Source organism: Lynx canadensis, chromosome X (genome assembly GCF_007474595.2).
Source record: "Lynx canadensis isolate LIC74 chromosome X, mLynCan4.pri.v2, whole genome shotgun sequence".
NCBI lineage: Eukaryota > Metazoa > Chordata > Mammalia > Carnivora > Felidae > Lynx > Lynx canadensis.
The window spans coordinates 87,184,631-87,328,809 of record NC_044321.2 but is presented as its reverse complement, the minus strand read 5'-3'; the positions used below and the strand labels follow the sequence as shown (position 1 = coordinate 87,328,809).

Here is a 144,179-nt window from a genome sequence, read left to right as displayed (position 1 = left end):
AGCGCAAAGGCCTTGGGGCAAGACAGTGCTTGGGTTACTCAAGGAATGGCAAAGAAGTCTTCGCTAAAGGGCTAAAACAGAGTGAGGGAAGGGGGATGTGGCACAAGAGGAGGTCAAAGAGATAGGAACTAGATAATGTAAGGTCTAGTGGGCTAAGTCAAGGCCTTTGAACTCACCTTATGATCAAAATGAGCGTTGGGTTTTACATTTCATTTTGTTTTTAAAGGAGTTTCCATTTGCAACCTGGAATATCGATTAACGTAACAATGTCTTATTTAGATATTTTGGTATTTAGTCGTAGCGGTACAAGCAGCTAGCATATATCTCAATAGCTCAGAAGTCCTGTTTTCAAAAGAAACATGATTTGGACAGAAGACAGTTAGAACAGGAATTGATACATGCATGGTGTAACAAAATTGTGTCTTACTCAAGGCTTAGTCTGGGGGTTGATGGCTTAGTTTTTTGGTGTGATAACGTTTGACATTTTCAAAATGCTTTCACATCTGTGATTTCATCAGACTCTAATAACCACCCCAAGAGATAGGAAGAACAGGCGGTATAACTGATAAGGAACTTGAAGGAATTGATATGGTTTACCCCATGATCATCCAGCATATGAGTCAGTAGCACAGCCACAGACTCCTGACTCTGAAGGCCCCACCCCCTCATCCACCACTGTAAGGATTATTGAGTAACTTTTTTGACTCAGAGGTCAGAATGTTAAATCGACCGAGTTATTAACTTGTTCCTCCCGCTTGGTTCCCAAGGGCATAAAAATATGAACTACAGAATTTAGTAAGGTCTTGAGGGGGTAGGCCTTGTTTTCTCTCTCTTTCAATCTGTCTCTCAGAGCAGAGACATTGACCAGAAACCTCTAAAATTTAATTTTTTTTTCAGTTTACTTATTTAGAGAGTGTGAGTTGGGGGGAGGGCCAGAGAGAGAGGGGAGAGAGAGAGAATCCCAAGTAGGCTCCACACTGTCAGCCCAGAGTCAGACACAGGGCTCAAACTCACGAACCGTGACATCATGACCTGAGCTGAAATCAAGAGTCAGATGCTTAACTGACTGAGCCATGCAGGTGCCCCTGAGAAGCCTGTAAACTTTGATGGTGTAGCTCCACTCTCAGAAAATGGCTAGGCATGTAGGACCCCACCACCTTGAAGATCACAATAGTACGGTGGCTCTCCCTTTTCCACCCTTCCCCACCAGGACAGAAACCAGTCTGGAAGAGTATAGTAGCTCTCTCTCTCTTTTTAAAAACATTTATTTATTTTTGAGAGGTAGAGAGAGAGAGAGAGAGACAGACTGAGCGGGGGAGGGGCAGAAAGAGAGGGAGACACAGCATCTGAAGCAGGCTCCAGGCTCTGAGCTGTCAGCACAGAGCCCGACGCGGGGCTCAAACTCATGAGTGGTGAGATCATGACCTGAGCTGAAATCAGACACTTGACCAACTGAACCACCCAGGTGCCCCACTCTGGGTCCCTTCTAATTTGTTCTTTGGTTTCAGAGAATGGTCTTGGCATGAGGAATACCATATCATCCTCATGCTTAATAGCTTTATGGCTTCCTATCACTCTTATGATAAACACAAAACTTCTCAAGGTAGCCTGCAAGGCCGCACAACCGGGCACACACTCATTTCTCCAGGCTCATCTGGAACTCCCTCACTCTCTGCACTATAGCCACATCTGTCTTTACATTCTCCCCGTCACCCTTCCTGCTCCTTCTTGCTGTGGGGCCTTTGCAAACTTTAATTTATTTGATTTCTTTGTTGTTCCTTTCTTTCTCACCTCTTATTCATCCTTCAGTTTCATTTTGAGTAAGTCCCTTGGGGTAGCCTTCCCTGATTGCCCTGACTAGGTCAACTCCAACTGTGAAAAGGCATCACAGCAGTGCGCCTGGATGGCTCAATACGTTAAGCATCTGACCAGCTCAGGTCTTTATCTCTCAGGTTGGTGAATGAAGCCCTGCATCAGGCTCTGCAATGGTGGTGTGGAGCCTGCTTGGGATTCCCTCTCTCCCTTTCTCTCTCTCTCTCTCTGCCCCTTCCCCACTTGCGTGAAAGCTGTCTCTCTCTCAAAATAAATAAATAAACTTAAAAAGAATAAATAAAAGGTGTCACACCACTGTGTACTAGCTTTCGTTGTATTTCTCAGAGTTCCTTTTGAGGTTTGGTAGTGTGGTTACCTGATTCTCGTCTGTCTCACCACTAGGTTGTCAGTTCCCCGAGAGCAAGATACAAAGTGAATGCTTAGTAAATCCATGTCGAATGAGTAACTAAGTAGATTTAAGTACATTGGATCAGTACTTCTTTTCCCTGGAGAAAACATACTGGACGTTTTCAGTTTTTTTTCCATGCTTCAAGCTATTGACTAGTTTCCATAGCCATGCCCAGTTGCAAATAGTCACTTACGTTTTGTTAGCAGAACATTCAAGGGTGGCAAAAAATAGACGGAGTTATGGTCCCCATAAAGATAAATGCCAGCGAAATGAAAGGGAGGGAATTTTGCAACTGGAATTTCTGATGTTAAACTATTGGAAAGAATGCCACCTTGTTAGTGTTATTAAATAATTTAATTTTAACACTGGGTCCATTGTGATTTTCTCCCCTTTTAAATAGACTATTTCTTTAGAGCAATTTTTGGTTCATAGCCAAATTGAGTTCCCATGTACTCCCTGCCCCCATGCATGCACTGCCTTCACCCCCCCCCCCCCCACAATTAGCATCTGGAACCAGAGTGGGACATTTGATGAACTTACACTGTCACACTATGATCATCATTTTCACTGTCCTAAAAAGCCTCTGTGTTCTGCCTATACATCCCTCCACCCTCTGCTACTCCTGGAAATGACTGGCATTTTACTATGTCTACAGATCTGCCTTTTCCAGAACACGATAGAGTTTGAAATCATACACTGTGTAGTCTTTTCAGATGGGCTTCTTGCACTTTGTAATATGCATTTAAATTTCCTCCATATGTTCTCACGGCTTGATAGCTCTTTTCTTTTTAGCCTTGGACAATGTTGCATTATCTGGATGTACCACAGTTTATTTATCCATTCACCTGCCGACAAACATCTTGATTGTTTTCAGGTTTTGGCAATCATGAATACAGCTGCTATAAACATTCATGTGCAGTTTTTCTGTGGATGCAAGTTTTCAACTCATCCGAATATATACCAAGGAGTGCAAACACTCGATCATATGTTAAGAATAAGTTTGGTTTTGTAAGAAGCTACCAAACTGCCTTCCAAAGTGGCTGCATCATTTTGCATTTCCACTCGGAAAAATGAGAATTCCAGTTGCTACACATGCTCACCAGCATCTGGTGTTATCAAGGTTCTGAATTTTAGTCATTCTAACAGGTGTGTGTGATAACTCATTGTTGTTTTACTTTTCATTTCCTTAATGATAAATAATATGGAGCATCTTTTCTTTTTTATTAAAAAATTTTTTAATTTTATTTATTTATTTTGAGAGATAAAGATAGTGTGAGTGGGGTATGGGCAGAGACAGAGGGAACGAAAGAATCCCAAACAGGCTCCATACAATGCCAGTGCAGAGCCCAACATGGGGCTTGAACTCACAAAATCATGAGATCATGACCTGAGCTGAAACCAAGAGTTGGCTGCTTAACTGACCGAGCCACCCAGACACTCTGCATCTTTTCTATTTTTACAAAATGTTTACTTACTTACTTATTTATTTATTTATTTATTTATAGTAATCTCTACACCCAGTGTGAGGCTTGAACTCATGACCCCAAGATTAAGAGTTGCATTCTCAGGGCGCCTGGGTGGCTCAGTTGGTTAAGCGTCTGACTCGATCTCGGCTCAGGTCATGATCTCACAATTCTGAAAGCACAGAACCTGCTTGGGATTCTTTCTCTCTCTATCTCTGTGCTCCTCCTTCCTTCTCTCTCTCTCTCTCTCTCACTCTCTCTCTCTCTCTCTGTCTCTGTCTCAAAATAAATAAATAAACATTAAAAAATAAAAATTCTTGGGGTGCTTGGGTGGCTCAGTCTGTTGGGTGTCTGACTTCGGCTCAGGTCATGATCTCATGCTCCACGAGTTCAAGCCCCCTGTTGGGCTCTGTGCTGACAGCTCAGAGCTTGGAACCTGCTTCTAATTCTGTGTCTCCCTCTCTCTCTGCCCCTCTCCCGCTCACGCTCTGTCTCTGTCTCTCTCAAAAATAAACATTTTTAAAAAACCTTTAAAAAAATAAAAAATATTTTGGGATGAGCACTGGGTGTTGTATGGAAACCAATTTGTCAATAAATTTCATATATATAAAAAAAATAAAAAATAAATAAAAATGCTTGTAGTTTTAAAGTAAGTCTTGAAGTTTGATAGTGTCAGTTCTCCAGCTTTGTTTTTCCTTAGTATTCTGTTAGCTATTCTGGGTCTTCTGCCTTTCCTTATAAACTTTAGAATCAGTTTGTTGATAGCCATAAAATAGCTTGCTGGGATTTTGATTGGTTCTGTGTTGAATCTATAGATCAAATTGGGAATAACTGACATTTTGACACTATTGAATCTTCCTATCCATGAGCATGGAATAACTCCATTTATTTAATTCTTCCTTGATTTCTTTATCAGTTTTATAGTTTTTCTCAAAGAGGCTTTGTACATATTTGATTAGATTTAAACTTAATTATCTTGTATGTGCTAATGTACATGGTGTTATGTTTTTAATTTCAATTTCCACTTATTCATTTTTGGTGTATAAGAAAGTGATTGAGTTTTTTATATTAATCTAGTATCCTGCAACTAATAAAGATATAGGATAATTGCTTATAATTGCTTATTAGTTCCAGAAGGTTTTCTTGTTGACTCGAATTTTCTACATAGACACTCATGTCATCTTTAAACAAAGACAGTTTTATGCCTCTTTTCCCAATCTGTACACATTTTCTTTACGTTTTTTTTATCTTATTGCATTAGCTAGGATTTCCAATGTGATGTTGAAAAGGAGTGGTGAGAGTGGACATCCTTGCCTTGCCCCTGATCATAGTGAGAAAGTTTCTAGTTTCTCAACATTAAGGATGATGCTAGTTGTAGTGTTTTTGCAGACGTTCTTTATCAACTTGAGGAAGTTCCTCTCTATTCCTAATTTGCTGAGAGTATTTGCCATGAATGGATATTGGATTTTGTCATACGCTTTTATTTGCATCTATTGATATGATCATGTTATTTTTCTTCGTTAGTCTGTCGATATGATAGATTCCATTAATTTATTGTGAAATGTTGAACCAGCCTTCCATATCTGGGATGAACATCACTTGGTCATGCTGTAGAATTCTTTTTATATATTGTTGGATTCAATTTGCCAATATTTTGTTGAGTATTTTTGCTTATATGTTCCTGAGAGATATTGATCCATATTTTTCTTTTCTAATAATATATATGCCTGGTTTGGAGTATCAAAGTAATGCTGGCCTCATAGGATGAGTTAGGAAAATTCTCTCTGTTTCTATCTTCTGAAAGAGATTGTAGAGAATTACTATAATTTCTTCCTTACATGCTTGGTAGAATTCATCGGTGAATCTATCTGACCCTGATGCTTTCTGTTTTAGAAGGTTATTAATTATTGGTTCAATGTTTTAAATAGATATCGCCCTATTCAGATTGTTAATTTTTCTTGTGTCAGTTTTGGCAGATTGTATCTTTCAAGGAATTGGTCCATTTCATCTACCTTATGAAATTTATGGGCATGGCATTGTTCATACTATTCCTTTATTATCCTTTTAATGTTCATAAGATCTGTAATGATACCCTTTATTTCATTTTTAACATTAGTATTGTAATTTGTGTCATATCTCTTTTTTCCTTAGCTTAGCAAGAGGCTTACTGATTTTACTGATCTTTATGAAGAACTAACTTATGATTTTATTGACTTTCCTTATTGGTTTCCCATTTTTAAATTCATTGATTTTTGCTCTATTACTAATTGTTTTCTTCCTTATGCTTGCTTTGAGATTATTTTGCTTTTCAGTTTTGGATGTTTCTATTGTAATGTCCTCAATTTCAGAGATTCTTTCCTCAGCCATGTCCAGTCTACTCATGAGCCCATCAATGGCATTCTTCATTTCTGTTACAGTATTTTTGATGTCTAGTATTTCGTTTTAATTCTTTTTTCAAATTTCCATCTTTCTGCTTAACATTATCTGTCCTAGCATGTTGTTCACTTTGTCATTAGAGCCTTTAGCATATTAATCCCAGTTGCTTTTATTTTTTTAAATGTAATGTTTATTTATTTTTGAGAGAAAGAGACAGAGACAGAGTGTGAGCAGAGGAAGGACAGAGAGAGAGGGAGACACAGAATCCTAAGCAGGCTCCAAGCTCTGAGCTGTCAGCACAGAGCCCGATGCGTGGCTCAAACCCACGAACTGTGAGATCATAATCTGACCCAAAGTTCGATGCTTAACCGACTGAGCCACCCAAGGCACACCACGCTCAGTTGTTTTTAATTAATAGTCTGATAATTCCAACATCCCTACCATATCTGAATCTGATTCTGATGCTTACTTTGTGTCTTCAAACTGTATTTTTGCCATTTAGTATGTCTCAATTTTTTGTTGAAAGCCAAACATGATGTACTGAATGAAAAGATTTCCAGCAAATAAGTCTTCAGGGATGTGCTTGTAAGGTGTGGGGGCAGGGGAAGTGTTTCATAGTCCAATGATCAGGTTTCAGTCTTTTAATAAGCCTGTGCCAGTGGACCATAAACTTTACCAGTGTTTCTCGGTCCTCCTCCCTCATCTTAGCTATGACAGGGTGGCCAGAAGGGGCTGGAGTTGGATACGTCCCTTCCCTTTCATGGAAGGCTAGAGCAAACTGAAATGGAGTTACTACCTTTCCCCCAGGTCAGTTAGGCTCTGCTAAAGCCCCAGTAGGTTAGGCTCTGGTAAAAGAAATTCTCTAGAGGTCAGGTCTTGTTAAGAAGAACAGAATGCTCTGGTCTATTTAGAAATAGTTCCTTTTGTCCTCCCTCTACCAGAAGCTTAAGGGGATTTTCCTCTTTTCTTCACTTTAAGAACCTGGTAGAGCTCCAGGTGGTGAAAGTGACAAAAGTGTAGGGTTCCCTCCCCCCCCCCCGCCCCTGGAATTTTTAACCCTTAGACCTGTCCACACTAAGCCTCCCATAATTCATTAATTATAAATCAGGACTTTCTACCCCAGTACTGGTTCCTGTGGAGATTTCTGCCCTGAATTTCTGCTTAGGTAAGTTGTGAGTCTCTGTATCTGCCTGTTTCTCCACTTTCAAGGGCAATGTTTTGCCTTATGATCTCACTTCTTTTGTGGATCTAAGAAGAGTTGTGGGTTTTTCAGTTTGCTCAGCTTTTTTACTTTTTGTTAGGATATCTTTTGCGTGTCATCTTGTGAATATTTTCCATTTTATACATAGACTGCAGGAGCACTTGGATCTTGGATGAATTATGTGTTACTTGAGAAGCAGATTAGAAGCTTACTGGAAAGACTAGTATCCAAATTCCTTGTTGGGTTGTTAGTATTGGCTTCATCAAAAATAAAAATGAACCTATTGCATGACCTTCTTTCATATCCTTAGTGATAGAAGGGACTGGTCAGGATACCAATATCTACAGTACAACCAACCATATTATTCTGAAACCTTAAGTGGATCTTATATGAATCAGCAACATGACATGTGGCTAGGGTCCAGAAAATGTGTGACAAATCTTTTGTCAGTTGATAATATAGTCGAGAAATCTTGATGTTCGCTTAATTGTTTTCTGTATCCGCCACAATGCAAAGAGTGTGAATACCTGCTTTCCATGTTGATAAACAGTACCAAAAAAATGCGACAAAGAACAAAATAATGTTATATTCCCCTCAGAATTACAAAAGTCTACATTTTCAATAAAGTAATGATGTGAAGAGACTCACTTTCATAACAAGAATCATTGGTCAGGGGTGCCTGGGTGGCTCAGTCGGTTAAGCACCAGACTCTCGATCTCAACTCAGGTCTTGATCTCAGGGTCGTGAGTTCAAGCCCTATGTTGGGCTCCATGCTGGGTGTTGAGCCTACTTAAGAAGAAGAAGAAGAAGAAGAAGAAGAAGAAGAAGAAGAAGAAGAAGAAGAAATCATTGGTCATTGAAAGAAGCAAGTGGCTCCCTCTGGGAAGTGTTTATAAAAGGATATTTCGTTTTTTTGTTTTTTTTTTTAAAAGGATATTTCGAGCTTACCAAGGTGGATAAAGTTAAATGACTCTTATGGAGGAGGATTGTCCTTGTTGACTTAAGAGACTAAGGAAGAGTAACTCTAGGGAATTTATACAGGATGAGAGCAGTAGCCAGTGACTATGATGTTAGATAAGACAGCTCAAAGGATTCAGTGAAAACTGCAGTAGAATTCCCTTAGTTCTAGGAGGGGAATGATGGCTTAGGCTTGGCGCAGTATTAGTCTATAATGGAGGTAAGCTTAAGAACTCCCAGTTCCTATTAACAGCAAGCCCTAGAAAACAAGAATTATGTAACACAACTATCTCAGACTTTTCCAGCTGGTGAAATGAGATCACATGAACCTTACTATCCAAATTTCATCAGCTGCAAGGCCCCACCTGCTCACAGAGGAATTTAACCCCATTCCAAAGACTCTCCAGTTATTTCTGATGACTCTCAGTGGGGAGGTGGGGGGGGGGACTGTTACCACATGTGCCTGTGAATATCTCACTCACATTCTTATAGTCTGGACTACTGGTTAAGGCACCTCATCACTGCCTCCATTGCTGATGCCCTTTGTGCAAACAGCACAGAACTTCCAGTCCTTGAAGTATTAAGAGCTGGGCCTGTCACCCAACTTTATATAGATTTTGTCACTTTGGCTCTAAACAGCATAATTTGAGCCTGGAATCATAGAAGGGACTTCAGGAAAACAGTGCCTTCAGCTTTTGGCTCTATCTTCCCCACTGGGCCTTGAACCCAAAGGGCTAGCCAAAGCATCAAACACTCTACTTGCCCTGTATTCTTTCCAGATCTCTCTCTCTTCTGTGTGCCCCAGAAAAACCGCACCAACTTATCACTCTTCCTTCAGCCCCAATTCCAAAGTCTCCATGCCTATAGACTTATGCCAATACGTAAAGGAAGGAGTAAGGGAAACTATCACCTGACCTCTTTCCGATGAAGTTCTAGCACTAGCTTGAGCCCAGCCAAGACACTCTGTTGTGTGTATGATAAAAACACAGGCTATGTTTCTATCAGGGCCTGAGTGGGAAGAGGAAGAGCATATCAGAGGAAGGAAACAGTGATACGAAAGGAACTACCATCTCGGAAAGAGAATTAAACCTTGAAAGAGTCACTGACTCCCTTTGTCTCTCTCACTGATCTTTTTTCATTTTCTCAGGCTTAATTTCAATATTAAGTCAAAGCCTTTTATTCCTTCATCTTTAGATCCAGAAGAGGACAGACATTAATTAGCACTCATAGCCGAAACAACCACTAATTAAGGTGGGCTTGCATCATGAAATGCTATGGAAAGTGATTGATGACATTGAGTTTGGCAGACCCCTTTGCCTTAAATTAATTCTATTTCATGTCCAAAGCTGAAGCCTTCTGTTCCATAAATCAGTAGAATATCTCTACAGGCAAAGCGACCTTAATATGAACACAGTATTGCTTTCAAAGTACAGTTACTGCAGCAGTGAAGTTCAAGTAGCCCTTTTTAGCTAGTCATTTCATCATGAAGATTTTCAAATCCTGAAAACCACGCAAAAGAAACAAATCAGCGAACTATGGAAGTAGAAGTATAGACCCGATTTATTAGATACTGTTACCCTTGAGGGATATGACAATGAACCCCCACTTCAATTGGCACGTTGTGAATTGCCAGACAAAACTAGAGAGGAGGAAATTTGGGGCAGCTGTGGGTGACGATTCAGGAGATCTTGAAGTCATAAGAAAAATTCTTGCCCATCAAGGGTTGCTGCCAGCATGGATAAAAACTTGGGAGTTGGTAAAATATGAAGGCTGAAAAATGTTGTAATTAAAAACAAATGGTTACGTGGACCTAGAGCAGTCACTCTCAACCAGGAGAGATTTTGCCTCCTAGGGGATATTTGGCAATGTCTGCAGGCATTTTTAAATTTTTTTTTTCAACGTTTATTTATTTTTGGGACAGAGAGAGACAGAGCATGAACGGGGGAGGGGCAGAGAGAGAGGGAGACACAGAATCGGAAACAGGCTCCAGGCTCTGAGCCATCAGCCCAGAGCCTGACGCGGGGCTCGAACTCCCGGACCGCGAGATGGTGACCTGGCTGAAGTCGGACGCTTAACCGACTGCGCCACCCAGGCGCCCCAAGCAGGCATTTTTAAAAAATAAACTTGTTTATTTGAGTACAGTTTTAGAACTGCAAAAAGTTGCAAACCCACTTGTTAACATCTCACGTCAGAAGGGTGTATTGTTACAACTAAAGAAACAATATCGACACATTATTACTAGCTGAACTTTATACTTTCTTCAAATTCCCCTAGTTGTTACCTAATATTCTTTTCTGTTTCAGGAGCCCATCAAAGAAACCACGTTGTATTTAGCTGCCCTGACTCATTAGGCTCCTCTTGCCTATGCAGTTTCTCAGACTTTCCTCACTTTTGATGACCTTGAGAGTTTGCAGGAATATAGGTCAGAACTTGTGTAGAATGTCCATCTTTCTGATGTTATTCTAATGATTAGACTGTGGTTATGGGTTTTTATTTTTATTTATTTATTTTTTAATGTAATTTGTTGACAAATTGGGTTTTCATACAACACCCAATGCTTGGTTATGGCTTTTTAACGGTTTTTTTTTTTTTTTTTATTTTTGGGACAGAGAGAGACAGAGCATGAACGGGGGAGGGGCAGAGAGAGAGGGAGACACAGACTCGGAAACAGGCTCCAGGCTCCGAGCCATCAGCCCAAAGCCTGACGCGGGGCTCGAACTCACGGACCGCGAGATCGTGACCTGGCTGAAATCGGACGCTTAACCGACTGCGCCACCCAGGCGCCCCTGTCCTTCCCTTTAAAAAGCCATAACCTGGGGCGCCTGGGTGGCGCCCCTGTCCTTCCCTTTAAAAAGCCATAACCTGGGGCGCCTGGGTGGCGCCCCTGTCCTTCCCTTTAAAAAGCCATAACCTGGGGCGCCTGGGTGGCGCCCCTGTCCTTCCCTTTAAAAAGCCATAACCTGGGGCGCCTGGGTGGCGCAGTCGGTTAAGCGTCCGACTTCAGCCAGGTCACGATCTCGCGGTCCGTGAGTTCGAGCCCCGCGTCGGGCTCTGGGCTGATGGCTCGGAGCCTGGAGCCTGTTTCCGAGTCTGTGTCTCCCTCTCTCTCTGCCCCTCCCTCGTTCATGCTCTGTCTCTCTCTGTCCCAAAAATAAATAAACGTTGAAAAAAAAAATTAAAAAAAAATAAATAAAGGGAAGGACAATAGAGGTCAGGTGCAAGTGTCATCACATCATATCTAGGGCTATCAGAATGACTTATCATTGATGGTGTTAACGTTGACCACCTGTCCAAGATAGTGTTTATGAGGTTTGTCTGCTCTAATGTTATTGCCACTGCCTTTGATGGCATGTGCAGCCTTGACTTGCCATGTGAGTAGTTATGCTCCATGTCATTGAGGGGGGAATATCTACATAAATTATTTGGAATTCCTCATGGGAGATTTGTCTCTTCTCCCATATTGATTTATTCATCACTCATTCACACCAGTATGGATGCCTGGATACATATTTCAGACACTTTAATTCTGTTTGAACATTTACTTTTTAAGGGGGCTCTACACCCGATGTGGGGCTCAAACTCAGAACCCTGAGACTGAGACTTGCACGCTCCACTGACGGAGCCAACCAGGCTCACTGAAGTCAGTGAATAAAAGTTGTGTTTTTAGAGAACTTTGTTGTAATGCATAAAATGAGTAATTCTTTTGGTGTCATATGAACACAAAGTAAGAGATGTAGTCTCTCTAAGGTTCTGTATAAACAGAATGAGTTGGAAAGTTGAGGCGGCTGCCCAGACGATTCAAATGCAGTGGTATCCTGCACCCACCACCCTGCTGTCAAAGAAAAATTTTGGCTCAATGTGTACAGGTTGGTAGTCTGCATTGAATGAATTTACTGAATATTTACTTAACACCACTGCATGAGTTCTGGGAATCAAGAGAGGCTTTGGAATGAGTCTGGATGTAGGAAAGGTGAAATTAAAAAGAAAATGCCATTTTCTTCAAAGTCTGCCTTCTGTACATGGCACCTTTTCACTCCCTTGCTCCACACTAGAGCGATAGTACTAACCAAGGTCAATATTTAAAAAAAATTTTTTTTATGTTTTATTTATTCTTGAGAGAGAGAGAGAGAGAGAAAGAGAGAGAGAGAGAGAGAATGTGGGGGGGGGGAGGGGAGCAGAGCAAGAGAAGGACACAGAATCAGAAGCAGGCTCCAGGCTCCGAGCTGTCAGCACAGAGCCCCATGTGGGGCTGGAACTCACGGACCATGAGATCATGACCTGAGCCGAAGTCAGACGCTCCACCGACTGAGCCACCCAGGCGCCCCAACCAAGGTCAATATTGCACCACCCACCCCAAGACATTTGTCGATATCTGAAGATGTTTAAGAGGGGTCACAACCTTGGGGGACGGGTATACTGGCATCTAATGGATAAAGACCAGGGATGCTGCTAAACATGGTACCATACACAGGACAGCTCCCCAGATAAAGAATTCTCAGGGACGCCTGGGTGGCTCTGTCGGTTGAGCGTCCGACATCAGCTCAGGTCATGATCTCAGGGTTTGTGGGTTTGAGCCCCACAACAGCTCTGTGCTGACAGCTCAGAGCCTGGAGCCTGCTTTGGATTCTGTGTCTCCCTCTCTCTCTCTGCCCTCCCCTGCTCATGCTCTGTCTCTGTCTCTGTCTGTCTCTCTCTCTCTCAAAAAAGAAATAAACATTGAAAAATTTTTAAGGAAAAAATTATCTACACCAAATGCCAATATTGCCAAGATTCAGAAACCCTGGACTAGTGGGCAAGAAAGAAATCTTCCAGGTTGATCACATTAATTTCTCACAACCAGAGAGAGGCGTAGTTGTCTTGGTATATCCCCTTTTAAGCATGCATCTCTGTGTGTGTGTGTGTGTGTGTGTGTGTGTGTGTGTGTGTTTCACCACTAGCTACTGCGTTTGTAACCAGGTTACCACTGGTATTGAAAGACATTTCAGAGCACAGATATACCCTAGTAAAACCAAACTTTTAACCCTAGCCTATACAACTCTGAAAAACCAGGCCTTCTCTACATTTATGTCTTCTTCCCATGACCCTGTGCCCTCAATTCCCTTGACCCATCCAAGCAGTACAAGGCCCAAGGCCAGACTGGCTTTATGACCTTTGCACTTGATGATCCATCCCGTCTATCTGGACTATTCTTCCTCCAGACCTGGGTGGCCATGGCTGGCTCCTTTTCATGACTATCATCTCAGCTCAGACATCACCTTCTCGGCAAAGCTAATCATGCTATCTAAAGTATACCCTCCATGCACACACAAACATGCTCTTGATTTCATAGTTTCATGTTGCCTGTAGAAGTTACCACTTTCTGGAATTACCTTGTTCATCTTCTACATTACTATGTAAGCTTCCTAGGGGCAGGGAGTTTGTCTTTTTATTTCAGCTTGAATGTGTGTGCCCACACCCAGTATGGCACAGAGTCCGAATTAAATAAATATTTGTTGAATGACTGAATGGATGAATGAAGGATTTTGGAGTAAATATTTAACATTTCTGCAAATTCTGAATTCATAGGGAATGTGTTTCACTTCATTAATCTCTTAAGAAAAAAAGGCAAGGGGCATCTGGGTGGTTCGGTCGGTTAAGCGTCTGACTCTTGATTTTGGCTCAGGTCATGATTTCATGGTTTTGTGAGTTCCAGCCCCACGTTGGACTCTGTGCTGACTCTGCAGAGCCTGTTTGGATTCTCTCTCTCTCTCTCTCTCTCTCTAGCCCTCCCCAGCTTGTGCTTTATCTCTCTCAAAATAAATATAATTAAAACAATTATTAAAAAGAAGAAAGAAAAAAATGGGAATTAGGGACTTAATTCCACTACACAGTGTGTTAATTTTATTAAATCATAAAATCATTATAACTTATATTGTATGTCAGTGAAGAATTTATTCAGGTAATTTTGGATATGGTATTGAATTAAAAAGTAATTGGGGCATCTGGGTGTCTCAGTTGGTTGAGTGTCTGACTTCTGCTCAGGTCATGATCTTGAGGTTTGTGAGTTTGAATCCCATATCAGGCTCTCTGTTGTCAGCACATAGCCCATATGAGATCCTCTGTCCCCTTCTCTCTCTGCCCCTCGCCCACTCATGCTCCCTCTCTCTCTCTCTCTCACAAATAAACATTAAAAATTTTTAAAATTAATATTTTATCCCTAGATATTTTTTCCCATTTAAGAGAAATAAAAAAAATCCATGAGAACAGATTAAACTCTCAGTGCTGAAGCTGTTAGTTTTCAGGACTTAGACTATCACGCAGATATAGAAAACATTAAGTCTTAGAAAATGAGCCAAGACAAGTGAGCAAGAAAAACACCCCCACAACTCACTGAACATAAATTTTACCCCCATGGAACTTTGTCACTCAGTGTTATTTTCTGAGATATTACTATCAGCAGCATCTCCTCTGATGCTTCACCCCATGAACTCTTGAAAACAGAAAGTTTATAATCTTTAGCAGTGTTCTTTCAGTGCAGATTTTTAATGATTTTTTGAGGTGAAATTTACATACCTGTTATTCACATAACCATTTTGAAGTATACAACCCCGTGGCATTTAGTACATTCACAATATTGTGCAACCATTGCCCCTGTCTGGTTTCAAAACATTTCCATGACTTCAAAGTAAAATCCTGTACCTGTTAAGCTGTGTCCTCTCCCTCAGCCTCTGGCATCCAGTATTGTGTATCCTGTCCCTATGGGTTTATCTATTCTGGATATTTTGTATAAATGGAATCGTACAATATGTGATCTTTTGTTCTTGCCCTTTTCACTTGGCAAGTTTTTTTTTCCAAAAAAAATTTAAGTTTATTTTTGAGAAAGAGGCAGAGAGAATGAGATGGGGAGGGGTAGAGAGAGAGAGAGAGGGAGAGAGAGAGTGTCAAGCAGGTCCCGCACAGTCAGCATGGAGCCCCATGTGGGGCTCGAACTCACAAACCATGGGATCATGACCTGAGCTGAAACAAAGAGTCGGACGCTAAACTGACTGAGCAGATAATGTTCTATTGTATGGATATACCACATTTTTTTTTATCTGTTCATAAATTGATGGGCATTTGGGTTTTTTCCACTTTTTACAAATTATAAATAGTGTTACTATGAACATGGGTGTGCATGTGTTTCTTTCAGTGTCTGTCTTCAGTTGTTTTAGACATATACTTAGGAGGAGAATTGTTGGATTAAATGATAACTCCATGTTTCACTTTTTGAGGAACTTCTGAACTGGTTTCCATAGCACCTGTACCATTTTACACCCCTGCTAGCAATATAGGCGGTTTCCATTTTCTCCATATCCTTGTCAACACTTGTTATTTTCCCAAAAAAGTGTTTGAAAAAATGTTTATTTATTTATTTTGAGAGAGACAGAGAGCAAGCTGGGTGTGGGGCAGAGAGAGAGGGAGAGAGAGAGAATCCCAAGCAGAGAATCCTTGCTGTCAGCATGCAGCCCGATATGGGGCCCGATCCCACAAACCACAAGATCATGACCTGAGCTGAAATCAAGAGTCGGACGCTAAACCGACTGAGCCACCCAGGCGCCCCTTTCCTTTTTTGTAAAACAGCCCTTCTAGTGGATGGGAAGTGTTACCTCATTGTGGCTTTGATTTACATTTTATATTACCCGAAAGACTAATGATGCTGAGCATCTTTCCCTGTATTTATTGGTCATTTTCAATGTAGACTATTGGTGACTTTAGGATATTTCTGAATGTTTATAGTTTCTGTCATATGTATATGGTATAGAAGATAGAAAGATCAAAGGCAAACAGGAATGAGACAGCTAGTGTTACCGAATTATATTTGGCAGATGCCCCAAATGTCTTCCTGGCCCCAGCCTCTGAGAATGTCACATTTTCCACAACAATGGAAAGTTCCTTTCTGATATCAAGTCGTAGAGACCGTGAATACTTGCTGACACAGTTAAACAAAATAGGAGGAATGTCGTAAAAGTGGCAGACAGGGAATAAGGAAAGCAGTGCTACACAGGACAAGTTGACAACTGACTTCCTATGCCTGTTGGGTAAGAAGGAGGTTGCACCCTGGATTGGGTCTTTTGCAGAGTCAACTGGGCACACGCAAATAATTGACAAGTGTATTGGAAATGTCTGTGGGCTTGTTTCCCGAACAAGACAGGAAAATGAGAAAAAAAAAATCTTTCCCATTAAAACTTGTGCTTGTTGGGGCGCCTGGGTGGCGCAGTCGGTTAAGCGTCCGACTTTAGCCAGGTCACGATCTCGCGGTCCGTGAGTTCGAGCCCCGCGTCGGGCTCTGGGCTGATGGCTCAGAGCCTGGAGCCTGCTTCCGATTCTGTGTCTCCCTCTCTCTCTGCCCCTCCCCCGTTCATGCTCTGTCTCTCTCTGTCCCCAAAATAAATAAACGTTAAAAAAAAAATTTTTAAAAAAAAAAAAAAAAAAAAAAAAAAAAAAAAAACAAAAAAAAAACTTGTGCTTGCTTTCTCGGACACGGTCTACGTAAATTGAACAGACCCTATCTATGTTCCTGCTTTCCTCAGATATTCTTCATTTTTTTTTGTTTCATCAAAATCAAAATCAAATTCAATCCAGAGCACCTTTATAAGTGCGATTATAGTAACTGTGCTTATGGTTAGGTCATCAAACCTCTGGAAAATGGAGGTGGGGCAGGCAATGTGGCAAAGTAGGGTGAGATCTGAGCTGATGGTCAGGAGACCTGTGTTCCAGCCCTCATTTCTAAAATAACTAGTTTTGTAACCTTGAATAAATGACTTAACCTCTTGGAGCCCCAGTTTCCTCATTTGTAAATAAATGAACGATAGGACTCTCGATTATCTTTAAAAGTCCTTTGCAGCTCTGAAATTCTATTTGCGAAGTTCATGTGTTATGGACTTTAAAGTTCAAAGGCAAATGCATACTCTTTCTTTGTATGTATAGAAATTAAAACTGTCGCCTCAGTTCAAACCTGCATCAACAGAATAAGTTGAAAAAGGAAAAGACAAGGCCCAGGGTCATAGACTTCCAAGTTCTGAAGCCAGGCTCCTATGTGTGTGTTGGCTGAGTGCCTCGGTACACTTGTATGTGTGATGATCTGCCCTCTGCCCTAAGGTTTCTTAATCTTCATTTTGCAATGTGTGTCCTAGATGTTTGTTTATCAAACAGTGTAACTGACTCAGACAGGACATTGCACTATTTCCTAGTGAGTGGCTAAAACATTTCTCATCTGAACTTTTCCAGTCTTTCATTCTAGAACTTTTGTGACCTCAAATGAGGTACCTTGACTTTCACTTCACCTGATGATGCATTTTATTTTCCATGGGGAGACACTGGGTTTTGAAACATTTCACCCCCTTCACTTGTAGGGGAAGTTACAATAGATGATAAGGGGATTCTGCCCTGCCACCACAAGGGCCTTCCTCCAGCTGGTTTTTTTTTTTTCTTAATTTTTTAATTTTTTTTTTAATTTTTATTTCTGAGAGGGGCAGGGGAGAGACAGAGAGAGGGAGATACAGAATCCAAAGCAGGCTCCAGGCTCTGAGCTGTCAGCACAGAGCCCAACTTGGGGCTAGAACCCACAAACCGTGAGTGAGATCATGACCTGAGCTGAAGTCGGATGCCCAACCGACTAAGCCACCCAGGCACCCCTCCCTCCAGCCAGTCTAACACAGGTTCAAGGCTGCTCTGGATCATCTCATTGTCAGGAGTACAATTAACTTTAGTCCTTGATGAGGAGTCAAGAGTTTAAGATCTATCTGGGAAGGGTTATGTTCCATTTCAGCTACAACACAGTACAAGCTGGTTCATAATCTTAGAATTAAAATACAGAGCCAATGGGTGCACTTGTGATGAGCACCAGGCGTTTATGCCAGAGGCTAATATTACACTGTTAGCTGGAATTTAAATTTTAAAAAAAGCTTAAAAAGTAAATAAAATACAGAGCCAATGAAAACAGTAAAGCTCTAGTCTTTGCATTAGTATTTATTTCCAATTTTGGAGGTTTTCTCAAGTTAAAAACAGTAGTAGATTAGATAAAGGCTGTATCAAAATTTACAATCACATAACCTGAGCAGGGAACTGATATGATCTCCATTCTCTGAAGACCTGTTTTTGATGTTTTAATTACCCCTTGGCTATTTCTTTTTTTGTTAATTTGCAAGCCTATTTTGCATTTGTGCCTTCCTTGGTTTTCTGTATTTAGTCTTTCTTTCAGCCCTAGGTCAGCTTGTTTATTTCCAAAAAAGCAGTCACTTCTGTTAAAGGCTGGGAACAGGATAGAGTATGAGGTCTGGGGGGAGGGAGGTGTAATTGAAGCTGAAAGGCTTTTAAGGTGAGTGTGTTCTGTTCAATTAAACTATTTCTCCCCACCTTTTTTCTCCAGTAGAATGTTAAAATAGTGTACACCTGCCAAAAAACTGCCCAAACTCAAATCCTAAACAAAAGAAACAATCTCTCCACCCCAAATCAGGCACTATTTTGTGCCAGTGACTCATTTCAAGAATCATTATATTTAATTTAATTTAATTTAATTTAATTTAATTTAAAATTGCTTTTATGGTTTTACAGAAGATCAGTGCATGTGTTTGTTTTCTTATTGGGGTCTATTTATCAATGGGACTATTACTACAAATTATTGTTTTCAATTGCTTTTGAAAATCACAGGAAAAGTGTTTTAGGGATTCTAGTCAATTACCTTGAAATGTATCATTTGATTCAGCAAGTTTGTATCTAAGAGTTATTTCAAAAAACATTACAGAGACATGCAAATTTGTATTCAAGGATGTTCAGAACAGGATCAGTTACAGTACTAGAAAAATTTGAAGACCAACCTAAATGCCCCACAAACAATAGGGGACTGGTTAAATAAATTAGGTAACATCCATATGCTAAAATATTATGCAGCCTTCAACATGATTTTTAAATACTTTTTAATAACATGGGAGAGGGCTCACATTAAAGGTCAAGTGAAGAAAAGCACACAATACTATACAGTTAATCCTTGAACAACATATATATGGAATTTTTTTGATGCGGTATAGTACTATAAATGGATTTTCTCTTCCCTATGATTTTTTCCTTATGATTTTCTTTTTTTTTTTTTAAATTTTTTTTTTCAACGTTTATTTATTTTTGGGACAGAGAGAGACAGAGCATGAACGGGGGAGGGGCAGAGAGAGAGGGAGACACAGAATCGGAAACAGGCTCCAGGCTCCGAGCCATCAGCCCAGAGCCTGACGCGGGGCTCGAACTCCCGGACCGCGAGATCGTGACCTGGCTGAAGTCGGACGCTTAACCGACTGCGCCACCCAGGCGCCCCTCCTTATGATTTTCTTAATAACACTTTCTTTTTTTATAGCTTACTTTCTAAGAATACAGTGCATAATACACGTAACATACAAAATATGTGCTCATCGGCTGTGTTATCTGTAAGGCTTCCAGTCAACAATAGCCTATTAGCAGTTAAGTTTGTGGGGAATCAAAAGTTATATGTGGATTTTCCACTGCACAGGGGATCAGCACCCCTACCCTCCCACCACACTGTTCAAGGGTCAACTGAATGTATAGAATGGTTCCAATTTTGGAAAAAAATATGCATAAGAAGAAACTGGTAAAAATACACCAAAATATTCCTAGTGGCTCGCTCAGGGAAGCAGAATTGTGGATGTAAAGAGCATTCTTTATATATTTTTGGTGTTTTCTATATTTTCTGTAATGAATAGTTATTACTTTTAGAAAAATATATATGATTATCAAACTTTTTTAAAAGTTTATTTATGAGAGAGAGAGCAAATGGGGGGAGGGGCAGAGAGAGAGGGAGACTGAAGATCTAAAGTGGGCTGACAGCAGAGAGACAGACTCAGGGCTCGAACTCATGAACCATGAAATCATGACCTGAGCCAAAATCAGATGCTTAACTGGCTGAGCCACCCAAGCAGCCCTCAAACACTTTAATGAATGGAAATTAAACAATAATGAGATAGCATTGTTTGCCTGTGGGATTGGCAAGATTTTTATTTTTTATTTATTTTATTTATTTATTTTTTAAAGTTTATTTATTTTGAGAGAGAGTGCACACACGTGCACACACACATGAGTGGTGAAGGGGCCGAAAGAGAGGGAGAGAGAATCCCAAGCAGGCTCCTCACTATTCATGCTGGGCTATCAGTGCAGAGACTGACATAAGGCAGAGCTCGAACACATGAACCATGAGATCATGACCTGAGCCGAAATCAAGAGTCAGATATTTAACTGACTGAGCCACTTAGGTGCACCTGGATTGGCAAGATTTTTAAAGATTGATACTATTCAAAGCTTTCAAGGATATGACGAAAATGGCACTCTTACATACTCTAAGTAGGAATGTAAGTTGGTTTGGTCTTCAAAAATTTTTTGTAATGTTTATTTATTTTTGAGAGAGAGGGAGCGAGCGCAAGCAGGGGAAGGACAGAGAGAGAAGGAGACACAGAATCCAAAGCAGGGCCGGGCCCTGAGCTGTTAGCACAGAGCCCGACACAGGGCTTGAACACAAACTGTGAGATCATGACCTGAGCCGAAGTTGGACACTTAATCGACTGAGCCCCCAGGTGCCCCAGGTTTGGTCCTTTTAAAAGACAACTTGACAGTATCTTTTAAAATTTAAAATGCACAGGGGCACCTGGGTGGCGCAGTCGGTTAAGCGTCCGACTTCGGCCAGGTCACGATCTCGCGGTCCGTGAGTTCGAGCCCCGCGTCAGGCTCTGGGCTGATGGCTCAGAGCCTGGAGTCTGTTTCCGATTCTGTGTCTCCCTCTCTCTCTGCCCCTCCCCTGTTCATGCTCTGTCTCTCTCTGTCCCAAAAATAAATAAATAATAAAACGAAAAAAAATTAAAAAAAATAAATAAAATTTAAAATGCACATACTTGGGCCACTTGGGTGGCTCAGTCGGTTAAGCGACTGACTCCAGATTTCCTCTTAGGTCATGATCTCAAGGTTCCTGAGTTCAAGCCCTGAGGCGGACTCCAAGCTGACAGCACTGAGCCTGCTTGGGATTCTCTGTCTCCCTCTCTGCCTCTTCCCTGCTTTATCTCTCTCTCTCAAAATAAATAAATAAACTTAAACAAAATAAAATACACATATTCTTTGACCCAACATCATTACCACTTACCAGGCTCAACTATATAGAGATGCTTGAACAAATACACAAAGACCCATGCATGGGGATATTAATTGGAGTATTGTGAAGAATTAGGGAAAGATCCTGAATGTTCATCAATAGGGATATGGCTAATACATTATGGTACACCTGAACTATGGAATACTGGGTAGCAGTAAAAAAAAAAAGGGGGGCCTAATTATTTAGATATCTACATACAAATATAATAACATGGAATGATGTTTGTGATATATACTAAGTGGATGAAAGCAATTTGTAGAGCAATGTGTATAATATATTCTTATTTTGAAAAAAATAAGTATTTGTGACCATATATGTGCATTTGGGAAGATATGTATCAGATTGCTCACAGTTGTCATTATCTCCATAGAGCAGGATCAGAGATTCTTTTACTTTGTAAACTTCTATTTGAACAAAAGAAGCAAACATGTACTTCTTTTATAAGCAAAATAATAATAAAGAGACAATCAGTGGATAACTGGGGCTTACTGTGTGAAAGTTTGCTTTGGTGTTTTATTTATTTTTTAGAGAGAGAGAGAGAGAGAGAGAGAGAGAGAAATAGAGCATGAGTGGGGGAGGGGCAGAGAGCGAGGGAGACAGATTCTGAATCAGGCTCCAGGCTCTGAGCTGTCAGCACAGAGCCTGATGCAGGGCTCAAACTCATCACCTGTGAGATCATGACCTGAGCTGAAGTCAGCTTCTTAATCGACTGAGCCACCCGGGTGCCCCGAAATTTGCTTTAAAAGAGTCTTTCAAGGGTGCCTGGGTGGCTCAGGCAGTTAAGTGTTTGACTCTTGATGTTGGCTCAGGTAATGATCTGAAGGTTCGTGAGTTCAAGCCCCATATCAGGCTCTTCCCTGACAGTGCAGAGCCTGTTCAAGATTCTCTCTCTCTCTCCCTCTCTCTGTGCCCCTCCCCCTCTGGTGCACACATGCTCTCTCTGTCTCTCAAAACAAATAAATAAACTTAAAAAAATAAAAATAGCCTTTCAGGAATGTATTAGTCTGTGGACAGCAATTTATTGCTACAAACAGTTCATACAATTTTACGTAAGGCCTAATTTGCTTCATGGCTCAACAAAGAGAGAACTAATTCATATGCTGATCTAGATTACCATACCTAATATTTTCCCCAGTGGCAACAAAATCGGATTTGTTGAATTCTTTTATAAATACTATTGAAATGAGATTGCAGAAAGTTGAGGTTAGACCCTGATTCTCAAAGCTGTCTGTATAGATAGTCTGGATTAGATACATAACCTAGCTAAAAGTGACTCTTAAAATCTATGAGTTCACCTTCAAGGTATTTGCTTTAAGTGTCTTTTTATAGGAGGGGTTCCCCCTGTGCCTAATATAGAAGTAGAACGCTCCCACATGAGAACTTGCTTCTCTTTTAGACGGGTTTATGTGATAATGAGCTGGGTATGTGAAATATTCCTTATTCAGTGATATGCACATGTTCCCCTGAAATAGTAATATATCTACCTCATAAGCTTATTGTGAGGGTAAAATGAAATAATAAGTGCAAAGTGTTTGGGGCAGTGTCTGGCACATAGTATTTAATACCTGGTGGCCATTGTTATTTAAAAGCATTGCTAAAGATGTTTCATTTTAATAACAATAACTTGGCCTGTACTGGGTTCCACATGAAGGAGACAGTGTTTTTGTTGTTTTTTAAGTTTTTTCTAAATGTTTGTTTATTTTTGGGGGGGGAGGGAAGAGGGGCAGAGAGGGAGAGGGAGGAACAGAATCCAAAGCAGGCCCCAGGCTCCAAGCTGTCAGCACAGAGCCTGACACAGGGCTCCAACTCACGAAACTCGAGATCATGGCCTGAGCTGAAGTGGCACACTTAATTGACTGAGCTACCCAGGCGCTCAAATGAGACAGTTTTATTATAGCATTTTAGTTTGGAGAAGGACTGCTTTGAGTAAGTGTTCAAGGTTTAAGCAGAATGAATATCTAGGTATATCTAGGTATAATGAAGGGGCTTGTCCATTTCATAGAAGGCACTAGCAAAGGGCATATTTAGAGGATTGAAGCCTGGAGGTCAGAGGGTGATTTAGTAAATGAAAGTGAAGGTGGTGGTTGTAGAAACTTAAGGAATTTCGCCCTTGGCTTTAAAGAAAGTCAGTCAGTAAATAGGAGAATCTGGAGAAAGACTGGTGTGGTCTAATGGAGAGATGTGAGTTTTGGTACCAGCTTCCTTTCTTTCTCACGTGTAAAATGAAGAGGTCAAACTTGGTAATTAATAGCCACCATTTTCTCAACACTTGCCATAAACCAGGCTTTTTATGGGCATGGTTTCATTTAACCTCCCTCAGAAGAGTCCTATGAATGAGGGACCATTATTATCCCCAATTTACAGATGAGGAGGCTCTGAAGAGATTATGTAACTTGGTCTAGTTTGGTCCATGTCCAAAGCCCATATGGTTTTCAGTCCTGTTAGTCTGACTCTCAGTGGCCTCCTGGCTCTAGTAGTCAATGATTCTGAGTAAGGGACATTAAAAAATGTTGTTGTGATTTGACTTGTCTTTTAAGAATGGGAGATGAAATCTAATCTTCTTGTATGTGAAAGGGAAAGGAAAATGAAGACAGATTGAATGTGAGTTATGATACTGATGACCTATCTTTCCCCCTAACCTTATCGGGCTAGAATCACTACAGAAAGTGGGCAAAAATATACTAAAGGTAATTTCCATGCAGATCTGATGACAACCACAGCCCATTTCATTTGCCTCTGGCCTTACAGATAATCTGAATATTGTGTTCTTTTTTTCCACCCACTTTTGGGAAGGAATTGCTAAAGCAATTTGCAAGGACACTGTGGAGGCTTTTATTTAGAGGGGATAGGAATTCACTTAAAAAATTTTTTAATGTTTATTTTTTTATTTTTTCAGTTCATATAAAAACCTGTACAATATGCCAGGATGAAAAGAAATCATTTGAAAAAGATGAAAGAATCCTTTCTCGAAAGATAACATTTAGATCTAGCTACTACACTGCTGACCATTTTTGAATGCAGTAGCTTGGGATATTCCCAGTAAGATCATCTCTTGTCTAGGTTTCTGATTTTACCAGTTGTTAAAGACATACCTTTGAAGACAGTATTTGGCCTCGTTAGGGGCCTGAAAAAAACAAGGCCTCGCTAATGACAAAACATAACATGTCTATGCAAATATTATGATAAAGTCCTGCTGCGTGTAGTTGGGCCACAGGAGGAAGTTATTATTTTTTTTTTTTTTAATTTTTTTTTTCAACGTTTATTTATTTTTGGGACAGAGAGAGACAGAGCATGAACGGGGGAGGGGCAGAGAGAGAGGGAGACACAGAATCGGAAACAGGCTCCAGGCTCTGAGCCATCAGCCCAGAGCCCGACGCGGGGCTCGAACTCACGGACCGCGAGATCGTGACCTGGCTGAAGTCGGACGCTTAACCGACTGCGCCACCCAGGCGCCCCGAGGAAGTTATTATTTTACAAACCTGTGAAGTATGTTTAACACGCAAAGGCTTGTTGCACAGTCCATGAAGAATGTTGTTTTCTGCCCTTCCATAAATAACCAATGCCAGGAGCGGCTTGGCTATCTCTTTCAGCTTCTTGTTACAGGAGAGTAAAATGAGCAAGGCCTAAATATCGGTACCTGCTAAGAGAGCTGCTGTGTTAAATTCCATTTGGCTTCAGTCTAATTCTCATGCTTTTAAGTGCTTTTGATGTTGTATTTTGAATCTGTCAGTTGCACTGTGTTTTCCATTTCCATATGTTTATCTCTTCTGTTTCTAATTTGATTGGTAGTTCTGGGGAGGACTTACTACCCAGGAAACCTCATGTAGTCACAAAGGCAGTAGTCTAGGAGATGTGAGAACCATGGTTAGGAAATGCAGGCTCTGTTACTAGTTACTTATGTGACTGGACAAGTTATTTAACCTGCATCTATTTCTCCACGTGTAAAATAGGGGTAATAATCCCATGTCTTCCTAGCTAGTAAACAATCGTGCAAATGTTCTCTCTAAAATGTCAGGCAGCTGGCAGTGGCGGGGGGGGGGGGGGGGGGGGGGGGGGAATGTTTTGTTCCTGGGTATGAATGCTTGAGGGTTTCCGATGACAAGAAATTAAACAAGGTTTTGTTCGGACCTTGAAGGAGTGAGAAAGGAAAGCTAGAAATAGTATGGATACACTTGATTTCCTTTTTGGAGTTGTAGCTCTTCTTCCGGCTTCATCCTGGGTGTGGTTAACTGTAGAAGGGGAGATCTGGTATGTGATAAAGGTAGCCAGGACTGTCTGCATTAATGAATAACCTAAGTGATGAAGATCTTGAAACATTCAAGTAGTTTCTTGGTCTGATAAATATATCTATATCCATATATACACACATGCATATGCACAGGTATGTATGTATACAAATTCATACATACCAACAAAACCTGATAGCTTCAGGGTTTCCTTTTTACCTTGTAACACTGGAGGAACTTCAGTAAACTGAGGACTCAGTGTTCAGAGGAGATTACCTAGTTGAAGAGGTCTGAGCTAAATGATAGGTGTGAAGGAAATAGACCAAAGTATTCTTTAATTATAAGTTTTTTTTCTTCTTGGTCCAATAGATTGACTTACGTGCTATACTGGGTCTGTCCTGTGTCTGTGTTTTAATTTCATGACTAGACACTAAATTTGTTGAGGGCAGGGATGATCATTCCTTATATTTCATTTGTGTTAACCCTGCTATGGATGACAGGGCTCCGTATACCGCAGACACCCAGTGAATTATATAGCTGGCAAATTATTACTTATTTCTGTTATTACAACAAGATCTCATAAAATAAACATGAGAAATTCGTTTGAAGTCCAGAACTTTCTAGGTCAATCTCAAAAAAGGAAGTTCATGATTGCTGTAGTAATATTTGTAGGCATATTAAATGTAAGTGGGTGGGCCTGTTGGAAATTGGCTGAGTAATCCCAGTTCAGAATAAGTATGTTGGCCTCCAACCACCATGGTGTGACCTGGGATGCTTATTAAAAAATAAAATTTCTCAGTCCCCCTCAGATCCTAAACAGAGTATCCAGAGGTTGTAGCTATAGGCACCCATACTTTAACAAGCACCCAAGATGATCTGGATGCATGGTAAAGTTTAACAATGACTCTAGCCTTTAGGGTGACAAGTAATTCTATGGGAAGATGGGAAATAGCAAGTGAAATGAAATGTCCATTGCTAGCAGGAAGAGGAAGTTAGTCCTCCATTATGCATCAGGGAGCTTGGAAGAATATTGGTGCTTTTTACTTCTTCTGGTGATATATTCTTGCAGTTTGTCATGGCTCATTTACAATTATGGTCTGTCCCTTTTGCAGTCTTGAGGCAGTTCACCAGAATTCTATTTTTAACAGCAATTTCTTGAATCTCTTGGGAACGGTCTTTGTAGGACTGGCTCATGAGCTACGATCATGGCCAGTAACATGTCAAAATGCCGCGGTGACCCTTATCAGCTGTCGGCTCTTTTGCCATTACACCACGGTGGAAAGGAAAGACATAAAGTGAGCCCCCCTCCTCCCCCATCCTTTTGGTATTTCATAAGCGAGAGGGAGCTGGGGTCTTAACGCAGTGAGAGGCGAGGTGAAAGGAACAAGGGCATTGGCTCAGGCTTGGAGGAGCAGGATGCCTTTAATCAAAGAATAGGATCTCCCTCAGAAGAAAGAGAGGCTAGGTCCAAAGATGAGTATCTGTAAAGGGCAGCTGGAAGATGACCCGAGGGGAACTTTCATCCTGGGGCTGAGTCCTAGGAAGCGAGCACAGGTGCGGACGATGGGCGAGTCCCAGACCTCGCTGAAATCGGATAGGCTCCAGGCCCTTCCGAAAACACACTTGATAACGCGGCCAGCCAGCCCGCCCTCCCGGCGACTCGGAAGCCAGAGCGAAAGGCTGCGGCGAGCCAGCGAGGAGCCGTTAGTCGACTCGGCTCGCCCGCAACACCCTCCCTCGCCTCGGGAAGCGCTCTCGGCCCCGCCTCCTCGGCTGACGTCCGGGGCGAGCGGAGGCGGGAGCGTGGGTGGGCCGAGACGTCGGCCGCCCGCGATTCGGCCGGCTCAGCCACACCACCGCGCGCCCCCGCTCCGCCCGCCCCTCCGGGCGCGTCTTTTCCGGGCTCGCGCCGCGCCGCGCCGCGCCGCGCCGCGCCTGGTCCCGCCTCCGCCGGCCGTCCGGGTGCGCGCGGGCCGCTGCGGCTTTTTCTCCGGCCTCCGTGGCGCGCCCCTCCTCGCCCCAGCGCTAGCGGGCACGCGGTTTTTCCGCGGGCTTCCCGGGTGCCAGGCGCGGGCCGGCTGCGAAGACGCCTTGTGGACCGCGTCTCCGGTAAGTATAGCCCCGGCTGCTGACCCTTGTCGCGGTAGGGGCCCCAGCTCCGGCGGCGCCGCCGTCCCGCACCTGAGCCCCGCGGAGGTGGAGGGGACGTCCCAGTTCCCGGAATGGGCTCTCTTTCTTTGGGAGCCCGGCCGATCTACCCGCCCGCCTCCCTCCCGGTGCTGGGAAGATTCCCGGGGGTCTCTGTGTCTTCTCCTCTGAAGTCCAGGGTCCTCGAGAGCCCTGCCTCCTTCTCTTCCTGCCACCCACCGTCCTCCATCCCCCGAGGACCAGAAGCATCTTCCCGACCGGGCTTACTGTGCGTTGCCTTTACCCTTTCCGAAGGAGCACATCAAGTGCTTGCCAGACCTCCAGACGACCTTTAGGGCGCCCCTAGACCTCAACTCCATCTTGTCCCTTAGGGGTCGCTCTGTCTCCCAGTGCTCTGTGGTCCCTATGGCCCTAGCAGCATCCGCCCTTCGGATTTGAGGGATGCCCTGGCTTCCCAGCTCTTCTTAGCTTCCGTATCTTCAGGTACGTTAGAAAACGGCTGAATTCTAGCAGAAGCGTGCTCTCCCCCCCACCCCTTCTGTCTACATCCCTGTCCTCATGAATGCCTTATATTTAGCATCAGCTTCATTCACTTCCTCTTCCTCTCATTTGAGGACCCTACAGAAAGAATTGCGGCTGATGTCTATAGCACATAGAAAAATCGAGGAGAATATGATTCATTGCCTAACCCCCATCAAGGGGTTACATATTTTAAAAAGGACGTCATATTTTCTCTGCACTCCAGCATGTCCTCCTTGAAAGGCATTTCCCCACCCTCTTGAAATTAATTTTGCTATAGTCTCTCACCTTAAAAAAAAAAAAAATCAGCCATGGCTCCAAGAAACGACGGTGAGTTGCTGAATAAGTAAGTAGGCTGCTTTACTGGTTAAGTCCTTAATCAATGCCTCAGTTTCTACATCTGCAAAAATGAGGATGTTGAACTAGAGCACAAATAGGGTTCCTCTAGTGTTTTGATTCTAGGACCTCTAAATTCATGCTTAGTTACATGTTGCTGCGTAACAGAGATTTAACCTAATTAAAGTCCCATTTCCTGGGAGTTGCTCGTCACTTTAGTTTTTCTTTTATTCTGCCTCTAATACTTTTAACTGTTCTTGATACCTAAGGCAGCATGCAATGGAAGATTCAATTACAGGACTGTCAATGAGGGTATCAGTCAAGCTTTTTATAGCATAAGGCCTCTTGAATTTTTTCGATTGAAGCTACTAACGTGTGAGACATGTAAGACTCCTGTTGGAGTTAACACCCTCTCCACCCTTTCTTTAGGTGGAGGATGAAACATTACACCGTTAGTATGCTTGCACCATAGAATAAAGTACCATATTGTTCTGATACTAGAAGGAATTTGACACTTAAACATCCATGGGAAGGTGCACTGCAACAATTAAAAGCTTTTCCCCTAAAAACCCTATTAAAAAATTAGTGATTCAGATTAACATTTTTGTTTGTGTTTTGGGTAGGTGTGGGATGGGTGGAGATAAGAGAGTCTTGCCCAATTCAATTTAAGAGGAGAAATGAATTGGGACTCTGGAGAGGCTCTGAATCCAGCCCTAGCCAATTGTATAACCTTGAGCAAGTCACCTAACCTCTCTTGGTTTTTGCATCTGTAAAAGCCTGTTGATGGTTGGCAGAGTGAGCCATAAGTCTCCCAATTTGAATTCTTTGTTCTTATACTGATAGATATATGATTATATGATGTAAGCAGCACTAACGTTGTGGCCTAAGTCCTTAGTTATAACAGTTGTTGAGAATGTTTTTCTCAAACATCTGTATATGCTTGCTCCAATTTATGTGTGCATAATTCATAACCTATCTTATCAAATGAGTATATGTGGAACTCTATAAATTGGGAGGCATTTTACAAAAGTTGGGTGTTGTTAACTTCTGCTTGCAAGTGAAACATGTGCATAGAACACTTTTTAAAAAACATTCATGTCTTTAAATTTTTTTTTTCAACGTTTTTTATTTATTTTTGGGACAGAGAGAGACAGAGCATGAACGGGGGAGGGGCAGAGAGAGAGAGGGAGACACAGAATTGGAAACAGGCTCCAGGCTCCGAGCCATCAGCCCAGAGCCTGACGCGGGGCTCGAACTCCCGGACCGCGAGATCGTGACCTGGCTGAAGTCGGACGCTTAACCGACTGCGCCACCCAGGCGCCCCAACATTCATGTCTTTTAGAAATTTGAAAGTGAATATATACATACTGCCTTGTAACTGTAATTGACTAGGAACTTTAAAGAATATGCTGGCATCTCATTCATTCATTTATCACTCATTGAACTTATCTCATTCCTTCAGCTGTCCCTGGTTTTGGTGCCAGGCCACCAGGATATGATGGTTAAGAAAACCCTCTTCGTGAGTTTATAGTCTGGGGTGGTTGTGGTGGGGCTGTGAATAGATAGATGTATATACAGTTTATATTTATTAACAACAACAACATTCAAATCAGGGACATAAACAAAATCCTGGGGGAACTTAAACCCCCATAGTGGAGGAGGAGATGATTGTATTATAGATTCCCTTCTTGGCGTTCCTTCCCTCCCCCCTTCCTTTACTTTCAATTCTTGAGATGTTAGCAAAAATAAAAGCTTTATTTTTCCACTCCTATCACTGGCTGGCCTTATATATTCTTTTTCTTTCTTTGTCTTTTAACTGGTCATTTTGAGGTAGCTGTAGATTCCCATGCAGTTGTAAGAAATAATACCCTTTTTCTAATTTTCCCCAGTGGTAACATCTGCAGGACTGTAGTATAATATCATGACAAAGAAATCGAAATAGATACAATTCTGGGTGCCTGGGTGGCTCAGTCAGTTAAGCGTCCGACTTTGGCTCAGGTCATGGTCTCACCGTTGGTGGGTTCAAGCCCTGCGTCAGGCTCTCTGCTAATAGCTTGGAGCCTAGAGCCCACTTCGGATTCTGTGTCTTCCTCTGTCTCTGCCCCTCCCCTGCTCACTCTCTCTCTCAAAATAAATAAACATTAAAAAATTAAAAAAAAAAAAGAAATAGATACAATTCATCCACCTGAATCAGAGATCACCGGTTTTACATGCAGTCATTTGGGTGTGTGTATTTAGTTTTGTGCAATGTTATCGCATGGGTAAATTAACGTAACCACCTCCACAGTAAAGATACAGAACAGTTCCATCACCACAAGGATGCCTGGTGTTGCCCTTTTATAGCCACAGCAGTCCCCCTCCCTTGCTGGCCCCAAGCAGCCACAAATCTGTTTTCCATGCCTATAATTTTGTCATTTCAAGAATGGTATATAAATGGAATCAGACAGTATGTAACTTTCTGAGATGGGCTTTTTTTCTACTCAGAGTAATTCCCTGGAGATTCACGTAGGGACTCTAGTATCCAGTTCCTTTTCATTGCTGAGTCCTATTCCATGGTGTAGATGTGCCCCAGTTTCACCATTCACCAGTTGAAGGACATCTGGTTGGTTCATGGTTTTTTGTTTTTATTTTTTTCCTTTTTAACCTATCATAAATAAAGCTTCTATGAACAATTGTGTCCTGCTTTTTGTGTGAACATAAATTTTCATTTCTTTGGGATACATGCCCAAGAGTGCAGTTGCTGGTTGTAAGGTCATTGCATGTTTCATTTTATTTATTTGTTTATTTTTATTTATATTTAGAGAGAGAGAGAGAGAGAGAGAAAGAGAGAGAGAGAGAATGCACAAGCATGAGCAGGAGAGGGGGAGAGGGAGAGGGAGAGAGAGAATCCCAAGCAGGCTCCATGCCAAGCACAGAACCTGACACAGGGTTCGATCCCACTACCATGAGATCATGAGTTGAGCCGATCAAGAGTCGGACACTTAACCAACTGAGCCACCCGGGCACCCGTATGTTTCATTTTAAAAGCAACTACCAAATTGTTTTCCAGAGTGGCACTTTACATTACCACCAGCAACGTATGAATGAATGCTTTTCATCCTTGCCAGCTGCTGTGGTTACTAGTTTATATTTTAGCCACTGTGATTGCTGTCTAGTGATATCTTGTCATAGTTTAATTTGCATTTCCCGAATAGCTAATGATGTTGGACATCTTTTCATGTGCTGAGTTGCCATCTCTGTATCCTCTTTGGTGAAATGTATGTTCACATATTTTGTCCATTTTCTAGTTGGATTTATTTTTTTTGTTTTTGTTTTTTTTTGTATTTGGTTTTACTGTTGAGTTCTGAAAGTTCTTTATATATTGTAAATACTAGTCCTTTGTTAGGTACATGGCTTGCAAATATGTTCTCCCAGTCTATATAGCTTGTCTTTCATCTGCTTCACAGGGAGTTTCAAAGAACAAAAGCCTTTCATTTTGATGAGGTCCAGTTTATCAATTTTTCCTTTTGTGGATGGTGCCTTGGGTGTCCAGGGGTCTGGTGTGCCTTTGTCCCTTAATTTTATTCCTTGCTGGTCTGCATAACATTCAGTATTTCTGTAAGCAGTGTAAACAGTTTTCCTTTTCAGCAATCCTGGAGCTCAAATGCATTCTGTGAATAAGTTGCCTTGAGGGCTTCGAGTGTGAATACATACTCACACATGCTCTTGCCATATTAAAATGGCTGCCATCTTTTGTGCCCTGAAAATATAATTTCTGCCTCAACCAGGCTGTGAAGTGTTAAAATTAATCTTTTAAAATTAAAGAGATGCTGATGTGCCAAGGCGATTTTTGGTTTCACTTTCTAAATTAAAACTGGGTAAAAGAGTATGTATGGTTTTTAAATCAAGGTTTCTGTTAAGTGATCCAAAGAACAAATTTGGGCTCTCATTTAAACATACTTTAAAAGTTCACTTCTATGTTCTCAGTAGTGAGGTCACAAAACATGACCATATTCTTAAGAGGCTTTTTATACTCACTATTGATTCTCAGAATAATGAATAGCAGACTTTTGAATGTGTATGTCTAGACTGTTGCTTTCCTTGTATAGTAGCCACTTAGTGTTCGTTTTGTTTAAAAATAAGCATTAGCTTTGAGGTGACTTATAATTTGATACTTTGAAAAATGGATGTGCTCAAATTATGAGAAGAAGTTACAGGAAAAGGCTAGTGATTAATTTTGAGAGTATTCATTTCTGTAAGGTGGTACTGAAATTATTACTTGTCTCTTCAGTGTCACCATATTTGCTCAGAAGAGTAGACAGCTAGGGTAGTGGATTCCTACTTGATAAAGGTCAATCATTGGTATAAGGCAAAGGCTGGCAAAACAGTGCTGGTGTCCAAATCCTACCCTATTTTTATAAATGAACTTCTGTTGGAACACATTCACATCCATTCATTTATGTATTGTCTGGCTGCATTCAAAATGCAACATCAGAGTCAAAACAGAGAATGTATGGCTCTGAAAGCCTATTTACTCTCTGGTCCTTTCCAGAAAAAGTTTGCCCAGAGATAAAACAGCCTTCTAAATTATCACATCTCTGAGTTATAAAGGAAATTTAACAAACTTCACCTTGTCTTTTAGTACTTTTTAGTTACACTTCTATGGGAAATTGTGGTTCAGAAGAGTGTATTCATTTTCTTTCCTATGTCTACAAGGCTTTTGGGTCCAGGAGCAGCATTAAGGAATGGACAGAGGGTTGGGAAAGTTGATTTTGTTGTTCTTGTTAAGTGGGCTATTTCGTTGTGATGTAAATTTTCAGGTAGGGCAACCCGTGAGATTCAGAGAGATGTCCATCCCTTTTGTGATGTCCTTTGGTGATCCTAACTGTAAGCCAGAGTGGTAATGACAGAGCCTGGTACAGCAGTGCTGTTGCTCTGGCTCCCAAACCTTTAAATACATAGGAGTTTGATCTTATCAAGCTCAACTTAGACTGTTGGTTTACTGTTTTGTTTGCATAGCTTTCTTTTGTCCGTTAGAAATTGACACTTTAGGGGCGCCTGGGTGGCGCAGTCGGTTAAGCGTCCGACTTCAGCCAGGTCACGATCTCGCGGTCCGTGAGTTCGAGCCCCGCGTTGGGCTCTGGGCTGATGGCTCAGAGCCTGGAGCCTGTTTCCGATTCTGTGTCTCCCTCTCTCTCTGCTCCTCCCCCATTCATGCTCTGTCTCTCTCTGTCCCAAAAATAAATAAACGTTGAAAAAAAAAAAAAAAAAAAGAAATTGACACTTTAGTTTTGTTTTTTTTTAAACACCCTGTGGGTGATGTTGAAAATGGAAATTGAGTTAGGACAGTTGGCCGTATATTTGGAAAGAAATGGATCCCTACCTCACATCATATACAGAAAGAAATTAAGGGTGTAGTTTAAAATTTTAACTGTATATTTAATGCTTTTCTGGAAAGCATAAGACAACTGTAACAAAGTTAAAATGTAAGAGACAGACTAGGGGAAAATACCATTTACATATGCGATAGAAGCTTTAATTGACTTCTTAACTGACCTACCACATTACATGATGCTCTTCATTTCCTTTGTAAAATACACTGCACTGAACACTTGGGATTTAGTAGGTTGGTCTCTAGTGTGCCAGTATGCTTGAGGACCTACCATTAGAACAAATGCTATTGATACTTAACCTGTGAAAATTCACAGATGAAATGATATGATGTCTGGGGGGATGGGGTGGAAGTATGGAGTGCATCCAGTGGTAAAGGAAAGAAAAGTCAGCACATGTGGATAATTGTTGAAGTTGGATGATAGTTACATTCAAGTCATTATAACAAAACAAATCCAGTGTTTTGGAGACTTGATGAAAGCAAGTTACTACCATTCAGTTAAGTGTGGGTAAGATTGGATAAAAGATTTATATAAAATAATTATAAAATCTAAGTGTTTCTTCACTCATTGTGCTTTGTAAGTGTCTTTTAAATTCTTTGAAGTTCTACCTTTTCTAAGAATTTAGTTTAAAAATGTTCACAATCAGTGGGCCTGGAGTTAAAGAAAAAAACATCTTGGCCTCCTGGCCCTGTATCAAAAGTTTGATGAGTTGGGGGTGCCTGGATGGCTCAGTCGGTTGAGCGTCTGACTTTGGCTCAGGTCATGATTTCACAGCTCGTGAGTTCGAGGCCCGCGTGGGGCTCTGCTCTGTGCTGACAGCTCAGACGTTAGAGCCTACTTCAGATTCTGTGTCTCCCTCTCAGTCTGCCGTCCCCAGCTTGTGCTCTCTCTCTCTCTCTCTCAAAATATAAATAAACATAGAAAAAATTTTTTAAAAAAGTTTGATGGGTGTACATTTACTACTGATGAAGATGAAATGTTTGTCATGTGCATATTTTTATGATTGTTTATTTTAATTGACACTTTCGATTAACTAATCAACTGTTTTGATTAACTAACTAAATAACATTAGATTAAAAGGATTCTGCTGTATACTCTGTTTTCTTCTCTTCAGATCACATAAATCTTTCACCTATTATGAAAAATACTTTTACTATGTAATATCCATTATATATAAAGAGCTCCTACAAGTCAATAAGAAAAAGGCACACATTAGAGAAAGTAGCAGAGGGTTATGAATTGGCATTTCTGAGAAAAAGAAATAAAAATGATGAATAAGAAAAAGGATGCTCAAATTCCCTCTGGTAATTAAGGAAATGAAAACCGCTTTTCACCAAATACATTTTCAAAACTAAATATAATATCCACTTTTAGCAAAGACATGGGCACTGTCATACACTGTTACTTAGAGTACAAATTGTATGGCTTCTTGATAAAAAAAAATACCCAAATCCTCTCATTTTAAAATGTACATTTATTTATTTATTTATTTATTTATTTTTTATATATGAAATTTATTGACAAATTGGTTTCCATACAACACCCAGTGCTCATCCCAAAAGGTGCCCTCCTCAATACCCATCACCCACCCTCCCCTCCCTCCCACCCCCCATCAACCCTCAGTTTGTTCTCAGTTTTTAACAGTCTCTTATGCTTTGGCTCTCTCCCACTCTAATCTCTTTTTTTTTTTTTCCTTCCCCTCCCCCATGGGTTCCTGTTAAGTTTCTCAGGATCCACATAAGAGTGAAACCATATGGTATCTGTCCTTCTCTGTATGGCTTATTTCACTTAGCATAACACTCTCCAGTTCCATCCACGTTGCGACCCAGCAATAGCACTGCTAGGAATTTATCCAAGGGATAAAGGAGTACTGATGCATAGGGGCACTTGTACCCCAATGTTCATAGCAGCACTGTCAACAATAGCCAAATTATGTACATATATTTTTTTAAAAAATGTACGGTATATTTTGATGCAGCAATACTGTTCGGAAACTAGGTATGTATAAGGTTTCACTGAAACTGGTCATAACAGTGAAAACTTAACAGCAACCTGAATATCCGTCAATAGAGGAATGATTTAAATAATGTGCTGTTTGGGGCGCCTGGGTGGCTCAGTCGGTTAAGCGTCTGACTTCAGCCCAGGTCACGATCTCACGGTCTGTGAGTTCGAGCCCCGCGTCGGGCTCTGGGCTGATGGCTCAGAGCCTGGAGCCTGCTTCCGATTCTGTGTCTCCCTTTCTCTCTGACCCTCCCCCGTTCATGCTCTGTCTCTGTCTCAAAAGTAAAATAAACGTTAAAAAAATGTGCTGTTCTATGGAATACCATAGGGTGTTTGAAGGAAAGAAACCCCTTCAAACCTATGTAAACTGACACAGGAGTTCCAAAGTACGTTGTTAAAGGAGAGAGGGGAAGGAGGGAGTCTGCACCCTTCATATACCATGATTCCACTTTTCTAAAAGCAAACAGAACCTTCCTTATGTGTATGGATAATACAAAAAGGTCTGATTGATACATACCATGAGTAGTTACCTCTGGGGGAAAAGGCAGTGTTGCTAACGAAAGGCAGTATAAGGGATACGTTTATTTTTCACCCTGTACAATTCTCTAGTGAATTTCTAACTTTGTGATTACTATTTTGATAGTAATTATACAGATAATAGTATGGAACATTTACCCACTAGAGGATACTTATGATCCCGTTATTATGCATTATACGATGACACTGTACTAGAAATGTAGTGCCTTGTGTTTAGTGAGCACAGAGGGTTTTTTTTTTTTAGGGTAACTTCTTGCTTTGTTAAAGTACTATTTGTATTTTCTAACTTTCTGCACTGAAAGTGTACGTATAAAGAATAAAATCACTGTGATTCCATACCCAGAGAGAGATCTATTATCAACTTTTGGGTATATATGCTTGTGCACACAAAACTGTGTACACACATGTATGGGCACTTGCACACACACGTGCACATGTGTATGGTCATGTGCAACCATGTCTTTCTACAAGAATGGGTTCTTGCTGTATATACCAATTTGTAATTTGCCTTCTTCAACTTGGCATTATTGTGTGAGCATCTTTCATGATTGGTAGTTATGAATAAGTGAAAAAGACATTTTGTTGGGAAAAGAAAAACACTGCCATGTAAATAGTGTTCCAGTTAAAATAACTGGTTTCTAGGGCAAACTATAATCTTACCAAAAAAAAAAAAAAAAAAAGCCGTGGTCACCAAAAGTAAATAACCAAGGAATTTTAGAGCGCCTGGGTGGCTCAATCGGTTAAGCGTTCAACTTTGGCTTGGGTCATGATCTCATGGTTTGTGGGTTTGAGCCCTGCGTCAGGTTCTATGCTGGAAGCTCAGAGCCTGGAGCCTGCTTCAGATTCTGTGTCTCCCTCTCTCTGCCCCTCCCCCGCTTACTCTCTGTCTCCCTCTCTCTTTCTCTCTCAAAAATAAATAAACATTAAAAAAATTAAAAAAAATAACCAAGGGGCGCCTGGGTGGCTCAGTCAGTTAAGTGTCCGACTTCAGCTCAGGTCATGATCTCAGTTTTTGAGTTTGAGCCCTGCATCAAGCTCTGTGCTGATATCTCAGAATCTGGAGACTACTTTGGGTTCTGTGTCTCCCTCTATGCCCCTCCCCCGCTCACACTCTGTCTCTCTCTCTCTTAAAAATAAACATTAAAAAATTTTTAAAAAAACAAATAACCAAGGAATTTTAAAATTCTCAATGTTGGGGCACCTGGGTGGCTCAATCAGTTAAGCGTCTAACTTTGGCTCAGGTCATGATCTCACTGTTCATGAGTTCAATCCCTGCATCAGGCTCTGTGCTGACAGCTTGGAACCTGGAGCCTGCCTCGGATTCTGTGTCTCCCTCTCTCTGCCCCTCTCCCACTCACGCTCTGTCTCTCTCTCTCTCTCAAAAATAAATAAACATTAAAAAACACTTAAATTCTCGATGTTGAACCAGTTCAGTTCTGTTTTGAATTTAACCATGAACATGTTCTTTAAATTGTAGTTACTAACAATGATGTGTAAGTGTGTGATATATCAAAATGTCATTAGCAATCTCTCTTTGGTGGAGTTTGGTTTTAATAAGGATTTTAAAATTGAGCTTGAACAGTTGCTTTGACTCAGAGAACACCCAGCTGCTCTAATTTTTGGCAAAGGTGTGGGCATACTTGTATTCTTTTACAATCTATAAAAGTGAAGAAAGTCTAGGTTATCTGTAGCAGCATGAATCTTTGTGGCATCTCAGTCTGTGGTATATAAAATTGCATATTATGAGAACCGTATTGGAGGATCAAGTTTGATTTGGGCAAGTATGTCATGTATTCTCTCTCATGTCCTCCTGAAGCACTTATTAAGCACATCCATCGAAGGTTCCTTTATAACCTCTTCCGGATTTGTGCTGTGGATTTAGAGGTGGAAATACCTTAGTTTATATTACACTGAATACTTTTTGATAACTTTAGCCATATTTAATGAATGCAGTAGAGTACCAGAAGAAGAGTCTACCCCATAGACAATAGCATGAATGTCAAGACCAACGGCGTACCTGCTTGTGTTTTTGTTATGGCGATCGGAACAGCGTCACTGTTCTTGAAAGCTGCGCATCTTGGCTTTTTGGAAACTGATTTTGCATTACCAGGATTTTTTCTCTCATCGGGGTTGTCAGGGTAGCAGATTTTACAGAGGAGTCAGGATAGACATTCTGTATTACTTGATTAACGAGAGGGGAGCTTGCAAGATTCGGCTATTACAGAGGGTGTTGGAAACATTACTGTTTTCTCTTAGGTATTCTGTTTATTACCTTTAATATGTGGTTAACGTATTTTAATGCCATAAAAAAGTAATGACAGGGTTTTGAAGGACCACTCCCCTTGGGGTACCTGAGTGATGAGTCATAAAAGAAAATCTGGAGAAATGAGCAGAGCTCTTACTGTTGAGATGGTGATCATCACTATGCCCGGAATATGTTAGTTGTTTCTGCTTCTCAAATGAACTGAAAACTGCAAACTTCCCTCACACAGGAAACAGCAACTTGGTCAACGAGCTTAAAATTCAGTTGTGGCTTTGAACACAGAAGAGAAGACAGGACCCTCACCAATATCTCATGGGGTGAATCCAAGTAAAAGATTCTATGTTCCACATGACCACTGAAGATAACTAAGTTGAGAAGTAGCTTAAAAGAAGAGTTGAAAAATCACAACTGGACCAAGGGGTCAAACTGGGCAGAACTAGCTGAATGTGTTTCAGACAAGTAGAGCAGAAAAGAGAAAAGCAGACCAGGGAAATCAGTATTCTCATACCTGGAGCCACAGAAACCTTCAGCATTTGGTCAATTGCAGGGTTGGTCTAAGATGTTTTAAAGTATTTGGGAAAATATTTGGGATTCCCTTGGTGCCCAGGCAGTTCCTTCCCAGGAGTCCATTAGAATTTCTGTGAAGCAAGTAGTTTTATGGAAATTAGAAAAGGCGCAGGGTTCAGGCTCACTGTTGGTGAATTATAGCAACCCGCAGATGGGAAGCGATGTGGTGTTTATTTCCCCAAATAGAAATGTAAGCATTGGCATATCCATTCAAATACAGTTACGTTACACATTTTTAAGCAAAATGATTGAACTCATAAGGATGTTGTACAACTCTAAATTTTCCCCCAGAAATTTTTGTATTCCTAGAGTTTGTTTTTAGTGCCAAGTATAGAGGCCAGGATTTTTATGTGGAAGCAGATTTTTAATTTATATACGTATTTATATACCTATATAAAATAATTAATTTTAATATTCTCTTGACCACCAAGAGATTGTTGAGTATTTGCAGGGCAGTAGCTTTCTTTAGGAAATATCCCCCAAATAATTTATTCTTTACAAGTGGTATCCCTTAAAGGAGTTTTATTTTTAAGTTTGTTTGTTTTGAGAGAGAGAGGGAGGGAGGGAGGGAGAGAGAGACACACACACCCAAGACTAACAGCGTGGAGCCTGACAATGTGGGGCTCGAACTCCAGAACCGTGAGATCATGACTTGAGCTGAAATCAGGAGTCAGACACTTAACCAACTGAGCCACCCAGGTGCCCTCCTTTAAGGTAGTTTTAGAAGAGACAGCTGCAAAATGGAAATTTTCATGAAACCTCTGCCTCGTTTTTTTAATTTCTGTTTTGAAATAGAATTCCCCCACCTCACTTTCACAGCATTTCTTTGGGGACTGGGTGGGTAGAAGTGAATGAGGGATGATTCTTGACCCCAGGAATACAGATTATTCAGTGGGCTTAAAACGACACAGCCCTGCTGGCTGTCTCGAATCCTAGCTCAGTGAGCTCACCCTGGAGACTGCCATAACCATAAGCCTTGGGCTCACCCTGGAGACTGCCATAACCATGGCACCCTGGCCCTTGGAGGAAGACATACCAGTGCCCAGATAGCCACCCACTCCCTTTCTCATCTCTGTGGTAGCCTGCATTTATGTCCTTGTTCTTTGGTTACGTGAAATGTTTGTGTGGAGTGATTGGCCTATTCTTGCAATGATAACATTTAGTGAAATGGGAGAGCTGTCCCTAACACTAACACAACTTTCAGACAGCTGATCTTTTTCTCAACAAGCCCCTAACCCTGAAGATGGCAGTTTTTTAAACCTCTTAGGGAGAAAGTGCTTATGTACAATCTTGTTTCCAGTTGTCCTCAACTGGGGAAGATTGGCCATCTGCCTCCCCGTCTTTGAGTGAAGGGACCTGTTACTTAGACAGGAAAGAGGAGGTGGATGCTATACTAGGACATTGCCAAAGGAGTGGGAGGAGGCAGTGAATATATGATATATACCCAGAGTGTACCTTAAGGTTTGAAAACCAGGGATCTCAACTTCAGTTGGTGCTGCAAAGACATATTTTATTTTATTTTTTAAGTTTTTTTAAATTAACATTTATTGTTGGGAGAGACAGGGCGAGCAAGCAGGGGAGGGGCAGAGAGAGAGGGAGACATGCGATCCGAAGCAGGCTCCAGGCTCCGAGCTGTCAGCAGAGAGCCTGACCTGGGGCTCGAACCCATGAACTGTGAGGTCATGATCTGAGCCAAAGTCAGATGCTTAACCAACTGAGCCACCCAGATGCCCCTAAAGACATATTTTAATATATATATTTTAACATTTATTCATTTTTTGAGAGACAGAGACAGAGTGTGAGCAGGGCAGGGGCAAAGAGAGGGGGAGACACAGAATCCGAAGCAGGCTCCAGGCTCTGAGCTGTCAGCACAGAGCTGGATGTGGGGCTTGAACCCACGAACCGTGAGATCATGACCTGAGCCGAAGTTGGATGCTTAACCGACTGAATCACCCAGGCGCCCCCTCTAAAAACATATTTTAAAAACAAGTTGTAACCTATAGGGTTCTTTAAGCTAAGAGTATATTGAGAAGCCCTGCTGTGTTTATTTTGGTGATACCACAGTCTCCAGTGGAAATCTGCACAATTGAGACAAAAGTCTTGTCTTTTTTCAAAGGTGTGATTATTGTTTCATTGAGTAGGTAATCAAAGATGTATCCTTTATTTTGTTATTTTTAGAGTTGCACACAATATTGTATTAGTTTCAGGTGTACAACATAGTGATTTGACATTTGTATACACTGCAAAATGATCACCACAATGTCTAGTTACCATCTGTCAGCCATACACAAGCGATTCCTTTTGAAGCAGCTAATTTTGGCTGAAAGAACTGTTTCTCAACCTGGACTTGATTTCTTCTTTTCTAATGTACCACTAAGGTAATTTTCTGTGTCCATTCTCCTCTAGACGTTACAACATTTTGTGATGAAATCATGAGAAAAAGTTTCTTCTGCTTTGCGGAGAGTGATTCAGACTTTGTTTAGGATGCAAAATCAGTTCTTAAGATTTGTTGCTGCCTCTGCTGCCGACCTCTTCCCTCCTGTGTGAAAGAAAATCAGTGACATTTCAGAGTGGCATAGTTACATATTTGGGTTGCATAAAATTGTTCTGTGGAATGATGTTCTGAACTTTTAGAATTTGTGTTGAATTTGGTACTTGGCCAGGTCTGGGGCCACATTCTGCTATTGCTAGACCTTAAAAAAATTTTTTTTTTCTGCTTTTACCAGCACTGCCCCATCGCTGTTGAAAGAGCAGGATGTTGCCTGGGCTTGGCACCAGGCACTGAACCTCATTGCCTTCCTCTTCTACTTACAGGCACGGCAACCCTGGAAACCCGAAGATAGAGGTGTTGGAAGTGCTTGGATAATCCCTTTTCTTATTCTTTAAAAATCTGGCCTGTAAGCCACTGTCACATAAGTATCAGACCCGAAGATGTATAGTAACAGAGAGCTATTGCTTTCAGACCTTCCTCTGGGTTGACCTTGGTTTTGCTTTTGAGGAAGAGTAAGCAGCAGATTGGCCCATGTACATACAAAAGCAAACTGCCTTCTTACGTTTTACTGCTGCTCAGATTGGTTACAGATGCTTAAAGGAGGATTGAATTATAACCTAGTTTAAAGCTGATATATCTTAAACATCAAAACAAAACAAAACAAAAAAGCGGGGCACCTGGGTGACTCAGTCGGTTAAGCGTCCAACTTCAGCTCAGGTCATGATCTCGTGGTTTGTAAGCTCAAGCCCCGCATTGGACTCTGGGCTGACAGTTCAGAGCCTGGCACCTGCTTCAGATTCTGTCTCCATCTTTCTCTGCCCCTCCCCCACTCATGCTCGGTCTCTCTCTGTCTCTCTCTCTCAAAAATAAACATTAAAAAATGATGACATATTTTATTTTATTTTTTTTTCAACGTTTATTTATTTTTGGGACAGAGAGAGACAGAGCATGAACGGGGGAGGGGCAGAGAGAGAGGGAGACACAGAATCGGAAACAGGCTCCAGGCTCTGAGCCATCAGCCCAGAGCCTGACGCGGGGCTCGAACTCACGGACTGCGAGATCGTGACCTGGCTGAAGTCGGACGCTTAACTGACTGCGCCACCCAGGCGCCCCAATGATGACATATTTTAGATTAAATGTTTCAAAAGTAATTGCAACAGGGTGTCTTATAGGCACATTATATTGCAGATGCAGCGCAAGTTAAATGCTTCAGGGATAAACGGCAGTACCTGTTAGTAGGAAATATCAGCGCTGTTGACCTTGTAGCAAGTTTCTTAGCTGACGTTTATATGACACATAGTCCCCCTCCTTAAGCAGTAGTGTTTCACAGAGATAGAAGAAAGACTCCTGCTCTCCTTGGGAGTTTTTAGTGCTCTGCTGCTTCTCTTTAAATCTGTTTTATTTCATTTTTAAAAAATGTTTATTTTTGAGAGACACAGACGGAGCGCGAGTGGGGGAGGGGCAGAGAGCGAGGGAGACACAGAATCCCAAGCAGGCTCCAGGCTTTGAGCTGTCGCGGCACTGAGCCTGACGCGGGGCTCAAACTTACAGACTGTGAGATCATGACCTGAAGTCGGATGCTTCACCACCTGAGCCACCCAGGTGCCCCTTTAAATCTGTTTTTGAGATGCTTTTTGCAGATCTCATCCTGTGCATAATTTCCTTACTTTGAGGCGTTTTAAATTCTTAAGTAATGAAACCTCCCAAGTAATAAAACCTCTGTTAGATATGTTCCACAGTGGAACTAGCCTATTCCAAATTTTATGTTTGCCAGAGTAGTGGTGTAGCCAAAAGGCAGTGTCATTTGTAAAAGCCTCCTTCCTCTGGAGGTGAAATTGATCTGGAGTTTCAGTTTCTGGTTTGTGTTTTCCAGCTCTGCATTTTTCTTGATTGTTTTTCAGAACCTTGTGTTCATGTTTTGGCTTTGCAGACTTTTCCTTGCCCCAGTATTTGGAAGAAGTTTTTAAAAAGTACATTTTAGGCAAGCCAATTAATACCTAAGCAGTAATATGTACATAACTGGACAGAGGGTAGCTATTATTATTAGCTTTTAAAAAAGTATGTAATTGTCTGGTTGGGCCATTATTATAGGGTCAAGGGTTGCCTCATAGGTGACCCTCCTTTCCGATTCTACCTATATGTCTGCTCTCAGTGTTAGTCTAATGTCCACTTACAATATTATCTATTGAATAGTAAGCTCCATGAGGACAGGGCATAGTATATGCTCATGGAATACTTTTTGAACAGATGTTTGAACAGATCTGTTTTTGAACAGATGAATGTGCATGCACCTGTGACTACCCAGGATTTAAGAAACTAGGTTTTAAAAAATATTACAGGGGCGCCTGGGTGGCTTAGTCGGTTAAGCGGCCGACTTCGGCTCAGGTCATGATCTCACGGTCTGTGAGTTCGAGCCCCGCGTCGGGCTCTGTGCTGACCGCTCAGAGCCTGGAGCCTGTTTCCGATTCTGTGTCTCCCTCTCTCTCTGACCCTCCCCCGTTCATGCTCTGTCTCTCTCTGTCTCAAAAATAAATAAACGTTAAAAAAAATTTTTAAAAAATTACAAAGGAAATTGGTTGTTACTGGCTATATGTATTTTTAATTACTTTCCTCAAATAGAAATGTTATTATGGTGGTAAGTTTTCAGCAATGATGATTATAAAATCAAAGAAAGGAGAGACTGAACCATTTGTTTCCTGCATCAGTGAGTCTGTGCACAATAGGGTGACATCATTATCATATTCAGGAGAGGCCATGTGGTGTAATAATCTTCACACCTTTCTGTTGTCATGCTAGAGGGCATAGGGACTTACTGTCAAAGAAGTTTTATTACAACATATTCTTGTTTATATGTCAGGATCTTTTAACCAAATGCATTTTTTCTTCTAGATTTTTCAAATGTGATCTTACTAGATGGCTTATTTTTAAAAAATAACAGTGCTTCATTTTGGAACAATTTTAGATTTACAGCAGATTTGTAAACATAGTTCACTGGTTCTGTATATCTTTACCTGGCTTCCCCTTAATGTTAACATTTAATGTAACATTGGTATAGTACCCATAACTAAACTATGCAGTTTGTTTGGATTTCTCTAGTTTTTCTGCCAGTCTTTTTTTTTTCTGTTCCAGGATCTGAAATTGTTACACATGTTTATTGTAAAAAACCTGTTTAGATAAAAAGACAAAATATGGGTAATCCCCCTACAAGGAGACAACTACTGATATTTTTTTTTTAATTTTTTTTCAACGTTTTTTATTTATTTTTGGGACAGAGAGAGACAGAGCATGAACGGGGGAGGGTCAGAGAGAGAGGGAGACACAGAATCGGAAACAGGCTCCAGGCTCCGAGCCATCAGCCCAGAGCCTGACGCGGGGCTCGAACTCACGGACCGCGAGATCGTGACCTGGCTGAAGTCGGACGCTTAACCGACTGCGCCACCCAGGCGCCCCACTACTGATATTTTTAATACACATCCTTCCATATTTTTTTCTATAGAGAAGATATTCCCTATAGAACATTCCCCCCTACAAAAAAAAAAAAAAAAACTATTCATCTTTCCCTAAGAGACAAGTTACAAACTGTGTTGTAATTTGCTTTTTTACACTTAATATAGCATTTTTTGTGTTTACATTTTTCCTCATCTAATGCTTTTAACATAGTTTCATTTATTCCCTACCCTTAAGACATTTTGTCGTTTCCATTTCTGAGCCTAGTTAATTCTTCATGCCTTAAGGCCAAACTATGCATGTGTTCTTAATGCCCTGCCCATAAACCTGAGAAATAGGACACTAGTCTCAGTAACAATGGCTCATTAAGCGAGTGATTCTAAATATCTGTGTATTAGGTTGAATCATTTGAAACTGCTGTTTTTTTTAATGTAACAGGTTTTTTGACTATTGGCAGTTTTATATGGGTCAGCCTAATAGTTGGAAAAGCTTTCTAAAAAAAAAAAAAAAAAAAAAAAGAAATGGGTGGGCAGGTGGCACCTGGGTGGCTCAGTTGATTGAGCGTCTGACTCCTGATTTCAGCTCAGGTCATGATCCCAGGCTCATGGGATCAAGCCCTGCATTGGGCTCTGTGCTGAGCATGAAGCCTGCTTAAGAGTCTCTCCCCCTCTGCCCCTCTCCCCTGCTCGTGCATGCTGTTTCTCTCCAAAATAAAAAAAGAAAAAGAAAAAGAAAAAGCTTTCTGGGTTATTCTGATCCCTTCCTGCTCTCCTCCTCCATTCTCATTCATCTGAGAATCCCTGTCCTCTAACTCTACTGAGTATGCCTGCATTTAGAATGGTGAGCAGACACATTTTGTCAGGCAAGAGTGTTCGCACACTCCCCCTTCAAAATTGACTGCTGAACATTCAACCTAAGCTCTCTGCAAGATAGCCCGACAGCTTGGTCTCCTAGTTGCAGATCTGTATTGGATGGCCAGGGACACAGGTGCCACCCAGTGGTGCCTTATAGAGGAATGGCTCATGTTTCTCTACCACCCTCCAACATATCAAATATTTTCATTCTTTCCCCTTTCTTTTATGCACTTCCATGTTCATGGTCTCCCCTTCCTTTTCTTCTCCCAACCTATGCCAATGGCACTTCTGGGTTTCATTATACTAGCTGGGTTTCATATACTAGCTATATAATTTTGCAGTGATAATCCTTATTTAAATATAGGCTTTGGAACATGAGTCAAGAAGTAATAAGTAAACACACCGAATAGACTGTTATTTGGTCTGCTTATGAAGTCCTGATTCCTACCCAAAATGGGCATTAAGTGTGTATTCTGTCAGAATATGGCACTTCTTGTGTTTAATTTCAAGCTTCTTAGTTGTATGGGGGGAAGCGCTTTTATATAGGTCAGATTTGAAGAGACATACACATCTACCTAAGAGTGAAAGATTTAACTTGGAAGTCATTCTTTAGTTTCCCTTCTGTGTAGCAGGACTTGTTAATTCATCCCGTGTTCATCCAGAAACTATTTGGTAAGCATTTACAGTGTACCTGTACTGTGCTAGGTCCTGTGGATTATAGTGGGGATCAGGACAGGCATGACCTCTGCCTTTAAGGAGCTTACAGCCCAGCAAGGGAACAGAAACTTGAACAAGTTTAAGTACTGTGCTGTATGGGTGCCCGCAGAGCAAATAGCAGAGACACCTGACGTAACGTGGGGAGGTAAGGAAGGCTTTTTAAAAGTGCTATTTAAACTAAGACCTAAAGGAAGCCAGGAAAAGGGAGAAGAGAATGTCCTTGGCAGAAGGAAAAGCATGTGTTAGACTCCAAGGTGAGAGATTAAGCTTGGTTCTTTTGAAAAACTAAAGTTTATAATGGCCAGAGATTGTGAGATCAGCTTGATTTGAGCCTCACACAAGTCCTCACAACAGGTAGTAATAGTACTTCCTCCATTTTAGAATTGTGGCAAATGAGGTAAAGAGGCTAAACAACTTGCCCCAGGTCACCCAGTGCTAGAAAGGGGCACAGCCAGGAGCTGGACCCAGGCCATCTGGCTCCAGCATTTTGGCTCCTAACTACCATGGTAGACTGCCTCTCAGCAGGGCATTGTGTTACATTGGAGCTTCATGGTCTATTTCTTTAGCCTTCAATGAAGCATAGGACCTTGTCCTGTTAATCTGTAGTCTTTTTTTTTCAGATTAGCCAGGTGAAATACAGTTTTTCTTACTAAGCTGAATATGAGGTTGTACTAGGCACAGACTATTCCAAGAGCCAGAACTTATAAACATGTGAAAAATTCTTTAAGCTTACAGCATCTGGGTTAGCCCAGAAACTCTCCAGCTTGCTTTGGTCTTTTACCATTGATTGGGAACCAAGTACTTCATTTGATATGCAGCTCTAAGGTTGCTAACCTGTATTTTCCAGAGAATCATTGATGGGAAGTTATAATTACTTTTTTTTTTTTTTTGTAAAAAAGAATGAGTAATAAAATATGTATCCCTGCAAGGCTGGAATTTTTGCTTGATTGCTACAGTTAATTTGGCAATATCCTTTCCTCTGACTTTTAAAGTTAGTTAAAGGGTAAACACAACTTCTTAAATAGGACTATAGTCTTTAAAAGTCATAAATTAAGAACCTATAAATGGAGAGATCTTATAGTGGATGTGATTTATCCTTTTATGTACTTAAAATATAAGCATGTATTTTGTAAGATGAGGAATTGAATACTTCAGTTTGAATTTATCAATTAAGGTTTAAAAAAATTTTTTTTAATGTCTATTTTTGAGAGAGAGAGAGACTGAGCAGAGAAGGGGCAGAGAGAGGGAGACACAGAATCTGAAGCAGGCTTCAGGCTCTGAGCTGTCAGCACAGAGTCCAACGTGGGGCTCGAACTCACGAACCATGAGATCATGACCTGAGTCCAAGTTGGATGCTAAACCAACTGACTGAGCCACCTAGGCGCCCCTATCAATTAAGGTTTTAATCTAGATTTCAGAAGTTGGATTATAAATATTGCATTGTATGTAAACTGAGATTGTCATAATTTTACATTGTTGAAACACTGGGGATAAAGAATTGTGCATGTGTGTATGCATATGTATGCTTAATGGCACAAAGCTGGTACTTTCATTTACCTGCCCTTTTGTATATGACAGTGTATTTAATCAGGAGTCTGTATTTCTCTCCACTAGTGAAGGTTGGCTTTTGCAGATGTAGCATATATTCTTGCCTTGTTCTCTTGTGGGGCCGGAGTTAGAGTTATCACTAGAGTCACCACTAGGAATGTTTTTGCCAAAAAAGGGGTGAGGATTCTGACAATAATTACACTGGGCCAACAGGTAAACCAGGGGACAGACTCTGGCAGACTGGCAAGTGTGACCACCATCATTTGAACCTGTTCACATAAGCATCGAATTTGTGGGCTTAGCTTCAGGAGCACTGGGTCAACCCAGTTGAGTTAACCAGCAGCCACAGATCGTTTTCCCTTGACTTTACAGTAAAAACATTAATTTTCAAGTAGATATATTATATGTTGCAGTGCAATCGTATGTGTATCAGCTGTACTCTTTTGATAGTGTTTAGTATTGTGGACTCTGCTGCTAGGCCCTTTCGAGATTATTGCAGGACACGCTCCTAGCTGTCTGGGCCTTACAGGAAGTGAGATTACTTAATGATACTTTACTGTTACCCGAAACATTTTGAAATGAAAACTTTGAGGGAAAGAGATGATTCAGCCTTTTCTGCCTGCTTCTTTTTGAAGCGAGTACGCATTTGTAATGTGATATCACAGTTGATTGGAATGTCTAAAGCAAGACAGTCTTAGGTAAGATGATACACTCTGAAATTCAGAGAAGTTGGTCCCAGAGTTGAGGCTGTAAACAACTGGATACTGATGGAGACTTCAGTTCTGAAGTGCCCTTGCTTCAAAATCCTTCTTAGCCCCTGAGTGGAATACAACGAGGTGATCCCCACTTGGTGCCTTTTGCTTGTGATACCTTTTCGGAGAGAAGGCCTTGATTTCCCCTAGAGGGCTGATGCTGGTCAGACAAAAACCCTTTTCCTTTATGAGAGCAGAAGAGTTGGCAAGTATGACGGGGTGTCTATTAAATCTTACGCAGATATCCTCTGGCATTTGAGTTCCTGCTTATTTTATTTATTTATTTATTTATTTATTTATTTATTTATTATTATTATTATTTTTTAACATTTATTTATTTTTGAGACAGAGAGAGACAGAGCATGAACACGGGAGGGGCAGAGAGAGAGGGAGACACAGAATCCGAAACAGCCTCCAGGCTCTGAGCTGTCAGCACAGAGCCCGACACGGGGCTCGAACACACGGACCGCGAGATCGTGACGTGGCTGAAGTCGGACGCTCAACCGACTGAGCCACCCAGGCGCCCCAGTTCCTGCTTATTTTAATAGGATAAGCGAGTGGAACCCTGGGCTTTTGAGAAGTTACTTGTATTTTATTCTGTGTGGAACCCCTTAGGATTGTCTGCTTTTTTGATATCGTGCATTCACTTGCCAGTAGTCGTCAATGGTTGTTAGTCACATTTTGGCATAGGGGACCACGAGGACAGTTAGCTTTAGGGAACATTTAACATTGTAGTTATAGCAAGAAAAAAGGAACTTTATTCTGCTCTGTTGATTATGTTGCATGAGCAAAAGAAGTTTCTTTTATTTTGAGTCTAGGTAGTTTAGAAACAAAAGTGTCTAATCTTTCGTTAGCACAGTTGAAGTCAACTTTTGGATTCTTTTACAGTGTCACTTCCCCACTTGAGTAGCACCAAATGCCTTAGGGGCCCTATTCATTGTCACTTCCCAACACACACAAACACAGATGCACACTAGAATTAATTGAAAGACTAGTGCTCTATTCTCTCCTTATTTATTAAATGATGACACTAATATGTTCACTGCAGAAGTTTTAGAAAGGGTAGGAAAAATATAAGGATAAAACTAAAAATCACTGATAATTCTACAACCTTGGGGGGGGCGGGGTTAACATTTCAGCTTGTAGTCTGCATACGTTTGAAGAGGTTGATATTGTTCAAGTTTCCTCTTAAGCCAATGAAACTGTATATATCTTGAATATATCCTTAAATACGCTTTGGCAGTGCTGCATTTGATGAGTGTGTAGTATTTAATTATATTGATGCATCGTTATTTTACCAATATCCATCCTTTTGGGCATTTGCAATTCTTTGTTTTTCAGTTCTTTTTATAACAGTGATGAGTGTTGTCTACGTTTTTGTGTATGTGCACCTCTGATTAATTCCTTAGGATATTCCTAGAAGTAGAAAGTGAAATAACTAGGTTGGGAGTATGATGTAAGAGGCATATTTCCAAATTGCTTTCTGTAAAGCTCGTACCAATTTATGCTTCTGTCAACAGTATATAAAGTGCCTTTTTGTATATATTTGGCAGCACTGAGTACTTTCTTTATTCTTAATTGGCACTCCTTCTGATGGAACTTCCATGCATTGCTGTTCTAGTAAATAAAAATTATTCCTGGTGAAATGAAAGTGGGTATATAATATCAACAGCTAGTAGTACAAGGAGTTGGTGGCCCTGGATACTTTGAGAACCATCAAAACAGACCGTATTTTAGCTCCAAGAGTCTGTGTTTCTAAAAATATATATTTTTTCCTTCCTCAAGTAGTTTATCAATCTCAACTTTAGGGGAAAGTGCTAGGTTTTTTCCTCCTAACATTATTGCTCCATGAGTGCTTATCGTTTATGACTTACCCTTTCTGTGCATACTGTTTATTAAGACTCATGCTTTTGTTGTCTTTAAAAACAAAATGTAGCTTCTGGAAAAAATTATATGAATTTTTGGAAAGTTTGAATTGTTATACTAGAGTACTTTCTGGTGAGAATCACTTAGAGTAACAAGCACTCCATTTAAGTATTGTTCAGGTCTCTAGTATTTTTTTTTTATAAAATTTTTTAAGTTTATTTATTTTGAGAGAGAGAGCAGGAGAGGGGCAGAGAGAGAGAGATGGGGAGAGAGAGAGAATCCCAAGCAGGCTCCACATCATCAGCACAGAACCCGATGGGGGGCCTGCACCCATGAACTGTGAGATCATAACCCGAGCTGAGATCAAGAGTCAGACTGTTAACCGACTGCGCCACCCAGGCGCCCCTGGGTCTTTAGTATTTTAATGAAAGCCTTATAAATCCAGAATCATCTGTGTATCAAAACATTTCTTGAATAAACTTGGAAGGAAGGGATTTGGTATGTCCAGTTTTTGATATGATGCAATCTATTTGGCCAAAATGTTTAAAAAATCAGTGTTATAACATTGTTGGTCCCAAGTCAAGAATTACCAGTGCGACAGCAATTTTCATGTGTTAAAACATTTTTCCCCTATTGGTGTTTCATAATAGCGAAGCTATATGTTTAGGCAGACCTTACAAGGATTTATTGGTGTTTGTTACTTAAAGAAATTCTTATTTAAATGCAATTGAGTATTGAGAACTTTTAAAGAAAATGTGTTTTTCCCTCTTGATGCTGTTGTTAATTTAATCCTAGGTAGCAGAAAGGATTGGAACTTTTTGTTGTTCTCTAATAGTCTTTTTTTAAAGTTTATTTATTTATTTTTGTAATCTCTACACCCAGTGTGGGGCTTGAACTCATGATCCTGAGATCGTTACATGCCCTTCTGATTGAGCCAGGCGCCCCTGTGTTCTAATATTCTCACATTCATCTTAAGAGTAAAGAATAATCAATACTGATGAGAAAGAAATTCTTAATTCTCCTGCATAGGGAAGCACATAAGATGCTTTCCTTTTTTTTTTTTTTTTTTAACGTTTATTTTATTTTTGAGACAGAGAGAGACAGAGCATGAACACGGGAGGGGCAGAGAGAGAGGGAGACACAGAATCTGAAACAGGCTCCAGGCTCTGAGCTGTCAGCACAGAGACCGACGTGGGGCTCGAACTCACAGACCGTGAGATCATGACCTGAGCCGAAGTCGGATGCTTAAGCGACCGAGCCACCCAGGCGCGCCCATAAGATAGATGCTTTCCTAATGTTCTAGAAAGTAGACTTTATTTTAGCTCCTATGGTCATTTGGAGAAGAGAGAGAAGAGAATTTTTTTACGTACATATTTTTAATGTTTGTTTTTTTTTTTGTTTTTGATAGCATAAGCAGGGGAAGGGCAGAGAAAGAGAGGAAGACAGGGGATATGAAGCAGACTCTGCACTGACAGCAGCGAGCCCAACATGGGGCTCAAACCCACAGACTTCAAGATCATGACCTGAGCCAAAGTCGCACGCTTAGCTGACTGAGCCACCCAGGTGCCCCGAGAAGAGAATCATTTTAGAGACTAGTTCACTACTCTCATTTTAATGCCTATTTTGGCTCTGAAAAATCTGTAACTTTGTAAGTAAGGAGTGGAATTTATATACGTCTAGTTTATTTTTCTGTTCCAGATGAAGTCTAGTACCTATATTGTAGCTCAGGTACTTGTTATTTTTACACACACACACACACACACACACACACAGAGTTTACATAGATGTGTGTGTGTGCACGCGCATGTGTATAAAGTTTATCATACTAATGGTAAAACTAAATGTATGTGTGTGTGTAAAGATACTAATTATAGGGGGAGAATTTATATACCAAAATGGGTGGTAACATAATTCTAGACTTGGAGTATTTCTCTTGGCATTGAAACTAGACTCTGTCTTGGAGCTTGGGTAAAGGCAATGGGTGTAGCATAAATAAGCATTGCTTCAAAACCGAGAAAGTACAACAAAGAAACTACCCCAGAATACTGCAGATTTAACTATGCGAAGAAATATCCATTGTTGTCATGGATATATGGGTGATATGTTCTTCCCGGTACTGACAAGAATAATTTTTGAGTTAGGAGTAGAACAAAGGACTTCCTGTTTGGCTAAAAGTGATTATAATCATTCTAAAATATAATGGTAGTTTTTTGTTACCAAATATTTGCCGAAGATGATAATGTAAACAGAAATTCTAGCTTTAGTATAGAAATGTCAAACCACTATGTTGCACACCTGAAACCATTAGAACATTTTGTCAACTATACTTCATTAATAAATAAAAAAAAAAGTTACAAATAAAGTGAAGGCTGATATGAATTGTGAAGGGAAAAAAAATAATGACTTAAACCAGCTGTATTCTCTGACAAGTGTTAGATTACTTATTTTGTCCATTCCAACAAGTATTTGATGCTATTTTCAAGCCAAGGTGGGATACAGAGGTAGTAAGACGCAGTCCTTGCCCTGAATGAGCTTACTGTTTAGATAAGTGATTAAGGCAAATTCATAAATAATACAAGGTAATGTAATAGAAGTTTCAAACTGTTGGGGCACCTGGGTGGCTCAGTAGGTTAAGCGTCTGGCTTTGGCTCAGGTCATGATCTCACAGTTCATGGGTTCAAGCCCTGCGTCAGGCTGTGTACTGACAGCTCAGAGCCTGGAGCCTGCTGCGGATTCTGTGTCTCCCTCTCTCTCTCTGCCTCCTCCACTCGTGCTCTGTCTCTGTCTCTCTTTCTCTCTCTCAAAAATAAATAAACATTTAAAAAAATGTTAGAAGTTTCAAGCTTTTGGAGAAAAGCGGTAGAAGTTCAAAAGAAGGCAAGAAATGTTAGCTCAAGGTATCAGTGAAGATATCCCGGAAAAGGTGGCTTTTGAGCAAAATTCTGGGTAGAAAGAAGGACATGAATGAAGTCTTTGACACAGGAGAATTCCAGAGAATATGAATATGATATATATTTTTTCAAGGTGATAAATAGTTTCTTTTGGGTGGAATAGTAAGGTAGTTTTCCTATTAAAAATTATTTCATAGTAAAATATTTAATGCTGCTGATGGAAATATAAATAGGTACAGCCTTTCTGGAAAATAATTTTTTATTATATATTAATAGTTTCCTTTCCCACCCTTCCTACCCCCTCAATCTGCCTTTGACTTGGCAATCACACTTGTAGGAACTATGAGGAAATAATTTTTATAATCGTGGAGTGGAAAAACAACCCAGAAGCCACAAATGAGACTACTAATACATGTTATTAAAACTTGAGAACCAATATTTGGCCCTAAGCACCCAAAACAACAGAAAAACTATATTGGGAACAATACTGCAGACAAAGGCTTTATTTCCTTAATATATAAAGGGTTCTTATGAATCACTAAGAAAAAATGAATAATCAAGTGGAAAAAATGGGCAAAGGATTTGATTCATATTCATTCATATAAAAAATTCAGATATAGTGACTACTGTAAATAATTTAATACATCCATTGAAAAATATCAAAAAAGTGTTTTTGGTGCCTGTTGAACAGAATTCAATGCAGTGTTGGAGGGGATGTGGAGAAATGGGCATATTAACACATTCCTGGTGGGAATGTGAAATGATGTATTCTATTTTAGAGAGCATTAAAATTTTTTGAGGGGAATAAATTTTAAACTTTTACAAAAGAGTTGCAAAACCTAGTACATCATTTCCTTGGATCCTTCACCTAGCTCCCCCTAGTGGTAACATTTTATGTAATTATAGTACAATTAGTTAAAATTAAGAAATTAATATTGGTATAATACTATTAACTAAACTACAGACTTTGTTTAAATTTCATCGGTGTTTCCGGTACCATCTTTTTTCTGTTCCTGGATCCAATCTAGGTTCTCATATAGTTGCCGTATCTCCTTAGTCTCTTCCATTTTTTTTAACTTTAAGTTTTTAATTTCAATTCCAGTAGGATTACAGTGTTATATTAGTTTCATGTGTATAATATAGTAATTTAACACTTTTATTCATCACCCTGTGCTCATCACAAGTGCCTACCTCAATCCCCATCATCTATTTCACTCAGCACCCACCCACCTCCCCTCTGGTAACCATCAGATGGTTCTCTATAGTTAAGAATCTGTTTCTTGGTTTCTCTCTCTCTCTCTCTCTCTCTCTCTCTCTCATTTTTTCCTCTTTGCTTGCTTGTTAAGTTCCACATATGAGTGAAATCACATGGTATTTGTCATTCTCTGACTTATTTCATTTAGCATAAGACTCTAGCTCTCCTTAGTTTGTTCCAATCCATGACAGTTCCTCAGTCTTTGTCTTTTACGACCTTGACAGCTTTGAGGAATACTGGTTACTTTGTAGGATGTCCCTAATTTGGGTTTACCTAATTTTTTTTCTTGGTTAGATTGAGATGATGTAATTTGGGCAAGAATACCACAGAAGCAATGTTGTCTCCTTCTAAATGCATCCTGTCGGGGGTATGTGATGTCGATGTGCCCTATTATCAGTGATGGTAACCTTGATCACCTAGTTAAGGTGATGTCAATTGTGTTTCTCTACAGTAAAGTTATAGTTTTTCTCTTTGTAGTTAATAAATGTTATAAATGCTTCTACTTTATTATATTGTATTAATATACATTTGGGGATAATACTTTGAGACCAGTTTTAACTTTAAAACTTTCACTCACCAGGTTTTCTATTTCCTTTATTTCTTCCACATTTGTTAATTAGAATTTTTGTATAAGAAAGATTTGTTCCTTCTCCCTTGTGTACTTATTTATTCAATCATTTATTTTTATTAGTATGCCCTCATGGATATTTATTTTATTCTTTGGGATTTAGGCTAACACTATCATTATTTGTTCAAATTGTCCCAGATTTGACCATTGGGAGCTCTTTTGGGTTGGCCCCTGTGTTCCTTTGGTATGTCTCCATCTTTTTTTTAAAAAGTTTATTTATTTTGAGAGAGATAGGGTAAGAGAGCAGAGGAGGGGCAGAGAGAGAGGGAGAGAGAGAAAATCCCAAGGAGGCTCTGTGATGTCAGCACAGAGCCGGATGTGGGGCTCGAACTCACAAAGTTGCACACTGTATAGATAGTATGATTCAGTTTTTGCTTAAAAGCTGTGCATGTGTGAGTGTATTAGAATATGCTTACAAAAATGTCTCCAAGGGTACCCACCATACTATTAAAAGCTCTTACTTCTACAAGATTGAATAAAAAAGATGCTTTCACTTTGTATTTTATATTTTGTAATGTTTGAGGTTTTTAAACCTCTTTATTGAGATATCATGAATATTTTTAAAACACATTTTGTTTTAGGTTACATAACTTTTCCATGAAACAACATTCTAGTCTGTGACAGTCTGGAATTATCTCCATACTCTTTACACTATTACATGATAAATTTTGGGTCGTTTTATTTAGGTTATAACATTTGTTTAATACGTTTTAGTTGTTTATGAATCAAGTGACCTATGATCCTATGAAACATTTAAGATTCTTGGACCACTCATACTCAAATATATTCTTAAAGGGAAAAGAAAAGATTGTACTGTAGCTTAGATTTTGAGCAGTGCTCTCTAGTAGTTTGATTGACTTATGACAGTCATGTAGGCCTGTTTTAAATGTCATTTTCTTCTTCCTTTATGACTCTTTAAAAATCATTTTTGAAATAAACAACATTTACGGGAATTTTGGAAGCTATTAAATCACAAAGAATATGAAAATATATGAAAATATTAAAACATAGAACTCACCTGTAATCCTACCACACAGCAATAGCTAGCTAGCATTAATATTTGGTACATATCTTACTAATTTTTCTATGAATATCTACCCACTCAAATATGTGTATATAATGGAGTTATATGTACTGTTTTGTATCTGTGTTGTTTCTTGATTTCAACATTTCTAACCTTTGAACTGTATTCTAGTATGGCAGTTTTCATTCACTAGCACTTGTTGACATGTGGCTTACATGTATTTATCTGAAGCAAGACCATTGCTTAGAACATTGTTTTATAAGGGACTCACCAGAATTTACTTTTAGATTTGAACACCAAGTGCTCAGAACTTTGTTAATATTTTCCACTCTTTTCTGAAACATTCTCTTTTAAACTTACTAAGATGGGTCCTTGAGACATCAATTATGGGAGGAAGATTCCTTATGGTTTAAACATTTACAGCAGATGTTATCACAAGTTCAGTATTGACTTTACTTCTAGAAGAATGTTTTCAAAATGCTGGCTAACAGACTAACTTATTTGCAAGAGGGCAAAAACTAAACACATTAATGGTTTATTTTTAAGCCTGCCTCAGAAGATGAGGGTTGTCTGAAGTTGAACAGCACTGCCTTGCATTTGTATTGCTTTTTCCTTAATCACTGTCCTATTAGCCGCATGGACACAGTTTTGCTGCATGGTATTCGGTGAGTAAGGTTTTCTCAGGGCTGCCTCATTGCCTAATTGAAAGATGATAAACTCTAGAAGCTGTATTCTCTCTTTTTCCATGCCACCGGGTGATCATTAAGTGGAAATAAACTATATTATATGCTGTATTCTGTTAAAAGTTTGCCTTGTGAAGGATTTCCAACTTCCTTGTGTTACAAAAACTCGAGTGTACATGTGAACTGAAAAGTATGTTCAAACGTTGCATTCTAATATCTGTTAGATCATTCCTAGTCAGAGTGCTTTGTAAATAGAGCCTGCATGGTGACAATCTGCTTAGTCCTTTTATATGAAATTATCTCTTCAATTTATTTTAATAGAATGGCTTTAATAATGGTATGCTATTTTTGTAGGGGGGAGGCTAGGAGAGAGGTTAAGTTCAGGGTCAGGTTTTCTGTTGTACAGAAAAAATTAGGCTATGTTAGGAAATGTGATTTAGTTCCCTTTTATCTGCTGGTCAGCTGTTGCTTTTTTTGTGTGATGAAAGAAATGTCCATTAAAGTTATAGGCGGTAAAGTCTATCTTTTATATTCAAGAACCTCTTAGAGTTGCTTTGTCTTGCCCGATTGATGGAGGGCTATGAGACTGGAAATGTATCTCCCCCTGCCACCCATAGGTCTTTCAGTGATTTTATACAAGGTTAGTATTTGTCATTTATCAGTTACCTGAATTAATCTGTGGGGGAAATCTCTCCATTTGTATATAGAAATATGAAGTTTTCCCTCCCCATAATTCTCTTTTTGAGCTTTTTGGACTCTAATATGTATATGTGGAGATTTACTTTACTTGTGTTGATATCAAACGTTAGCCCTGTGGGAGAAAAATAAATGTTAAGTAGCATGCCTTCTGTTTGTAAGTAGTCTTAACCATCTGTGTTCACACATGTACTGAACACTGTCCCCAGCACCCTCTCCCCAAAAGTAGATTGTGGATATTCGCTTGCATTGGAAAAGCAGTTCTATCAAACAAAAGGCATGGTCTGTTACTGATAGGTCCTGGTATATATCATCCTTCCCTTCATTGTTCTCTGATGGTAGCAAAGGAGAAAGTGAACTGAGTTAATACCAGCTTGTTAGTGTGGTGATTAGGTCCAAGGGTGTTTGTGACTTCCATTGGGGCATCTAGATTAAAAAAAATTTTTTTTAATGTTTATTCATTTTGTGAGAGACAGGAAGAGTCAGAGCATGAGTGGGGGAGGGGCAGAGAGAGAGGCAAACACAGAATCTGAAAGCAGGCTCCAGGCTCTGACCTGTCAGCACAGCTTGAACCCACAAACCACAACAACATGACCTGAGCTGAAGTCAGATGCTTAACTGACTGAGCCAGCCAGGCGCCCCCCCCAAAAATTTTTTTTGAAGGGTTCTTCTCATAGTCCTGCTTAAGTAAGTCCTGCTTAAGTACTACTGTGTGGAAATAAGAGCTCATTTCTTCTTCAAAATTATAATTGTGCCTAGGATACCCCAGTAGTGTTGAAATGTGCAATAAGTAAGCAATGTCAAATTACTGAAGGACCTTATTTTACCATTCTGAGTATTCAGATGGTAAGTCCTTGTCTCCTGCGTTGTACAAAATATGTTAACCTTCAGCTGCAAACTGACCCTAAACCTTCATGGCATATCCATCTTGAAGAAAGAACATCATGAAACTGATCTGTATATTCACTGAGGAAAGATGAAAATATCTGTAGGTTTTACCTAGACCAGGGCTGTATTTTAATTTGGAAAGAACCTTATGCTGTTTGAAGGAAATTATTCATTGTGGGTTTTTATAGGGAAATCGCTAGGTGCCTGAGGCACTTGGGGGTGGGGATATCTAGGTAGATTGACTAGTTTTCTGTGGTCACACTTTGTCTCTGTCTCTGAACTTGGCTCTTGTCCTGATTGGGAGATGGGGGGGAATAAGAAGTACAAATAAAACTGTTAAGAGCATGAATCCTGCTTCTTGCCATTTTCTTTTTATTTTACTTTAAAAATTTTTATTGAGATACAGTTGACATATAACATTGTGCAGGGCGTACGTGTTGATTTGATACATTTATATATTGTTATGATTACCACTGTAGCTATAGCTGACACCTCTATTGCATCACATAATTATCATTTCTTTTTGGTGGTGAGAACATTTAAGATCTAGTTTCTTTGAAGTTTGGAAGTGTATGACAGTCCTGTTGGCTATGATCACTATGTTGTGTATTAGATCTCCAGAACTTACTCATTTTCTGTTTGCAAATTTTTACCCTTTAACAACACCTCCCCAGTCTCCCCTCCCCCCTTACCAACTCCTGATAACCACCATTATATGCTGTTCCTAGGCGTGGAATTTTTAGATTCCACATATGAGTGACATCATGCAACATGTGTCTTTCTCTGCCTGGCTTATCTCACTAAGCATAATGTCCTCAGGGTCCATCCAGGTCATTGCAAATGGCAGGCTTTCCTTCTTTATCATGGCTGAGTATATTCCATTGTATGTATGCACACACCACATCTTTATCCATTCATCCACTGGCTGGACACCTGGGTTATTTCCATATCTCGGCCATTGTGAATAATGCTGCGGTAAACATGGGAGTGCAGATATCTTTTTGATATCCTGTTTTCATTTCCTTTGGACATATACTCAGAAGTGGGACTGCTGAATCATAGGATAGTTGTGTTTTTAACTTTTTATGCAACATCCATACTATTTTCCATAGTGGCTGTGCAAATTTACATTCCCACTAACAGTGCACAAAGCTTCCCTTTTCTCCACATCCTCTTGTCTCCACATCTAACGCTTGTTATCTCTTGTCTTTTTGATGATAGCCATTCTGACAGGTGTGATGTGATAGCTCTTTGTGGTTTTGATTTGCATTTCCCTGATGATGAATGATGTTGAGCACCTTTTCATGTGCTTGTTGGCCATGTGTATGTCTTCTTCGGAAAAATGTCTATTCAGTTCCTCTGCCCATTTTTTTAAAGTTTTTAAAATTTATTTTGAGAGACAGGGGAGAGAGAGAGAGAGAGAGAGAGTGTGTGTGTGTGTGTGAGAGAGAGAGAGAGAGAGAGAGAGAGAGAGAGAGAGAGAGAGATTGAGAGAGAGAGAGAGAGAGAGAGAGAGAGAGAATTCCAAGCAGGCTCCGCACTGTCAGCACAGAGCTTGACATCCGGACTCAGACTCATGAACCACGAGATCACGATCTGATCTGAAACCAAGAGCTGGATGCTTAACTGAGTGAGCCACCCAGATACCCCCTCCACTCATTTTTTAATCTTGCCATTTTTTCCCCACAGAGTTTTGACTACAGTTTCTTAATCAGGCCCAATTACTTTTCCGAGATTCTAATAGCAATACTTCTAGCCAGATGATCATCTCTAGTCATTTCTTGGTTTTCCTTTGATACCTGGCTCATCATGAGCTAAGGTGCACAGGTAATGCAAAACAGCACTTGAGTTTTGTTTTTCTTTAAAGGAGTTCTTTTCTCATGTCATTGTAGCCATAAGCATTGTCTTTTATTGCAGATTGAAATCAAAGAAGATAGACGTGTTCTTCTTGAGAGAAAAAGGAAATCCGTAAGTATTTGTTCTTTAAAAAGTCTAACTTTGTAATTTTATCAGCTTTTGGAGAAAATTAAGTTTTAACCATACTAACAGGCGTCTTGACTCATTTTGTAGTGGAAAAACCCTGCCAATGTTTGTCTTAAAAAGGCAGGATTTGGAAAAGTAAAGTGGGAAAACTTTTCACCCTGTACACCTTGTAAAATTTAGACCATCATCACTCATTTATAAAAGGGGAGGTGATAATTGAAATCTAAGTAAAATCTTTTTCCTTGAGTGATACCAAAACATGGACTCACAGATTGGAGTTCCAGTTCTGACTCTTGAGGCTTACAGGCTGTTGAGTGTCTTTGACAAGGTATCTTGCTTCCCTTTGCATCAATTTCCTCATCTGTAATGAGGTTCATTATTACTGATGAAGATAGATCTGTAGTAGCATATATCCTCCCTAATAAATTAAACCTTATTCCAGTTACTGTTTCTCAAAACTGACTTAAATATATTCCTGATTTTCAGAGTTGTAAGTATTAGTCCTGTCCTTCACTGAAGCATCTACTCTAGACCATAGCATGGAATCAAAGAAATACAACAGAGCACTTAAATTAGAATCACAGTGTTTGAGTCTTGGACGTTGAAAATTATCTAGTCTAGTATTTCCCAAACATTGATTTTCAGACAAACGCTGGTCAGTGAAGAGTTTTTATTGGTCCACGGTGAAGTGAGGAGAGTAAGGACAATGGGCCATTTGTTTCTTAAAGCTAAACTCTTCCCATTTACATGATTACTTGTTATTATAAGATCTGTCCATCTAATTTGGGGGATTAAATACATTCTATCTTCTATGAAATGATGGTGATAGCAAATGGTAGGGTTTTTTTTTTTTATTTTTTTATTTATTTTTTCTTTATTTATTTTTTTTTCTGATGTAAAAGCAAAAGAGCCTTTATTCGAGCTAGCTGGAGCTCAATGTTTTTTTTTTTTTTTTTTTAAATGTCCATACCTGGCCAAAAAAAGAAAAAAGGCAGCTGTGTTATTTCTCTCACCATCCTTTTTTTGTTTTAAAAACTTACTGGTCTGTGATATCTTAAAATAAGAACCCAGCTTTCTCATTTTACAGATGAGGAAACAGACAAGAGGTTATTTAATTTGTTCCAGGTCTTACAGTTCAGCAAGCTGCTGAACCAGGACCAAAACCCTGTATACGATGCTGCCTCTCTTGTATTTCTGGTCTTTCTATGAATCGCTTTAATTATAATAGGTTATAAACTTGAAACAGACTGAACTGGTAGTTCTCATGTGCTAATAACTATTTTTGAATTGCAAGTGTAAAGAAATTCAAGACTTGATGTTCTTGTACAGCTCAGTGCTAAAGTCAACCGATTATTAGTTTGCATTAGAAAAACCTTAAGTGCGGTCAGAAATTTTCATAAGCAGACCTGAATTCACTGTCTCTGAATTCAGCTACTTAGCACACTACACCGGGATTGATCGAAGAAGTAAGATATCAGTGAGGTTAGTGTTTCCTTTGGGAAATAGACTGTGGTTCCATTGTGAGGGCAGTAGTATTCAGACTTGTATAGTTAATTTATTTATCCACAGAGAGTTTGTTTCCTTTCTCTCTCCCTCCCTCCTTCTCTCTCTCTCTCTCTCTCTCTCTCTCTCTCTCTCTCTCTCTCTCACACACACACACACACACACACTGCAAACATAGATAAACATTTATAGCAATCGGCCTACAGCCCATCTAGATAGGTAAGAGAAAAAACTACCAAGGCAAAGAGTGGGAGTTGCCAAAAAGCATTAGCAGAAACATATGGCCAATTGTGTTCAGGAGCGTGTACAGGTTCTTGGGAGTGTCTTTGGCACTTTAGAGACTCCTCTTCAATTGGCAGAGCTTGGCCTTGCTTATCCCAAAATACACTTCAAAACAGAAATACCGAATTCCATTTCCCTCCCTCCCTCACCTTAGTGAAACATGCATGGGCCAGGTAAACAAATGAACGTGAAGAGAGCAGAATGGAAAGTATTCCTCATCCCTAGTATGGAGACATTGACTCTATGAGTACTTTTCCATGGCTTCTTGTATTTAGCTTCATAAATACATGCTTTAGTTAATAATTTTTTAATTTCTAAAATGTGAGGCACCCCACCCCCCATAATATACATTTTGAATGATCTGTCTTTGGAATATCTGTGCCCTTCTCTTTACCAGTGCTAATATTTGAGAGTTGACTGAATGGTTACAGGATTTCAGTCTTCAACAGATTGATCAGTCTTTCAGTTCTTTTATTAGTCTCACTTATAAAGGTGTATTTAATACTGAAGGGCAGAGTGAGCTTTAAAAAAAAACAAAACAGGGTCATCCAGTTTCACATGGTGGCCATAGGGTTGAATTTTAGTGACTTATTTGGCCATTTTGTAAGAAATAAAGATTACATTGTTGCATAATTTTTAACAATATAAAGTACTGGGTAACTACATTAACAAAGAACTAACCTGTTAGACTGGCTCCTCTAGCAAATGTGGAGGGTAAGTCATGTGGCAAAAAAGGTATAGTTGCAAAATTCTCCCTGCTACACAAAGTTATTACTATGGGAGTATTACTGCTGGTCACAGATTTTTTTTTTGTAATCTGTACTTGTGGTTGGCAGCCTACAGTTTGTATTACTTTATTGTTGATAAGTAGGTAACACGACAGGAGATACAGTCTGTGTAACTTTCACTTGGACAAAATACATTTATTATAACTAAGTTAATTTGATTTTTAAAATTTTTTTAATGTTTATTTATTTTTGAGAGAGAGAGAGAGAAGCAGAGAGAGGGAGACACAGAATCTGAAGCAGGCTCCAGGCTCTGAGCTGTCAGCACAGAGTCCAATGTGGGGCTCAAACTCATGAACTGTGAGATCATGACCTGAGCTGCAGTTGGATGCTCAACCGACTGAGCCACCCAGGCTCCCCTAATTTAAAGTGAAGTTCTGTAACACAATTATTTTTGATTAGCATCTGTTAAAACCATAACTGTGTTCCTTTGGAGAAAAATTACCTAGGCAATAGAAGACTTTACAGACAAAATTAAAGGCTATGCCACGGTGCGATGCGCCCCCTAATTTAGCAGCAAGGTTTTGTTTACAGGGATCTGTAGCAGTTAATTTTCAGCAGTAGCTGCAGAACATTGAAATGGGCACTGTGCTATCTACTCACCCTTTATGGCACTGAACCCTTTTTTATGTTTCTCCAAACATGTACCTCTCGGAACTTAGTTTTTCTCCCCTTTTCCAGGTGTCTGATAAAGTTGGATGGTAACATCATGCTTTGTCAGTATGTGGCCATTACTAGCATGGTTCATCCTCACAATTCCTTAAATGCAAGCTTTGGGTAAAATCCATACAACCAACTCCTGACTTTTGAAAGCTTCATAATATTTAAAAATCAAGTGTGTGGTGATCACTTAAAATGGGGAATAGATATATAATTACACAATGTATGTGAAATGTGTAGGCAGCAACATTGGCTCCCAGATCTCCTCATTTCAACACATTAGATCACCTTATTTCAACACATATAGATAGGATCCCAATTACAAGATCCTATGACCTAGAAAAAACATAATCTGATGCATGCTGGGGATGTTCTTAAGGCATTATGGGAGGGAACTTTTGCTGCAATGTGAAAGAGCATCTTCAACATGGCAGCTGAGGTGCTTTCTTTGCTGGGAAAAGCTGGGAAGAGACTGGCAGGATGGCGGCTTCAGGAGTTAATAACTCTCCAGGTGATGAAGTAGACAGGCTTGGTTAATCTTGTTAGAGACGCACCCAAAGATCAGTCATAGTTGTGAGACGCTGCTGGTCAAAAAAAAAAAAAATAGCTTGCTAGGCACAGGTGCAGTGTGTTGGGATAGGGCATGTATATGTTCACCCTAGGTCTTTGTTTCCGTTTTGCTTTTTCAGTTTTCAAATGTATTCTTCTAATTGCTATGTATTGGATTTAAAGCTTGATTGTACAGATTATGCCATATTGATTAGATTGGTCTGTCAATTTGAATCAGGTGAGACTTACAAGGGGCTGATGAATATATCTTTCACAAGATGATTCAGTCTTGCAGACTAACAGCAAAAGATCCTACTAGCTATTCTTTTAATGCCTTTTATTTTCTTAAAACAGTAATATTTTTAAAGTTTTACTATTAAAATATTAAGTGAATTCTATTGTAATATAGCTCCTGTAAAGTTTGATTTCATTAACCAAATGCAGCTATTCTTTTAACATTGTATTTGAGCTTTCTCCTGTATGTTAATATTGTTTGGAACTTTTTAAAGAATGTGTGAAAGAAACTAGGATTTAAAAAAAAGCACTCCACCCCTTTACAAAAGTCTCGGTGATGCAACATCTGTGTAGAAATATGATCTTTTAAAGAGCCACAGGTACGCTTTATCTGTTTAATCTCTTTGAAATTTTATAATTGTTTCCTGATTTAATGTTTAGTGCATATGGCTACTCCTTTTCAGAAGGCAACTTGTTTCTTTATTTGGTATTTAAATTATCCTTAAATAACGTGTGACTTGAAAATGTGATTTCTTCAAGTAGCACTCACACAGTTCATCATTGGTTTTCAAATTGATGCCTTTTACATTTTGATAAAGTCCTGTGCAAGGACAGGTGAAGTTAATTTGTCCTTATTGCGTATTTCAGGTTGGCAAATGCATGGGTCCTTGCTTGGTTAACTCCATTTTCTCAAACTTCTGAAAAAAAAAATGTCTTGGCATTAATCGACTTCAGTTTATGAGTTTTTCTCTTTCATTCTTAAATTGATGTTGTGTCACATGCTTCTGGGGGAGATGATTGCTTCTTTTAAATTCAGATTTTAATCAATATGTAGTATGTGTTTACTTTGCATATACTAAAGCTTAAATGTATCACTAATGCTTTTGTGTTTTAACCTAACTATCTGAGAGCGTTTGAAGTAACTGGAATGAAATACTTAACATTAAACTTGACCTCAGGACAAAAAGTAAAAGAAAATTTTATCTGATTTTCCACTAAGACTTCTAGGACTTACTAGATGCCTAAAGGGCTTTTTTTCCCCACCCATAAAAATGCCTTAGGATTTAGGACAGATCAGTGCTCAAAATTGCTGCCAGGATTTCTTCATACACAAGGTTTGTCACTCTCACCTATTTGGATTATACCAGTATGATCAGGGTCACAGACAGTATAGCTGAAAGCATAGACTTTAAAATCTATTAGAACTGGGTCAAAATCCCTGCTTTGCTGTGTCACCTTGGGCATATTACCTCTCTGAGACAGTTGCATCATCAGTAAAATGAGGGGACTACCTCAAAGGGGTTTCCTGAAGGATTAAATGAGATAATGCATCTAAAGGATCAAGCACGGTGCCTAGCCCATAGTAAATGCTCAGTATGTAGTTATTAATCTGATTTCCATGTGGAACGGTAAACATCAGCAGGGACAGTGAATTATTTTGTGACTGAAAAGGATGGCCTGCCCTTTCCTGGTTGCCATACAAATGAATTACTTGATTTCAAGGAAGCACAGCTGAGAGTTCATGTCCTCTGGTAGGGCAGCAATATCACTCTTCATACATGTAAGGACAGCATACCTTTGTGAAAGGCATTGGTGAAAAAGCCCATAGTACCAATTGTGTAGCCTTCATGCTTTTCTTTATTTTTTTTTAAGTTTATTTATTTCCTTAGAGTGAGTGAGCTGGGGAGGGGCTGAGAGAGAGAGAGAGAGAGAGAGAGAGAGAGAGAGAGAGAGAGAATATCCCAAGCAGGCTCCACACTGCCAGCATGGAGCCCCATGCCTAGCTCGAACACAAGAACTGTGAGATCATGATCTGAGCCAAAATCTAGAGTCTTACCTGACTGAGCCACCCAGCTGCCCCAAGACTTCAGGCTTTTATTTATTTATTTTTTATTGTTTTGAAAGAAAACTTAAATGTTTTATTTATTTTTGAGAGAGAGAGAAAGAGAGCAAGCGAGCAAGCTGGGGAGGGGCAGAGAGAGAGGAAGATACAGAATCCGAAGCAGGCTCTAGGCTCTAAGCTGTCTGCACAGAGCCCGACATGGGGCTCGAACTCATGAACCATGAGATTATGACCTGAGCTGAAGTTGGACGCCTAACCGACTGAGCCACCCAAGCGCACCCCAAGCCTTCAGGCTTTTGTAACAGCAGTCTTTCACTTCTGTGCAACAGGCAGATTTATACTTTTTTTTTTTTTTGAGAGGGAGAGAGAGAATCTTGAGTAGGCTCAACACCTAGCATGGAGCCTGATGCAGGGCTTGATTTCATGACAGTCAGATCATGACCTGAGCTGAAATCAAGAGTTGGATGCTTAACTGACTGAGCCACCCAAGCGTCCCCATATTTTCTATTAAGTGACTAAGAACATGTTCAAATTTATTATAATTAGCACAGATTTTAACAGGATACCCTCTCATAGAATGTTGGCATGGAGAAGTGATTTAAAATTTTTTTTAATGTTTATTTATGAGAGAGAGAGAGAGAGACAGACAGACAGACATTGTGAGGGGGGAAGGGGCAGAGAGAGAGGGAGACACAGAATCTGAAGCAGGCTCCAGGCTCCGAGCTGTCAGCACAGAGCCCAACGTGGGGCTCAAACTCAGGAAACGTGAGATCATGACCTGAGACGAAGTTGGAAGCTTAATTATCTGAGCTATCCAGGCACCCCCTGATTTTCTTTTTCTTCTTTTTTTAAATGTTTTATTTATTTTTGACATAGAGAGTGATTTTCTTTTTTAAAGATGACTAAGGTTGGTGGCCTTCAGGCTGTGGTCCTTGCATACATTTTTACTTTATTATTTTAGAGTAGTTCCATGTATATTCTTATTTTCAGTCAACGAATTTATTGAACTGCTAATGCATGGAAAGACCACAGTAATCACTGTGGGTTCAGCAAACTGTAAACCCTGTCTCATGGAGCTTATGTTCTAATGGGGATGTCAATAATAAATATGAAGAAGAAAGCATATGTCATATTGGTGATAAGTGCTAAGGAGAAGAACAGAGAAAGGGACTGCAGGTTGTTGGGTTGCAATTTTCGGATGGCTGGAGAAGGTAGTATTTCAGTAAAGACAAAAAGGTGATGAGAGAATAAGCTATGCAGGTATCTTGGAAGAACATTCCAGGCAAAGAGAATAGTGTGTACAAAGGCCCTGAGGCAGGGTCATGCCTGATGCGTTTCAGAAACAGCAAGTAACAGGTAGAACTATAACAGAATGAGCCAGGGGAAAGCGTAGGAGAGGAAGTCAGAAATTTCAGAGATAGGGGAAAGATCACATAGTCTCATTAGGTAGAGTGAGGACTGAGTGGGTCCTATGGGGATCCTTTGAAAGGTTTTGAGCAGAGCAATGACATAACCTTACATTTGCAGCAGAGCACTCTGGCTGCTGAGTTTAGAATGTGTTATAAAAGTGGAGGCAGGGAGATCAGATGGGCAAATGCATTTCTTCAGGTGCGATGATAGTGGCTGAAACCAGTACAGTAGCAGTGGAAGTGGCCGGAAGCCGTTCAACTGGGTATGTGTCTTGTCAGAGCTGGTAGGATTTGCTGCTGATCGGTGTGGAGTGTGTGAGAAAGAAGAGTGGAAGTGAATCTCTAAGGGTTTTGGTTTTTTTTTTTTTTTTTTTTTTTTTGGTCAGAGTGACTGGAATTACAGAGATGGGCAAGGCTGGGCGGAGCAGGTGTGAGGCCAGATGATCAGCAGCTCCACTTGGACCATATTAAGTCTGAGGTATTTAACTGATAGGGATCTGTTGAGGAAGAAGTTGGATGACAAATCTGGTGTTTAAGGAAGACCTCCAGGCTAGGGGGAAAAATTGGAAGTCATCACCATATATATATATGCTATCTGAAGCTGTGGGACTAAATGGGATCCCCGTGGCATGGGTGGAGAGAAAGACAAGAGGAGGGGCAGGGACTGAGGACTGTTGCATTTAGAGGTCAGGGAGATGAGGAAGAAGCAGCAAAGAAGACTGAGAAGGAACAGCTAGAGAAGTCTGGAGAAAACTGGAAGAACTGTGGTCTCCTGGAAGCCAAGTGAAGTCGTTTCAGTGAGGAACAGAGGGGGCAGCTGTGTCAAAGGCTGCTGATGAATCGAGGGAGAAGTGGGAGCCTTAACTGACCTTGGGATGTGATGGCATGGAAGTCATTGGGGCCCTCGATCAGAGCACTTTTGTGGAGTGGTAGTGTGTAAAAGCCTGAGTAGTAGGTTCCAGAGGAAATAGGGGGAAAGGACTGGGAGATGAAGAGTGTAGGCAACTCTCAAGGAGTCCCGAAGAGAAGAAAGGGGCCTGGGGCCAGAGAAGAGCTTCCGACAGAGGGAATGGTTTTTAAAGTGACAGAGGTAATAGCCTGTTACGATGCTTATGGGAACGATTCAGTCAAGCAGGGAAAATTAACAGGGTGGGTGAGGGAAGAATCAGTGGAGCAGCACCACCAGGTCCATCTCAAATAGGGGTGAAGGGGGGACGCTCAGCACGTCCAGTTTTTTTGTAGCCAAATTCAGCTGCATGGGTGCAGGTGCACACTTCAGTGGAGGATTGGATTCAGCCCAGGTATAGTTTAGCTGAAGAAGTACAACAAAATGGGAGAGGGGCCAGAAACTCGAGAGTGTATTCCAGAGACTGATTATTATTGCCCATGGAATGTAAGCTGGCCATGGGGAAGGATTCTCCCAACAATGCCACCAAGTAGCGCAAGCAGTATTCCTGTTTTATATATGAGCTTAGACAGAGATACAGAGCTTGTGAGAGGTCATATGACCTGTTCAGAGTCACACTTCATAGCACATACGAGGTCAGACCCAGATCTCCCACCTCGGTTTAACCCATTTACCACCCAGGAACTCAGCCTTTCTCTTCTGCAGAGGACATATCTCCTTAATGCGATAGCCAGGGGGTGAATCTTGACTTGCTAAATCATCATACGCATGTGACTCTTACAGTAGAGCTACATGCTAGTGAAGTTGGCTCTGAAAAAAATGCAGTTTTCTCAGTGACTTAGATCCCCAAAGTGGAGCAGGATCTTACATGGAAAGCATCAGGCACCTGCTACCCTGCTGGCCGGTTCTCACCTCCATCCTGTGCTCTTCTGCTTCCGTCCGTTTGCTCATCCATTTGTTCTCTCTGATAGGACTGTCCTCATTCTCCACTCTTTTTCTTTTCCTTTTGAAAACCTACCTATCTCAACTACTATGGTTTTTGTGAAATCTTTCCAGCTGGTTCTACTTCCTCCTTCATCTCTTTTTCCCCCCAAACTGATGCAGTTCCCCCCCTTGAATATGTTTAGCCTTTTGTTCTTACTGGAGGTGTATGTACACACACACACACACACACGTTTTAAAAAGTTTATTAGTATTTGTTTTTTTTTAGTCATCTCTACACCCAACGTGGGGCTTGAATTCATGATCCCAAGACCAAGAGTTGTATGCTCTTCCAACTGAGCCAGCCAGGCACCCCTCTTATGGGATATATTACATTCTACATTTTCTATGTATTTGTGAACTGATCTCCCTGCCCCCTACCATACATATGAACACATATGTAATGCATGTAAATGATTGAGGCATGTGTGCTTTACTCATCTTTGTACTAAGGGCTCAAAACTTACAGAGAGTAGGTGTTTTCTTCTTTTCTTGAAATCAGTTTATCAATAGACCTGAATATAACCCTGGAAAACCTTTGGCAAGGAAAGATTTTCAGATGACAGGCGACGCTGGGCAGAGGCTGGCTTGAATGAGCAACTGACCGGGGGACAGGCCTCAGCTGTCACTCATTCACTGAAAACACCAGTGGTTCAAACATTCAGCTGAACCGGGGGTTCCAAGGAGTCCTGTCAGGGGCTGTCAGTCCTCCCCTTCCAAAGCAGCTCTGCGTTTTCCTTTTATCTATCTATCTATCTATCTATCTATCTATCTATCTATCTATCTATCTTTGTATTTTCATGTTCATATAAGATTTTATTCCAGTGGATGACCCAGGCCCCCCTCATCACCACCAGAAAGAATTTGAAAACACCTGAACTAACTGATGTCTCGGAGCTCTCCTCACCTAAATGTTCTTCGAGGCTTGTCTGCTGTGTATGTGTTGTGTTGTGTGTGTGTGTTTACACCAATGTGTCTCTGTATTACGAGGATTAAACAAAAGACATTGCCCTACTTCCGAGCCTTAAGGCAAATATATGTAAAAGATTGATAAAAATGTATAATGCAACTAATACAATTAGATTATAAACCCTTCAAAAGCTGTCTATATATCTTCAGCCCCAAGTCTGACAATTTCTCAATTGAAGGTCAGGTGGTACTCATTAGGGCATAAAATTCAGAGACTTTTTTGGGGGGACTTCTGGTACTGTCTCTGTCAATTTATGTATCGAAGTAAGTATTGTTGTATCTTGAATTAATTTCCTTTTGGTACTCCTTTCTATTACCAGTAAGGAATTATTTTTTTAAAATTATGTAAGTGGGTTATCATCTATGACTACCTTTCAAGATTGATAAGAGAGTATTACAGAATATTTGTTCTAAGAAAAAGGTGTTGGGTTTGATCAGGTTGAGAACTACTGGTCCTTGCTGTGGACTTAGGGGCTTAGATGTTTAGAATATCTGTAATATAATAAAGGATTGAAATGAGTGGTAGACATTTCAAGTGATGTAGGAAGTTAGAAAAAGGAAGGATTATTGTGGATTTGAGTCATCGTGAAATGAATGATGGAGGATTGTTAGAGGGGATCTTGCATATTGAGGACCAGACACCATGATGGACACTTGACATACCTTGTTATGAAGAGGTGAATGACCCGACTTGTCAGACCAAGGAAGCAATTTCTAGGTAGGGTAAATCCCAAAATTTAAAGTCGGAAGGACCCCAGGAAATCATATAAGCCAGCAGTTCTTAGTTCAGAGTTGGTGTCACCCTTTGGGGTTTATGGATGGATTTTAGGGAACTCACAAACCCCCTAAAATCACATAGACCCTTTTGCATATCTTGGGTTTATAGGTCTCAATTTGATTCTCAAAAGGGTCCATCACCTCTAAGAAGTTAAGGGCTACCGATCTAGTTTGATTTTAAGCTCAGATAGCTTGTTCGGCTCAAGCTTCCACAGCCACTTAGTGACAGAGATAGGGACTGAAACCCAGTTCTTTGTTCCTGTACTTTCTTGCTCATCTTGCCCCACTAGGTTGCAGGGCATGAACTAAAGTGGAGGCAGGATTAAGGTAACCACTTTATGGTAATTGGTGTCAAAACAAACAACTGTCCTGGGTTCAATAGTCTATTTCCACAAGAGTTGCAGAAGGACGGGCTTCATTCAATTTGTCTCCTCAAAGTGAACTATTATTTAAAATTTTTTAAATGTTTATTTATTTTTGACAGAGAGAGAGAGAGACAGAGCATGAGCGAGGGAGGGGCAGAGAGAGAGGTAGACACAGAATCCGAATCAGGCTCCAGGCTCTGAGCTGTCAGCACAGAGCCCAACACGGGCTCAAACACACAAGCTGTGAGAACATGACCTGAGCCAAAGTCAGATGCTTAACCAACTGAGCTATCCAGGTGTCCCAAGGCGAACTATTATTTTAATTTTTATCACTGAAATACTCTTCCACTCACCAAAATAGCTTTCTCAGCTGAAGGCAAGCTCCCTGTGAGTTATAATCATCCCTGAGGCCGGTTCTGCCATTCCTTTCCAATTGGCACTCTCTTTCTGACCTGCAGAGGCCCCCAGTTTTCTGTCTGATTCAATCAGATCAAAATTACTTGGTCTGATTTGTCAGATCCTGCACTACCCGTAGCCTATTTAGCCAACATGTACTCGCTCTATGCCCCAGTCAGTCTAGTGTCCTTATGGGCACTCCCACTCTCCCAAAGCTCTTTCACTCCTACCTCTGCATCTTGCCATGTGGTTTCCCTGCCCGGAATGCTCTCCATTCTTTCTCCTTATTTTCCAGATCCCCAACATCAGATCCACTTTAAAAGTCTACTCTTCACAGAGCTCCCCTTAGTTACTGCTGGCCGTTTTGCACTTCCTCACGATGTCTGTTGCGTTGTTTGTACTGCATGCCACAGCACTTAGGTGTTTCCAGCAGGCTTTTCACTGGAAATGCTTCAGTGGGCACTTTGGGAGCAGGCTTCCAGGAAGTCCGGGGTGGGACTTGGCACACTTCACCCCTGGGTTCAGCCAGAGCAGTTCCACTTTCTTGCGTGTGTGGGACGTCGGCAGGAGTTTTTATTCAAAGGAGTGGTTTGTTTCGCCGCCCCTCTCCTTCCAAAACGTTTGAAAAACACTGGCTCTGTCTTGTGTGCAAGATGGCCTCATTAGCGGTAACTCATAATGAGCGAAGGCTGGGACTTACACTACTTTGGACCTCTTTCTGACTCCTCCTCCTCCCAGGCCACAGGTGCAATTTTGAGCACAAAACGGACACTTAGGAAATGACTTTATGATTGTATTGTTCCACTTTGGGGGACTGGAGATAATGCATAGCATTACCGCAGAAATTTACCTTGATGAAGAACTCAGAATAGTATCTCTGGGTTGAGCATTGAGAAGTAAGCCTTAAACTGGTGTATTTCTCCCCTTTGGGCTACAAAACCCATTCCTGTTTAAAACTACCTGGTTCACATGGGCATACTTAAGAGAAACCTCATCATTGGCATTCCCGAAGTTTAGCCAAGCTGAAATATCACATCCGTGCATTTGTGTACGCATTAAAGTAGTGTCACTCAAGTGATTTGCAGAGTGATGGGCAGAATAGCGTATACCTAAAAACCAAAAAAATAAATAAATTGAGAAGTTTATGGTAATAATGATTAAAATGGAAAATGCCAGTCTTTCAGACCAGTTATTTCAACTTGCTGTATCAAATCAATTATATAAACTACTGAAGACCTGAGTATTTAAATCAATGTTGCTATCAACTTGTTAATACTCTTTTGTTTTGTTTTTGTTTTTTTTTCCTGCTCTCTGCCTGTTTCATTGTCTTCACCTACAGGTGTACTTTATTGTCGGCTTCCAAAGATTACTAACTTTTATCTGTATCATTAAAATTGAACTGCCTTGGCTATACTGCTCCTCTTACTGCTGCTTCCATTATTGCCTTCTTCAGCAAAATAAGGCTTTCTGCAGCCAAAGAATAACAAGAAATAAACACCATTGTAGAAGCCTTGCCACTATGAAACTTAGGCTAAACGTGCTCACCATTATTTTGCTGCCTGTCCACTTGTTAATAACAATATACAGTGCCCTTATATTTATTCCATGGTATTTTCTTACCAATGCCAAGAAGAAAAACGCTATGGCAAAGCGAATAAAAGCTAAGCCCACTTCAGACAAACCTGGAAGTCCATATCGCTCTGTCACGCACTTCGACTCGCTAGCTGTCATAGACATCCCTGGAGCAGACACTCTGGATAAGTTATTTGATCATGCTGTGTCCAAGTTTGGGAAGAAGGACAGCCTTGGGACCAGAGAGATCCTAAGTGAAGAAAATGAAATGCAGCCAAATGGAAAGGTTTTTAAGAAGGTATAGCATTTCTGTGCTTTTTAATTTGTTTTAAGGGGAAGGTATGTTTTTACTTTATCATAAATCAAATGCATGTTAAATATGCTGCCATTCCATTTAAATATGCTGCATAACAAATTCTCAGAAGGTGCTCATGGCTTCTGTATATTCACTTAAAGGCAATTTTAGAGCTCTACACTTTGGTATTTTATTTTTTTTTTTTATTTTTTTTTTTTTTATTTATTTTTGGGACAGAGAGAGACAGAGCATGAACAGGGGAGGGGCAGAGAGAGAGGGAGACACAGAATCGGAAACAGGCTCCAGGCTCTGAGCCATCAACCCAGAGTCTGACGCGGGGCTCGAACTCACGGACCGCGAGATCGTGACCTGGCTGAAGTCGGACGCTCAACCGACTGCGCCACCCAGGCGCCCCAACACTTTGGTATTTTAATTGCTTGTTTGAATATACTAATATTCAGAGAATGTCTCTCCTTAACAGTTAATTCTTGGGACTTATAAGTGGATGAGCTATCTCGAAGTGAACCGTAGAGTGAATAATTTTGGTAGTGGACTCACTGCATTGGGACTAAAACCAAAGAACACTATTGCCATTTTCTGTGAGACCAGGGCCGAATGGATGATTGCAGCACAGACCTGCTTTAAGTACAACTTCCCTCGTAAGTGCCTTGTGTTTTTGAAGGGGGACAGAAAGGGTTTTAATAACATGTGACATTGTCCTGCAACCTTATTGTTTTCAAGGTAGGTGTTCTTTAGCAATTTTTCTGCATCCATTGTATCCATAAAGCAGTATGTAATGTAGTTAAAAGATATCTGATAATGCCTGTTAATTTCTAAGAGCTAGCGTGGGAATTTGTTGGCAGTTGAATGGATAGAATTTAGGATTTTGCTTTTCAATTGGAAGTGAATTGTACCTGAAATATTTGGGACCTGGGGGTGTTTTTTAGGAAGTGACACACAAAATAATGATTAAAAACAAAAATATCATTGCTTAGGATAATTCTAATTTGTTGCTTCACGTCCAGGGCATCTCATTTGACTCATTCTGTTTTACGTGTGAAATGAGCACATTAGATATGTTGGCCAGAAAGTAAAGTTGGTGTCTTCCTGTTTCACAAACATTTGTTTTTGCTATTGTGCATGAAATGGTTTAAAAAAATTCTAAGTCCAGAATAGTGCCTGTCATGTGCTAGGCACTAAGTTATTTACTGAATGAGGTAGAACACTACAGGTGTAGTGTAGGAATCAGGAGTTTGAATTTCAGGCAAACAAAAATGAATATGAAATGATCCCCTATGTACCCATCACCCAACTTCAATAAACAATAGCTTATGAAAAGTGGCTCTTCTTACCCACGTCGCTGTTTTGGTTACGAGCCTAGAGCTGAATTTCCAATCCAATCTAGGTTTAGCAGATGCCCTTTGATACTAACTGGTCCTGGTTTCAGCCCATGTTTCCTTTCTCTGGTAGCTCCTAAAGACTAGATCTCCTTAGCCACCCAGTTAAAGCTTAGAGGTCACTAATCAGCGTGGACGTTGGGCCCACTTAAAAAATTCCCTAGAAGGAGTGAGAACATGATTCAGACTTGAGATCCTCAGTCTGAAGATTCTCAAGGACTTACCCACTGTTTCGTGCCATGGCCAGTGAACCTGCATGTCACAGGGTAGTTCTAGGTAGGCTAGCTCTGACTGGAATTAGCAGTTCAGCCAGAAATTTACTCACCTCGAGAATCATGATTGCCTAATTTTTGAACAGTTGTGGCACTTCCAGTATTTCTGGGTTTCTTCACATTTAGGATGTTAGAATCCTGTGAATTTATAAGGAAAAGTTGGGGCTACCTGGGAGTTTGAGGCAGTGTTGAAAGATATTGGCAGAGACTGTGAAAAGAAATTACGTTATAAGACGTGTGCATCCATGAATGTTCCTATCACAAAAGGCTGACTTAAATAATGTAGCTCCTAACTGTTTAATTAGTTCACATTTGTATTTGTTTTTTATTATGTAGTTGTGACTTTATATGCCACGCTTGGCAAAGAAGCTGTAGTTCATGGGTTAAATGAATCTGAGGCCACCTACCTGATCACTAGCGTTGAACTTCTGGAAAGTAAACTTAAGGTAAATAAAAATATTTCTCTTAATTAATATGGTGTTATCTGACAGGTCATGAAAGTGTCCAATAACTGAGTTTACCGTGGGCCTGTATTTAATAGCTGGATCTTGTTTCTGTTCAACAGACTGCACTGTTAGATATCAACTGTGTCAAACATATAATTTATGTGGACAATAAGACTATCAATAAAGCAGAATACCCTGAAGGATTTGAGATTCACAGCATGCAATCAGTAGAAGAGTTGGGATCCAAGCCAGAAAATGGTAAGTAAAGCTGGTAAAACAAATTTATTCATCTGTTTAAGGTTTGTTGTCAGTAGGTCAGGAAAGGAAGTAATGCAAGTGAAAACTGTACACTTCTTGGATTTAAAAAAAAAGTTTTAAAATTTTTATCAAGACCATATATGATTGAATGTTTATTTACTTTGTGTGTGTGTGTGAGAGAGTGTGTGCATGTGGGTCAGGGGCAGAGAGAATGGGAGAGAGCGAGAATCCAAGCAGGCTCCACCCTCAGCGCAGAGCCCGACGTGGGCCTTGAACTCAACGAAACGCTAGATCATGACCTGAGCTGAAATGAAGAGTCAGACACTCAACGGACTGAAGCCCCCAGATGCCCCTAATGTAAAAATTTTAAGTTTGTGTGTTATGTTCATTTCATTTTTCCAATAATGCCTTTTTATTGTATTTTACAAAAGCATCCGTCCATAAATCATTAGGGGGGAAAAGGTCCTCACAACACATAGTTTGAGAAGCACGACTCTAGTGCATTGGTTGGCAAATTACAGCCTGCTGTCTGTTTCTATAAATAAAGTTGGACTAGAATACCATAACAACTATTTAACAAGTGTCTATGGCTGGGTACCTTTGGCAGAGGTTGTATGGCCCTCAGAGCCTAAAATATTTACCGTCTGGTCCTTTCTGAAAAGGAGTCTGCCGACCCCTGCTCAAGGTGGCTGAATATAATCTGTTGGGAAGACCTCTCTATTTTCCTCCCCCAGTCATTCAGTAAAAGCAAAGACAGCACTGGAGCTCAGGATCTTTAAGATGACACAATATTTGTACCTTCAGGGACATCTGGGTGGCTCAGTCACTTGAACATCCGACTCTTGATTTTGGCTCAGGTCATGATCCCATGGTCGTGGGATCGAGCCCTGTGTCAGGCTCCACGCTGAGCATGGAGCCTGCTTAATTAAGGTTCTCTCTCTCTCCCTCTTCCCCTCACCCCAACTCATGCAAACACACTCTCTCTCTTCGAAAATACAATAAATTACAATAACAACAACAATAATATTCCTAAGTTCAGACAGAGGGCTAGGAGAAGTGAAATTTAGATACTATTTAGATATTACCATTGATAGGGAATGAAGTGTTTATAAACCTCTCCACACGGTCTCTCTCAGTATCATAAAATTCCTGTCTCATTTTGATTAGACAGAATCAAAGTATGGTCCAATCCAGATAGGGCAATAAGCACTAAATCTGGAAGACCCAAAAGAGTCCCAAAGCCAGACACATAACATGGGTTGTAACTACAGGAGTGAGTGAGCGAGTGAGTCACAGAGAGAGAGAAGAGAGAAAGGACCTCTTGGTGTTATTTTTATCTAGGTACACTTTCAGTAATTTGAAAAACTGATTTCCAATACAGATTTCAAGAAGCAACACTAAAAACAGTAGAAAATATCATTTTGGTTTGGTGTTCTTTGGATTGTATGTGCTGCTTGGAATGTAATCTTAAAATAATCTGTTAAATGTATAATGGTTATCTAATTCAGTGTCCATGGTTCAGTTATTATTAAATGAAATTATTTTTATAAAAAGTGAGAAAAATACCAAGTCCAGTGGCTTTCAATCAGGGGTGTGTATGAGTGTCACCTGTGGAGCCTTTGATCCATCCCAGACCTGGAATGCTCACAGGTGGGGGCCAGAGACAGAGCCTGTATTTTGTTTAAGTTCTGCAGGTGATTCTCATGCCCCCCAGTGGTTGAGAACCATAATCAGGCCCAGCCATCTCATTTTAAAGGTGAGCAAACTGAGGCCTGAAGGGCTTGCACACGATAGTCTATCTCCCTGATTCTCCAAAGTCCTGGCTAGCTTTCCACAGCACTGCTGTGTGTGCAGCACCGTGGCCAGGCAGAGGTAGACCAGGATTGGGCTCAACACCCAGAAAAAGGGCCACAGTGGCGTTCAAGACTCCTACTGCAGGTAACCAGAAATTCGATCACCACTTTTTTTGTGTCGGTTGTCAGTAGAGAGCATTTGTTTTACATGGTTCATCATTATGCAAAAAATATCTAAAAACTCTTAATCTTTGTGTAAGCAATTGAACTTCTAAACTGAAGAAAATGCAGTGCTTTTTCATTCTTTTAGCAAGCGTTCCTCCGAACAGACCAACTCCTTCGGACATGGCTATTGTCATGTATACCAGTGGTTCTACCGGCCGGCCCAAGGGAGTGATGATGCACCATAGCAATTTGATAGCTGGAATGACAGGCCAGTGTGAGAGGATTCCTGGGCTGGGGTAAGAGAGACTCATTCCACGTTCTTTGCGATGAGAGCTCCTGTTCGACATCGTCTGAACTCCATCTGTGTAGAAACGAGAAGGCTATTGATGTTTCTACTTAACCATGCCTTTTTCCTGACGGCTGACATGTTTCTCTTATTTCATTTTAGACCAAAGGACACTTACATTGGCTACTTGCCTTTGGCTCATGTGCTAGAACTGACAGCAGAGATATCCTGCTTTACCTACGGCTGTAGGATTGGCTATTCTTCTCCACTTACACTCTCTGACCAGGTGACAAGCCTTTTACTCTTTCCGCACCATCCTATTAAGTTGCGCTGTTTGGCTGAGAACGTATTACTGCGAATGTGAGACACTTCAATTCACTGGCAGCTTTCTCCTCGACTTCAAAAATAGCCCCTGTGGGCAAATATGTAACTGTAAAAAAGAGTTATGGATTTGTTAGCATTGCTTCATCTACATCTTCTTACCTGATTTTGAAGCTTACAGTTACTTTCATTTTGTTTTATGAGATTTTGACTCTGGATAGCTTGGGTAGAGAAGATAAATGCACCGAGTCTTTTGGACACATAACCCATAAACAGGGATAGGTTTTCTGGGAGGAGATGTGGTGGTAGGATCGTGGCCCAGTTTTGCTCTCAGTTTTCTCTAACACTGTGCTGTCCACAACAGCACGCTGAAGTAGAGATAATTCCAATGATATGAGAAAAATCTCATTTCTCAGTTGCTCCAGCCACATTTCTTTTTGTTTTCTAATTTTTTTTTAATTTTTAAATTTACATCCAAGTTAGTTAGCATATAGTGCAATAATGATTTCAGGAGTAGATTCCAGTGATTCATCCCCTATGTATAACAACCAAGGCTCATCCCAGTGAGTATCGTCCTTAATGCCCCTTAGCCATTTAGCCCATCCCCCCACCCACAGCCCCTCCAGCAACCCTCAGTTTGTTCTCTATATTTAAGAGTCTCTTATGTTTTGTCCCCCTCCCCTCCAGCCACATTTCAAATTCTCAGCAGCTAAGTGTCACTAGTGGGTACCACTTTGGACAGCACAGGTACCAGACCTTTCCATCATCATGGAAAGTTCTATTGCGTATCCAAAGGCAGCCCTCAGCTTTGCACCTGGAGTTCAACTGGGTTCTCCCTTCTCCTTTGTTCACAGTAGGAAGCCCAACAATGGCTAGAGCTAACTCACGTATTTTACGTGCATTTGAAATTACACAGCTAATACCTACTGTCCACAGTTGTTTAATTTCTTCTTTGGACTAGTTGCTATAGAAAAATGTCAACCAGACGTTGAGGCAAAAAAGAGTTTCTGAGTATAGATAGGAATGACTTGGTTTTAGGGAGAGGTTAGGTAGGTTGTGTGATATTAAGGCAGAAAAGTTAAATGGATGTCTTTGGATTTGAGATTCCAACCATCTTTTTAAAAAATTTGTTTTTGGGGGCGCCTGGGTGGCTCAGTTGGTTGGACATCCGACTTCAGCTCAGGTCATGATCTCGAAGTCTGTGAGTTCGAACCCCGCATCGGGCTCTGTGCTGACAGCTCAGAGCCTGGAGCCTGTTTCGGATTCTGTGTCTCCCTCTCTCTCTGACCTTCCCCCGTTCATGCTCTGTCTCAAAAATGAATAAATGTTAAAAAAAAAATTAAAAAAAATTTGCTTGGTGATGTATAACTTAAAGGACACGAATCTTAAGTACACTGCTTGATTGCATTTAATGTACACACATAGACCCCTGTAACCATCCATATCTAGATCAAGATAAAAAAGAACATTCCTGGAACTCCATAACGTCCTTGTGTCCTTTCTGAATGATGACCACCTCCCTGCAACCTCCCAGGATAATCCAACCACCTCTTGAAGTGGCTTTCTCATGAGAAAAATGTTCTGTGTTCTAGACAACTACCTACTTGGTACTTTAGGGAATACAACCTCTTTGTAAGATGAAGAGCTGCCGTATGAACTACTCAGCTGCAAGTTCACATTTAAAATCTGCTAGAACAGTAATGGAGAAAAGAAGTGATCAAGTAAAGTAATAAACGAGACTTGATGTAGTCAAGTTAAAATTGATCTATGAATAAGACTGGGGCTTGAACTGTAAAAAAAAAATTTTAGAAAACTCTGTAATGTTAAAAAAAATCCACAACAATTATGTTTTTGATGCACTGTAGTGGGCTTTTCTTGTATTTAGAAATGTTTCAAAATGTGAAACACCTTTCAATAAGCTTTGAGTATGCTTCCCCCCCACCATTAGGGAAGTTCAGAAGTCAGGGACTAGCAACCCTAGCTTTCACTGCCTTTCTGGAAATAAGAGCCTCAGTGTAGGGAAGGGGAGGGCAGTTGGAGTAAATGCCCCACCTACCTTTTTCATGAACTTCCTAATAAAAAGTCTCAATCTTCCTAGGAATCAAAAACCCAGGAATCTCCCTCAGATAGGAAATCAGAAACAGGTGGGACATTAGAGGTGCCACATTTGAAGCCAACAGATAAGCGTGATGCTGTCCTGAGATTATTGCGATCATAAGAAGAGAACTGATACCATTACATAGAGTCATAAAGAAAGTGAAGAAGGGCTCCTTGTGGCTAGTGCTACCCTGGAACAGCTCTTTAAAGCGACAACTGGTCAGCACCACATGGAGGGCAGCTTGGACTTGCAGGATGAGAGCCCATCTTTCTCTCTACAGAGCTGCCCTCCCATGTGTCATATGCACGTGCGGGCGTCGGTTTCCACTTGCAAATGTGCACACACTCGCACGTACATAAAACAACAAGCAGTTATTTTATTTCCTTTATCCATCTTAAAGAAAAGCAGGATAAAAGCAATTTGGTTCTATTGGCAGAAAGTTCTCTATGACGAAGCCAGTGGTCCTGGCATATCACACTGTCCCTTAAGAGCTGGTTTACTTCCCGCCTGTGTCAGCGTGACGAATAGACACATTATACATCTAAACTTACAGACTAATGAACTGCATTATAGCTGGTTCTTTCTTCCTTTTCATCTCCCTTTTTCAGTGGGCTGCTTTATCAGTTTTTCTACCTGTTGCTCTGATATTTGAAATCCCAAATAGTATTTATGTGTGTAAGCAATGAAAGAAAACAAAAGAAAGGAGAAATATATACATACTTAGATATATATGTGCATATCCCCACATGGTCACTGGCAGGGTCTTCAGTATTCTGTCAACCACAATGTTACCAAATTAGTGTTTTTCCATCATGTTCATCAACGGCAGTGACTTCAAGAGGCGGCTTTGCCATTTGGCTAATCAAAGAAAGTTAAAATATTTTCCATTTTCTTTTAGTGTTCAGTGTACCTTAGCTGAGGTTTTCTATTCTCTCTCTTTTTTTAATGGATGATCTGTGCTGTGCTTGATACGTGAGAGATAAGAATGCGCACTTTACCCAAATATCCCACTCTCCTTTATTATGAGTCAGAGCTTCTCCTCTAAGGAAGGCCGAAATGTACTAGAAGAAATCATCTCCAGGCTAAAGCACCAAAGCCACTTCCACTTTAGACATTTGCAAGTTATGAGGGTTGTAACCAATAATTCAACGGGGCCATAGAAGATCAGATTCCATTGTGTAAATTTCTGTCACTGACAGTACTTGAATTATCACACTTTTTTGCTGAGGCTGGCTTTCCTGATCCTATTTGCTTTTTCTTTCATGTAGTCCAGCAAAATTAAAAAGGGAAGCAAAGGAGACTGTACTGTGCTGAAGCCGACACTCATGGCGGCCGTTCCGGTGAGTACAGAATATAAATGTCCTTTATTGCTTGCACTTGGACTTTTTAAAAGGTGATACTCCCAGGGGTTTGCATACAGTTTTAAACAACTTCACTCAATTGAGATCATGGCAAGTGTGTTCATTAAAATCTGAGATCAGCATTGGCAAACTTCTGACACGTATGCCTGTTAGTGTTGCTGATCCTGGAAAATTAGTGATGAACGTGACCTAGTTCAGATTACCTAGCGTGAGAAGTGGCCATATTTCAAAGGTAGAAGATATTCTAGATCTCATTTTTGTTTAATCACAAATTATATTTTATTTTTATTTTGAACTTTTTAAAGGTTTATTTTGAGAGAGAGAGACAGAGTGTGCACACGCAATGTGCACGTGAGCGGAGGAAGGGCAGAGGGGGGAGAGAGAGAATCGCAAGCAGGCTTCACACTGACAGCGTGGACCCTGATGCAGGGCTTGAACTCATGGACTGCGAGATCATGACCTGGGCCTAAGTTGGATGCTTAACCGACTGAGCCACGTAGGCGCCCCTAATCACAAATTTCAAACAAATGAGGAAGCGTAGGTCATCCCAGAGAACTGAAGCAGCATATCCAAAGTTATGGAACTGAGTCTCAAATCCGAGCCTCCTGACCCTAATGGTGACTAGGAAAACTGGCACTTGAGAGATCTTCCAAAGAAAAAAGCTTAGTTCCAGACTTTAAAATCCTTATGTGAAATACTGCCTTTCATCAAAATAAGATGTTACAGCGTTTTTGGCCTTGTAATGATAAACATTTCACACAGTGTTTCAAATGTGCATAATCAGATATATTCTAGCACTTTTAGGCTTAGAAACTCCAGCGGGACTTTATACCGCGACTGCTTGTATTGCGATCAGATTTTAAGTCTCATCCCAATATCTCTCTCAGAATTATTTTTGTACATGGAAAATTGGAGATGAGATAATGAAGTGTTCAGCCACTTTGTTTTTTGAGCTTCTTATTACAAAATTACTAAATAACGAAAGAATTAAAAGAGGGCAGAGTAGCCTTTGCCTTTTTATTTAGAGGTGCTGAAGAATTCGGCAAGTTTGGAAACTGAAAGAAGCTTCTGATTAAAACATAATAAAGTGATGCTAATGATAGGTACTACAGTACTTGCTGTTTTCAGGACCTGTCCCTAAGGGCTTTAGATGGATTATCTGACTTAATCCTCCCTAAGACTCTCCTAGGTGGATCCTATTTTTCTGGTTTTATAAAGAAAAAAAAAAGTTTTCCCGAAGTCACAGAGCCCGAACTCTACCAGTCTGATACCAGACTTTTCTTAACTACTATGCCTGTCTGTTTAGGATTGTGTTTGGTGTTTTGGGAAATAATATTTTGGGTTTATTACTTAAAGTACAGGAGTCCCTAGTAAACCCTATCAGAGAACATAGGGAAGGAAAAAGACCAAGGACTGTAGGAAGCAATGTCTGAATTTAGGCCTGAAGGATAAGCAGGAGTTTGTGGATATGCTGTGTATCTTCTAATTGCCCATGGTCCATTCTTCTTTACTTTGTGCCTTGGAAGGCTAACTTCTGTGGATGAATCACCAGGGCTTGCTTGTCTTTTGTTGGGTTCAGCCAATTACTGGCGCTCAGGAGAGATCACAGGGCAGGGAGAGAGGAGGGGTTCTGCATACTTACTGCCTTTGCTCCTTCCCTGTTGGGCTGCGATTTGGGGCAGTTGTCAAGCGTCCATTGAACAATCTCTTTCCCATTGGCTGTAACCAGGTCTTGCCCGTGGCTGCAGTCTTCACCGGGTTCCAATAATACATCTCTCCTCTTGGTTCTTTAGGCCTGAGGATAGTGAACAGACTCTCATGTTGCTGGTCCATGGGTGTTTCACTGAACTTTGTTGGTTCCCTTAACTCCTCCCCCTCCTGTATAAATAGGCCTTAAAAAAAATCTTTTTTACTGAAAATCGATAGATTCTATTATCTGAGTTTGTTTCTTTCCTGGATCAGAATGAAAGATCCATTTAGTATTGTATAGCCACATATTCACAGGCTGAGAATTTAGAATACATCACTGCTTCTTGTAAGCACTGACTCAGTTGAACATCATGTAAAATTAGGTTGAAGTGAAGGGTGACTTATTGTGCTAATAATAAATCTTGCCAATTTGTTACGACTATCATTTGTGTTCCTTACTCATAGAGGCCTTCCAGTGCCCATGACTCTTATCTACTGGAAAGAGCAGTGGAGGTAGTTCTGTCACATCTGTCTCACTCCTGTAGGCTTTTTTCCTCCACCTGACATCCTATTCACTTTCTTAAGTGGGATAGTTACAGGATATTAAAGTCCTTTAGGGAACTTTTGGAATTTCTCAATCACAGATCTAGACAAATATGTCAGTTAACACAATGATTCCATCTGTGGAAATGGACAGGACAACATTGTGCCATCCTTGAATGCCGTTGCAGCCTCCCTCCACCCCCATGAGCTTTATTGGGATATAATTGACACATACCATCGTGTCAATTAAGCTATACAGTGTACAGTGATTTGACATATGTATGTATTGTGAAAAGATTACTATAATAATGTTAACGCACCCATCGTCTCACAAAGTTACCATGTGTATGTGTGTGATGAGAACATGTAAGATCTACTCTTTTAGCAACTTTCGAGCATATGATACAGTCTTGTTAACTATACTCCCTGTGCTGTGCTGTACATTACATCCCCAGGACTTGCTCATCTTCTGCCTGTAAGTTTGTATCCTTGGACCAACATCTCCCTATTTGCCCCACCCGCTAGCTTCTGGCAGCCACCAGTCTACTCTCTGTTGCTGAGGTTGGCTGGTTTAGAGTCCACATAGAAGTGAGACCATATAGTATTTGTCTTTTTCTTTCTGACTACTTTCCCATAGCATAAGGCAAGAGATGTTTTTGCTGTCCTTATTTGTGAATGGCTCTGTTATGATATCGAAAGAGCCATTCATAAAACTATTCACGGTAGCACAACTGAATTTCTGCTAATTGCCACTTTATTTAAAACTAGGTGTTTATAAATAGATGTGCTTTATGCAATAATTCTTATTAATTTGTGCTTACTTCAAGAAAACATCATTTAGTGATAGTCTGTGCTTTTTTGCTGGTTTGTTTCGGGGTTCTTTGTTGTTGTTTTGTGTATTACCTTGGGAGTCACTGTATCTCGAACCTATTCCTCCTTGAATTTTCCAAGGAGCCATGAACAAGAATCCTGTTTGTTTTTGTAATCTTAGCTTCTACTGAAAGGGAGTAGAAATGCCTAAATTACAGGGACATAAGAATTTTAAGGAACTCTAGAAAATTCTGTAAGACAACTCTTAAGAAACTCTGTAAATGTCTCTGCCATGCTATAAGAGTCACAAGGCAGTAGCGAGAAAAACATCAGAATTAGATTCAACATAGTTGGGTGTTTTTCAGTGCTATTGGAAAATAAGTGAATATATTTGAAAAAAATAATTAAAAATGATATTTATGTGGGAGATGAATGAATTATTTACACTCTAGTAGACATTTTTTAAGATTTTTAGATAAACTTAGTGTATAGAACCGGAAAACCCCTATACGTGTCCCTAGTCTTTTTGAAATCGTGAACAAGTAAAGTCGGTGAAATTAATTATATAATAAAGTAAATATATCCATTATACTAAAAACTTTGACCTAAGAGGTCAGAAACAAGGTATCTTCAACTAAAGACCATCTCCATGTTGGTGTAATTCTTTTCAGATTATTGAATATTTTGCTTGCCTTTTAGGAAATCATGGACAGAATTTATAAGAATGTTATGAGCAAAGTCCAAGAGATGAATTATATTCAGAAAACACTGTTCAAGATAGGGTATGATTACAAGTTGGAACAGATCAAAAAGGGATACGATGCACCACTTTGCAATATGTAAGTACATTTCATAGACTCTGTAGTGTGAGCCTGGAGATCTCGTGTGTTTACATCTGGAAGATGAAGAAGTAAATGGCAAGCTAATTTACTTTGGGCATCACCACCATCATCATAAGGTTGCATTTCCCTTTTATTCACTTCTAACCCTCATTGCTTTCATAGCAAACATAGACAGAGGACTCTGAGCTCTGATCTTGGCTGTTGAACAGGTTTTAATAATTGAGTAAATGTTTAAGATTTTATTGCAGAATTTGGTCTTATGAAGAAAAACTAGATTAGACTTTGGAATCAAAATGTGTGAGTTTACAAAGGGTCAGTTCTGACAAAAGGTGATACTCAAGATTTTAATCTGCAGGAAGGTTTCTGATTTATTGTATTCATAAAACAGTGTAATAAATACATGAACATAACAGCTATTTTGGTTAGTATTTGTTTTTGAGAGAGAGAGAGAGAAAGAGATAGAGCAGGGGAGGGGCATAGAGAGGGAGACAGGATCCGCACCAGGCTTCAGGCTCTGAGCTCTCAGCACACAGCCCAGTGAGGGGCTTGAACCCACACACACTGTGAGATCATGACCTGAGCCAAAATTGAGAGTCTGACACTTAACTGACTGAGCCACCCAGGTGCCCCTTATTTTTAATTTTTTAAATGTTTATTTTATTTTTGAGAGAGAGAGATAGACATAGCACGAGTGGGGGAGGGTCAGAGAGCGAGGGAGACACAGAATCCAAAGCAGGCTCCAGGCTCCGAGCTGTCAGCACAGAGCCCAATGCGGGGCTCGAACCCTCAAACCATGAGATCATGACCTGAGCAGAACTTGGACACTCAACCGACCGAGCCATCCAGGCACCCTGAACATAACAGCTATTTTAAATGTTGTGCTGGAGGGTGGAGATAGGGAAACATTTTTCATTAAAAGGGAGATAAGGTCAATAACTAAAGGTTCTAAAGACAATTGTAATTTTTGTTTCCTTTGACATCATCATTTTCTTTCATTTGCTGTACGTGAAAGCAGTTTCCCAACACTGTCTCTTTTTTTTTTTTATTTTTTAGAGTCTTTCTGGCATTTTAAAAATGGAAGTATAGCTGACGCACAGTGTTCCCTTAGTTTCAGGTGGACAACATAGTGATCTGACCACTCTGTACATTATGCTGTGCTCGCCACAAGTTTAGCTACCATCTGTCATTTTCTGGCGTTTTTTTTTCAAGGTGTTATTAGTCGTTGCTTTGTGAACCTCTCATTGATTACCACCATGGTTCTGAAATGTAGGTGTCCAACCAAAGTCAAGAAATAGTTCCCAGAGCTTATACATTAGGATGTGACCAAGCATAATGTATGCATGTATTCAAATTATTGCCCCTTGTGCTTTTCTTAAGGTTACTGTTTAAAAAGGTGAAGGCTTTGCTGGGAGGGAATGTCCGCATGATGCTGTCTGGTGGAGCCCCGCTGTCTCCTCAGACACACCGATTCATGAATGTCTGCTTCTGCTGCCCTGTGGGTCAGGGTTACGGACTGACAGAATCATGTGGTGCCGGCACAGTTACTGAAGGTAAGTACTGGTAACATGGCAAGTAATTCTATGTTTGTTGCCACTAATGTTTATACCCCTTAAGTAATAACAGATTCAGTGTAATCCTGAACAGGTTTAGTTCTAGAAACTTCCAGTTGAACTATCACGTGTGCCCTTTATGTTTAAGCCTTGTCTGTATTTGTGCCATCTTGTCAGTCCTCAAAATTCTGTCACCCTGGTCCTTTAGTCTCTTCTGTCTAAATGCTTGTTTCCCCGGAGAACTGCACTCTTGGAAGAAAGTATCATTTTTATGCTCCCTCTTGAATGTATATTCCTGCCCTGACTTCTTGTTTGTTTTCTGTTCTTTTCAAAACCCGATAGCCGTGTCAACTTTGGCACTATGGAAATTTCAAACCAGATAATTCTTTATTGGTGGGGCTCTCTTGTGCATTATAGGATGTTTATCAGCCAGGTAGGTATCAGGAGTAACTCACTCCTCCCAGCTGTGGCAATGGAACATAAATCGAAACATTACCAAATATCCCCTGAGGGGTGAAATCCTCTTGGGTTGGGAAACACTGGGGTAGGTAATACTTTTTGGATCATCCCACTTTCACTTCATATTCATGTGCCAAAAATCAACGCCATCATCCCAGACCTTCTGTCCACCTGGCAGATGGTTGGTGACTGTGGTATTACCATCCTTAAAGCCATTCACGGCATTAGCTTTGAAGTCTTCTAATTGTTTATTTTTTAAAAACTTTAACTTCAACTGGATCTTCCCATTTGTTCATTGGACTGCTCCCTCCCCTGCATGCCACCTTTCGTACCTGGCCTCTTATTGCCTCACACTCCTCTGAGGTAACAGCCTTTCAGCGGCCATGCCTGCCTCTATTGTATCACTTGTGATTGATCCTGTATATTTGTGTTGGGCATCTCCACCTCAAACACTGCTTCAGCCCTGGTGGACCTAGCTTCCACACATCTTTAATCTGTTGCCGTTGTCCCCATCCATTATTATTTTCCATTATTTCTCACACACACACACACACACACACACACACACACACCCCTGGCTCTGCTCTCCTCTCTTTCTCTTACGGGCATTCTTGCTCTCACCTCTCTGTATTTTCTGTTCCCTTGTCTTGGAATGCCCTTTTTGCTAACTGGACACAGCCACCTTTTAATGCCCAACTCTTCAATTAAGTCTTTGCCAGTGATTTCATTTCACATTGATCTTTCAAGTCCCTGAGGTACCGTTGTGTGCACTTCCAGTACCATGAAATTGAGTATTTAAATGTGCTCTGAGTTGCTTCATGTGCATTTTGTCCCAGGTAGTTTGTTTGTAAGCTCATTGAGGGCATAGTCTCCTTATCTTTTACGTGTTTCCTCCTTTCAGTGTTTAATATAATGCTAGGTACATTATAGGGTATCTATAAATACTTGATTATTGATAGCAGTACTTACAAATTACAAAAGGAGAATATCGTCATCATCCTGTTTGGTAATAGCAGTTAACATTTATTGAAAACTGAGTTTGTGCCAAGAAGTGTTAAGCACCATCCACGCATCATCTCATTGAATCCCTACAGCATATCTCTATAAGAAGTAGGTTTTCTTACTCTCCCCCTTTAATAGACGGGGAGATGGAGGCCCAGTGGGGTTAAGTAATTTGTCCAAGTTACACAGTCAATCAGTGAGTGGCAGAAAAGGAATTCCAATCCAAATCTGTCCTCCTGGAATCTTAGGTAGATAATGGTAGGGGCAGCTCTCCTCCTTTCACAGAGATTTTTGTACTTATTATCTGAAATAGAGCCCGTGAGAAGCAAAAGTGATGTAACAACATTGGTACTGATTGCACTGTTGAAATAGAGTTGAAATACTGCAACATGGTCACACGTTGCGCTGCACTCGCAGTGGCCTCTCTTTTATCATCTGTGAGACTCTGGTTCTAACTCCAATATCCCTGGTCTCCCATGGGCACGAGTCTGAAATGTGGTATGCTAATATATTTGTTGCATTTTCCTCCTAGTTACTGACTATACTACGGGCAGAGTTGGAGCCCCTCTTATTTGCTGTGAAATTAAGCTAAAAGACTGGCAGGAAGGTAAGAGTTTTATGACCAGCTCTACTGATTCTAGATATGCTGAAAACCACCATGAGCCCCAAGACACCCAGTCTTTAAAGTGTTAGGTCGTCTGTGATAGCAAGGGACTCTTTGCTGTTGCTGGTTCCCGGTGCTTTCTTTTCCTCAGTAAAGAGGGTCCCAAGAGGAAAAGAAAAACCTCTGGAATTTAGGCATGATGATTCTGAACTTGAGAATACTTGATGGTAAAGAGGAAGAACATTCTTAGTGGGGCATTCCCTAGGTCTGGAGAAGGATGTATATCCGATCTTTGGAAGCTTGACTTTGCTAGTGAGGACATTTGGGCCAGGACATTTGGGCCAGGACATTTGGGCCAGGAAATGAAACCCCAGATTTTTAGGGGATTGAGGGACTGACTAATCACACATGCATGCTCCAACCTCTTAGCTCTTGACCCCAGCAAACATTTTCACAGATGAGACTCAGTTCTCAGGCCATTTGTATGATTTTATCTTTATGTTTAATTGCAAAGGGAGGGCTGCACTTTATAGACATTGGTGATAATCCTTTCTATAAAGCAGCTGGAGGCAGAAGTAAACCAGTCTTCCTGGTAAAACTGAAAACTACTAAATGTGTTGCATTAACTGCAAAATGATGAACAGCCTGGCCTTGCCAGATAAAGGAAAAGTAATTAAAAAGCTTAAGAATTTAGGGGTGCCTGGGTGGCTCAGTTGGTTAAGTGTCCAACTCTTGATCTCAGGTCAGGTCATGATCTCACGGTTCATGAGTCTGAGCCCCACGTGGGGCTCTGTGGTGACAGGGTGGAGCCTGCTTGGAATTCTCTCTCCCTCTGTCTCTGCCCCTCCCCCACTTGTGCTCTTTCTCTCTCTGTCTCTCAAAATAAATGAATAAACTTAAAAAAATTTTTTTTTTAAACTTAAGATCTTAAAAGGGAATATTCATGGTTGAATGGAGCCATAGGCTGAAAATTTAAAGGACCAGTTAGTTACCTTCTAGGACAATTCTCTTAGGTTGTTCAAACCCAAGACCGTGAATGGGCTGTATCTGACATAAACTTGGAGTTCCTAAGTGTTTCTCCTCTATGACTTTCTGCCTATGTGCATTATTGTCAGTGCTCAAAGAGCAAATTACTATTTCTTTTTATTTTATTTTATTTTATTTTATTTTATTTTATTTTATTTTATTTTATTTTATTTTTAAATGTTTATTTTATTTTTGAGAGAGAGAGAGAATGTGAGCGTGGGAGAGGCAGAGAGTGGGGGACAGAGGATCCAAAGTGAGCTTTGTGCTGAGAGCAGACAGCCTGATGTGGGGCTAGAACCCACAAACTATGAGATCATAACCTGAGCTGAAGTCAGACACTTAACTGACTAGCCACCCAGGTGCCCTACAACTACTTCTTTTTAAAAACCACATTTAAAATCCAGTTGCATTCCCAAGATCTTTACATCCTGGGACTAAGTCCTCCTTCTGTCTCCCATGGCAATGCTGTTCTGATTTTAGGATGAAAATCTGAAGACATCATAGACAATATGTGTCTGGGTGTGTTGAGCCTCAGCAGCACAACTGTTTCATTAGATGTGTTATTTATTAGGCAGTGAAATTAGAGAAAGCAGGTATATCGTACAACTTGGTAAGGCGAATTTTGCCCCTAATTTTTATTTTCTGATTTTCTGTTATTGTGCTTCAATATCTATCAGTTTTGGGGAGTGGGGCCATTTTTGCATATGTCTCTGGAGTTTTCCTCGCCATGAGGGAAACTTTGTTTTGTATAATAGGAATGATCTTAATATTTTATATGCAATGGATTTCATATTTAACTATTGAATAGTTTAAAATTTTTAAGAGCAGCTAACAGCTGAAAGGACTCTGCTTGAATCCTTTTAAAACTTAAAACCTAGGGGTGCCTGGGTGGCTCAGCCAGTTAAGCGTCCAACTTCTGCTCAGGTCATGATCTTGCAGTTCGTGAGTTCGAGCCCTGCGTTGGGTGCTGTGCTGACAGCTCAGAGCCTGGAGCCTGCTTCAGATTCTGTGTCTCCCTCTCTCTCTGCCTCTCCTCCTCTAGCACTGTCTCTCAAAAATAAATAAACATTACAAAATTAAACATAAAACCTAATCAACATCTCAGTTTATGAATTCAGATTTTTGTATATTTCCCTTAAATTAAGCTTTATTCAATAATAAATAGGTAATGAGTAGTGGTAAAATATTTTAGAGCTCTTGTCAGTCATTTCAGTATTTTAAAGTTGTGACTGGGTGGGGTGCCTGGGTAGCTCAGTCAGTTAAGCATCTGACTTTGGCTCAGGTCATGATCTTGCAGTTCATGGGTTCAAGCCCTGCACTGGGCTCTCTGCTGACAGCTTGGAGCGTGGGGCCTGCTTCAGATTCTGTGACTCCCTCTCTCTATGCCCCTCCCCTGCTCATGCTCGGTCTCTCACTCAAAAATAAATTAAAAAATTTTTTAAAAAGTCTAAAGTCATGACTGGCCATAGGCCAAAGTTAAGAAAATATAGTTTCCTGCCTGTTTCCCATAGCTTCTCTTTCCCTCTCACTTCATGGTGTTGCCTTTGGTAGACACTCCCTACCTACTCTCTTGTATTAAAACCGCCTTAATGTTTTATTTTATTTTATTTTTTTATTTTTCAGAGAAAGAGAGTGAGCACAAGAGAGGGAAGGGCAGAGAGGGAGACGGGATCCAAAAAGGATTCAGTGCTGACAGCAGAGATCCCAATGCAGGGCTCAATGTCACAAACTGTGAGATCATGACCTAAGCCAAAATCAGATGCTTAACCAACTGCCACCCAGGCGCCCCTGTATTAAAACCTCCTTAGAAAAAAATCTGAAATGCATTGATACCAGCATATTATTAATTTACTTAAAACAGCTTCAAGTGTTACCCTTCTTGGGGGTAATTTTTTCTTAACAAAGCTCTATGAACCCCAAGCTTCAGTGGCATTCTAAGTGTGAAATTTTGTCATTGGGAAGGTTTGGGATGGGTGGTGGTTGGTTATTATCATTGCGCCTTCCTCAGTACCCCCCAAATTACAGTTACCCATTATCCTCAGGTCATGTGAATACATGGAAACTAATGTTCTCCCAAGGAGTAACAAAATTTGATCTGCAGAAAAATATTAGCACAGGAGTGTTAAGAATGAATGCGAGTACATTTTGTTTTAGAACAATAACTAATTTAATGGCTTCCAGGCGGCTACACAATTCATGACAAGCCAAACCCCAGAGGGGAAATTGTAATTGGTGGACAGAATATCTCCATGGGGTATTTTAAAAATGAAGAGAAAACAGCAGAGGATTACTCTGTGGATGAAAATGGCCAAAGGTGGTTTTGCACTGGAGATATTGGAGAATTTCACCCTGATGGATGTTTACAGATTATAGGTCAGTATATTCTCACCATTTTCCTTCCTATCCAAGAGGCAGTGTGGACACATTATTTTCCGTAGTGGCTATCTATACATATGGCTCCAGCTATCCTGGAACCTTAGAAAATCATAAATCCTCAACAGTAATCTGTTCTTCTGAGAATGTCAGTTGGTTTGGCACTGCCCTCACTAAGCCTAGTGAAATAGACTTTTAGCTCCAAAATAGCCCTTCTGTTATTCCCTTTAATCAGGCAAAAGCTAAAATAAAAATTTGACTAGCCAGCTGGGAAGGACCACTCTTAGAGTCCCCTTCAGGTCCTTTTTAAGCCATAAAATTTCCTCAGTCATATCTCTAGCGGTCCATTTAAATCTGTCTCTGGACCTGTACCTGACCTTAATGTAGTTAAAGATTTCTTGGGAAAATTGGTTCTTCATACAGAAGTTTGATCTACTGGGGAAATCCCCGGTAAACATGATTTAATCTAGAACCAATCCCCTCTACTTTTTTTTTCTTGATCCTTAATTGCACTGGAATCAAAGGTGGGTTTCTGTCGGCATGTAGAGTGGGTTCCCAGGCTATGGGTAGGCAAGTCAGAATTCATATGGAGTTGTAAGACCACTGATGATTATTCAAGCTGTGCCCTCCTGTGCCAGCACATTCTTAGAGCACTGTCATTTTAATAAGGTAATGTCAAATAAGGAAAATGGAGAATTAACATTTATTAACCATGTTCTGTATGCCAGACATTGTCCTATATGCTTATATGAGGTAGGTGTCAGTATCTCTGATAAAATTGAGGGTTGGAGAGGTCAACTGACCTGCCCAGGATCGTGTAGCTTGTAATGGGCAGAGCTGTCATTCAAATCTAATGCTGTAAGACCCTGTCCCTTCCATTAACTTTATCATAGTATTTAAGATTATAATAAAATACTGAGCATTTTAGCCAGTACTTCTTGAGCTAGGTGTTTTCCTTGTAATGGATGTGCATGAACAAGCATTATTCTATAACACGATTTTAGAAGAAGTATCTGTGTAAATAAAGATTAAGGCAATGAGATTGAGGGAAAATTGGAATTGTGCAGATCTTAATAAAATGGACCGGATAATTTACCATTCATTCTTTATGACTTCTAGATCGGAAGAAAGATCTGGTGAAGTTACAAGCAGGAGAATATGTATCCCTTGGGAAAGTTGAAGCTGCATTGAAGAACTGTCCACTAATAGACAACATCTGTGCTTTTGCCAAAAGGTAATTTTAAAGGCTGCATTTGTGTCTCCTATACTTCCAGAAAAAGGAGGATTGGAAAAAAAAATTGTGATTACGTATAATCATAAGGGAAACATCAAATTTTCATCAGCATTGGGGAATGTTACGCATTTCTGAAAGTTCAACAGCTTGAAGATCATTTGAGATGATTGGGACGTTTTAACTAATTATTGGACACCTTCTGTGTCTTGCTAAGTATTTAGCTATGCCACAGCACTTACTTCATTCAACATCCTTAACAGCTGAGACATAGCATAAGTAAATTTCCTAAGAAGTTAACACCCCTAGTCAAAGTTTTCTAAATCAGAAACCTAAGAGGTTGGGTCCTTTTCTTTATACGTTAATATGGTTTATTTTTATGGGCTTTATTACACCCTTTAAGAAATGTAACTGTAAAAAACACAAAATATAATGGTTATCATCTTAACCATTTCTAAGTGTATAGGTGACTACTGTTAAGTATATTCACATTGTTGTGCAGTCAATCTCTAGAGCTTTCTACCTTGCAGAACTGAAACTCTCTGTCCATTAAACAACTCCCCATTTTTCTTGGCTGTGGTCCCTGGCTCCCCACCATTCTCCTTTCTGTTTCTGTGAATTTGACTACTCTGGATACCTCATATAAATAGAATTGTACAGTATTTGTCTTTTTGTGACTGGCTTATTTCACTTAGCATAGTGTCCTCAGGGCTGTATATTGTAGCATGTGTCAGAATCTCCTTCCTTTTTAAGGCTGAATAATGTTCCATTATGCAGACAGACCATATTTTGTGTATCCATTCATCCATTGATGGACAACTTCAGTTGCTTCCACCCCTTGACTATTGTGAATAATATTGCTATGAACATGGTACACTAATATCTCTTCAAGATCCTACTTCCCATTCTTTTGGGTATCTACCCAGATGTGGGATCGCTGGATCATAAGGTAGTTCTATTTTTATGTTTTGAGGACCCGCCGTACTGTCTTCCAGAGCAGCAGCACCATCTTTACCTTCTCACCAGCAATGCGCAAGTGTTCTAATTTCCCCGCCTCCTCACCGACACTTGTTTCTAGTTTTTTGATAGTCATCATAATGGGTGCGAGGGGATCTCTCCCTGTTATTGATTAGTGACATGGAGCATCTTTTCATACGCTTGATGGCCATTTATTTGTATGTCACCTCTGGAGAAATGTCAAGTCCTTTGCTCATTCAACATTTTTTTCTCTCACTTTCAGTTATACAATATAGTGTTCTCCGCTGTAGTCACCATGTTTTTACGTTAGATCCTCAGGCCCTGTTTACCTTATAGCTGAGAGTTCGTACCCTTTTATCAACCTGTCCCTCTTTCCCCTAACCCCTGGAAACCACTTTTCTACTTGGTTTTCAGGAGTTTGACTTCTTTTCCTGTTTTTAAGATTCCACATATAAGTGATACCATACAGTATTTGTCTTTCTCTGTCTGGTTTATCTCGCTTAGTATAATGCCCTCTGAGTTCATCCATGTCGTCACAAATGGCAGAAGTTTCTTCTTTCCCATGACTGAATGATATTTCCTTGTATATATATCCCACATCTGATGAGCATAGGTTGTTTCCATACCTTGCCTATTGTGACTAATGCTGCAGTGAACATGGGAATGCACGTCTCTCTTCAATATCTTGTTTTCATTTCCTTTGGATTTATATTTCTTTGTCCAGGCAATTGGATTGCTGGATCGTACAGTAATTCTCTTTTTAATTTTCTGAGGAATGTCCATACTGTTTTCCACAGTGGCTGCACCAATTTACCTTCCCACCAGCAGTGCACACGAGGTCCCTTTTCTCCACATCTTCACCAACACTTGTCATCTCTTGTCTTTTTGATGATAGCCAACCTCACGGTTGTGAGGTGACAACTCATTGTGGTTTTGATTTGCGTTTATTTCCCTGATGATGAGTGATGTTGACCATCTTTTTGTATACCTGTTGGCCATTTGTATATCTTCTTTGGAAAAATGTCTGTTTGGTTTCTCTGACCTTTTTTGATTTTTTTTTCTTTTTTTTTTTTTTTTTTGCTCTTGAGTTGTAGGACTTCTTCACATATTTTGGATATTAACCCTTTATCAGATAGATGTTTTCAAATATTTTCTCCCATTCTGTAGGTTGCCTTTTCATTTTGTTGATGGTTTCCTTTGCTGTGCAGAGCTTTTTAGTTTGATATAGTCCCGCTTGTTCATGTTTGCTTTTGTTGCCTTTGTTTTTGGTGTCGAAACCAGCAATACACATTGTTGAGACTGATGTCAAGGGAGCTTACCCCCTGTGTGTTCCTTTAGGAGTTTTATAGTTTCAGGTCTTTGCCCAGTTTTTAATTGGGTTATTTCGGGGGGTTTGTTGTTGTTATTGAGTTATAGGAGTTCTTTCTATATTCTAGATATTAACCTCTTCTCAGATATATGACTCACCAGTATCTTCTCCAATTCCATAAATTGACTTTTCACACTGTTGACTGTCCTTTGGTAACATAGAAATTTTAAATTTTTGTTGTAGTCCCACTTATCAATTTTTTGTTGCCTATGCATTTGGTGTCATATCTAAAAAAGCATTGTCAAATCCCATGTCATGAATCTTCTTCCCTGTGCTTTCTTCTAGATGTTTTATAATTTTAGCTCTTATGTGTTTAGGTCCTTGATCCATTTTGAGTTTATTTTCATATGTGGTATGGGCTAAGGGTCCAACTTTATTCCTTTGCATATGGATATCCAATTCTCTCAACATCGTTTGTTGAAGAGACTGTCATTTCCCCACTGAGTGGTGATGGCACCCTTCTTGAAGATCATTTAACCATATATGCAAGGATTTATTCCTGGGCTCTCTGTTCTGTTCCATTGGTTAAATGTCTGTCTTTATGCCAGGACTATGGGTTTTATTACTTCTTTTTTTAAATTTTTTTTTCAACGTTTTTATTTATTTTTGGGACAGAGAGAGACAGAGCATGAACGGGGGAGGGGCAGAGAGAGAGGGAGACACAGAATCGGAAACAGGCTCCAGGCTCCGAGCCATCAGCCCAGAGCCTGACGCAGGGCTCAAACTCACGGACCGCGAGATCGTGACCTGGCTGAAGTCGGACGCTTAACCGACTGCGCCACCCAGGCGCCCCTTTTTTTTTTTAAATTTTTTTTTCAACGTTTTTATTTATTTTCGGGACAGAGAGAGACAGAGCATGAACGGGGGAGGGGCAGAGAGAGAGGGAGACACAGAATCAGAAACAGGCTCCAGGCTCCGAGCCATCAGCCCAGAGCCTGACGTTATTACTTCTTAATGAAGCTGTAACACATAAGAGAAATATGTGTTTGGGATTATGTGTACTGTTCCATTCAGTAACTTACAGTTTTTCTCAATGTTTTAATTTCTATTTTGTGTTATTTTCTAATTTTTTAGTGATCAGTCGTATGTGATTAGTTTTGTGGTTCCTAATCAGAAAAGGTTGACACTTTTGGCACAACAGAAAGGAGTGGAAGGAACTTGGGTCGATATCTGCAATAACCCTGCCATGGAAGCTGAAATACTGAAAGAAATTAGAGAAGCTGCCAATGCCAGTAAGTAAGAAATCACTTGTCTGTTGAAGTCCCTGGATGTCATTTAATAATGTCTTGTGCATTAGTCTCCTTGAGACGTCTATTTCTTTGTTTTAATAATAAAATGCAGGGCTTTAAAAACCTGCCTCTTGAAAAAAATTATATATACACATACATTATATATACATTATGTATTATACTATAATAAATATATAGAAACATATATAAATGTATTTGTATGTCGGAAAGATCCTTAAATGTTGTAGAGTAGAATAACCTATCTAGTTCCTTATTGCATGTTACAACATCCCTGCTGACTGGTCACCCAGCTTGTGCTCGGAATGGTCCATCTTTGTTCTGATAGTTCATGATGAGGTGCCCTGGTGTGGATCTCTTACCATTTATTGTTGTGGATACTAACTTGGTGTGGGCCCCTTTAATCTAGAGATCTCTGCCCTTCAGTTCTGGGAAATACCCATTTATCTTTTTTGTCTGTTTGCTCCTTCTTATTTTTATAGTTTTTCCCCATCCAGATTCTTTGTGTCTTTATCTGGGACTACGTTTCTGTGACTGTTGGACCATCTGCTTTCATCCTCTGGTTTTATTATCTTTTGTTTTCCACCTCATCCTTTTTGTTTTACATTCTGGCATAGTCCCTCCACTTTTTTTAAAAAACATTTTTAATGTTTATTTATTTTTGAGAGCCAGAGTATAAGTGGGGGAGGGGCAGAGAGAGAGAGAGAGACACAGAATCTAAAGCCGGCTCCAGGCTCTGAGTTGTCAGCACAGAGCCTGATGTGGGGCTTGAACTCACAAACCATGAATTTTATTCCCTCCTTTACTCGGCTTTACTCCCTCCTTCTGTTGTACTGAGCTGAAGTCAGACGCTTAAATGACTGAGCCACCCAGGCGCCCCCAGAGCCTCTCCACTTTATCACTTCTTCTAGCTATTGGATTTCCCATCTCCGGTATCAGAATTTTAATTTTCAAGAGCTCGTTCCCATTTCCTCCATGTTCTTTTCGTAGCACCCTGTTGCTCTTTCATGAATGCAGTCAGTGTGTTTGTCTCTTATTCCTTCGAGGATGTTCAAGGGACTCCTTTTATGAAGGATTCTTCTCCTGTTATTGCCTATCTCCTCCAAGTTCCACTTCCTGCTTGTTTTGGTCACAGCCTCTCCTATATCTGCAGATCCTTGTCTGTCCATTCATATTCGAGAATGAGGCACTAAAATACTGTTTGGAAAGCTCACTGGGCTTTACCAACAGGCTATTCAGATGTTGGTGTCTTGAGTCATTCCATTTCTACAAAGCAGACTTCTTCCGTCCCTTGCCTGGAGGATATTAGCCTCACTGCCTATTCTGGTAGCCAAAAAGAGGAAATTGGAATGGGGCTGGGGGCAGGGTGGGTGGCTCTTACCCCCACAGCATCCTTTTCGTCTCAGCTTTACTCCCTCCTTCTGTTGTACCTAGTGTCCTGGAGTCCAGAGTTTCTCTCGTTCAGCTTTTCTGAAAAGAAAACCTGTCTCCAGCCCAGCTGGGGAAGAGCAGGATCAGGGAGAAGAACTGTCCTCTGTGCAAACTGAGAGCCAACCCTCTTTCTTCAGCATATCCCTCATCTCTGTCTTCAGAGGCATGGGTTCAGGGGGTCCATTTGCCTCTTGTCAGTGTCCTCTGTTGGCTGTTAGCTTTTAGCTCTCTCGGTTCCCTGTCAGTTACTGTTAGTTTGCTTGCTTTAGGTCTTTCAAAATTTTGTTGAACTCTCATCCAGTGTCCTCTTTCTCTCCTTTCAGGTGTTTCCTTGTGGTTAATAACTTTTTCGCTTTAAAAATTATTTTAAACCGTTTACATGATTTTCCAAGGAGAACGTAGAGAAACTGTGAACTCCTCGTGGTTAATTGGAGGCTGTTAACATAATTTTTTTTTTTTGAGAGAGAGAGAGAGAGAGAGAGAGGACCCAAGTGAGCAAGGGACAGAGAGAGAGAGAGACAGAATTGGGACTCACCCGAAGCAGGGTTCGAGGTCACCCAAAGCGGGGCTCAAACCCACGAACCGTGAGATCATGACCTGAGTTGAAACCAAGAGTCGGATGCTTAACCGACCGAGCCACCCAGGTGCCCCAATAAATTTTCTTTTTCTTTTTTTTAAAATTAACCCAGTTTTTAACCTTATTGCTTCCCCTCCTAAAAAGTGAAAATATCATTTTCTGATTAGGTTATGTATATTCATTGTAAAATGCTGGACAGTACAGAAAATTATAAAAGAGGAAGTAAAAATCACGTGATTACAGTAGTTATTTTGGGTGGTGACCTTACATTCTGGTAAACATACCCAACCCATCAGCATCATTGACCTGTTTCTAAGTCAGTAGATACAGAATTGCATTTCATTTTTAACAGCTAAATAGTATTCCAGTATCAGGGTATCCACTTAAGTCTTTTTAAGTGAGTTCCTCTGTCCTGCACTGTAAACAAATATAACACATATCTTACATACTCAAATTATTTTTTTAATTATTTTTTTACTATGAATCCCTAGAAATGGAATTTCAGAGTCAAGGAAAATGTCTATTTTTAAAAGGGTTTTTCCTCTCTGTTGTCACATTCCCTCTTCTCCCAGAAAAACTGTAGACTAGTTTATACCTTTATCAGAGGTACACAAGCACTCCTATTTCCCTAACTAGGCTACATATAATTTATTTTTTTTAATTAACTACTTAGGTTCCATTTTGGCTTAAAAATATGGTTTGTAATAGTAGCTACTGGGTGGAAGTTGAAAAACTATTTTTCCCCAAGAAGAACATGCTTATAGTTAACTGTGGACACTATAAAGTTTTACATAACAGATGCCTGTTAACATAATCCGATTGAAAGGTAAGTTGCTTTATGACCATAAAGACAGGGGCTTAATGTTTTTTTTTTCTCAAAGATGGCTTTGTCAGTTATAGTATTATTGACATACCACACTTTTTATGTTGTTATCACCAGGCTACCAGAATTTTTTTTCATGTAGTATTTCAAAAAGTATTTCAGCAAATAGGCTGTTATTCTTAGTCACCCACTGAATGTACTAATGGGTAAAATGCGACTTGAATAATTTGTCATTGTGCATTTCACTGTGTAAAAGCAATAATGGGGAAAGTCAACCTGGATCACAATCAGGTGAAAAATGGAACAAGGTTCTAGGATCTGCAGGACCCCCATAACTTTCCTAGATTGAGGCATGAAATTGAACAATCAATGATTTGGAAAATATACAGTAATCATGAACTTAAACGTATAAATCCTAGTTTTTCTGTGCCACGAAATATTTATCTTGCCAACCTTTTGCTTCCAGTTATAATTTCAGAGACTTAATACAAAAAGTATAAAATAGTGTTGACTGTGTTCAGCTAAAACTGCCTGAAAGCACACAACTTTTATAGCGGGCCTCTTCATGTTTTAAATAGAAGTGTGAGGTCTGCAACCAAACCCAAGTTTGTGTGCCCCGTCACGCAGCCAAGCCAATCACTGAGACATCGAGTATGCAGCAAGGAAAGGGTTTGTTCAAGAGGCAGCCAAAAAGGGAGACAGAAGGGCAAGCCTCAAATCCACCTTCTTGAAGGGGGACAGGACAAGGTTTTTTGGTGGTTGTTGTTTTGTTGTTGTTGTTGTTGTTGCTTTTGTTTTTGTTTAGATTATCATAGTGCCAGGGAATACATACATGTTAATCAAAAGGGTGGGGAAACTTATGAGTTTTAAGGAGGAAAGATGGAGCTTGCACATTTGGCAAACATACATGTAATATACATCCCATGTTCACTTTGGGGTATAGACTTACCATTAAAAGACAAAATTTGGCCCCTGCCTTCGGGAGGTCCTCTTAAGACAAGGTGAGGGGCTAGGTGCATGTTCTGTGAGCCAGTATAAACTGGATTGGGTGTCGAGCTCATTATCTCGGGGAAGGAATGCTTGTTCACAGGCTGGAGCCATATCTGTGACCTTCAGCTTATGCCTCTGCAGAGACATCTAGTGGGTTTGCTAGTGGGGTCTGGAAAGAAACCATAGCTGATTAGGGAGAAACACATCTCTGAAAAACAAGCTTCAAATTTCCTTTTAGTTTCAACCTCATTAACCTTATGGGCATGGTTTCGCTTTCTCTTGTATCTTGAAGGAGTTGGGACAGTGGCCACTCTGGCTGCTTCCTGCAGCAAAAGGGCACAGTTTCTGGATTTGAGGAATGAAGCAACTTTGTACCCCTTTGGAAATATTCCCTGGTGCTTGACTTAACATGTACATTTGGCATGACCAAAATATAAGTTCCTTTTTTGATTGTTTTGAAACAACATTGGAAAGCATATTTGATTATTACATTATCTAATTAATGTAAAGTATAGATAACCCAAATCTTAGTATTCCCTGTAACATTGACCTAATCCTTTGAGGAATCTGGGAAAAGAGTCCACTAACCAAATCAATTTCTCTAGACCCCTCTGGGGAAATTTACTGTAGCCAAGTGGCTTTTATCTGAATGAGTTTGTTCTTAATCTGAAGCATTATATAAACACTGCAAGTTGTGTTAGCACTGGCACATATCCTACCCTGTTTTGCAAGCATAGTCCAAAGCAGCGTGCTTATCAAACACTACCTTGGCTAACACATTTATTTTCTTTTTTGTTGGGCAACAACAACAACAGCAGTTTTGTTGGTGAGCGTGCCTAAGGTGATAGAAAGATTCTTGATCATGAGCTCTGATTCCCCTCCAGGGTAAAAATGTTTTCCCAGACAGATGTCAAAATCTGTCCTCTTGGTAACCAGGCAGGTAACTCCCATCTGGTGTTCATTCCCTTTTTGTTTGATAAAAAGGTTTAAGAGGGTTGGTACAATAACTGGTTTCATTGAGATTGCGAATAGAGAAAGGGAAACCTAATTTTTAAATAAGTAGATTTCTCTTATTTTCCAACTGCCAAGGCATGGCTAACCCAGGGCTGGTTAGAAGTAATGGGAAGATACCCCCTTTGACCAAGATTTTTCTTAGAAAAACATCACACAGATAACATGGTTCACTAGTAGCCGGGGTTCAACTGTTCTGTTCTGGACCTTAGGTAAGAAGTTTGCTCCATATCGCATGAACCAGTCTTAGTCTTGAGAAAAGGTCAGCTCAGTTAGAACACTTGTCCCATTTCAGGAGGCAGTCATGCCAGCAGGATCTCAAACTTAGGGCTATATTGTGCAAGCAAGCAAGCAATTAATTTAAGTGGAATTTCTATGGAAACAAAAGAAAACCCCTTGTTAGTGGTTGTAGCAAATTACAAACCCAGTGCTGCCAGTGAGGAGGTTTCTAGATGTCAGTCTTGAAGCATCATTTTTTTTAAGTTTTTATTTATTTTGAGAGAGAGAGAGTGTGTGTGGGGGGGGGATGGTGAGGAGCAGAAATAGAGAGAGAGGGAGAGGGAAAGAGAATCCCAAGGAGTCTCCACGCTGTCAGCACAGGGCCCTATGTAGGGTTCGAACTCATGAACCGTGAGATCATGGCCTGAGCGAAAATCAAGAGTTGGATGCTTAACAACTGAGCCACCCAGGCGTCCCCAGGCTTGAAGCATCTTTAGATGGAGTGAGGGCAGGCAGTGGCAGTCTGACAGATTTTCCTGGTTTGTAGTTCAGATGTCTTTGGCGACCTTTCTGGGTGGCCTTGATACAGCAACGGGCAAGAAGATTTTCCAAACATGAGCTGTTGTGGCAATTTCTCTGAAGTTTACTTTGATCAGTCTAGCTTCAGTTCAGAGCGCTTGAGGAAGAGGGCAGTTTTAGTTAGTTGGTTTTTATTTTTATTTTTTTTTAAGAGAGAGAGAGAGAGAGAAAACTTGGGCGAGGAGCAGAGAGAGAGAGAGAGAGAGAGAGAGAGAAAGAGAGAGAACCTCAAGCACACTCCATGCTCTGTGCAGAGCCTGACACAGGGCTCAATCCCACGACCCTGGGATCATGACCTGAGCAGAAATCAAGAGTTGGATGCTCCACTGAGTCACCCAGGTGCCCCCAGTTTTAGTTTTAAATGATTTCAAGTCAAGGGAGTGGGAGAAAATTGGAAACCTTAGTTTGAAGAGTCATGGCTAAATATCCAAGGAAACCAGAAGAATTGACTATCCAGCCCAGTTTTATGGGGAAACAACAAACACTCAAAAAAACAGGTAATTAGAACTAGCATGTAACATCCACAAAGCTGTATTACCGAAACATAATTTTTCTGTCTAAATCACCCTCATTTCCATCAAAGATCTGCCACATTTAGACGAATTTATTTGTAAAATAAATCCAGTTTTAACTTGGCCTAATTATTTACATAAGTGCAGCAAGAATAGTGATTGGCCATATATGTTCTTTTTGAATCTGCTTTGCTGGAACTTTTCATAAGGAAGTTTCGAATTGAACTTTTAATTTTATTTTTATTTTAGAGAGAGAGTGCATGTACCCACATTCGAGTGGGGGAGGGGCAGAGGGAGAGAGAAAAGGAATCCCAAGCAGGTTCAGCGAGGATCCCAATGAGGGGCTTGATCCCACGATCCCCAGGTCATGATCCGAGCTGAAATCAAGGGATGCTCAACTGACCGGGCCACCTAGGTGCCCCAGAGTTGAACTTTTAAGAGCCTCTTGAGGCTAAGAAGCCAAGCCAAATAATTGCCCTCAGACTTGCCTGCAACACCTATAGATTTGGGTGAATTCCTCCCTTCTTGAGGTTTCCCCCTGGCCCCACCAAGATATCCTGAGGTTCCTGCACCTGCCAGGAAGTGACTTCTTTACTCACCTGGAATGGCTGCAGGGAACTCTGTAAGCAAGGTATCAGGCTGATATTTCCCAGGGGCGCTATTGGATCCATAAATTCAACCTTAGCTCTTTAATTGTTTTATTTTTTATGTTTATTTATTTTTGAGAAAGAAAGAGAAAGTAAGTGCGGGAGGGGCAGAGAGAAAGGGAGACACCAAATTGGAAAGAGGCTCCAGGCTCTGAGCTGTCACCACAGAGCCCATCGTGGGGCTCGAACTCACAAACCATGAGATCATGACCTGAGATGAAGTCAGATGCTTAACTGACTGAGCCACTCAGGTGCCCCTGAACCTTAGTTCTTTAAAGCTGTCTGGTCCTGTTCGGGTCCGTGCATGTTGCCCTCAAATATGACATTCCAGTCAAAGCCTTGGTAATATAACCAGTGTTTCCAGTGGTGTCTTATTACAAGGAGAACAGATTCTTACTGAACTTCAGCAAACAATTGTACTGCCATGAAAATAAGAATAATCACTGGGAGTTTTGAATTTTGGGGGGACCAAGTGGGGAGGAAAAGATAAATGTTTCGATGATGCTTACAAAGGTATAATTCATCAAATTGCTATAGACCAGTTAGCTTAAGAGAAAAAAAAAAAAAGCTTTTTTTTTTTTTTAATTTGGAAGCGCCAACATTAGAGAGCCAGCATGTTTCAAACAAGAGTCATAAAAAATATAATCCTCTTTGTCAGTTCTTTCAGGCCCATGTTGTTTTTGTTCTATTTGAATCCAGTTTTTCTGGATTCTTAACCAGTGTTAGTTTTATGATCTTAAGGTTATCAGAAACCTGTAATTGTTGAAAGTCTTTTTTATGAATCTCTCTCATGATGAAACACATTTGCAGGATGCTTTTGTAAAAGCATCTGAGCAAAAGTATAACTGTCTGTAAATGATAAAAGACGTAAAAATTGGCCATGGTTAAAAATCTGATGAGTTTATTATAATGCAATTGGCAGGCAAATTTGGCTACTTCTGCAACACATAACATTTCAGTAATGAGAATTACAAGTGATGACATTATACCAGGACATATCAAGACCTTAGGAATTTTATATAATTTCTGGAACAGTCATAACATTTATCTACACAGTATAGCCTAAGAAAGTTTATCAGCACTGGGGCGCCTGGGTGGCTCAGTTGGTTAAGCATCCGACTTCGGCTCAGGTCATGATCTCGCGGTCTGTGGGTTCGAGCCCCGTGTCGGGCTCTGTGCTGACAGCTCAGAGCCTGGAGCCTGTTTCAGATTCTGTGTCTCCCTCTTTCTCTGACCCTCCCCTGTTCATGCTGTGTCTCTCTCTCTCTCTCTCTCTCTCTCTCTCTCTGTCTCAAAAATAAATAAATGTTAAAAAAAATTTAAAAAAAAAGAAAGTTTATCAGCACTTATTTGACAATGCTTCTTGAGTAATTTGACAAACCAAATAAATAAGCCTAATTGGTTGAAAAGATTTCATTTAGAATTTGAATTTGGAGAAGTTCGTCAAAAATATCAGAACGTTTTAAAATACATACCGAAATACAATTACAGATCATTACAAAACTTAGTAATTATCTGTTTAACCAAGATGACAATAAGAGATTTTAAAGGTAAACACAGAAGGTTGTATAGGCATTAGCAAAACTTAGCTTTTTCAATATGGAGAAGATTCAGCTTTCTTAAGTATTTTCAATGGCCTGATAAAGACAACACATAGAAATTGTTTTTCCAGGCAGATGAAGAAAAACCTTTGTAATTTTCGATCAAGAGCATACCAACAATCTAAGAAAACTTTGTTATCTTAACACAGAGAAAAAACAAATTCCAGTCTTATACTAGTGTACTATTAATATTAAAACTCATTTATTACAAGTTTAGTCCTGACCACACATAAAATTCTATTTCAAAAATTTCCCTTTGTAAACCCTCCATAATTTTTTTTTTACATTAAGATTTTTTCCAGGGCGCCTAGGTGGCTCAGTCCGTTGAGTGTCCCACTCTTTTTTTTAATATAATTTATTGTCAAATTGGCTTACATACAACACCCAATGAGCATCCAATCTTTGATTTCAGTTCAGGTCAGGGTCCCAGGGTCGTGGGATCAAGCCCTGCATCAGGCTCCATGCTGAGTATGGAGCCTGCTTGAGATTCTCTTTCTCTCTCTGTCCACAACCCCCTCTCTCTTAAAAAAAAAATTTTTTTTTCCTCAGTTTTTTTTTTAATAACTAGTCTCATTATTTTAGGACAAAATCCTTTTCCCTCAACAAAAATGTATTCACATTCTTCATACCTTTTTTCCTTAACCAAATTTACATATCATTTCCTTTTTTTTGTTTGTTTTATTTTTATTCTTTTAATTTTATTTTAATCCCAGTATAGTAAACATACACTGTTAATATTAGTTTCAGGGGTACGATACAGTGATTCAACACTTTCATACACCATTTTCTTTGCATACAGACTTGTTCCCCTTTTCCAGTAGTCTTAATTACATTTATTAGAATTCTTAACTCTTATAAACTTCAATTTCTCGTGAAAACTAATAGTAACCAATTGTGAACTGACTCTTACACCAGAATTTTTTAGCTCGGCACATTTATGAGTTTATTTAATAATTTTTAGAAACCTATGACTTTTCATAGTATAATCTCTTAATAAAGCACAAAACATGTTTACTAAGAGACCCCAATTTATCTTGTTAGTTTTGTCTTATTTTATTTTAAGTTTGTTTATTTTTGAGAGAGAGAGAGCACATATGACTGGGGGAGGGGCAGAGAGAGAGAGAGAGAGAGAGAGAGAGAGAATATCCCAAGCAGGCTCTGCACAGGCAACGCAGAGCCTGATGCGGGGCTCAGTCTCACAAACCGTGAGATCATGACCTGAGCTGAAGTCAAGAGTCAGATGCTTAACCAACTGAGCCACCCAGGTGCCCCGAGACCCCACTTGATCTTTAGATTATCTGTAATAAAGAAACCAAAAGTGCATAAACCTATGGTCGGTAAGGAATGCTTTATTATTTTCTCTTATTTGGAAATGATCTGGATATTTAATGAATTTAACTTTAAGGTTTCAGGCTACCAAAGATTTTGGAAGCTATTTAAAAGTTTACCTAGAAACCTTTTTATTTTAATTTACTTGCTCTCAACAATTATATTTTGATCACCCATAAAAACTTTATAAGATATCACAGTCATTCTCCCAAGGCATATTTTAAAAAAATTGTAACAGATCCTATCAACTTATTTGACTTAAGTAAATGCAGGCAGAATAAAAGTTTTACATCTAATGCTGGCAACTTGAAAGACATGTCCATTTTAATTAAACAACCTTAAATTAGCTTTAATACTGACTGTTTTTGCAGATCATGTGAACTTGAAAACCATTTGGGTTGGTTTCTATCTTTCTGAGTTTTAAGAATGCCCAGTTCTTTTAAAAAAAAAATTTAACAATTATTTTTTGAGAGAGAGTGTGAGTGGGGGAGGTGCAGAGAGAGAGGAGACACAGAATCCAAAGCAGGCTCCAGGTTCCAGGCTGAGCTGTCAGCACAGAGCCTGTCATGGGGCTCCAACCTATGGACTGTGAGATCATGACCTGAGCCAAGGTCGGAAGCTCAACCGACTGAGCCACCCAGGAGCCCCAAGAATGCCCAATTCTTAGCAAGCTCTTGCCTATAAACCAAGTAAATAGAGCTCTTTTATAAATTAATCTTAACAGTACCACCCAGAGGTAGAGAATATATATTTACAACATCTATGGACACACATACAAATACACAAACAAGATACAAACAAAGTCTTATAGCCTTTGTTTTACTAATATTTGTGGAGAGGACATTAAAAGCCCAATTTCCAAGTCTGTCTCTGTGTGTTGAAATAAAAATATTACATTTCTTCTGCATGGGCTTATTCTAATACAGCATCCTAAAAAACTGAACATAAGGTATTTCATCCCATTTCTTCCCTTTTACAGAACAAAGCTAATTGCAAGATAACATTATAATTTCTGGGTCTGTTAGTTCATTATTTTTCTCCAGAGTCTAATGAACATTGTGGCCAAGCAGTGTTGCATGTTGCAAAAAGAAGATCATTTTTTTAATTAAAAAAAAATGTTTATTTATTTTTGAGAGAGCGAGCGCCAGCAGAGGAGAGGCCAAGACAGAGCAAGAGACACAGTCTGAAGCAGGCTTCAGGCTCTGAGCTGTTAGCACAGAGCCCAACACGGGGCTCCCAACTCAGGAACTGTGAGATTATGACTTGAGCCGAAGTTGGATGCTCAACCGACTGAGCCACCCACGTGCCTCCATTTTATCCCCCTTTTCATGGGTTCATAATGAAACATTGTCAAGTTTGGGGAAATACAGCCCATAGGGTTGTATTTGGGAACTGAATGGCGTTTCCAATTTTCCAATTAGCATGTGGCCCATTTGATCGAAGATACCAAACACTGCAGCAAGAAACACAATAAATAAAGCCCAGAAGAGTGTTGGTTCCTCGTCAAAAGTCGGGACTTCACCAACTGAACGAAACAGCTTCCTACTTGCTAGTTCTTCTTAAAAGTCAGAGGTTTACTGACTCAACCACATGGCTTCCTACTCAAGCTAAGAGAGCCAAACCAAAACCCCCTATTTGAAGGCAACTGAATGGGAGGAAGAAATAAGCTCACGTGCCATCCCACGTGAAGTACTCATCAGGAGAGGTCTGTCCAAACCAAACCCCAAAACTATTGCTGCAAAAGTTAAGCAGCAAAGGTCCGGTGCCCAGTCCAGCTGGGGCCCCAGGAACTGTCCCTGCGACAAGGAGCCTAGGCAACTGCTTGGACTCATCATCAGACTCCTGTTCCCGGCTGGGAGCCGACAAACCATGTGCAATGAGCTCCTGGCTGGCTCACCACATTTGTAACCAAACTTGAGTTCACGTGCCTGACATTCAGCAGAGCCAATCACTGAGACATTGAATGTGCAGCAAGGAAAGGGTTTAAGAGGCAGCCAAACAAAGAGACAGAAGGGCAAGCCTCAAATCTGCCTTCCTGAAGGGGGACAGGACAAGGTTCTTTTCTTTTCTTTTCTTTTCTTTTCTTTTCTTTTCTTTTCTTTTCTTTTCTTTTCTTTTCTTTATTAATAATCATAGAGGTTAGGGGGCACCTTGGGTGGCTCAGTCAGGTGAGCGTCCAGCTTCGGCCCAGGTCATAATAATCACAGTTCACAAGTTCAATCGTCACGTCGGGCTCTGTGCTGACAACTCAGAGCATGGAGCCTGCTTCAGATTCTGTGTCTCCCTCTCTGCCGCTCCCCCATTTGTGCTCACTCGCTCTCTCTCTCAAACAAAATTATTAAAAAATAATCATAGGGGTTGGGATTACATGCATCTTGATGAAAAGGACTGGGAAACTTATAACTGAATGAAGAAAGATGGAGCTTGCACATATAAGTAACATACATCCCATGTTCACTTTGCGGTGCAGACTTACCATTAGAAGGAGACAAAATTTGGCCCCAGCCTTCAGGAGGTCCTCTTAGGACAAGGTGAGGGGCTAGGTGCATGCTCTGTGAGTCAGTATAAACTGGATCGGTGTCAAGCTCATTATCTCGGGGAAGGAATGGTTGTTCACAGCCTGGAGCCATATCCGTGACCTTCAGTTTATGCCTCTGCAGAGACATCTAGTGGGTTTGCTAGTGGGGTCTGGAAAGAAACCATAGCTGATTAGGGAGAAACACGTCTCTGAAAAACAAGCTTTAAATTATTGTTAGTTTCAACCTCATTAACCCCATTGGGGCTTGCTTTCAGGTTATCTATCATAAGGATACAAACTGAAAAGTTTTGTAGTGATTTGACAACTACCAATGGCTAGGGAAACAAACAAAAAAACCCAACAATATTTGCTGCCACCTGCAGGCTGTATTTCATAATGTTGTAGGTAATTCATACAAAATGCCACGTGTAAAAATCCTGTTTGTTTTTTCTTCCCCCTGCTCTTTCTCACTTGTTGGCAGTGTATCCTGTTTATAAGAAACTGGGGTATTACCCATTGTTCTCTGAAGCTTGTGGTACTAGATAATATTTAGGAGTTCCCAAAATGAAATTTCCCAAAATGTACATTTCCCAGAATGTAGCCTTTTTCCCCTTTGAACAGGAATTTAGTTCATGAAGATTAAATAGAGTCACTTTTATAAATATACCTAAATTTACTTGTGTGCAACTGAAATAATATGCCTACCTTGTCCTGATTTTATCAGTGTTTCCGGAATAGGACTTATGTAAATAAGGGAAGTACAGTAAAACTTTGGATTGCCAGTAATTTGTTCTGTGATCATTCCACAAGATGAGCAAACATTTCCAATAAGTTTTAACCTGATAAACAAGCGATGTCTTGCAATGCAAATAGTCCGTGATGCTGAACATCACATGATCACAACTGGGCCAATGGATCTTGAAGTTTGCTTTGATATACAAGTGCTTTGGATTACAAACATGTTTCTGGAACAAATTATGCTCGCAAACCAAGGTTTTACTGTATTATGAAATAAAAGGTTTGGGAGCCAAATCTATAGCTGAGGATGTAACTGTATCCTTAACATCCAGATGTGACCTTGAGAACAGATGGGCTTATTTCTGGCACCTCCCCCATATCTGAGCTGTAATGTATCAACAGGGCAGACCTGGTTAATTTGGGCAAGTTTCATGTTCCTGTTCAGGTATTACTTTTAGGGATTTGGTTCTGTGTAATGGGAAAGATTATTTTTCCACACTCCAGTTTATATTTTTCTCTCATTTGAATGAGAAATTCAGTAATTTAATCCAGCTTTTGAAAAACTCAGGACTGGTAGTAAGTCAAAAACATCCCTGAGTTTGATTTCTTTTTGTGTTTGTCACTGAAACCAAGTTGTTTCTAAAGTCACCTAGGCTGTTTAGCAGTAGTTTTTAAACATGCAGATGTGTGCTCCTTCAGAATTGCTGTTTTAATATTTTTTTTTTGAGAGACAGCATGAGCAGGGGGTAGAGGGGCAGAGAGAGAGGGAGAGAGAGAATCTTAAGCAGGCTCCACACCCAGCATGGAGCCTGACGGGGCTCAGTCTCACAACCCTTAGATCATGACCTGAGCCCAAACCAGGAGTTCGAGGCCTAACCAGTTAAGCCACCCACGTGCCCCCAAATTGCTGTTTTGAATAATTGCATATAAAATAAACCTCATCTGGGAGCTCCCTTGCTGTCAACAAGGACCCTGCTTGGGATGCTGTCTCTCCCTCTCTCTGCACCTCCTACACGCGTTCTGTCTCTCAAAGTAAATAAACTTAAAAAAATAAAGCTCATCTGTAGATTAACATTGCTGTTAATGGGCCTTCAGGATTTTAGGAATGAGCTTGTACTAATAATAACTTGATGGAGTGTAATTGAATTTAAAATTACTGAGTACTCTATTGATTCTGTGTCCTTATTTTCTTCTGTGCTCTGACATCTCAGCATGTGCTGAGTTGTTTAACTCAGGTGCAGTATGTGCCGCCTCAATTCTTGAGACCATTTAAGTGTGAAGTTCACAATCCCCCTTTTGATTCTAATTTGAATGCATAGTAAGGCTCAAGAAGAACGGCTGGCTAGCGGCTTAGGTCCCTGCAGAATGAATAAATACATACATATGTATTTCCTGAGGGCTCTTAATGTGGCCCCGTGGATGGCAGTGAACGAAACAAAAACTCTGCTTTCATGGAGCTTATGTTCTAGCAGGTGAGACAAATATACATGATGTGTGGGGTGGTGATAAGTATTTTGAAGAAAATCTCGTGCCAAGGGATGGACAAAGAGGGTACGGGGACATCTGTTGTGAAGGGTCAGGGAAGCCTTCCCGAGGAATAGCATTTGAGTAGACATGTGGATGAAGTAAGGAAATGAGCCATGCAGCTACCAAAAGGGAAGACCATCGCAGGCAGAAGAAACAACGAATAGGAAGACTCTGAAGACTTTTCCTACATATGGTAGGAATATGGTAGAATAAAATCTCTGTAGGCTAAAACTGTATTCAACTGAAACAATTCACGTATACTTTGAGAACTCTACGATGAAATTGGAAGGCACCGGAATCATTAATTAACTATTCCCTCCCATCTCCCCTTTCTCTCCCTCTCTCCCACCTTCCCCCTACCTTTCTCATTTCAGTGAATCTGGAGCGATTTGAAATTCCTATCAAGGTCCGCTTGAGTCCAGAGCCATGGACCCCTGAAACCGGTTTGGTCACTGATGCTTTCAAACTGAAGAGAAAGGAACTGAAGAACCATTACCTCAAAGACATTGAGCGAATGTATGGGGGCAAATAAAATTCTGCTCTGTCATTTACAGGTGTGCGGGAGGTCGTCTGGTGGTTTTTCAGTTCTAGAGTTTTAAGCCTTATTGAGCTGTCTGTTAGAATGTAAGGGGCGTATCATTCTAAAGACATGGTAAAAAAAAAAAAAAAAAAAAAAGAAACCCAAAGTGATTAAAATAGTCACGGAGTCTACTTTAACTTAGTTTTTGCCTAGTTCTCATGAAGCTGAAATCGAAAAGTTGTTTCCCGTTAGCTGTGTCATTAATTTTAGAGCAAAAATTCTGTTTTTAAAAATTAGCCTACCATCTGCTTGCTCTCTTAAAGGAAAATATTGAATGTTGAACAAAATAAACTGGAGTTGGTGTAGAATGTAGTTTGAGGAAATTTGCATCTTCCAATGTCTACTGTCTTCCTAGTTCAGAAGAAGCTTAAATATTAAGTATGACAAAAGAAATATGTACTAACACTACTTCAAAGCAGAAGTGTTGCACGGCTTTAAAATTCTCTTCCAACAATTTATCTTGAAGGCAAAATTCAATCATAATATAATCTACAGAATCAAACAGTACCTTGGAAACCATTTTAGGATTCATAATTGTTGGGTAGGTTAGACATAGAATCATTGTAATGTTGTGAATAATTACAGTGCCTGAAGTCTGAATACAACAACATCAAATGCACCAAAAATTACTTAGTGATATATTTAAAGGGAAATTGTTTTTTTTTTCTTTTTTTTGGAAACTCAGAGGTCTGAAATCAGTAACTGTAATTATTGGAACGACTTAAGAGTAAAGTACATTTTGAAGAATGTCGAGAGCCGTCTTTCTAGGTTTGTTCAAAAGAAAGGACTGAGACCATGGGTAAAATGGTAAAAAGCGAAATCACATTTTAACAGGAAGTATTTTTATTTTCTGTGTTCAAAAAGGTGATGAAATCCATTAGAATTACCACCTGGGAAAGGATTTCAGTTCTAGATTTATCTTTGATAACAGGGATTGATTTGAAAGTGTACTCATATTAAATTAGCCTTGTAATTTAAAGTCTGCTTGCTGTTGCTGATTTGATTCATTTAGCTTTAATTTGAGCAAAGTGGGTGATGATGAATGACCTCCCCAGTATCTTGTTTGAATCTCTGAATGATTTGCTTGGTCGAGTTTGGGGAAGTTAAAGGGAAGGATACACTGTTACCCCTATTTTCCTGTTTGTGGGAAGAGTTGAGAAACTGGAAATGCTAGATCAGGGAAAAGGGAAGATACTCAATAAGGGACTGATAACTTGTGTAGTAACTTGGCAATGCGGGCTTCTTTTTGAATCTTTCATTAAGATCTGGGATTCTACATCTGACAGATTTTCACACTTGAACCATAGTTACTGTAAAAAGCAAAACTTCTTAATACTGTTATTCTTTGCACTTTTTTCTTAATCATTATATATATATACATATGTGTGTATGTGTATATATATATATATATATATATATATATATATACATACACACACACACACACACACACATATATATGTTGCTGACATTGCTTTGTACAGACATGGGCCACCACTGCAACAAAATACATTCTTTTTGCTCTAAGATATTTATAACAAAAATATTTAAATGTTCTGTATATGGTGGTGAAAAGGAAAAAATAGTCTGGTGTTGTTATAAGCAAGAATGAAGGTTTTTGTTGAGATTTCTGTTCAGTGTTCTGCAATGTCAAATTCAAGGCAAGCACTCTCTGAAGTTATGTGTATGTGAGTATTGTCGTTCTTCCCGACTTGCCTTTGAAGAGTGAATAACCATCATCATCAAGTAGACTACTGGTCAGCTTCTGCTGTTCTGGCCCACTGTTGATCCCTTAAGGATGATTTCCTTAGATCTTTTATTCAATATGTGAATTCCCCCCCACATTTGGAATGGTGATTTTAAATATGTGAATGCATGCATACCCCAGTGTCTTCACCCCGACCCATTCCCATCTCCAAAAAGCTAGAACACTGCCAACTAATCTATTGTATAGGTCCTTTAGAAACATGGAATTAACACTTCAAGTTGGGTGCTGCTAATTCTTTGGGAAAATCCAAATATTGTTAAGGGACCAGGGAGATGCCACTACCCCCTGATTTTTCATCCCCCCCCCAAAAAAAATATGTATACATGTTTATGTAAACCGGTCTTTCCATGTTCATAGTGACTTTTCAAGTATTTGAGGCTAAAGATTTTAATCCTACATTTTTATACCTATTTAAATTGTTCACTGTTATTCTGACATGTCAGCCATCAAATGAAGTTGTACTTAAAGATTTTACTACAGTTCTGTATATTTCTAAATCGAACACTTGTGACTTTTGCTTTAATTACATGAAAATATCTTGCCTCCTTGATACTTGTATTGCTTCTTTCTTGTTTTTCTTCCTAGAGTGGAAGGATATAATTGTATGGCTTTTCAAAACCAAGATACAGGTGAATGATTCAAAGAGTCAGAAGTTAAGGAGAATAATGTTTCTTTGGGGCATAAAGACTGATTCATAATAATCCTTGCCTATGTTTTCCTGATAGCACATGACAAATGTCTCTGAGGTGACAAGAAGAAGACAGGTTAATGATTGTGTGGTATTTGGAACTTGGAGAGATATTTTAATTTTCAAATGTAGTTACAAATGATAATGTATTCATATTTTGTACTTTCTGTTAAAAATGCACGATCGCAGGATTGTTACTTTGATTTTTGTGTTTATTCTTAATGAAAAGCTTGGTTTGTTCTTGTTTTTAAGTTTGCACTCGAATCTTAAGAAATAAAACCATCCATATCAAGCCAGTTTGTGCCTAATGATGTGCCAAGATAAAAATCTGCAGATAAAAATCCAGAATATTAGCCAGACTTTCTTCCTTCCTTCCTCCCTCCTTCCCTCCCCTCCCTTCTCTCTCTTGCTTCCCCCTCCCTCCCTCCCATTCTTCCTGCCTTTCTTCTTTAAAATTTGTTTGTTTGTTTGTTTGTTTGTTTATTTATTTATTTATGTAATCTCTACACCCAACATGGGGCTCAAACTCACAACCCCAAGATCAAGAGTCACAGGCACCTCTGACTGAGCCAGGCAGGCACCCCTGTTAGCCAGACTTTTAAACGCATATTTAAGAAGTACTCAAATGTAGGAGCACCTGGGTGGCTCAGTCCATTGAACAACCGACTTCGGCTCAGGTCATGATCTTGTGGTTTGTGGGTTTGAGCCCCTCATCCGGCCCTGTGCTGCCAGCTCAGAGCCTGGAGCCTGCTTTGGATTCTGTGTCTCCCTCTCTCTCTGCCCCTACCCCGCTCACGCCCTGTCTCTCTCTCTCTCACAAATAAACATTAAAAAAAATTAGAAAGTACTCAAATGTAGGTTTATGGAATTGCATTAAGCAGCTAACCTGGCCTGTGTGAATCCCATCCATTAGTTTGGAGCGCTGGAACCCAAAGCTGTTACGTTGATACAGTTCATAGGGTAGACCTCCTTTGTAACACTGCTAATTGTGGAACAAACCACAGTCCTGTCATTGTGGATTATTAGTAGGTGCTAATAAATGATAACTTATCTTTAGGCTACTTAAAATTTAAGAAGTCAGTTTATCTGAGTTATATGAGGGTGTATGTTATTACTATTATTTTTTAAACGTTTATTTAGAGAGCACGAGCGTGAGCAATGGGAAGGGCAGAGAGAAAGGGAGAGAGAGAATCCCAACCAGGCTCCACTGTCAACACAGAGCCCGACACGGAGCTCGATCTCACAACCCTAAGATCATGATTTGAGCCATAATCAAGAGTCAGACGCTTAACTGACTGAACTACCCAGGCACCACAAGATTTTAAGTAATCTCCACACCCAATGGGGGCTCGAACTCACAACACCGAGATCAAGAGCCACATACTCCATGGACTGAACCAACCAGGCACCTCTATGAGGGTGTCTGTTATATAGTGTTAGCACCCTGGAACCAGACTGCCTCAGTCTGGTCACTAGCTGGGTGACTGTGAGCAGGTTAATCTACACCCCTCCCCTGCATTCTTCCATCTGAACAAATGGGGTTGGTTGATAATAGGATCTACCTCACAGGGGGTTTGTGAGGGTTAAAACGCGTTAGTCCAGGTAAAATGTTTGAAACATAGTAAGCTTTTTGTTAGCTATCATCATCATCATCATCATCATTATAGCCAATCTTTGTCAGGTTGTTTAACATATCAACACATTCGGCCCGAAAGGATCTCCTGTCCCTGAAGACTGTGGAGAGTTCTGGATATAGAGGTGAGGGAGACCTGGCTCTTTCTATCACTGGCTTTGTAACCATGGGCAAATCCCAAAATACCCTCTTAGCCTTACTTTCTTCTTCCTATATTAAAAAAATAAATACAAAGGCCAAACTTCAAAAAAGATACCCTTTGTTTTTTTTTATTTTATTTTAGTGTGAGCATGGGGAGGGGCAGAAGGGGAGAGAGAAAGAGAGAGAGAAAGGACCTGAAGCAGCCTTCATGCTCAGCATGGAGCCGGACACAGGGCTTGATCCCACGACCCTGGGATCATGACCAGCTGAAATCAAGAGGATGCTCTACTGGCTGAGCCACCCAGGTGCCCCTGTTTTTGTTTTTGTTTTTTTTTTAATGATGCCCTAGGTCCCAAAGTTTCCTTCAAGGAAATGAGGCTGTGGATGATGCCATCACAAGAAATGAGGATTCTGCTAGGTACAAGGAGTCTGCCACTCTCGTTTAAAAAAAAAAATCCGCATTCTGTACACGTAATTTAAAGAAGGGCTTTCAAACATTTTTTTTTACCGTGATTCACAAAGCTGTGCACACCCACTGACATGTACGTAAAGCGATATTCTGTGAAACTGTTTATGTGAAAAAACAGTATTAATGACTTGCTCACCAACTTTCTATTCTATTTCATTTATTTAAATTCCGGTTGTGATCCCCCCTATTGATTTCACAACGCTGTAAAATACTGCGGTCCAACAGCACTTTCTGTGAAGTTGGCAATGTCCTGGATCTCTCCTATCCCTTACAGTAGCCACTAGCCACGTGTGGCTGCTGAGCATTTGAAAGGGGTTAGTGTGACTGAGGAACTGAATCTCTAATTTCATTCTCCTGTTAGCACACCTCTAGGGAATTTGCAAGCCACTTTTGGAAAGCATAGGTTTAAAGCCCACTACCCTACCAAGTTTGTGAAAGAAAGCCATCCCCCTGCCCTCATTCCTCCCGCTTCCTCTACCTCAGAAGCAACCACTTTTTAAAAAATGATGTTATTTTAGGGAAAGAGGGAGGGAGGGAGACAGAATCTTAAGCAGGCTTCACACTCAGCATGGAGCCCAACTTGGGACTTGATCCCACGACTCTGGGATTATGACCTGAGCCGGAAGTTCAATCAACTGAGGCACCCAGGCGGCCCATCCACTTTTGACTCTTAGTGGATTGTTTTGGTATTTACTGACTTGTATCTACATAACGTGCGTGTGTTGCTACCTCTCTGCTTTGTCCTTATCCATTGACCTCTCGCGATACAGGGGCACACTTCCCATCCTGTCAGTATAGAAGTGTAATCAAATCAGTAAGTTTCAGTTAGAATAACTGTGCTAGTCAAGGCTGAAACGTGTGGAGGAAAGCTACGATGAATTCTCCTTTCCTGCACTTTGAACCCAATAGTGCTTATAAGAAGTCTCTCATGCGTTTGCTTGCTTTTCTAAGGATTTAACCCCAGTCTCTCCACCAAGTGTCCATATATCTCCTTTCAATGTTTGCAGATAGTAAGAATTCGAACAATTCTTCATCCCTGGAAGAAGTATCTCCTAGAACCTTCCAACCAATTTCAAGCTAGATCGTTCACCTTCCTTTACCTTAAGACTATCCCTCCATTAACTTAGAATCTAACTTCACTATCATCCTGAGAGTTCCCGTCACCTTTAATCACAGGTTGCACCTCCTGTTTCCTGTATCCCATGTCTTTTTCTTTGGATTATTTCCTCTTTTTGATGGAACACATCCCACAGTAGCTTACTGAGAAGGGATATATGGGAGGTACATTTGAGACCTTCAATTGATCATTTGCTTGGGTGTAGAATTCTAGATAGAACGTGTCCCCTCCCTGTTGAAAGCATTATTCCACTGACATTAAGCTTCCAGTATTACTGTGGCAGTTCAAGGGCATTCTGATTTCTCCCACCCCTTCCCTAAGACTTGATTTTTTCCCCCCAGAAGCTCATAAAATCTCCATGTTCTCTGTAATCTCATGACTGAGCTTTGCTGTATGTTTTCATCCATTGTGCTAGGGCCATTTCAACCCAGAAACTCATGTACATCTGTTCTGGGAAATTTTCCCGAGTTATTTCATTGACTTCTTTCTTTCCATTTTCATTGTTCTCTCTCTCACGTCTGTTGTTGAAATGGTGAATCACTTGGGCTGATCCTTTAATATTCTTTGTGTTCCTATTTTTCATCTTTTAAAAATTTCTGTCTGGGAGATTTCCTCTCCTGGCTCTTTCAAACTCCTGATTTTTTTTTTTTTATTTCTGCTATTGTGTTTACGATTTCTTTTTTTTTTTTTTTTCAAACAAAGACATATGTAATGATAAACACAGTTAACTATCAGCAAATGGCTATTCTTCTGGTTTTGGTTTTAGTTTTTTTTTTAATTTTATTTAAATCCAAGTTAGTTAACATATAGTGTAGTAACGGTTTCAAGAGTCAAATTTAGTGATTCATCATTTACATACAACACCCAGTGTTCATCACAAGTGCCCTCCTTAAATGCCCATCACCCATTTAGCCCATCTCCCCACACACCTCCTCTCCAGCATCCCTCAGTTTGTTCTCTGTATATAAAGGTCTCTTGTGGCTCAGTCGGTTGGGCATCTGACTTCACTCAGGTCATGATCTCACAGATTGTGAGTTTGAGCCCCGTGTCGGGCCCTGTGCTGACAGCCCAGAGCTTGGAGCCTGCTTCAGATTCTGTGTCTCCCTCTCTCTCTGCACCTTCACCACTTGTGCTGTCTCTCTCTTCTTCAAAAATAAAGAAACATCAAAAATTTTTTTTAGAAAGAGTCTCTTATGGTTTGCCTCCCTCTCATTTTTTATCCTACTCAGTGGAAAAAAGAAAGAAATCTTGCTGTTTGCAACAACATGGATGGAACTAGAGTGTATTATGCTAAGTGAAATAAGTCAGTCAGAGAAAGACAAATATATGATCTCACTCATATATGGAATTTAAGAAACAAAACAGATGAACATAGAGGAAGGGAATAAAAAATAACATGTTAACAATTTCTAAGAGCTGGAGTTTTTTGTTTGTTTTTTATACGTTCCTTTTTTGAAGCTTTCTGTTAGTGAATGGTAGGTTTTTTTTTTTTAAGTTTTTAAGCTTTCTGTATTCTGCAGAGCCAGTTTACAACTACTTGCTTTTTCCTGCTTGATGCTTGATTTTTTCTCTGTTCTTTAAAGGTTTGACAATTCTTGCCTGTTCATTTAAGAAGAAAGTACTAGAGGGGCGCCTGGGTGGCTCAGTCGGTTAAGCGTCTGACTTCGGCTCAGGTCATGATCTCCCAGTCTGTGGGTTCCAGCCCCATGCTGGGCTGTGTGCTGACAGCTCAGAGCCTGGAGCCTCCTTCGGATTCTGGGTCTCCCTCTATCTCGACTTACTCTGCTCTCCCTCCCCTGCTTGCACTTTGTCTCTGTCTCTCCAAAATAAATAAACATTTTGAAAAAATTTTTAAAAAAAGAAAGTACTAGAAAGCTGACTGGAAGGTCTGAAAGTGTGGGTGGAGCTTATGAAAAGAGTTTTGCTATCAGGTGATTTTGGCCGCGCCATTTGGCAAACCCCATGTCAGTATCTTTGGAGTTCCCCTCTAGGGTCAGCCCCCTTCAGAGAAGTCTCTTCCAATCTCTTGTATGGAGGGTTAACCTTGAACGACCAGTGTTCTGGGGGAACATGTACAAGGAGGTTGGGGGTTGGTGGTTTCTACATTCATCACACATACCATTGCTTAATTACCCTGTTTTCTGCACAGTTCCCCTGTGCTGTGCCCAATGTCTGCTGTTTTTTCTTCTTCAGTGTTCTGCTGTGGTGAGATGAGGGACAGCTATCAGCCCCATGGTATGGATGAGGCAAGTGGTTGATGGATGTGGTTTTATTTTGTTTCATTTCTTTAAAACAAAAACAAAAACAAAACAGCTGCCCCAGGCTTTGGCCTGCTATAACAGAATACTGTAGGCTATGTGGCGTAAACAAACATTTATCACAGTTCTGGCGGTTAGAGGTCTGAGATCAGGGGGCCCATAGTGTCGGGTTCTTGGTGAGGGCCCCCTTCCTGATTTTCAGACAGCCGGCCTCTTGCTATGTCCTCATGAGGCAGACAGCAGAGAAAGCAATGTCTGTGTCTTCTTAGAAGGGCGCTAATCGTATTCATGATAGCTGCATTCTCACGACCTCTTCACCTCCCAAAGGACCCGTCTCCTAATACCATCACATTGGGGGTTAGGATTTCAACATATAAATTTGGCAGGGAAGACACAAACGTTTAGTCTGTAACAGCAGCTTTTACCCAGTCTTTATTTTGGCTCCACCCTCTTTACCTCCACTTTTATTTTTATTTACTGATTTATTTTTAAATGTTTCTTTATTTTTGAGAGACAGAGGGCGCAAGTGGGAGAGGGGCAGACAAAGAGGGAGACAGAGGATCCGAGGCAGGCTCCGAGCTGTCAGCACAGAGCTCCACATGGGGCTTGAACTCAACGAACGTGAGATCATGATCTGAGCCCAAGACAGACGCTTAACTGACTGAGTCACCCAGGCGCTCCTACCACCACTTTTAGAAGCACCCGCTGCTGCCATTTCTGAAGCCTTTGGACATTTTATGATATATAAATTAGATTGGTTCTGTTTTCCCTACTACCCACTTAGGATTCTGTTAAGATTTGACTTTCCATCAGCCTCTGGCTTCCAAAACATTGTTATTGTCATTTCTATTTTCCCTGTCCTCACGGGTTTGCACCTTTACCAGATTTTATTTACAGTAGTTTTAGTGGGTTTTCTTTCTGGAATTCCTTTGTTGTTTACCCAGAAATCACCCCAAAGTTTATCAAATATGATGAAGTCTATATCTAAGTTATGAAGAAGTTCTTAGCTACACACCAGAATAGCTACACTTAGAAAAACTGACAATACTAAGGGATGGCGAAAATGTGCAATAAAGTATCTGAATTCTCATACATTGCTGGAGGGAGTAGAAATTGGTACAACCGTTTTGGAAAGCTATTTGACCAGGAAACTAAATATACATTTAACCGATGACCCAGCCATCCCACTCCTAGGGATGTACCCAAGAGAAATAAGTACTTTTGTCCACATACAAGAATGATTTGTAGCGGCACTATTCATAATGACCTAAAACTGGAAACAACTGAAATATCCATTACTGGGAGAAATTGTGGTAGATATAGCCATACAAGGAAATACTACAGAGCAAATAAAAAAAAATTAACTACTGCTACATGCATACAGATAGATAAATCTCACAAATAATGATGTTGTATGAAGGGAGCTGGTCACAAAAGAGTACTTTATGATTCCGTTTATATGAAGTTCAGGAGCAGGCAAAACAGACCTATGGTGATGGAATCCAGAATAATGGTTTTTCTCTGAAGGGGGTGGTGTTATTGCCTGGAAAGCAGCATGAGAGAATCTTCAGTCCTGCTGGAAATGTCCTGTATCTTTGTTTCCTAACATTTATTTTTGGGTTTTTTTTTTTTTTTCACAGAGAGAGGCAGAGCATGAGCAGGGGAGGGGCAGAGAGAGAGACACACACAGAATCCAAAACAGGCTCCAGGCTCTGAGTTGTCAGCACAGAGCCTGACGCGGGGCTCAAACCCACGAACTGTGAGATTATGACCTGAGCCGCAGTCGGATGCTTAACCGACTGAGCCACCCAGGAGCTGCATCCTGTATCTTTTTTATAGGAGCATCCTGTGTAGAGTTGGATGTGCCTGGCCCAGGCAGGAAAGATGGGTGCTATAGTGAAGAAGGTGAAGGGTGGGTGTATTTGCATACATTGAGGGAGAAAAGGATGAACCAACTCGGTTCATCATATTCCATCTGAAATGTGCTAATCCTCCAACTGCTCACTCTTTGGAACAAGTATGTGTAATTAATGGTGCAGGAGGGTCCAAGGCTTGTGTGATGAGGAACATCTTTGCAGGCCTGATTGGAAAGAAGCGGGCTTAGACAGCTGTGATGTACAGGGCCAAGACAACGTGCCTAAAATTAAACACTAAATGCAGATTAGCTATATTTCTTTTTTTTTATGTTTATTTGAGAGAGAGAGAGAGAGAGAGAGAGAGAGAAGATAGGGGAAGGGCAGAGAGAGAGGGAGACACAGAATTCGAAGGAGACTCCAGGCTCTGAGCTGTCAGCATAAAGCCTGACGCGGGGCTTGAACCCACGAACCGCGAGACAGTTGGACGCTTAACTGACTGAGCCACCCAGGTGCCCCAGATTAGCTATATTTCAATGTTTGCACCCACTTGTAGTTTCACTTGGGCTTAGTTTTTGGGAGATTCTCTCTTCCCGCTATTACCCCAGATCAGACCCTCACTCCTTTTCACCTAGAATTACTACACTGACCTCCTAACTAGTTTCGTGGCAAGTCTATCTATTCCTTCCATCAGTTTACTCCATCTTGTATATAAACCCGCCAGACTGACTTTGCTAAGATACTGCCTTGTTGATGCTATTCTTATTTAAATCAAAATGTCATCTTGGTATTCAAGTCCCTGGATGGAGAGATCTCTCTACCTATCTTACCTCATTTCTCCAGCAGGGATCCTCCATTCAATTCACTTCTGTGTTCTCCAGTGTGTCAAGCTCATCCCTTCAGGTGGTTCTTCACCCTGGCTGCACTTAAGAATCACATGGGAAGGGGGTGCCTGGGTGGCTCAGTCGGTTAAGAATCCGACTCTTGATTTCAGCTCAGGTCATGATCTCATGGTCTGTGAGTTCCAGCTCCACACAGAGCTTGCTGGGATTCTCTGTCTCCCTCTCTGTCTGCTCCTCTCCCGCTTACATGCTCTCTTTCAAAAATAAACATTTTTTTAAATAATCATATGGGGAGATTAACAATATCAACAACAAAAACCCAAACAAACAGAAAGCACCTCTTTTTTGGACTAAACCAAAAATGAATTCACATAAGAAAGGACAATCTTCATAGGTTACCAAGGAAGGAGGCTCCTGGATAAACGTTGACTCCCATAACCCACTCTTATTTGTCTGAGATTGGTATTTTTTTTGCTTTGGCAGACTATTTCCTTTGACACTTGAAACCCTGAGAGATTCCCGAGAGAATGAGACCTACAAGCAGGATGTTTCTTGGGAGACATTCCTGAAGGGTGGCAAGGATCAGAAACAGGCTCCAGTGGTGGGGCCACTCAACATCAACTCAGCTCAACCTAATTTGTATTTTTGCTTTGGGGTGGTAAGGAATCAATCAAACAACAAAGGTCAAGAGACTCCTGTATCTTGTATCTCTCCAGAGAGACTTCTGCAGCAGAAATCTGAAAATGATTTCTTTCAAAGTCAGATATTTCTTCATGTGCCCAGCTCTTTGCCAGCCCATGGTATTACAGGAGGCTCAGAATCAGATATACATATACACCTATATTTAGTACAGATGTGTCCAAGTATACTTTCTTCTTTATGGCCAACAGTCCTACCTTAGCTGTGACTTCAACGTTCCTTGGGATCGGGCGCTCTAACGCCCACATTCTGTGTGGGATGGTGAATGGCACACATCAACCCAGGGCAGTAGTAACGTAGCTCCCCAAGAAGGGGTAGGGGACAGGGCCAGAGAGGGAAGTCAGGAAGTCGTTCTGCCCAGACAGTGACTGTTGGAAGCAAGAACAACTTGAGGGAGTTAAGATCTGTCCAGTTGGATCCCCAGCCTTCCTCTGGGAAGGAATTTTAATCCAGATCTGCCTTTCATTAGCCATCAGGATTCCTGAAGGTGAGAGAATTAACCTCTCACAGGGAGTCTGAGTGAAGGAAAGGAGTCTTCTGTTTCATTTCAGCAGGAGCCTCTGCTTGGTCTGCAAGAGGTCCCTTGGGTGCTCTTTGCTTCTGGATTCGTCCCTTGTGCTTATGATGGAAATAAGAGCTCCCTCGATCCCATCTCCCAGGGTTGTGGGAGGTCTCAGTTGGCCTTTGGTTTTGCTCAGAGAAGAAAAACTCCAAACTGGCCTGGAGCTATGGGGATTCAGCATCGTGTCTCCAGGAAGAAGGCTGTGACTTTATCCTCTTAAAACTTTGTAACTTTCTCTCTTTAAAGTTTTTAATTCTTTTTAAAACATTTTTAAAATGTTTATTTATTTTTGAGAGAGACAGAGTGTGGGGGGTGGGGGAGGGGCAGAGAGAGAGGGAGACACAGAATTTGAAGTAGGCTCCAGGCTCTGAGCTGTCAGCACAGAGCCCGACGCAGGACTCGAACTCACAAACCGCAAGATCGTGACCTGAGCTGAAGTCAGATGCTTAACCAACTGAGCCACCCAGGCGCCCCTCTCTTTAAAGTTTTTTTAATTTAATTTAATTTAATTTAATTTAATTTAATTTAATTTTAATTTAATATATTTATTTTTTAATATAATTTATTGTCAAATTGGCTTTCATACAACACCCAGTGCTCATCCCAACAGGCGCCTTCCTCGATGCCCATCACCCACTTTCCCCTCTCCCCCAGCCCCCATCAACCCTCAGTTTGTTCTCTGTATATAAGAGTCTCTTATGGTTTGCCTCCCTCCCTCTCTGTAACTTTTTTTTTTTTTAAGTTTTTAAACATGGATTGGGCACTGGACTCTTCTTGGATAGTAGACATTTCTGTGGCAAGGCCCTCTTAAGTTCCAATGAAATTTCTTCTGTCTTAAAGCACGGCACTTAATCCGCCATACTTTTGAGCCCTGTCCTGTTTAGTATTGCTAGGTGGCTACAGGGCAGGCATGAGGAAGGTCTTGCACCATCAGTGCACAATATCAGCCTATGGGGGTGAATTAGAAGCTGAACTGTGAGCTGAAGACTAAGTGTATAGGAATTTGGAAAAGGGAGAGATCCTTTCAGGCCTCAGTTGTCAGGGAAGGCTTCCTTGGAACCTCCAGTCTGAGCCTGATGCTGAGGAGGCCAGAGTGACTCTCACCGGCTTCTAGCTAATAACAAAGAGGGCATATTCATCTGTAGCAGCATCCCTCCTGTCCCCATCAGCCTGCAAGAACAAAGTGGGGTGAGAGCAACAGCGATCTCATAGCTTGACATTCTAGACCAGAGATCTCTCAGAGATTCCAGGTGTGCCTGAGATAGCGATGCCCTCTGCCCTTCAGGTGGTTGCTTTCTTGTTCATTGATCCCGGGGCATCCTGTGTGTTACTGATGTGTGCTATGTGGTGAAAGCTCGTGGAAATACTCTTCTGGATATATCCTTCTTCCTGGAAGGCATTGGAAACACGGGGTCACAATTCTTTGCTTTCACGTGTGCGGTCCCAGGCAGACTGAGCCACCCAGGTGCCCCAATGTTTATTTATTTTTGACAGAGTGAGAGAGAGACAGAGACAGAGACAGAGACAGAGACAGAGTGAGAGCGGGGGAGGGCCACAGAGACGGAGACACAGAATCTGAGGCAGGCTCAAGGCTCTGAGCTGTCAGCACAGAGCCCGATGTAGGGCTTGAACTCATGAACCATGAGATCATGACCTGAGCCAAAGCTGGATAGTTAACTGACTGAGCCTCCCAATATATACAAATATTGAATCATTATGTTGTAAACCTGAAACTAATATGTCAATTATGTTTCAATTTTAAAAAAAAAGAAAACTTTTCATGAATGGATGACTGAAAAAGTCTAGACCTTGGAGAACGAGTAAAATTTGGATAATATGGAAGGGTTAAAAGTTTACAAGGAGGGGGCACCTGGATGGCTCAGTCGGTTAATCATCCCACTTCAGCTCAGGTCATGAACTTGCAGTCCATGGGTTTGAGCCCCATGTCGGGCTCTGTGCTGACAGTTCAGAGCCTGGGGCCTGCTTCAGGTTCTGTGTCTCCCTTTCTCTCTGCCCCTCCCCCACTCATGCTCTGTCTCTCTCTCTCTCTCTCTGTCTCTCTCTGTCTCTCAAAAATAAACAAACATTAAAAAAAAGTTTGCAGGGAAGAACAGAAAAAGTCCCACACGGTCATGGCGTGTGCCAGGCGCAATTTGGAAAATCAGCTGAGGGGCCCAGAACTGTGTTTTGAGGCAGTGGGAAATTAGCAAGCCCCATCATGCCTATTTAGCATAATGCTGGATGAATGAAGAGCCACTGAAGCATTATTGCCCCAAAACAAAGCCAAAATGAAAACAAACATATGGTAGTTGATACAACTGGTCTTGATTTTTCTCCTAGCATCTAATTATAAGTCAAGCTGCTCCTACTCACTGGGGCCCGATTCCAGTGATTCCTAAATGTTCCCAGATCATCTTCCAGCTCAGAGGCCCGCCCTGAAATCCCTGATGACGGAGGGGTGAAGGGAGGTGAGTCCTGTCGTTTTGCTTGCCCATGTGTTGTGGATATTGCTTCCCACTTGGAGAAAGGGTACAAGTAGTTATTTCCTACTCAAGACATCTCAAGTGTCGCACCCTCAGGGACATTTGCCGTGAGCTCTCTAAGGTTGAGTTGAATGCTCCTCTTATGGGTTCCACACACCACATGCTTATTGTTAATGAGGAAATAAGCCCAGCTGACATTATTGAGCATCTAATATATTCATAGCACTAGGCTAAGTGTTTTACATGCATTATCTTATTCAACCTTTGCCACAAAATCCTATAGTAAGCACTTTAAAAAATTTTTTTAATGTTTATTTATTTTTGAGAGAGAGAGACAGACAGAGTGCGAGTGGGGAAGGGGCAGAGAGAGGGAGGCACAGAATCCGAAGCAGGCTCCAGGCTCTGAGTTATCAGCACAGAGCCCGACACAGGGCTCGAACTCACGAACCGTGAGGTCATGACCTGATCCCAAGTCGGACGCTTAGCGGACTGAGCCACCCAGGCGCCTCTATAGTAAGCACTTTTTAAAAGATATTTTTAAGTGTATTTATTTATTTACTTATTTTGCGACAGTGCGAGAGCACGAGTGGGGGAGGAGCAGAGAGAAAGAGGAGAGAGAAAAATCCCAAGCAGGCTCTGAGCTGTCAACGCAGAGCCAGGTTCGGGGCTCCATCTCACCAACAGTGAGATCATGACCTGAGCAGAAATCAAGATTCGGACGCTCAACCTACTGAGCCACCCAGGCACTCCTATAATAAGCACTTTTATTATTATTGCCATTTTACAGAAGAGGAAACTGAGGGACAGCTCAAGGTAACAGCTGGTAGGTGGCCAAGCCAGGACTAAAATGCCAATTTATCTGAGGCTGGAGCTCTTGCTCTTTTCTTTTCTTTTCTTTTCTTTTCTTTCTTTTCTTTTTTAGTTTATTTATTTTGAGAGAGAGAGAGAGAGAGAGAGAGAGAGAAAGCGTGAGTGGGGGAGGGGGAGAGAGAGAGAGAGAGAGAGAGAGAGAATCCTAAGTAGGCTCCGTGCTGTCAGTGCAGAGCCCAATGTGGGGCTTGAACTTTCGAATGGTGAGATCATGACCTGAGCTAAAGGCAGACAACCAACTGGCCCACCCAGATGCCCGGCCCCTGCTTTTTAAAGTTTATTTGTTGGATCTGCTGCTCTTAAGTACTGTGCTTTACTATTTGCCTCTAATAGGGTCTTTACCAACACCCTGCTGCAATGGTCTAGGTAACCCCTGAACCCTAGAAAGTTAGCTCTATCATGGGAGGAAGCAAATCTCCTGTAGATCCCCCCTGCCTAACCATCTAAATAAAGCGGGTCCTGGCACAGAAACTGGCATTAAACGCTCCAGTTGAAAAACATTCTGAACAAAGAGAAAACAAAACCCTAGGCTTCCACCAGGTGGCGGCATGGGAGTCCAAGAGAAACGTGCCCTCGGGACTCTTCCTTTCCCACTCCTTTCCCACAGAATATCCCAAGCATTCTCACTGTTTTCTTTCCCTTTTCAGAGAAAAGTGAGTTGGTGGGAGAAACAGGTTTGAGATAATGTTCAGGCATGTATTGACACACATCTGACAATTTAATTTATGACCTTATGCTTTGGCCCCAAAGGGAAGGTTGATTCTACTCCACCCTTTCAGATTTATGCACTTCTTTGAAAGACCTCAACGTGGTTTGCAGACTCTTGTCACCAACGAAAAGTCAGAAATAAAATCTGAATTGCACAAGTCATTGAAGAAGGCTGTGCTGTGGAGTAGAAAGTCTCCCTGGCTGGATTCAGATGACTCTGCCATGAACTAATGGGGGACTTCAGGCAAGTCCCTTCTCTCTGGACCTCCATATCCTCAGCTGAAAAATAAGGAGGTGAGATGAGGCTTCTAACACAGAAGTTTTCCACCCCTCCACCCCCCCACCCTACCAGCCTCTGTACAAAGGACATTATACAGCAGCATTACAGCATGGCAGTAATAAAGATTAAGGACTCTGGTTCAAGTTTCATCTTGGCCACCTACAAGCTCTGGGGTTTGGGGCAAGTTACTTAACCTCTCTGGGCCTCAGTTTCCTCATCTGTATAATGGGAATGGTCCTGTACGTCCCTCACAGGGTTCTTGCAAGGACTGAGTGAGGTATAAAGTCTTATCCCAGTGCTTGGCACACAGCTATTCACTGAATAGCTTTCATTGAAAACTATTGTCACACAGAACTGACTCTCGCGTTTTAGCAACTCTATCTACACTTAGTTTGGATGTGCATTTAGTAATCAGCAAAATAGGGGGAAGGCTTTAAGTAATAAACCACGGTCAGTCTTGGCCCTTTCAGAAGTGTAAGGGCAAATGCGTTTCATGAGTACAAAGCAAGGCTAAAAGTAACCACAATCAATTGGAATCCTCATACATTGTTGGTAGGAGTATACAAGATACAAACACTTTGGGAAACAGTCTGGCTGTGTCTTCTAAAACTCTTTTTCCTATGACCCAGCATTTCTACCCCTAGGTATTTACCCAAGAAAAAGGAAAACATATGTCCACAAAAACACTTGTATGAAAACATTCTTAGCAGCTTTACTTTTTTAAAAAAAAGATTTTATTTTTAAGCAATCTCTACACCAAGCATGGGTGCTCAAATTCACAACCCCGAGATCGAGAGTCACATACACTATAAGCTGAGCCAGCCAGGCACCCCGCAGATTTACTTTTAATAGCAAAAACTGGACTTCCATCAGCAGGAGAAGGGAGAACGGATAAGCAAACTGAGCTATGATCACAACATGGAGTACCACTCGGCAATCAAAAGGAGTAAACCACTGGGGCGCCTGGGGGGCTCAGTTGGTTAAGCATCTATTGATTTTGGCTCAGTTCATGATCTCACAGTTTGTGAGATCGAGCCCCATCTTGGGCTCTGCGCTGATAGCACGGAGCCTGCTTGGGATTCTCTCCCTCTCCCTTTGCCCCTCTCCCCCTTGTGCTCTCTCACCCTCAAAATAAAGAAATAAACAAATCAATGAAAGGGGCTAAATACTGTATATACGATGACAGGGATGATTCTCAAAAACATCAGGCCTAGTAAAAGAAGTCTTATACAAAAGAATTCATACTATATGTTTCCATTTATATGAAGGTCTGTAACAGGCCAAACCAACCAATGATGGGAAAAAAATCAGAAGAGCGGTTGCCTCTGGGGGTGAAGGGAAGGGAAAACCTGAGAAGGGATAAGAGGAAGCCTTCTTGAGAGATGATAGTGTTCTATATCTTAGTAGGTGGTTAAGTTACACCGTTACATTTGTCAAAACTCAGCAAAGGTACAATTAATGCTTGTGCATTTCATCTTATGTATATTTTACCTCAAAAGGAAAACAAGAATAAGCGAATATTGAATTCAAGTTAAGGATAGGCATGTGGAAAGTGCTTAGGAGTGGGGAAGTGTACTGGGGTCTGCAGTTTCAAAAAGACAATGGACAAACGGAGAGATGGATAGCTGATGGATGAATAAAGGCTACGATAGGAAAACATTAGTGGTGGAATCTAGCCAGTAAGTAACAAGGTATCCACTGGAAAATTCTTCCAACTTTGCTGTGTGTTTCAAATTTCTCATAATGAAGTTTTTTCTTTTTGGAAAAAAAAAATGTAACCACAAGGTTTTGTATCCTGCATGGAGTGATTTTTTTTTTCCCAAATGTAAAAAGGCTTCATTGGAGGAAGGCAGACCACAAACCTAGGTAAATATTTCCTGAGCACCTGTGATATACCAGGCACCGTGCCAGACTAGGCCAAGGCTACAAAGAAGAAGAACACAGCACTTGCCCTCAAAGGGTCTGTAGGGACCATCTGACAAACACACATGTCACTGTCATCCTACACTGTGGAGATGCTAAGGCGAGTGAAATTTCATCTAGTAGAAAAAGCGTCTTAATTGTTCTTACCACAAAAAAGAAGTGATAAGTATAGAACGTGATTGACGTGTTAGCTAACACGACAGTGGCAATCATATTGCAATATATAAATATATCGAATCAACACACTATATACCCTGAACTTACATAAGGTTATATGTCAATTATGTCTCAATTAAAAAATAATAACTAAAAAAGGAAAAGTGCCTGGCATTGAAGACATGTGGGTAGTTATTGCTGCAAATATGATTGGAAGGCATTTCCAATCCAGAACCCACAGAGAGTCTCTCGAAGGCCACACTAAGGTGATAATTTGGCGATCCAGTGGGGCCCATTCAAGAATTTTAAGCCAACAAGTAACATCCTTGGAAAATTGATGGGAGAAAGGGGGCAGCTGCAATAGATATCTTTGCTTTAGAGGGGTTGGCGGGCAAGGGAGTTTTTCATGTACCTTCGATGAGCAGAGGGAACTGATGGAAGCTCCCATGGGGAGGAGGGCAGTTCAGAATGACCCAGGGCACAAAGGGACGAGATTCTGGTTTCACCTTCATGGAAACAGGCAGCTGTTTAGTCTATGCCCCTCTCTTCCTTCTTTGCTCCATGATGTAGTGGCTCTGTAAGGCTATAATGGTTATTTACAGCTCGCATCTATTCTTTTTGAGTTTTTATTTATTTAAGTAATCTCTACATATACAATGTGGGGCTCCAACTCACAACCCTGAGATCAAGAGTTTCATGCTCCTGTTAGTGGGAATGCAAACTGGTGCAGCCGCTCCGGAAAACAGCATGGGGGCTCCTCAAAAAATTAAAAATAGAACTACCCTACAATCCAGCAATTGCACTACTAGAAATTTATCCAAAGGATTAAAAAATGCTGATTGGAAGGGGCACATGCACCCCAATGTTTATAGCAGTGCTATGAACAATAGCCAAATTATGGAAAGAGCACAAATGTCCACTGACTGATGAATGGATAAAGAAGATGTGGTGTATATATACACAGTGGAATATTACTCAGTGATGAAGAAGGATGAAATCTTGCCATGTGCAACAACGTGGATGGAACTGGTGGGTATTATGCTAAGGGAAAAAAGTCAGAGAAAGTCAGATATCATATGATTTCACTCATGTAGAATTTGAGAAACACAACAGATGAATATGGGGGAAAAGAAGGAAAAATAAGATAAAAACAGAGACGGAGGCAAACCATAAGAGACTCAAATACAGAGAACAAACTGAGGGTTGATGGGGGTGGGTTAAATGGGTGACTGGGCATTAAGGAGGGCATTTTTCGGGATGAGCACTGGGTGTTGTAAGAGATGAATCATTGGTTTCTATTCCTGAAGTCAAGACTACACTGTACATGAACTAGAGATTAAAAAAAAAAAAAAAAGTTTTGTGCTTTTCTGACTGAGCCAGCCAGGCGCCCCTGGCCAGCATCTATTCTGATTGTTAGTCTACTCTGAATGGTCAGTGCCCAAGACATAATGATCTTAAATATTTTTTTTAAATTTTTAATGTTTGTTTATTTTTGAGAGAGAGAGAGAAAGAGTGTGAGCGGGGCAGGGGCAGAGAGAGGAGACACAGAATCTGAAGCAGGGTCCAGGCTCTGAGCTGTCAGCACAGAGCCCCATGCGGGGCTAGAACCCACGAACGATGAGATCATGACCTGAGCTGAAGTTGGACACTTAACCGACTGAGCCACCCAGGCGCCCTGCTGTTAAATATTTTTAACATCACTCCTACCCACCTCATAGGGTTGCTGCAAGGTTAATATAATGTATGTAATCTGCCCAGCACATGCTAAGTCTTCAATAAATGAGGTCAGGGAACCATATCTGATGCTCCAGTTTGTGGCTTGGAATGTAGGGTGACCTCAGCACAAGCCCACCAAGACCCCCAATAGTCTCTAAAGAAGGCACTTGAAGCCCCTAAGGCCCATCCCAACCCACACATATTGTGATCTTTATCAAACCCATCTCCACCCCACCCCCACCCAAATACCATGCATATTCCTATGGAACAACTGAGAAGCCCCAGTGGGACCCAGTCAGTCTCTCATTTATTCTCCTCTGTCTTTTGAGAATGGATCTGCTGTGGCGGCTGGCAGGCCACACCCTCAAGATGGTGCCACCAGGAGCACGTAGGGTGGGTTGCCAAAAAGGTGAGCTCAGACCACCTGAGATCTTCCTTTTTTAAAAAAATGTTTATTTATTTATGAGAGAGAGAGTGTGTGCGCGTACGTGAGTTCGGAGCGAGGGGGAGAGAGAGAGGGAGACAGAGGATCTGAAGCAGGCTCTGCAGCAGAGAGCCTGATGCGGGGCTCAAACTCATGAACCGTTGCGATCATGACCTGAGCTGAAATTGGACACTTAACTGACTGAGCCACCCAGGAGCCCCTGGGCTCTTCCTTTCTCAAACAAGGCTTTGGGCTCTAGTGATTAAAGTTTGGGTCCAGAGTCAGAATTCTCTCCAAGCCAGAATTCTGGTGAGACTTCAAGCCCACTGCTCATTTCACTCCAGATCCTTGTGCCCCCTGCTTTTTTGCAGTTCACAAAGCAGCTGTAAGTGTTATGAAGCCACAGATAGTTCACCAATGTGACTCGTTCATCCGTGTGTCTCAGGCTCAGCACAGTACCTTGCCCAGTGGAACATGTGATAAATACATGTGATAAATATTTCTTGAACGCATGAATGAATGAATGATTCTTTCTCAGTCTGTACTTCAGGCTTCATGAAGCCTTCTTTCTTCCCCTTCCTCAGGGCCCGTTATGGGTTTGCCGGCCTTCTGGACTCTAACAGGGCTTACCATCTGTGCCCGTCCTTTGGCAAAATTACTTCCCTCTGTCGACACACTCGATTGCCATCCAGGAAATAAGTGAGTTCTGGACGATAGATAAACAGATGATTATTTGATAGGTATGGGGTAGGTTTAGAAAGGGGGGGTGGTGGAAGGGTGGGGAGGAATGAGATCTAATCTTCATCTGATGGATTTGCAGTTTCATTAAGTGTGGTGGGGAAATGGGGTTGGCATCTCAGCCATTCAGGGCTGGCCTGGAACTGGGATCTGAAGGGATGCACAGCAGCTCCTTGAGTGAAAAGAAAGCCAGATCCCCCCACACACACCTGTTATTTTTTTCTGAGGGTTGGGCCTTTTTAAATTTTACGAGTAGTCTCCATTCCTGTCTCCACCCCCTTCTACACATCTCCCGCTCCCCATTGCCAGTCTTCTGTAAGTTAGTGATGTGCCTTCCCTCTCGCAATTATTTCATTTAACGGAATTAGAATTAGCTTTGTATGTATCCATTGAAACATTATTTTGAATAGCAAAAGCCTGGAGATAACCAGAGATCTAACAATAAGAGCTAATTTACGTATATAAAGGGAGATCTATGGTCTTAAATACTGTGCGGATAGTACCATGATGTTATAAAAATAGTAATTGATATAGGAAAAATTCACAAGATGTTTTCCTTAAATGCTTATTTATTTATTTATTTTTGAGAGAGAGAGAGAGAGAGAGAGAGGGAGAGAATCCAAAGCAGGTTCCAGGCCCTCAGCTGTCAGTACGGAGCCCAACGTGGGGTTCGAACTCACCAACCTCGAGATCATGACCTGAGCTGAAGTCAGATGCTTAACCAACTGAGCCACCCTGGCTCCCCACAAGATGTTAAGTGAACAGATAGGTTACCAAACAATGATGTGTGCACACACATGTGCATGCTATTGGTAATTTTTTTCTGGGCGTTTTTCTATTTTCTAGATTTTCTGTATTGAATGCTGGAGTCCGAGTTAAGGTACCATGAGGAGGGCTGCATGGTAAAGACTCTGAGAGCACGAACAGGGGTATCAGACAAGGCTTCCTTCAGTCAGTGGATTTTGAGGAAGGTGAAAGGCACAGAGCATTGGAGAGGAACTCAGGGAAAATGCGGTTTTTCAGATTCAAGAGGGAAGAAATGGTGCCCATTGGTGGTGAGGACCTCAGGCCTACCAAAGATTGGACTTCATGAAAGAAGCAATGGGGAACATCACTGAGTTTCTGAACATAGGGCTGAATTGATGGAAGTGGTATTGAAGAATTACACACGGTCTCCGACTTAGGATGGCTTGACTTAAAATTCTTTCACGTTACGATAGTGCAAAACTGACTCACATTCTTAGAAACTGTACTTCCAGTTTTGAATTTGGATCTTTTCCTGGGCTAGCTGTATGTGGTATACGATTCGCTCTCATGACGCTGGGTAGTGGCAGTGAGTTGCATCACTGGGGTAAATAACCAATATGCTCTGTGTAACAGCCATTCTGATTTCAGTACAGTATTCAGTAAGTTACATGAGACATCCAACACTTTATTATCAAATAGGCTTTGTGTTAGATGATTTTGCCCAACAGTAGGCTAATGTAAGAGTTCTGAGCACTTCGAAGGTAGGCTATAGGCTAAGCTGTGATGTAGGTTGGGTATTAAACACATTTTTGATTTAAGATATTTTCAACTTGTCATGGGTTTATGGGGACATAACCCCATTGTAAGTCGAGGAAGAGCTGTATTCCAGCCAGAGCCGGGTGGATTGGGTTATAGGCAGGGAGATCTGCCAGGAGACTCTGCCGTTTGCATATTTGACTTGAGGTAATGAGAGCCTGGATTAAGCTTGTGGCAATAAAACCAGAAAGGAAGGGGCTGATGGATCTGAGAAAGGATCAGAGCCAGAGATTCAAATTTGGCTAACTATATGGCAGGTGGTCGGCGAAACCATGTAAGGAGACACTTTCCAAGGAAATGGATGTTAAGAGAGAAAAGCTGAGGGCTGAGTCTTCAGGGATTCCAATAGTTAATGAGAGGAGGAAAGAAGAGGAGCCAGCAAAGGAGACTGAGAATGATGGGTCAGGGAGATAAGAAGCGAAACTTGAGAATGCAATGCCATGAGAGCCAAGGGTAGGACACTTACAGGAAAGAGTGGGTGGCTGATGGTATCAAATTCATCCTCGAGGTCAAAGACTTAAACTGAGCAGAGACCCTTGAATTTGGTCAGGAGGTCATTGGTGAACTTACAGAGAGTGGTTTGGCAAAATGTCCTGGATTTTAGATTCCAGGGAAGAGAGAGGTGGAGAAATGGAAGCAGCTCATGGGTACCATCCATGTGACAAGAGTAATGTGTTAGGACTGAGAAGAACAAGGTCAAACTTGCTCATTCCAGTCCTGCTTCTTAACTGAACTTGTTTCCTTTTCTGAAAATGGGAATAATCCTATTAGCTCATACGGCTGTTGAAAGTACAATACAAATTTAACGATTATTTTTATGCTACAGTGAAGGGGCTTCTTCCTTACCTCCCCTCACCCCACCCCCCAACCCTAGATATTTCTGGGCATGATGTAACAGATAAGAGGAGTCTGTCAGCTTATCAGTCCTGTCCCTAGGTTGATACTGTTTTGAGAATTTGCTAGGTATGTCCTCTGGCATTAGTCATGCCAAATCACTTTAACAATTGTTCCCTCAGCCACTCTGAGGTGAGGACACTGAGGCAAGGTGGTTAGGAGGGAGTCAGTGGTCAGGGTCACATGGAATGTTTCTGAGTCCTGCAGAAGCTGGTAAGAACGGCTCTGTTTGAGACCCTGGATATAGTGCCCTGGGGTGCCAACCTCACCCCAACACACAGAAGACTGCAATCCCTGAAGGGTGGCTGGGGCAGAGGCACACGAAAACTCTCACTCTCTCTCCTCTCTCTCTCTTTTAAACCTTCCTTTTTAAACCCGTGGCTCCTGCAGACTGAATGGTCCCTGGACCGAAAGGTCTTGAGTGGGCAGCTTGATTTTCAAGGTGTGCATAAGGGCATATCCTTTTTTTCATTCATTCTATTCTCACCGGACAACCAGATCTGATCAGCACTACCTCCTGTGTTTTTCTACTCACTGCCTACAAATTAATCCTCTGAGCATGATTCTTTTGTGAAGCCCAGACCTTTTGTAGTTTAACATACTGTGGTCTGATCATTCGTCTTAGTGCCTTGTTTTCCCCTAAAAGAAAATACCCTCTGGGGAAAATATGGCTGCCCCACAAGACTGCAGGGCCTAGACCTGTTACCAAGCCCTAGGGAGGCACGGGGCTGGGTGCTGACCTAACTGGATGTAGAGGCGGCAGGTGCACATATTTTCTAGAACTTGCACTTTTCAGATCCTGAGATGTCTAGAGAGTTTAGTCAATGGGCCTTGTTACGGTGTGTGTTCCTTTTAACGGAAGAGCTTGGTTTCATTTCTGGGAAGAGGGCTTGACAGAGGGAAACAGGGTCATATCATGGATAGTATAGTCACATGCTAAGATGTATAGGCCTCTCTAAACACGTGATAGGAGGTCAGAGCAGGGGTACTTCCAAGGAAGCTCCTATATTGTCAGAAACCTTTCTGGAAGGCCAAGGGTTCGTCCTCTGCTTCAGTCACCAAATCCATCCTGAGCATCTTCAGAATAACACGCTCTCTCCTCCGGGCGCGGGGGACGGAATTAGGGCTGGAAAGATAGGCCAAGGTCCTGGTCTATGGGAGCAGAAGCCATCAGATGCGCGGGAGCCGTCTGGCCTGCCTCCGTTGCGGCAGAGCTGACGGAACCCTGGGGCATGGCTTGCCTTGGGGGGCCAGATGCTGTCTCTGGGCCAAAGCCGGGCCTGCAGGGCAGGTGGCCAGAACTTGGAAGGAATTCTCTTCCGCAGCCCAGGGTCCAGGCTTGGCCCCAGCAAGCCGCCCCGCCAGCCTCTGCCGCCTGGGGCCTCGTGCATTCCGCGCCCCCGCCCCTCCGCGCCTCTCCGGGCCTCGCCCCCTCCTTTGTCCCCTTCTCCTCCCCCCACCAGCTGTCCCCTTTCCCCAGAGCGCCGAGACAGCCGGAGCCTGGGAAGAGGCGGCCTCGGGCCGGAGGGGGCGTGGTGGGGAAGGGGAGGAGGGCGGGGGTGAGGGGATAAGGAGGCCCGCGCGGCCCGCGCCCCCAGCCACTGCCCGCCCGGGAGCCCGGGTGCCGCTGCCGCCTCCCGCTCGCTTCCCCTCGCCCAGGGGGGAAAGGTCAGCAGCGTCCTGGAGCCGCCGTGTCACTCCCCGACAGCCATGAACTGCAGCGAGAGCCAGCGGCTGCGCACCCTCCTCAGCCGCCTGCTGCTTGAGCTGCACCACCAGGGCAACGCCAGTGGACTGGGCGCCGGTCCTGGCCCGAGCATGGGTATGGGGGTCGGGCCCGACCCGTTCGTGGGCCGCGAGGCGACCAGCGCCAAGGGCGACGACGCCTATCTCTACATCCTGCTCATCATGATCTTCTACGCCTGCCTGGCCGGGGGCCTCATCCTGGCCTACACCCGCTCCCGCAAGCTCGTCGAGGCCAAGGACGAGCCGGCCCAGGCCTGCGCGGCGCACGAGTGGGCCGCCGCCGACGCCGAGACTGCGGCCGGCTCGCCGGCCCAGGGCCGCCGCCAGCTTGCCCCCGGGGCGCCGCCCGCCCCGGCCCAGGGCGCCGAGGGGGTCTAGAACCCCCTTGCTCTCGCGCGCGCGCCCTCCTGGTCTCCCGCGTCCCCGGGCGCGGCGCCCGCCTTCTCCTTTCCTCCCCTTCCAGGTGCCGCCTCACCTGAGGCCCAGACGGGGAGAGGCCCGCAGACCTCGTCTGACAGGCCCTGGAAGGAGCACCACCCTACCCACCCCCCAGACCGCTTTTTCCCTCCTAACCCTCCCACCCGGCCACCCCATGCCTACACCCCTACCCCGCACACCCAACTGCACTAAACTGCCTCTGCTCTCTTGTCTTCAGACAGCCCTGACACCATGCTCCAGCCCCCTGGGAACTGAATCCAACACGTCCAGCACTTGGCATTGAAGTGAAGCAATGAAGTCTATCACAACTCTGGGCCGTCTAAGCTTCTCCAGCGGCTGCCAGGGACTGCTCACTCCACGGAGCCAGCGGGCTTGCCCTCGCTGCCAGGCGGGCCGCGGCAGTTCCAGCTTCCTGTTGCCTTAGGGACCGAGACAAAGAAAAATGAAGAGACCCCAGACATCTTTCCCCTCCCTCCCTCTTGCAGCAGGGAGCTAGCAGGACACTAGGACCAGTCTGTGGGCTAGAATGGACTTCATGGGGACTGAAGGGGGAGGGAAGCTGCAAGGGGAGGGGAAGATCTATGACCCCAACTATATGCCTTTCTTGCATCCCGCTGTCATCCCAAAAGTAACTGGCCTGATTTTTAGCAGTGTGGCCATCTTCTGGTGTGGGTAACCGTCCCTGGGTGTGTCACCTCCATACCTCCAAATGCCTCCCCTGTATCGATTCAGTTGCCATTGCAGCTGTCTGCTTCATGTATGGAACAGGAGGCTCAGATGTTTCCCTCCCCTGTAACCTGGGGAATATCGGAGGCAGGTAATAAAGGTTGTTTAAGCAATAGCCTAAGACTCTTCTCTCAACAATCCCAGGCTTGAGACCCAGTACTATACAGAAAAGGAATCTTTTTGCTTTTGAAAATGATGTTAGATTTGAGGGTTGGATTGTTGCAATATTTAGATCTATATATTCAATTCCAATACCACAGATGTGATTGTGGGTGAAGAAAAGGTTGATATGGTTAAATGGGTTTTATTTTGTTTTCAGCTGTTTCAAAAGTTGTAACTGCTTTCTTCTCTTTTTTTTTCCTTTAATTCTGAGCCACTTTGAAATATCACGGTGCTAAGTAAGGGTTTCCCACTTAAGTAGTTTTTCAGGATACACTTAAAAAAGTCTTTTCATACCCATCCCTATTAACTATTATCAAAGGTAAGTTTTAGAAGCCACCTTTGTAACTCTTTTTTTAAAAAAAATTAATGTTTATTTATTTTTGAGACAGAGACAGAGCATGAACAGGGAAGGGGCAGAGAGAGAGGGAGACAGAATCTGAAGCAGGCTCCAGGCTCTGAGCTGTCAGCACAGAGCCCAACACAGGGCTTGAACTCACAGACCGTGAGATCATGACCTGAGCCGAAGTCGGGAACTTAACCGACTGAGCCACCCAGGTGCTCACCTAGGGGCATGTGAGAGGAACAATCCCCAGCCATGTATTTCAAGTACAACCATGACCGTCATTTTTCTTGCATAAATGGGGACACAAGGTTGTTCTGACAATGAAGCGTAATCACTGGTTAGGTGTTGACAAATCGGTACCATTTTTCATAGACATTAAACATCTTGCCAAGATTTATATATAAAGGAAGCTGGGAGCCACTGGGACGATGCCCATAATTAACATTAATTGCCAGCTGTGGGCAAACAAATCCCACTGCAAAAATATTTCTGTTTTTAAAAATATTATTTTTTTAAATGATGTTTACAGTACCTGTGAAGAACACGTAGCAAGAGGAGTGACAGAACTCTCCAAGTGAGAAAAGTGACCTGGCCTGGGGAGAGCGATTTGCTCTACTGTCCAGTCACTTTTTCCAAATACATTCAGGGTTGAGACTGTGTCCCAGAGAGTAAACTTTCCCAGAAGACTGGGCACTCGAATCTCTACCGGCCAATGGGGGTGTCAACAGCATGGAAGGGATCATATTGTGGTCGGCAAAAGATAGAAGAAAGGACAACCAGGGCTTGGCAGAAAGGACAACCTGAATAGCCTGAGCTGACTGTATAAGTTGGGAAAATGTTAGCCTTCTCCAGAATGTGATTCTAATAAATTGGAGTGAGTTCTTTTTTTTTTTTTTTAATTTTTTTTTCCCAACGTTTATTTATTTTTGGGACACAGAGAGACAGAGCATGAACGGGGGAGGGGCAGAGAGAGAGGGAGACACAGAATCGGAAACAGGCTCCAGGCTCCGAGCCATCAGCCCAGAGCCTGACGCGGGGCTCGAACTCACGGACCGCGAGATCGTGACCTGGCTGAAGTCGGACGCTTAACCGACTGCGCCACCCAGGCGCCCCTGGAGTGAGTTCTTTTATCAACCCACCCGGCAAGTCTATTTCTTCTGTGTAAGCAGATCCTGTTTTAGGTCAGGTCAGATCATTGCTCCATAACAATAATGAAGAAAAAGACCCATGCTTCCTTAATTGTAACTCGAGGCTTCCAACAGAGCACGACTAGGAGATGTTTTGAGTTCCAATGTCTGGAAGTGCTCATTGACAGCGCAAAAATAAATGGAAACTTTTCTTCCATTACGCACATAGTTCTGTGTTGTCGACTGATTGACTTTTCTAGAGGGATATAAATGGGGTCTTTCGTTAGTTTGTAGTTACCATCTTTTCCTTTTCAATTTGCCATCTCTTTTGGAAAGCAAGGATCTGCACATGATTTGTACCAACAAAGAGAAAAGGGACTGGGCAGCTTTCCAAACTATCTTGCCTGACGGCTAAAGCAAATGCCCCACAGTGTGGTGGAGAGCACAGGACCAGAATCAGAAGGACTGAGGTCCAGCCCTGGCTTTGCCAATTAGATGGCTTCATTTCTCAGAAAGAGCTGCTTAGCCTTCCTGGGCCTGTCTCCACAGCTGTGGGGATTTGAGGATCAAGTAAGATCATGTATGGGAAAAAGCTAGACCTATAACAGCTATCGAAGCATAAGGCGTTAAGTTTATATTTTCCCTTTCCTTCCTTGGGGCAGTGCCTTTGGATAGTTGTGTGGGTGGAAGGTGGGGCAGGAGAGAGAAAATTCTCCACCATGTACAGTCTGCTCTTATTGCTTAAAGAAGAGGATTGTAGGGACTTGGCCACTGGTTCCTAGATTTCTAAGCTGATCTCCCCCGTTCTCAGAATCTTGGATGACTAGGGATCTGTGCATAACTGTCTCCCCATCCTATTCATTCCCTTTACTCATAGGCCCACAGTGCCCTCTTTAAAAAAATACAATTAATACTGTGTATTTTCAGGGTTCCACCAAGACTGGAATGTAGACTTTGAAGACAACAGGTCAAGGACTGAGAGAGGGCAGAAGAGAAGAGAAGGAAGGGAAGGAATCACAGGCTTCATGAGGGAGCTAGGAGGAAGAGCAATCTAAAATGTTCTATGAAGGTAAGGGAGCATGACTGAGGACCACCAGGGTGAATGGGTTATGGTGGTCAATGGCCAACCCTAGGTGAACTTGAATCACCTATCAAAGTGGCTTTGGGAGAAGAAGCTGGATGAGAAGTCACTTTTCAACCCCTATTGTTACTTACCACAACCTACAGACTATGCAGGAAGACAAAGTGATTAAAGCAACTCTTCCTTCTGTGCTAGACCTCAGAGCATAGTACATGAGGCATACCAAGCTCTCAGAGAAGGCAGCCTCTGTCTTTTCGCAATCTGTCCCTGGTGTTTGTCTATGACCTCTTTCTCTTGGCCAAATGTTTGGCATATTCTTTCTTTAGCCTCTTCCTTATTTTTCTTAGTACACTGTTTCTTCAGAATAGTACACCCATATTCATGTTGCAGGACACATGGCGTACCGAGACACTGAACTTTGCACACTTAGGTCCTAGGTGACCCCACCAGTCCCTCAATCAGTTGTGTTTTGATGGAGGGCAGGGTCTTGGTAAAAACTGTGGCCTGGGCTTCTTCCTCTGAAGAGAATACACTCAGAGCAGACAGGGAGATACCTCAGTTACATTTTTTAAAAATTGTGGTAAAATATACATAAGGTAGGGGCACCTGAGGGGCTCAGTCCAGTAAGCGTCCGACTTCAGCTCAGGTCATTATTTCCCAGTTCATGGGTTCGAGCCCCACATCAGGCTCCATGCTGACAGTGCAGAGCCTGCTTGGGATTCTCTCTCTCTCTTCTCTCCGTCCCTCCCCTGCTCTTGCACTCTCTCTGTGTCTGTCTCAAAATAAGTAGACATTAAAAAAAGATTTTATAATAGATCACTCAGGACAAGATAAAGGTGAAGCTCAAGGAAAGAATCCCTAGTTGTGGATTTTGGTGAAATCGGAAAAGGGCAATATCTTGAAATGTTTATGTGTGTTGCAGAAGGTGCTTGGGGGAGGGCTATATGGTACTTCCCACGGCGTCTCAAGTCAC

General features: G+C 41.2%; 2 protein-coding genes and 1 long non-coding RNA gene across 5 annotated transcripts; all 3 read left to right on the top strand.

The window, feature by feature from the left end:
• The first annotated feature begins 61,004 nt into the window (after positions 1 to 61,004).
• ACSL4 (acyl-CoA synthetase long chain family member 4) lies at positions 61,005 to 115,998 on the top strand. 3 transcript variants are annotated; one of them, XM_030304634.1, is made up of 15 exons: positions 61,005 to 61,054; positions 74,360 to 74,599; positions 75,078 to 75,255; positions 76,602 to 76,711; positions 76,831 to 76,969; positions 79,073 to 79,223; positions 79,376 to 79,499; positions 82,901 to 82,972; positions 86,735 to 86,874; positions 88,255 to 88,427; positions 90,421 to 90,495; positions 93,700 to 93,891; positions 95,011 to 95,125; positions 98,544 to 98,701; positions 113,593 to 115,998. In XM_030304634.1, exons 2-15 carry the CDS (start codon positions 74,372 to 74,374, stop codon positions 113,748 to 113,750), a joined length of 2,013 nt encoding a protein of 670 aa, XP_030160494.1. In that variant the 5' UTR covers positions 61,005 to 61,054; positions 74,360 to 74,371; the 3' UTR covers positions 113,751 to 115,998. The 3 variants fall into 3 exon arrangements, with proteins under 3 accessions (XP_030160494.1, XP_030160493.1, XP_030160495.1); XM_030304633.1 differs by having other exon boundaries at positions 61,008 to 61,054; positions 74,069 to 74,599; XM_030304635.1 differs by having other exon boundaries at positions 61,020 to 61,054; positions 74,363 to 74,599.
• An 18,933-nt stretch (positions 115,999 to 134,931) lies between these two features.
• LOC115507524 lies at positions 134,932 to 140,608 on the top strand. The gene is made up of 2 exons (XR_004343243.1): positions 134,932 to 135,087; positions 139,985 to 140,608. It is a non-coding gene; the product is annotated as an uncharacterized LOC115507524 (long non-coding RNA).
• Positions 139,202 to 139,707, top strand: KCNE5 (potassium voltage-gated channel subfamily E regulatory subunit 5). The gene has a single exon (XM_030305932.1). The coding sequence runs from the start codon at positions 139,294 to 139,296 to the stop codon at positions 139,705 to 139,707; it is 414 nt and encodes a 137-aa protein (XP_030161792.1). The 5' UTR covers positions 139,202 to 139,293.
• Positions 140,609 to 144,179: the final 3,571 nt, after the last annotated feature.

Bases quoted from the DNA above. Each gene is read 5' to 3' on its own strand.
- ACSL4 (XM_030304633.1), top strand. From the start codon at position 74,249: ATGAAACTTAGGCTAAACGTGCTCACCATTATTTTGCTGCCTGTCCAC. The intron at 79,224-79,375 runs GTAAGAGAGACT...ATTTCATTTTAG, and splicing joins GAGAGGATTCCTGGGCTGGG to ACCAAAGGACACTTACATTG. The intron at 79,500-82,900 runs GTGACAAGCCTT...TCTTTCATGTAG, and splicing joins CACTTACACTCTCTGACCAG to TCCAGCAAAATTAAAAAGGG.
- KCNE5 (XM_030305932.1), top strand. From the start codon at position 139,294: ATGAACTGCAGCGAGAGCCAGCGGCTGCGCACCCTCCTCAGCCGCCTG.